General features: G+C 33.7%; 12 protein-coding genes across 23 annotated transcripts; 7 read left to right on the top strand and 5 right to left on the bottom strand.

The window, feature by feature from the left end:
• Nucleotides 1–6,855: 6,855 nt before the first annotated feature.
• LOC108213526 (disease resistance protein At4g27190) lies at nt 6,856–9,266 on the top strand. The gene is made up of 2 exons (XM_017385328.2): nt 6,856–8,643; nt 8,731–9,266. Exons 1-2 carry the CDS (start codon nt 7,063–7,065, stop codon nt 9,127–9,129), a joined length of 1,980 nt encoding a protein of 659 aa, XP_017240817.1. The 5' UTR covers nt 6,856–7,062; the 3' UTR covers nt 9,130–9,266.
• An 11,221-nt stretch (nt 9,267–20,487) lies between these two features.
• On the top strand, nt 20,488–24,135 carry LOC108213477 (ankyrin repeat-containing protein ITN1-like). 2 transcript variants are annotated; one of them, XR_010289609.1, is made up of 4 exons: nt 20,488–21,255; nt 21,765–22,118; nt 22,685–23,219; nt 23,330–24,135. XR_010289609.1 is itself a non-coding variant. In XM_017385276.2 (3 exons), the coding sequence occupies exons 1-3, from the start codon at nt 20,670–20,672 to the stop codon at nt 22,801–22,803; spliced, it is 1,059 nt and encodes a 352-aa protein (XP_017240765.1). In that variant the 5' UTR covers nt 20,488–20,669; the 3' UTR covers nt 22,804–23,223. The 2 variants fall into 2 exon arrangements, 1 of the variants encoding a protein (XP_017240765.1); XM_017385276.2 differs by lacking the exon at nt 23,330–24,135 and having other exon boundaries at nt 22,685–23,223.
• Nucleotides 24,136–25,670: 1,535 nt separating this feature from the next.
• LOC108212006 (uncharacterized) lies at nt 25,671–26,747 on the top strand. Its single transcript, XM_017383740.2, has one exon. It carries the CDS (start codon nt 25,671–25,673, stop codon nt 26,745–26,747), a length of 1,077 nt encoding a protein of 358 aa, XP_017239229.2.
• A 4,396-nt stretch (nt 26,748–31,143) lies between these two features.
• LOC108214945 (probable disease resistance protein At4g27220) lies at nt 31,144–38,321 on the top strand. Its single transcript, XM_017387210.2, has 3 exons — nt 31,144–33,973; nt 34,144–34,737; nt 37,774–38,321. The coding sequence occupies exons 1-3, from the start codon at nt 31,334–31,336 to the stop codon at nt 37,837–37,839; spliced, it is 3,300 nt and encodes a 1,099-aa protein (XP_017242699.1). The 5' UTR covers nt 31,144–31,333; the 3' UTR covers nt 37,840–38,321.
• Nucleotides 38,322–39,504: 1,183 nt separating this feature from the next.
• Nucleotides 39,505–44,631, top strand: LOC108211053 (putative pentatricopeptide repeat-containing protein At5g09950). 5 transcript variants are annotated; one of them, XR_010290589.1, is made up of 3 exons: nt 39,505–42,833; nt 43,522–43,693; nt 44,129–44,631. XR_010290589.1 is itself a non-coding variant. In XM_017382541.2 (2 exons), exon 1 carries the CDS (start codon nt 39,579–39,581, stop codon nt 42,795–42,797), a length of 3,219 nt encoding a protein of 1,072 aa, XP_017238030.1. In that variant the 5' UTR covers nt 39,505–39,578; the 3' UTR covers nt 42,798–42,833; nt 43,522–44,631. The 5 variants fall into 5 exon arrangements, 1 of the variants encoding a protein (XP_017238030.1); XR_001804970.2 differs by having other exon boundaries at nt 43,794–44,631; XR_001804969.2 differs by having other exon boundaries at nt 43,788–44,631.
• A 1,988-nt stretch (nt 44,632–46,619) lies between these two features.
• LOC108214723 (uncharacterized) lies at nt 46,620–56,009 on the top strand. 2 transcript variants are annotated; one of them, XM_064090396.1, is made up of 13 exons: nt 46,701–46,840; nt 46,934–47,212; nt 47,724–47,898; nt 49,425–49,508; nt 49,918–50,159; nt 51,879–52,095; nt 52,249–52,413; nt 52,768–52,899; nt 53,110–53,220; nt 54,200–54,247; nt 54,807–54,885; nt 55,341–55,397; nt 55,800–56,009. In XM_064090396.1, the coding sequence occupies exons 2-13, from the start codon at nt 47,025–47,027 to the stop codon at nt 55,856–55,858; spliced, it is 1,557 nt and encodes a 518-aa protein (XP_063946466.1). In that variant the 5' UTR covers nt 46,701–46,840; nt 46,934–47,024; the 3' UTR covers nt 55,859–56,009. The 2 variants fall into 2 exon arrangements, with proteins under 2 accessions (XP_017242369.1, XP_063946466.1); XM_017386880.2 differs by having other exon boundaries at nt 46,620–47,212.
• Nucleotides 56,010–57,747: 1,738 nt separating this feature from the next.
• Nucleotides 57,748–64,548, top strand: LOC108215090 (uncharacterized). Of its 5 annotated transcripts, none has more exons than XR_010290415.1 (7): nt 57,748–57,884; nt 58,009–58,338; nt 59,755–59,950; nt 60,804–60,935; nt 61,308–62,323; nt 62,406–63,968; nt 64,146–64,548. XR_010290415.1 is itself a non-coding variant. In XM_017387429.2 (5 exons), the coding sequence occupies exons 2-5, from the start codon at nt 58,037–58,039 to the stop codon at nt 61,431–61,433; spliced, it is 756 nt and encodes a 251-aa protein (XP_017242918.1). In that variant the 5' UTR covers nt 57,748–57,884; nt 58,009–58,036; the 3' UTR covers nt 61,434–64,548. The 5 variants fall into 5 exon arrangements, 1 of the variants encoding a protein (XP_017242918.1); XR_010290414.1 differs by having other exon boundaries at nt 64,132–64,548; XR_010290413.1 differs by having other exon boundaries at nt 63,209–64,548.
• Nucleotides 61,993–64,497, bottom strand: LOC108212005 (protein WEAK CHLOROPLAST MOVEMENT UNDER BLUE LIGHT 1). Its single transcript, XM_017383739.2, has 2 exons — nt 64,138–64,497; nt 61,993–64,017 (listed from the first exon to the last, which is right to left on the bottom strand). The coding sequence occupies exons 1-2, from the start codon at nt 64,495–64,497 to the stop codon at nt 62,305–62,307; spliced, it is 2,073 nt and encodes a 690-aa protein (XP_017239228.1). The 3' UTR covers nt 61,993–62,304.
• A 12,545-nt stretch (nt 64,549–77,093) lies between the features above and the next one.
• LOC108211862 (F-box protein PP2-B11-like) lies at nt 77,094–79,605 on the bottom strand. Its single transcript, XM_017383571.2, has 3 exons — nt 79,464–79,605; nt 77,989–78,327; nt 77,094–77,847 (listed from the first exon to the last, which is right to left on the bottom strand). The coding sequence occupies exons 2-3, from the start codon at nt 78,313–78,315 to the stop codon at nt 77,275–77,277; spliced, it is 900 nt and encodes a 299-aa protein (XP_017239060.1). The 5' UTR covers nt 78,316–78,327; nt 79,464–79,605; the 3' UTR covers nt 77,094–77,274.
• Nucleotides 79,606–79,988: 383 nt separating this feature from the next.
• On the bottom strand, nt 79,989–90,944 carry LOC108214585 (phosphatidate phosphatase PAH1). Its single transcript, XM_017386666.2, has 10 exons — nt 88,417–90,944; nt 87,305–87,639; nt 87,129–87,202; nt 85,953–86,037; nt 83,939–84,025; nt 83,729–83,801; nt 82,392–82,435; nt 81,378–81,506; nt 81,183–81,278; nt 79,989–80,847 (listed from the first exon to the last, which is right to left on the bottom strand). Exons 1-10 carry the CDS (start codon nt 90,176–90,178, stop codon nt 80,791–80,793), a joined length of 2,742 nt encoding a protein of 913 aa, XP_017242155.1. The 5' UTR covers nt 90,179–90,944; the 3' UTR covers nt 79,989–80,790.
• Nucleotides 90,945–92,143: 1,199 nt separating this feature from the next.
• Nucleotides 92,144–98,396, bottom strand: LOC108210579 (probable protein phosphatase 2C 12). The gene is made up of 10 exons (XM_017381923.2): nt 98,261–98,396; nt 97,650–97,931; nt 96,906–97,077; nt 95,592–95,745; nt 95,409–95,472; nt 94,865–94,972; nt 93,542–93,667; nt 93,207–93,445; nt 92,798–93,000; nt 92,144–92,718 (listed from the first exon to the last, which is right to left on the bottom strand). Exons 2-10 carry the CDS (start codon nt 97,848–97,850, stop codon nt 92,690–92,692), a joined length of 1,296 nt encoding a protein of 431 aa, XP_017237412.1. The 5' UTR covers nt 97,851–97,931; nt 98,261–98,396; the 3' UTR covers nt 92,144–92,689.
• A 1,037-nt stretch (nt 98,397–99,433) lies between these two features.
• On the bottom strand, nt 99,434–104,511 carry LOC108211636 (origin of replication complex subunit 2). Of its 2 annotated transcripts, none has more exons than XM_017383285.2 (7): nt 104,378–104,511; nt 103,298–103,467; nt 103,086–103,192; nt 102,842–102,974; nt 101,553–101,835; nt 100,859–101,086; nt 99,434–99,905 (listed from the first exon to the last, which is right to left on the bottom strand). In XM_017383285.2, exons 2-7 carry the CDS (start codon nt 103,424–103,426, stop codon nt 99,706–99,708), a joined length of 1,080 nt encoding a protein of 359 aa, XP_017238774.1. In that variant the 5' UTR covers nt 103,427–103,467; nt 104,378–104,511; the 3' UTR covers nt 99,434–99,705. The 2 variants fall into 2 exon arrangements, with proteins under 2 accessions (XP_017238774.1, XP_063947057.1); XM_064090987.1 differs by lacking the exon at nt 104,378–104,511 and adding an exon at nt 103,672–103,957.
• Between the last annotated feature and the right edge of the window lie 1,954 nt (nt 104,512–106,465).

Raw genomic sequence — 106,465 nt, 5'->3', positions numbered from 1 at the left:
TTTACTTCAACATCCCAAACTTCAGGACTCAGGGAGTCAGGGGTACTTCACTTGGACTTGGGTAGAGGTTGTGTGTGATGCTGCAAAGGAACACAGTACGATTACAAATAAGAACTTTTATTTACTACTAGCCGAGAAAATATTCAAATTTACTAATACTCATCGAACAAAGCATTATTTGATAAGTGTTTTTATTTTAGTCACCAAGCTCATGAAGATGCAACCTCTGGCATATTCCAATATTCGGTGCATGAGGAGCTTCTCTATATTTTGAGATTATAGGGGATTTAGTTGGCTCGTGAGAAGGAATAGCTGAAGAAAGACTCTTGACGTGCATTTTGTCGCGAAAATAACAAAAAAAATCTTTTGCATATCACCGCAGCTAATCTAGCGCGCGTTGAGAACTCGATCCAGGTTTCACAGATTTGCAGAGAGCATTGATAAATGATAAGACTTAAGAGCATTGCATTTTTCGGATTTACACCCTATTGAGCATCTGATTCCGCAGTTTAAAAGCTTCGCTAATATTACCAGAAACTGAAATAAAACCTTTCCATGATAAAGTAAAAAAATGTTTTTGCGTCATCAACCTTCCCAAATTTGCACAGGCCGCAAGGGCTAGATTATGCACAACATTGTTGGGAAGAGTACTGGAGGAGAAATTTCAGCACTTGCCAAGGAACTTGCAATTTTTTGAACATCTTATATCTTTGTGTCTAACTCGGACAATATGTCAAAAATTTCATCATTTTTTGCAGTAACAAATTCGCTGCATCAGCGCGGTCATTTGTCGAGCTAACAAGTGTCCCAGCCTTGTCTCAACAAGATCAAAATCCATCATATTATTCGGTAATAAATTTATTGCATCAGCTCGGTCTTTTGTCAAGCCGTTTTGCCTCGCTAACAAGTGTCTCACCCTCGCACTACAAAGCGATGGCTGCACTATAAGTTCCAATATTTTGGTCAAACTTCAAGCATCTCAACAAGCAAACCTGCTACTCTACGCAACTTATTTTCCTTACCAAGTCCGGTTATAAAAGTGAATTCAAAGTCTTCGTGTTTAATATAAAAAAAACAAAATAATTTAAAACTGGAATTAAATAAATTAGTTATATATTGATAATTTTGTCCGCGCTACGCGTGCTAAGATCCTCAAAAATATTATAAATCTAATAAAACATACGAAATTTACATACTACTAGTAGTCTAGTACACAACGTTTGCATATGGTCGATTTACATACTACTAGTACACAACCATCTGGAGCCCGCTCACCACAATGCAACATCAGCTTCCTTTGTAGTTAAAGTTATGCTATATAATTAGCTGTAGCCAGTAGAGTTAGACCATCTCCAGCGGAATCCTAGCAGATTTCCTAAATATATAATAAAAAATATATATTTAAGGTATTATTATATTTTATTAAATGAGAATTCCAACAGCATTCTCTATTTAAATTCTTTGTTATTATTATAACATTATATTCAACTTGTAATAAGATGAGAAAAAGAAGGAAAATAATGAAAGAAATGATAGAAGTGAATATTCTGTTTTTTAAAATAGAATAGTATAAGGAATGATTCCGCAATTTTTGAAAATGTGGAATGGAGTTGGCATACTAAAGAACTCTGCTGGAGTTGTGTTTTATATTATATTTTTTATTATAATAGTTTAGGACACCATATAGGTATATAGCTAAGCTACTTGAGTGAGTTTTGATTAATGTTCAGCAATGATGATTTGAATTGTATTCTTTGATGGCGTTTGATCTCAACTGATAACATGGTATCAGAATTTGCGAATTCTTCATTGTCAAGTAAGATCCAATTTATCTACTTGTAGCTTGCGATCGATTGTGATTTCTTGATTTCATATTTTTTCCCCCGCTAGTTTTCGTGTTGATTCTTGCTTGGCTTGTGCAACTGATTCATATTTTCGCTTCGCTTGTTTCTTCGTTGAATTGAAACTTGATCTCGTGATTAATTCACTTCTGAACTGTCCGTACAATTGATCACATTGTATTGCGTAATATCCTCATGTCACTGAATTAACACAAGATCCAAATAGTGTCTTCTATCTGCATCCCTCCGATAATACTGGTATGGAATTGGTGAGAACGCCTTCTAATGGTGCTAGTTATGGCGATTGGAAACGGTCTATGGTTATTGATCTCACGGCTAAGAACAAAATGTGTTTTATCGATGGATCACTTTCTAAACCTGATTGTACAGATGCCTCATACAGATCTTGGTGTCGTTGTAATAGTATGATCATTGGTTGGATCATCACTGTTTTGGAACCACAGATTGCTGGTATTATACTATATGTTGATATGTTGATACTGCAAGGGGTATTTGGATTGATTTGGAAGAAAGGTTTGGTGAAGTTTCATCAGCTCAATTGTATGCATTAGAACAAGAGGTTTCACAAGTTTGTCAAAAAACCATTACTCTTTCTGAGGGATGAGATTGATAATCTCAAGCCTTTGCCAACATGTGAATGAACAAACTGTACTTGTAATCTCACTCAGAAGGTGCTTAAGCTACAGCAAGATCAAAGGCCGATGATTTTTCTTATGAAAATGAGCAATGAGTATTCTAATATCCGATCTCATATCCTAATGTTGGATAACCTTCCAAACATACCACAAGTTTACAGGATGTTACCAGAACAGAGGCACAAGGAAATTTCCAATTTGTCTACTAGTACACATGAGTCTACTGCTTTTGCAATTGACAGGAACCAAGCCTGTAGATCATCTAATTCTAATATAGCTTAATATCGAAAGTCCGGTCTTTAAACCCCGGTAAACAGCCTCGGGTCGTAGACTCATAAATTCATAATTCATATGCAGACATGCTAGTGATAGGTTCTATCTCAGACTCGATTATCCAAAATATTAATATATCGAGATCGACCGAGCTCTTAAAATTCTAACTATGATCTTATTCGGCAGACGCAAAATGAATTTGAATATGAGTCCAGATAAGTACAGTCTGACCCGTTACAGTCCTGTATGGGCTGAGACATCAAAATTTTACAATCAATCTAAGTGACAGCTAAAGTAAACTGTGCCTCCGGGTCACCAGTCATTTAAAGGTCCTTCGTTTGTTTCGCAGACAACCCAGCTAAGGTGCTGTTTGGGGTTGCAGACAGCAACAACAGTCTTTTGCTGAAAATGAGGTGAAAAACTGTTTGGTAAATCTAAAAGCATCGCATGCTTTTGGAAAAAGCTGTTTTCAACTTTTGCAGGAAACTGTTACAAATTTCACTATAAAACCTCACCAAAAAAATTATTTTTTTATATTACAACTCAAAATAAGTAAATATACAAAAAATTACCAAACAGTTATCTGATTTCTACAACAGCACTTTTTTTACCAGCACTTTTTCTGACCGTACAGTAATTTTTAACGGCACTCCCAATCAGACCCTAAATCCATTTCCAATTAATCTGAAATTAGTTTTGTACTTGATGAAAGGTGAGAAATTATCTAACAATATATCCGTTTGTCAAATAAGGATTTATCAAAATAAGAGTTTGTTTCTGGATAAAAATACTTTTTATTTTTTAGAAATAATGTTAAAAAAATATTTGATAGTCATTATTTTATATTCAGAATAAATATATGTATTATTTTCTCAAAATAACTCCTTATTTGAAAATTTAAGTTAAGCCGAACATTCTTGTAAACTTGATAAACTTTTGTGGATACTAATAAATTTTTGTATCGAGTATCTAAATAAATTATTTTTAAAGTTTTCATTTTCTGAGTTAAAATATTAAATTTATATTTAATTAATAAAAAAGAACGTTTGAAAAATACTAATCCTAACAATATGTTAATACATCTAAAAATATGTTTTTAAAATTAAATATCAATTATTTAGAATTTTGCAAATTTTGATCTATTTTAGGACAAATAGCACGGAGGCAGTAATTTAAAAGCCCAACATCTACTAAACCCGGTCTTGTGTGTTGTTTGGTAATTATTAATAGCCCAATGTTATAAGCGAAACAAGTAAGCCCAAACGGGTTCTTGTTTCATACTGGTAATAGAATCCAGTAGTTCGCACAACCAATTCGACTGGTACCCAAACATTATATCAATGATAGATATTAATTTTACAAGGGTGGAAAAAAAAACAGGAAGTCTGATTTAAAAATAATTTAAATTGAAAAACATAATTCTCCAACTCGACTTAAATCAAATCGATCATTTTCTGAGTCCACCTGTCTTGGGACTTGTTTTGTTTAATTTAACGCAAGTATTTATTGTTTACTAGTGAGGAATTATTTATAAGTGAAAATAAATTTTAACTTATATTTGAATAAATATTTTTATATTTACAACTTATCGGGTATAAAATTTATTAATATAATAATGAAATATTATAACTTTTCTTCTGAAGAGATCATTTTTGTAATATCAAATTTCAGAAATAAATATAAGTCACTATAAAAAAATTAGTAATTTCAACTTCTCATACACTTATAAGTTATTTACACAAACATTACTAATAATCTGCTTGCTTAAAAGTCTGCAAGCTGCCTTTAGCTTTATGAATTAAGTAATGGTTTAAACAAGTATGATGGGGTCTAATATGATAAGAAAACCATGAACAGGTTTGATCTTTTGCTATATTTTCAAATCACAATGCCGATAATTGATATAATCAACAGGTTCGTCATCAGAATTGGTCAAAGTGTGTCGATAAGTTTTTAACTGAGAAAACTTCAGCATGAGCTAGATTTGCTTACGATAAAAAGCTTATGTTTACTTGAACATCCCTAACTTCAGGGGTATTCCGCTTCTGCAGTTGTGTGACTGTAAATCTAACATTCACTTCACCTACAAAGGAACACAGTATGAATGTATGATCACAAATAAAGTATTTGATCAGTGTTTTTAGTCACCATTTTCGTAAAAATGCAATTTCTAACACATTTCATGAACGAGGGCAAGTCCAACAATATCTAAACAAGTACCTTACAAATATATAAAAAATAGTACTATTTCCGTCTCATTTTAACTGTTTTTACTTTTTTACACGTATTTTATTGTGTTAAAAAAGTCACATCTAAACATAATTATTCTTTATAAAATTTATTTCAAATTAAAAGTTTATAAATTTATTTCAAATTTATTTACACAAGTCTCTATGCACCTATAAATACCCCAATAGATTGTAGGGTTTTGGATCATCTAATCACAACCTCCTCTCTCTCTCAATACCACAACCCTACCTCTATTTGGTAATACTTCTCTTGCTCGATTTTCAACTCGGTGGTGCCATTTTTCTGCAACGATAAGTGAAGGCTGTTTATATAGTATTAAAAAAATAAAGGTTGTTGCAACTTGCAAGCAAAGGTATTTATAGACCGCCATGTTAATGTTGACAAACCCAAACACGGGAAAAGAATATAGTCTTGACAGGATATTGATGGATGATAACAATAAATTAACCGTTAGTGATGTATGTTTGTTGGTTATTATTTTATAATATTTGTTTTGTTCTTCAATTACTTTTCAAAAAAAACAAATAAAATTAATATTCGTCGTGTTTTAAATTGTTAATTACGTGTATAAATTTATTTTTATTTTTCACCATGAATTGTAGTCCAATTTTGCAATTTTATATATTAGTATTGGTATTACATCAAGATTTTTATAATATAAAATTTATTTTATCCTACAAATATTAATTTTGAAACATTAATATACTTTTTATAAACAGCCACAAAATTATTTTATTCTACAAATATTAATATTAAATAATTAATATAATTTTTATAGACCGCCGCAACGCCCGGCTTATCAACTAGTTTGCAATATACGAGTTGTATAATTTATAGTCTGATTTATCAGAATTAAGCTTTTAAAAAAGAGGAGAATATTGCTTTAAAAAAAAAGAGAGGAGAATATAAGTATATAATCTTCCAAAAATAAACAACCTCTTCCTCCCAATAATTATTAAACACATTTTAGTAATAAATATTAGATAAATACCAAAAATTGGGTTAATAGGCAAAAAGAAAACTGAACTCATTGCCAACTTGCAGTCGGGTCACTGAACTCAAAAAGTTTGCCAACGGGTCACGGAACTAAATTTAATTTGCAGTCAACTCACTGAACTAATAAAAACTTGCATTTAGGTCACTGCGCCGTTAAGTACGGTTGACTTTAACGGAATCCGTTAAAAATAAAAAAAAAGAACTCTGGAAAAAATGTAAAAAAAAAGTTGATTTTCTTAAAAATTCTGAAAACTTAAATAAAATCTAAAAATTTTGAAAAAACTTTAAAAATATGGAATTTTTAAAAAATATGAAAAAAGTAAAATCTTCCAAAAATTTCTAAAAATTTCGAATTTTTTTTAAAACAAAAAAATCGGGATATTCAAAAAATACACCTAAATTTTTGAAATTAAAAAAAAAACCAGAATTTTTTCTAAATTTCCAAATTTTATCAAGTTTTAAATTTTCAAAATTTGAAAAATATATTCGAAATTTTAACATTTTTTCATATTTTTCAAAAATTACATATTTTTGAAAGTTTTTCAGAAGTTTCAGATTTTTTTTAAGTTTTCAATTTTTTTATAAAAATCAAATTTTTATACATTTTTAAAGTTTTTTTATTTTTCTAACGGATTCCGTTAAAGTTAACAGATACTTAACGGCGTAGTGACCTAAATGCAATTTTTTATTGGTTTAATGAGTTGATTGCAATTTAAATTTAGTTCGGTGATCCGTTTGCAAACTTTTTGAGTTCAGTGACTCAATTGCAAGTTTGTCATGAGTTCATCGATCTTTTTGCCTATTAACCCAGTACGAATCCTTTCTTCAAATGAGTGCTCAACAAAGTCAATCAAACACGTTCTTTTCAGTGACTCCATTGACTTGCTCCTCAACTTCCCCATTCAATCATCTGTTCTAGCTTCAGTGTTAGATCTATCTTTCCTTTCTCTCTTGTTATACTCATCTGTTGCGGTTTTACCAATTAGTTCGGCATCTTTATATTCTTTCACCAGTTGAAGCTTTCAAAAGAAAGTACTCTAATAATCATGATTAATGTATCCAACATTGTGGAAAGAATATCCGATGCTGCAGTTGACGGAGTGTTTCGTGGGTTACGTTATATGTTCCTTTACAAGAGTTATGTTAATGATCTCAGTTCTGAAATTGAGAAAGTTGACATCGAGCTGCACGAGGTGTCCGCAAGAGCTGAGGTAGAAAGAAATAACGGTAAGATAATTAAAGATCATGTATTGAGGTGGCTGGATAATGTAATAGAAATCCAAGAGAGTAGCAAGGAGTTTCTGAATAGAACTTCACGGAGGCCGAACCCAGATTTCGTCTCCCGTTTTCGAATTGGAAGGGAGGCCGTAAAGAAGACCAAGATCTTGGTTGCACTGGGTTATTCCGGAAAGGAGATCCTGGCTCGGGATATTGCATATCTTCCGCCAGTTACTAATATACCTCAACTCGATACTTCATTGTTGAATATTCGATCCAGGGAATATGAGAAGGTCTGGCAAGGGCTAACAACGGAGGGTAGTCCTTTGATCCATGGCATCTATGGGATGGCAGGAGTTGGCAAAACTCGAATGGCGGAACAAATTTGTAAAGAAGCCCATGAGAAGAAGATCTTTGATAAGGTCGTCATGATTGTGGCTGTTGGAAATTTTGATGACATACAATGGCGTATTGCCCGGCATCTAGGTTTGAATTTTAACCCCCAAGATAGCGTGGAGACCAGAGCTTCTCAGCTGAAAAATAGTTTGACGGAAGTCAGTAAAATCCTCATCATATTAGATGATGTATGGAGCGAGATTCCTTTAGATGCTATTGGAATTTCATTTGGAGATCATGAGGGTTCTAAGATCCTCTTGACATCGCGAGACGAATATGTTTGTCTGCAAAACAATTGCCAGCATCCTGTCGAGATTGGGACCTTGGAGTGTAATGAAGCGTGGAATATGTTCAGAGACATCGTTGGTATAGGTACACTTGACTCTCTGCGGGATAAATCCTTAGCAAAGGATGTCTGTACTAAATGTGCCGGTTTACCACTTTTTATTCAGCTTCTTGGTACTGCACTAAAGTTTCGGCCTCAAGTTAGATGGGTGGATGCACTGAATATACTTAAAAAAGATGATGGAATTGAATGGAATATTGACAATGTATGGGAAGTACTTTTTGATAATCTAGTGGAAGATGCAGCGCCATGTCTGTTTCTGTGTTCTCTATATCCTGAAGGCGATGACATTCCGATCAGGTCTCTGATCCAGTTAGCAGCAGGCTCCCAGCTTGTACACAGTGGAAGATCAAGGGTGAGTGCTCTGGTCGATATTCTCAAGTCATCCTCATTGTTGTTTGATGGTAAGGATGATGAACATGTCATACTAAGTGCCACCTTAAGAAAAGTAGCTAGATCCATGGCAGAGACAGATCCAAAACATGCATTTTTATTTGCAACATGCGGTTCGAGGTTGCCTGATAGAGATGATTATAATACTCGAAAATTAATACATTTAGATCTGGAGAAAAATGATTTTCAATTCCCTGAAAATCTGGTGTGTCCTGCCCTGCATACTTTGTCCCTCAGATCAATAGGAGTAGCTGAGCCAAATTTATTCCCCGAGGTATGCAAACACATAAATTTCTATACATTTTATTTATTCTTAGTTCTTTTGATTTTTTAAAAATAATTTATGTTTTGGAAATTTCAGGGGCAAAAGTTCTCAAGTGGCATGTGTGTGAATCTCAGATTTCTGGTGCTGGTGAATTTTTCTTGGCAGGAGCAGATCCCTTTTAAACCCTTGGGTAAACTTGAGTCTCTTTTCTTAGATCGTTGCGACTTATCTTCCTTTCTGGAGACGGGTGTTAGTTATTTTCCACGAAGCCTGAGAACTCTTGGCATCAGGGATTGTCTTCTCCCAAAGCCTCTTGATTTATCCAACCTAAGATATCTTACCAAGCTAGAAATCCTTTGTGAAGTGGAATTTGCGCCAAATACCATATCGGGGCTACCCAGTTTGAAAGAACTGCATGTACCGGAGGGATTCGAAATTCAGCACGGTGTAAGACAGAGTATTTCATCCTTCTGCACACCTATTAAGAAAATTTAAGTTCATAAATGACGATGATACTTTTAACCGTTGTTTGTGTTATTGTGTAATGCTTGATTCCAAAAAAAAAAAATCAGTAGTTTTGTAATTAACTAGTAGTTATATATTTCAAGTTTCAACTGAATAGTATAATTTATTAGAGCATCTCCAACGGCGTTTGCTATAATCGTTGGCTAAATTGGACCTGTAAGATATTATGTAATATATAACTTATTAATCATTATATATATTTGTTAATCGAAATATATATGATAAATTATTAAAATTGCAATACTATATTACTTTAAATATGAATAATTATAGAGTTTATGAATATAGTAAATATATTAGTTATTAAATAGCTAATATAATAATAACTAAATATTAAATAATATTTCAATATTAAAATAAATCCGATTTTCACTCCGATTAATCCTTCCGATTAATCCCCGATTTCCGATTAATCATTGAATCGGTAGCTGATTAGGCCCGATTCTCGATTTCTGTAACACTAATTTTGAGTTATAATTAGTCTTTTAAACATTTAAAATAAAAGATTATAATATTAATTATTTTTTAAAATTAAAAATAATTTTAAATATAGTTTTCTTAATTAAATATTATTGTAATATAATTCACATGTCAATTTATTTTAAAGTATTATTATTGTTAAATAGTAAACTATATTAATTTATTAGAAAGTAAATAAGTTGTTTTGTTACAAATATAAATATATTTGATTTTTTTGAAATTATATAATAATTAAAAAATTGAATATAAGTTTAATCACGAGAATTTTCATTCTCTATATAGATCAAAACCAAATGGATAAAACCATTTTCTTTTCTTCTCATTTGTCTTTCCGGACTTCATTCTTTTCTCAAGTCTGAACCAAGCCGGCGTCCCCTGAATATAATCAAATGCATATTTCGTATTTTTACTACTATACAACCCGAGAAAGTAGGTACATAGAGTGCAGATCCAGTCGTATCAGTTAACCCCTCGTTAACGAAGATGAGAACCGGAAGGATAAAGTATTTGAGAAAAATATGATGATGAATATGAAAAGAAAAGAAGATGAACCAGAGATGATTAAACTTTTGAAATTTAGTTTGGCATGCTCAAAAATAGATGTGGAAGTAAGATCAGATATAATTGAGATCAAGGAATGTTTTCTGTATATAAAAAACTTATATTATTTACAACATACTTTTTTTTAATGCAATTTACAACATATTATTACCAATTTATTTTACCAGCTTATGCATGAGTGATTTATAACTTTGTAATTTCATCGTTTATATTTTAAACTTAATTGAAATACAAACCGATCATAGACTGAATTTTTAAATGTTTTGACTTAATTGATAATTAAAAAGTTTATTAGAACACATTATATATTAAGGATATCCGTAAAATAATATCGACTAGCTGATAAAACTCAACCGACTAATAATTATTAATATTTCAGTTTTAATAAAATAATAATAAACATATATTACAATATATCACAAACAGGTAGTATAGATTTGTGATATTACTTTTAAAATGATAACATTGAGTAATTAAAAATAAAATTAATGTATTTAGTTGAAATACATCATCGGTTGTATATTAATAATTATATAATAATATTATCTTTTTTATATGTATGTTGCATGTGTTATTTTTAGAAATCGATTTTTTTGTTAAGAATATGAAAAAGATAATATGTTTCAGTTAGAAAAGGTAGTTGGTATGTTGTCCAATTTTATTTTTAGAAAGTTGAGTTTTTTTTAAATTGAAAATATAAAAAGATAATAATTTTGATTAAAAAAGATAATTAATTATATAAAGTAGGCCCATAATTTTGGTCAAGTACCGATCGTCCAAACTCTTAATGTTTCGGTTTTAATAGCATAGTGTGTGTGAGTGTGTGTGTGTATATATATTTGATATCGACTATCAATATATAAATTTTTATTCTATGTTTAAATATTACATATGAATATCTTTTATTATTATGTAATCTCAACAGTTTAGAACAATAATATCTCACGATTCATATTATATACTTATATATAATAAGCGTAAGAGAGATAATTTGGTCACATGGTCCAAAAGCTTATCATCCGTTAGATTGTATATTGAACAAATAAGTATCGTTAGATTAGAACAAAATTAACTACTAATTCTATAAGGCAACTGATATCTATTTGCATATTTATAATTACTTTTCTGAATTCAAAACAAATTCCATCTATCACATGTTTATGATTTTTTTTTAATCTAAAATAAATATTTCCTACCCGCTTTAATTGTAGATACATATAAATCGCACCGTCACAAAATTATTTTTATCTAATATATTTTAAAATTAATAAGTCAGATATTTTAATCCACAGTAAATATTTCCTACCAGTTTTAAAATTAGTATTCCAAATTTAAATCATATTATAATAATTCTAATATAAAATACATTTATAAATATAATCTAATGGAAGTTGACATCACATATTCTACTCAATATATATTAAAATTTGATAGAAAAATTTTAATACTTTGGCATGATACATAAGAGAAAAGAAATGGCTTGATTACAATAGTTATTTGAAACCATTAATAACTGTGACGGTGTATTTTATACTGCATCGCCACGGTCGGATGATCCAACATGCGTAACCAATTTTTTTTTTTTACAGAAACAAGACTGAAAAGTAGAAACTATATATTTTTACAATAGTTCTGACTTACAAACAAATCATAATTTCAAATTTTATTTAATTGAAAATTTTAATTTATTATTTATAAATTAAATTTTTTCACACCACTTATAATTTATCTAAAAAGTTTATAAATATTTAAAAAACTCTTGTGTCTTACACGGGCTATAAGCTATTTTATTTAATATTTATATGACGATAGAAAACCAAACAACCAAATTACCCTGGGTTTAACCAAACAATAGGCAAGATTCGCTTTAACTGCACTTGGTTACCAGTTTGGGCTTACAATTGTTGGACATTTCATTCAGGCCTTTTAATGATACAACAGCCCACTACTTTAGTACTACAAAGTTCAGTGCAGCAAACGTATATTACCCCGTGGCACTGTAGCAAAACTGTTTAGAGCATCTCCAAGAGACTCTTCATTTAGGCTCCTAACTTGAAATTTGAAGAGGGAGAAGCAAAATGTTGCTCCAAGAGACTCTTAAGTGGCTCTTAAATCTTAAGAGCTTCTTGTTTCTCTCTCCTCTCTCCTCAAAGTTAAGAGCCACCACATTGCTCCTAACTTATTTTTTCACAATAAAAAAATCATTCCCTCCAATCAACTTTCATCTTTCACTCTCTTTTGTTGTAGTGGAGCCCAATATATGAATAAAATATAAAATAGAGAAGAGATGTAGAGAGTATTGTTGGAGTTTACACTCTTAACTTTGTCCTAAATTACTGAGAGTCACATTTTTTATATTATATTTAGGAGCCAACAAGGAGGCTCTTGGAGATGCTCTTAGAGCATCTCCAAGAGGCTCTTCATTTAGGCTCCTAACTTGAGATTTGAGGGAGAACCAAAATGTTGCTCCAAGACTAAGAGACTCTTAAAAGGCTCTTAAATCTTAGGAGCCTCTTGTTTCTCTCTCCTCTCTCCTCAAAGTTAAGAGCCACCACATGGCTCCTAACTTATTTTTTCACAATAAAAATATCCTTCCCTCCAATCAACCTCCATCTTTCCTTCTCTTTTATTATAGTGGAGCCCAATATATGAATAAAATATGAAATAGAGAAGAGATGTATAGAGTATTGTTGGAGTTTACACTCTTAACTTTGTCCTAAATTACTAAGAGGCACATTTTTTATATTATATTTAGGAGCCAACAAGGAGGCTCTTGGAGATGCTCTTACTGTATAGTGTATAGTGTGTATTAGTGTATAGCAGGGAGATCTGAAACATTTTTTTGCCTGCAAAGTATAAGATCCATAAAGAAGCCTCCTCTAACACCTTAAGGTTTTAGAGGGAATGGTTCTCTACATGGTATCAGAGCTCAGGTTTGGCAGGAGGTCTCGGGTTCGAGCCCCTGCCACCCCCAATATTCTCACAATTTAAGATGGACACGAAGGCAAGTTATGCCCCAAAGATGGGCGCCCGTGATCCACTCTTCAACCCAAATAATGGGATTTCGACTGAGGGGGAGTGTTAAAGTATAAGATCCATAAAGAAGCCTCCTCTAACACCTTAAGGTTTTAGAGGGAATGGTTCTCTACACAAAGACACATAGTGGACTGATTGTGCAAGACTACTGAATACTTTCGACCATGAAGGTTTTTTGCTGATCAGCAAGCCAGGGCACTTCAATGCTGATCAGCAAGCCAGGGCACTTCAACCCTTATTCTGGTGGCTCATAGGGAAAAAAATTTCACGTCAATCACAGTTACGACGAACAAATTATTATGCTGAGACGTGGGAGTATAATATATAACGACAACCTGCCTGTCAATGAATATGACTCGAAAGTAATAATGCAGGGTCTTCTCGAATGCTCACGCAAGCACATTTCTTTTAACAATTAGACACAATAAGGGACATTGTTTATCTCTTAATCATGTGGGAGTATCTTTTAATTACTATATCTAACAGCCGGACAGGGGCCGGATGCGTAGCATTGGGCCGGTGGTAATTAAGATAATTAGGTTACAGAGTAATTTTTAATGCAACAATGCGGAATCTTCTCATGAGTCATGACTGATATTCTCACGCATGCATAGTGGGAAACCCCAGCAAATTGCACATATTAAAGTTCGTTTTATTAATTAAGTTTGACCCTGTAAAGCTACTGGTGTATTTAAGAATAGTTCTTAATTTTGATCCAAATAGACGGAGTGTTTATATTTTCTTTTTAATTGCACTGAATACACCTCTTAAATCTTTAAATCGCATAATTAAAATAGTTTTTAATATATTTTTTTAAATTATAGTTTCAGTAATATATTTTTATTCAGAAAAATAAGAAAAAACAATTTTAGTTATGTGACCAAACTTATGAATATGTATTAAAAGTCAAACGATCAATATTTCAAATAAGCTTGTCCTTTCTTCAACGGAACGAAGACTTTGTACAAATGAGACTAGGTCATGTTTTAGTTTTGTCATAAGACTTTCACGTCAGTGAATTGTACCAAAATATAATATCAAAAAGATCGGAGAGCTTTTTTCATACATGAAAAACTTTCATCTAATCAAAAGACATGTTGAAAAGTCCCACAAAAATTAGATAAAAATTTTGATGTCCGAAAAAAAAACACTCGAAAGAAAAGTAAAAACCGCACAACTAAAAGGAAAGAGAAATTTTCATTCAAAAAAGTCTACCGACTAAGCAAAGGTCATGCAGAGATGGCCACGGAAATTTAGTCAATAAAACTTCATTGACCGAAAAGAAAACCTCGATGAAAATAAAAATCTGCAGAAAGAAAAACAATAAAGAGGGAGGAAAAAAGGAGGAAAAGGAAGAATCAAGCATGAAAGATTATGCCAGACACCGAAACAAAGTCATCTAAAACGACAAATATAATCGCAATAAATGATAAAAAGCCATCAACCACGGCACTACCTCGAAATGGGCACAATAATTAAAATTAAAATACAACAATCCTTATAAATCTAGTTATAAACCAATCATACATAAGACAAATATATTAAAAGCACTAAAAACAAAAGATTTTGAACTCATACCATTGTCGTGTGGTCGATTCACACGATCCTTACCTTATCGACTATAAATATATGTAATCATCGGCTATGGCTAAAATTAAATCAAAATCGCTTAACTCGTCATTGACTCATCTCAATTGATTTATCACCAAATCAAAATCTTGAACATTGAGTAGATCTAAAATCTTAGAACTGATCCGGTAGGGAGTATTATTGAGAAAATCAAGAACAAATCAAGAAAAATAAACTGATTCAGAGCTTTTATCAGTGAAAATCGATAAAATCTCCAACGACGTCTAGAAAAAGAAGAAAGAGAGGACACTAGTAATTAGATCATGGTCAATTAATTAATTTGCAGCATAATTAGTGGATCTTGCATATGTGTTTGTTTGACACGAGATGGCTTTAGTGAATGTTCGTTATGATCGATTCCACTCTAATAAGGCCAGACTTGTCTCTTTCAGGATCTTTATTTAATATTTAAGGATCGATGTATTGCCAAAGACAAAAAGAAAAAAGATTAATGTCACTACCTGTGTTTGTTAGGCGAGATTATAATTATCACGACATTAATTTAAAGGTTTGTCCGGTGTGTGCTCATTGGCACATTCTAAGCACAAAATTTTATGATTCGTAAGATTTTGATTGGTGTGGTCAGTGTTCCAGATTCGCTAGGCGTCCCAGGGCGGTCGAGGTACCTTCTAGCGATTAATCGGGAAATTGAGGATATATCGGAAAGATTAATCCGAGCATTAGTCGGACATATATTATTTTTAAATTATATTAATTAAATGTAATTTAATAATTTTATCTAATTTTCACTACTAGTACTCTAGTAGAGTCAAACCGGTAAACAATATAATATCATATATAAAATAAATACTTGAAACATGTAATACAAAATCGTTGATTAAATAAATATATACCAGTCGTCTCTTATAAATAATGTAAGAAATATTAAATAAAAATATCAGCCATTTTACTCTTTTTTAATAAGATATTAAGTTAAGTACAAGTGAATACTTAATTTCTTATAATATAATCATAATTTTAGATTTTATTTATTAAAAATATTATTTTTTTGTTATTGGCCGCCTGGACCGCCTAGGCGGGCTGTTGACCGCTTAGGACCGATTTTTGTAAAAAACGCCTAATTCACCGCCTAGAACCAAAGCGAGGCGTTTCGGGGCCGCCTAGCGCCTAGGCGGCCGCCTAAACCGATTTCTAAAACACTGGGTGTAGTTGTTGCATTTGCAAGGGTCCACCATTATTAAAAAATAACAACCAATCAAAATGAATCAAACTTGTGAAATTTAGAGTTTAGTGTGCGCTCATTAGCACACACTAGAAAAATCGTTAATTTTTTTTTTTTTGAAACAAGAAAAATCGTTAATTTAAAACCAGTTGTTTTAAACTGAATAGATGACGATTGACGAGCGCATATGTATTATTGTCTTGCTCAAAAGTCAAAAGTCCATGTGAGACATGAACCACTAAATTAAATCATATACGTGGGGTTGTTTGGCAATAGCTTAAAATCAGCTTCTGGATTTATAAATTAAAATAATTTATTTTGTGTCGTTTGTGTAAAAAATAAGAAATAATTAAAAAAAGCTAGAAATACTAACTTTTGTTTCAGGATTTCTACTTAATTTCTAAACACTTTAATCACTTATAAGTCTTAACTTATTTCTTACTTCTACTCCACTTTTTTATTTTAAACAAGAAGCACTTATTTTAAACTCATCCAAACGGCCCCATTAGTTTTTGTCTTATTTTGAAAGTTTAGTTAATTAATTTTTCAACCTGTTTCGCGAATTTGATTGTCTAAAAACACCAAACTTATGTTTGTTAGGATCTTTATTTAATTTTAAAGGCTAACATATGATCGTTATTAATATTAATAACATCGGTTTATATATGTTCAGAATGCAGCAATGAACTTTTAAACCTAATTATGTTATCAATCACTAGAAGTCATTATAAAATGAATTAATAACATTTTGTAACCCCTAAGTTTGCTCCAAACGCAATTTAGTACCTGAACTTTGAAACGTGACAATATGCACCTACACTTAACATTCATGTGCAAGTTGTAACCCCTGGTCAGTATTCCGTCCAAATCTGCCGTTAACTTTAATTGTTTGAGAGGTAACAGTGTGTATTTTAGTTTCTAGCAGCTATTTTATCCCCCGTGACCCCTAAAAAATTATGCATTATATTTTGAAATTATTTCTGAACACACACAACGGTGTAAAAAAATTAAAAATAATTTTTAAAATATGTATGTAGATTTAGAATCTGAAAATTTATTTATTTTTACATAAAATATAACTTATTTTAAAATTTTAAAATAAATACATATTTTAAAAATTATTTTAATTTTTTTTACATTGTTGTAGTGTGTTCAGAAATAATTTCAAAATATAATACTTAAACTTTGAGGGGTCACAGGAGGTAAAGTCGCTGTTAGAAACTAATATACACACTGTAACCTCTCAAACAGTTAAAGTTAACGACAAATTTGGACGGAATAGTGATCAGGGGTTACAACTTGCATGAGAATGTAAAGAGTAGGATGCATATTGTCATGTTTTAAAATTCAGATACTAAATTACGTTTAAAGCAAACTTAGAGGTTACATTTTATAATTTACTCTTATACAATTATAAAACTTTAGTGAAGTTTGGAGCAAAACGTTTCGATCTGTTTTTGAACGAAGTACAGCTGCTACATGCCTACATTTCATCGCTGATTTAGGATTGTAGGCCTTGTGTGTGGGGGTTGTGTGTGGGGTGTTAGGAATTAATAATTTTTGATGATAACATAAACATTTTGTAACATGTCTTACGTAGTATCTTTATCAAATTTCAGTTGTAATTGTTATATTTTTTGTCTTTGAGAATTATCAACGGATGGGTAGAATAGGATGGCTAATTGTAAATATCCAATGCCATGTAATTTTATCTAAGTGAAGTATGTTCAACTGATGAGATGTAACTATTCAACTGATGAAGACTGGATCATGTTTCAACTGATGAAAACCAAGCATTCAACTGAAGACAAAATTTTCAACTGATGATGCTAAGGAATTCAACTGATGAGACTGGAACAACATTCAACTGATGAAGTTTGTAATTCGTTCAACTGATGAGCCTAGCGCAACATTCAACTAATGAAGTCAAGAGCAGTTGAAAGTAACCAGAACTTTCAACTAATGAAGCAAAGAGCAGTTGAAAGTGACTAGAGCTTAAGTCTGACAAATCACATGGATCGAATTACACTAAAATGGACATGGAAGCCTAATTAGGAAAATAAAGAAGAAGCAGAAACATTCTTATCTCATGTAATGCAATCTGGATCAAATCAAGATGATGGTCAAAGATGTAGACATCTCAGAAAGCATGCATAAGACAAAGATGTGCAGCATTGTTTTTAGATTAGAGTGCATTTTGTAATCTAGCTAAAAACTTTGTAAAACTTGGAGTATATAAACAAGTTAGAAGCATCCGTTGAACTTGTTCAAATTACTTGAGAGAAAATCTGAGAGTTAGAACTTGTTTGAGTAATGAACCAGCAGCTATGCGAATTGTAATCAATCCATAGATTCTTTCTATATAAAATCTCACGGGTGGATCATTCAATCCACCCGTATTTTTAATACTTGGTGTTTTCTGTTTTATTGTTTTAAAGTGTTTGTTCTTGAATCTTTTAAATTTGTAAAAGATTGTATTCAACCCCCCCTCTACAATCTTTCTTATAGTTGGTGTAAAATAACAGGGGGTGATATTATTCATGGGATGGTTTATTTCGGAGTACTGCCAGTCTGCCACACAGCTTTTGCTTTTTTTCTAAATATTTTATTAATTTATTTATTTTTAACTTTGATTTCATTTTTTAATTTAAGCAAAAAGTTACTTATTTTAATCTTGTCCAAACGGCCCCAATATTAAAAGCAATAAAATTATATATTAATTACTCATTATTCATTAATAATATTTAGCAAATTATTAATATAAAAGACACAAAAAAATATTTTAGTGAATAATAATTAAATTTAGTGTAAAACTCTAACATAAAAATATATAATATCGATTTATATAGAGGTAATACTAAGAGTAATTAGTCACTACAAATATAAAATTATTATGAGCTTTAAAACTTGAGATCCTTCAAATTTTGACGCCCTGCGAGAGACTGTTGCACCTGTTATTCATCCGGCTGATGAGAGTGAATAATATTTCTCATCCGAGTTGAGCCGGTGCTCATCCCTAATTTCAGCTATTAACTTATATTTTTTTAAAATAAAAATTCTTGTCCTTAATAATTTCTTTCCTGTATTGTATTTAGTGTTCTAAAATCCCCAATTTAACCCATTAATTCTCAATTAATCCTCTACAAGGTGGCTAACTGATTCGATTTTTGAAATCCGATTAATCCTTAGAAAATTTTATCAATCGAAGTACATATAATAAATTATTAAAATTGAATACTATATAACTTTAAATATGAACAACCATATAATTTATGATATTGTAAATATATTTGTTATTAAATAAACAATATAATGATAATTAAATATTAAAAATAATATTTAAATAATACAATATAACCAATTTTCACTCTGATTATTCTCTGATTTCTGATAAATTTTTGAATCAGTAGCTCAATCGATTTAGTTCGATTCCGATTTCTGTAACGGTGACTGTATTACACTCTAACCATATTCATAGTCCGACAATTTCCTGTACCAATTTATGGGTTTGTCCAGTGTGTGCTCATGGGCACATGCTAAGCACTAAAATCAATGAATTTGAAGGGTTTTGATTGGTGTGGTACTGTGGTTGTTGTAAATGGAGGGAGTCCACCAATGTTAGAGAGTGTAAGCCAATAAAAACCTTTCACATTCATGAATTTTAGTGTTTAGTATGCGCCCACGGGCACATTAGAAAAACCGATTAAAAAAATGGCACATTAGCTGTCAAAATAAAGTGATCATTAATTTAAGAGTAGTGCTAGGTGCACATAATTGTGTACAGAAAACTTATACATAATGATGTGGCAAGTGATGTGGTGGATTTTAATTGGGGTGGTTGTTGTAAATGCAGGGGGGCCATCCAATTAAAATCTACCACATATCATTATGTACATATTTTTGTACACAATTATGTGCACCAAGCATTTTCCTTAATTTAAAGTGCAAGTGTAAACTAAGCTTGATAACATAGTTGACTTTTCTCTTCTTCTTTTTTTTGGAAAAAAAAAAGAGATAATTCAATAAATAATGGCCATACGGCATCTACAAGAATGATCGAGTCGAACAAACATAGAAAAAATTAACATGCCTGTCTTCATACCCAAGATGAGACAAATAAGCGATGTTGAAATTGACGACGGTACATGTATGGATCCTTGCTCTGTGTTCACCATCTTTTCCAAAAACTCCGTTTGAGCTATCGACCACAAATGCAATTCCCGAAAGGCTTTATCTATGAATCCAAACCACTCTCACAAAAGAAGGAGAGAAAAATCACACACTCTCACCACGGAGAGAAATCAAACTATAATCAAAACAAACTAAAACAATTAGATCTGCACCACGATGCTTAGAAGATAATCGATCCACTCACAAATCCAAAAAGGCCTCTGGAAGCGAATAAGAACGAAAATCGAAAATTTCGAAACATGACTTTTCTGTTTTTCTCTTCTTCTTTTTTGAAACGTGACTTTTCTGTTTTCTCTTCTTATTCTCTCTCTTACGCTTTCTTCCTCTGTAACAAACTTACACTTTCTCTCTCTGTAACAAACTCAGGGCATATTGATTTCCACACTTTCTTCTGTTAATAGTTCGATATACAAGGTGCCCTGGTCTAATTATGGAAACTGAGACTTTGTTTAAAGATGCTCTTGCAGGAATATTCAGTGCCAAACTGGAATTGCGGAAGATAGCTCAGAGACTGAGCCGACATGATAGAACTATCCTTCATATTGCATCTAAGGATGGAAGTTTAGAGCAAGTGCGATACATTCTAAAGGAATTTGCCGACAACAATATTTTAATGAAGTTGGATTCCAATCAAGAAACCGCACTTCACCTTGCAGCATTTTATGGACACACTGAAGTGGTTAAGCTCCTCATCGAAGCAGCCCAATGTTTGTTGCCTGCTTCAGGTGATGTTAGCTTTGAAACTTTTGTGAGGCAACCTAATACAAGTAGGAACACTGCCTTACACCTAGCTGTGGCCAATGGTAGCCTGGGTTGTGCTAGACTGTTAGTAGAGGCAGATAAAGAGGATCGGCATATCCCAAACTGTCAAGGTGAACCTCCGGTCTACCTAGCTGCCAAATTGGGGTATAACAAAATCGTTAAGATGATCTGTGAAACTTGCACAGCTCCAAGTTTATCTGGTCCTGATGATGGTTCGACTGCGTTACATGCTGCTATTAAGATGCTCCCTCGAGGTAATTTCAGTTATACCTGTGATTATCTAATGTAATTCTTAATACGGATGTTCTAGTGTGTGCCCATCGGCACTCACTAACAACCACTTTTTGAGAGGATTTTTATTAGCTAAAAATTTCATTAATAATTATGGTCACTTGCATGTACAAAAAACATGACCAGTAAAAATCCTCCACCTCAATAAAATGTAGTTGTTAGCGTTTGCCCATGATGGGCACACACTAGATAGACTCTTCTTCATATTTGATAAACAAGCATAATATATAAACGAATTTTCTATAGTGTGCCCATGGGCACACAATAGTCATTAACTCTCATGAAAATACTAGCTTTTGATTGGTGGATGGGTAATAAATGATAGTGGCCCCCTGCATTCACATCAATTCCACCAATCAAAACAAGTCATTTTTATGAGAGTTGGTACTTATTGTGTGCTAATTATATTAGCACTTGCACTTGCAGCAAATAAAACTTACGAAACTTATTACATTAGCACTTGCACTTGCAGCAAAAACAGAAGACAGAGACGTGGTTGAGGTACTGATTGGTGCAGTCAGACGTTCAATTTCTTCATCAAATATTGAAGCTTTTGTTAGACAATCTGATGCAAACGAGGAAACTGCCTTGCACCTGGCAGTGCAAGGAAAGCACTTGGATGTGGTCCGGCTAATATTAGAGGTAGATCGCAGATATCCGCATGAAGATAGAAATAAGGACTTGAAGAGTCCAATCTACATAGCAGCCGAACAAGGGTCAAAGTCTATAGTGAAATTACTCTGTGGAACTTCGGAATTTGGATACACGACATTGGGTCCTGAAGATGAAACGGCTTTGCATGCTGCTATCTTAGGAAGCAATGCAGGTACACTCGAACTCCCACTGTATTACACCCTCCGTCCCTGAACACATGTTTATTTTGATTTTTGACCGGTGAAATTGACTATATTTTGATTTTCAGAATTTAAAAATAATATACAGATATTTTGTAAAATTTAGTAAAAGTTTATTTATTTTGAATTCTTGAAAACCAAAATGGACATGTATTTAGGGACGAAGAGAGTAAGAAATTTTAAATAATAGAAGCAATTTTGAAACCTATTGTTAACTATACACTCCGGGGCGGATTAGCCCACAAATGTTAAGGGGGCACGAAGCAAATTTTCGGAAAACACCTATATATATTTAAAATTTTGAAGGGCACTCTTATAATTTTGTGAAATTTAGAATGGTGAAAAAATGTAAAAAATATTTTTAGGGGGACACGTGTCCTCCTGCCTCATCCTAGATCCGCCCGACAAATTAAAGAGTGATTAATAATCTGAGATAGATATTTCTTGCAGAAAGACATCGAGAATGAAATGGGAGTGAGTAAAATTCTTTAATCGATTAACCAATTAACTATTTAACTCACACATTTACATTTTCCAGAATGCGTAAGATCTGTCTTGGATAGAGCCCCGTATCTTGTATCCTATGTTGACAAAAAGGGCGGACACCGCTGCATTATGCAGCATTTCATAAATTTGATTCGGTACTTGCGGGTATAATAGAGAAGCAAAAGTTAGTCGGATACCAATCTGTGTACGGATATCAGGTGCCGACTCCACTTTGTGTAGCAGCTACAGAAGGACATATTTCTACTGTGAAACAACTTATGACATTGTTGCCTTGGTCATGTTCCCAAGCTAATCACCAGGGTCAAAACATACTGCACATTGCAGCATTTAATAGAAACAAAGAGATGGTACGGTGTATTTTGAAATATTGTCCAAAAGATTGCATTAACAAAATTATAAATGATAAGGATGAAAATGGCGACACGCCCCTTCATTTGCTTATAAGCCAGGGTTGCTTTGTTCCCGAACTCATAAATCACAAGGAAGCTGATACCTTGGCAAGGAACAATCAAAACTGGACTCCTTTCGACATGTTATACTCCCAGGACAGAGTCAAAGGCGACCAGGTACTTACTGATCATTACTAAAGCTTAATTTCTTGGTTTATCACAAAATACAGAAAGAATTCTAGGATAAATTTTTAGGCATCTAGTCATACATTATGTTTTATTTGTAGTTACAAATAAAAAAAGCCGTGGATGGTGTCCAAGCTGATCATAAGAACCGGAGTAGAAGCAGTTTGAAGGGAAAGTCTTATCCGGAAGAAAGTGACATTGAAGATAATCAACAACCGATGCAAGATAATCAAAAATGGACATTCTGGCGTAATAGCAGACAGGTAAAGCTGAAAACCGAGGAAAGTCTGGTTCCCCCAATTATCAGGTCAAGAAAAGAAGCAAAATTTAAGAGAGCTAAGAAAAGGGTAATGAAAGAAGAGCTTGAAGTTTACCGGACACGGACCAACACTCAAATTATAGTTACTGCGCTGATAACTACAGTAACTTTCACTGTTGGATTTACATTGCCGGGGGGTTACCATCAAAGTGGGGAAGATGACCAAGGTTTAGCTGTTCTCTCGAAAAAGTCACTTTTTACTGCCTTCATGGTAACAGATGCCGTGGCTCTGTTATTATCAACGTCTTCTTTATTTCTTTACTTCATCTCAACAATGTATCAAACTCCCCACAGAGTGTCACAACTAAATGCTGCATCAACCGGACTCAACATTATTTCTATAATCACAATGATGTTGACCTTTTTGACAGGATCATATCTGGTGCTATCTGACTCACCCGCCCTTGCCGTTAGTGTTTGTGTTATCATTTGTCTTTTCTTTCTTCTCGTTATTGTATTATCGATCCTGATGTTATATGACCGGAAAAAGGAGAAGGATGATGAAGTGTGAGTATGTTGGCTATTGTTTTTAACTCTTTAATGTACTTCTAGTTTTCAAGGTTTAAATAAATTTATTATTTGTGAGAAGCATAATGTCTTTTTATTTTATTATTTATCATCAATCCAATAAATTATCTTGTAGTTAGATGTAAAATATTTTATTCTCAAATATGTTTTGATATGAAAAAATTTCACAATGATATGTTTATTTTAGTAAAAATTTCTATGATATCTAAAAAGATGGAATTTTTTTTAAAATAAGTTACATCGTTTATGGAGAAAAAATAAATTTTTAGATTCAAATCTAAATATGTTATATATTAGGTGGATGACTCCTAACTTTCTAGCTTCCTTCACTCTTATACATATAGCTTTTGAGTTATCCCCATTATTGTATACACCCTTTGGCCTTTCACTTACTTGTAACTCACAATCTATGGCCCTATATAAACCTTGTAATATGTGGTTGGATGAATGTACTCTCTAATATGTAGCTCTTCTCTTCTTAAGTTTTATCTCTATATATATTATCTATAACACGTTATCAGCACGAAGGCACAAAGAAGGAATGCAAGAAAAAGATGCCACGGTGAAGAGAATAAGTTTTCCTTGTATAGCAGCAGGAGTCTAGGATATATCAAAATACAATCACCTGATCTCTATTCAACTTGAGGTACACAATTCTTTTACTGACCAACAAACTTATGTGACTACATTTACGCATTAATCTTTATACTTTTAATCTAGGTTGATTCTTTTCATCTAGTATAATTATAATCATGAGTTTGTACTAGGTCAGGACTTGAGTTTGGTTGTATTCTCACATGCATGCTATTATGAAATATCATATATATTTTAATTGTTATTGTTTCTTGTTTCTGGAGGTGGATAGAGTATCAGTAAAGAATGAGGATGTAGTATAAAATGGTTTCTCATAGTTTAGATCATCGCTACTAACCAAAATGCATATCCGCTATCTTTTACAGTTTTGTGGTTTTCATTAATATAAATCTAGGAAACACTATTAAGATAATATAAATCTTACTATTTGTTTTGGTATTTCGAGTTGAAGAGATTATGCACTAAGGAGACATAGTTGCTAAACGAATAGTATGCCCTGCTAGTTGACAAGTCTGTATATCTCCATGCTAGAATTTATATTTACGTGTTTTATGTTTATAAGAAATGGCAATTCCTCATTTAAAAAAAAAATGATTAAATGCATGTCTAAATTATTAATTTGTATTTGTAATAGATTAATATGTATATTCTTGTCTCGAACTTTTCTGACTCAAATATATAAATTATGTTTACTTGGTAATATATATTTCTTTAGTGACATGTTTAATCTTTTTATATCATGCATATAAATTTTGGTATATTTTTAACAAATATTAAATCAAGGTGTATTTAAATTCTTATTCTCATCTTCATGCATAATATACTTTATACGTAGCTTTTGCCATGTAATAGATTTTATCAATATGCCTATTTATTTAGTTAACCTTAAACATGCATATAGTTGTCAAAATTTTTATATAGTGCGTGTATGAATGTGTTTTCTTGATTTTATGTGTTTGTGAATTAATATTTATGTTAATTATATTTTTGTAGTAAGAAAAATGTCAAATCTCACGAAACTTGAATTCAACGCACTTGATATCACCGGCAATAATTATTTAACGTGGATTCTTGATGCCGAAATCCACCTTAATGCTATGGGTCTTGGAGACACCATAAAGGAAGGAAATGTGAAAACTGAGCAAGAAAAGGCAAAAGCCATGATATTCCTTCGACATCACCTTCATGAAGGCTTGAAAACTGAATACTTGACTGTTAAGGATCCATTAAACCTTTGGAATGATCTAAAAGAGAGATATGATCATCAAAAAACTGTGATACTCCCTAAGGCTCGATATGATTGGCTACACTTGCGCTTGCAAGATTATAAAAGTGTAAGCGAGTACAATTCAGCGATGTTCAAAATCACTTCTCAACTGAAATTATGCGGTGAAAATGTAACCGATAAAGATATGCTGGAAAAGACTTATTCCACTTTTCATGCCAACAATATGCTCCTACAGCAGCAATATCGTGAACGGGGGTTCACGAAATATTCTGAACTTATTTCTGTCTTGCTTCTTGCTGAGCAAAATAATGAACTTTTGATGAAAAATCATCAAGCTCGTCCAACTGGTTCCACACCATTCCCTGAAGTGAATGCTGTTACTAATAATGATTTTGGACGTGGACGAGGACGAGGACGTGGTTTTGGACGAGGTCGTGGACATGCCCGTGGACGTGGTTTTGGGCATGGTCGAGGTCATAAATATCGAAACTTCTCAAATTTTAAAAAGAAACCTCACCACCAGAAGTGGACAAAGAATGAGGAAAAGCCTAGGGGAAATATGATGGGTCAAAGGGTTGAAAGCATTTGTCATCGTTGTGGAATGAAAGGGCATTGGAGTAAAACATGTCGTACCTCCAAACACCTTGTTGATCTCTACCAAGCTTCTTTAAAAGGTGTTGAGACTAATTTTACTGAGCAACATGATCCTCTGGGTCTATCCCAGCTTGAAACTCACCTTGGTGGAGATAATCAAATTGATCCACTCAACTTTACTCATATGGAAGTGTCTGATTTCTTTGAAGATGGCAATATGGAGGTGGCCAAATTTGGTGGTAATGATGCCAATTAAATAAAAGGCCTTGCTTTATTTAATTAAATGTTTATGTATTTACGGATGAACTATAAAGTTTCTTTTGTTTGGGTTTTTAATATGTTGCTTAATTTCAAATCTATGGAATGTCATGAGATGTTTTATCTCTAATTTTGCTTTATTTTTATGTGAAGAACATGGCCAGCAGCCTCTCATCATATGTCATAGAAGATGAGGAATCACTTTGCTTAGCAGATAGTGCAACAACACACACAATTCTAAAAAATGAAAAATATTTTTCGCATCTAAAGTTAGCTAAAGCTATTGTGAACACCATATCTGGTGCATCAAATCTTATTGATGGCTCCGGAAGAGCAAATATAGTGTTACCTAATGGAACACGACTTACTATTGATGATGCAATGTTTTCCACCAAATCAAAAAGAAACCTTTTGAGTTTCAAAGATATACGTAAAAATGGATTTCACATAGAGACAACAAATGCAAATGATGAAGAATTTTTATATATCACATCGGTTGTCTCAGGGGTGAAGCAGTTACTTGAAAAGCTCCCCTCATATAAATCTGGATTATATTACACCTTCATAAATCCAGTTGAATCATATATGGTGGTGAACAAAAAATTAGAGGACCCAACTAATTTTATGATGTGGCATGATCGTTTAGGTCATCCGGGTTCAACAATGATGCGAAGAATTATAGAAAACTCAAATGGACATCCTCTCAAGAACAAAGTTGTTCCTTTATCTAAAGATGTCCCCTGTATTGCTTGTTTTCAAGGAAAATTGATAACTAGACCATCTCCTGTGAAAGTTTCAATTGAATGCCCAAATTTTTTGGAGCGAATACAAGGAGATATATGTGGACCAATTACCCCATCTAGTGGGCCATTTCAGTACTTTATGGTACTCATTGATGCATCAACACGATGGTCGCATGTTAGTTTATTGTCCACTCGTAATGTTGCTTTTGCACGACTCCTTGCTCAAATAATTCGGTTAAGAGCACAATTCCCTGATCATAATATAAAGAAAATAAGATTGGACAATGCAGGGGAATTTACATCCCAATCTTTTAATGATTATTGTACGTCAATTGGGATTGAAGTGGAACATTCTGTTGCCCACGTACACACTCAAAATGGTCTCGCTGAATCTTTCATCAAAAGGCTACAACTGATTGCAAGACCTTTACTTATGAAAACGAATTTACCAAATACTACTTGGGGACATGCGATTTTACATGCGGCTTCTTTAGTTCGGTTACGACCGACCTCTTATCATCAATATTCCCCTATGCAACTTGTAAATGGTAGAGAACCGAATATCTCTCATTTAAGAGTTTTTAGGTGTGCAGTTTATGTTCCGATATCCCCTCCCCAACGAACAAAAATGGGACCCCAAAGAAGATTATGGGTATATGTTGGGTTTGACTCTCCCTCAATTATTAAATATTTGGAGCCCGTGACTGGTGATTTATTCAAGGCAAGGTTTGCCGATTGTCAATTTGATGAGACAGTTTTTCCTGCATTAGGGGGAGATAAGGTTAAATCTGAAAAAGAAAAGCAAGAAATTTTATGGAATGCAGCATCCCTGTCTCATTTTGATCCTCGTACAAATCAATGTGAACTTGAAGTTCAAAAGATTATCCACCTACAAGAAGTCGCAAATAGATTGCCTGATGCATTTACTGATGTCAAGAATGTGACAAAGTCACATATACCAGCTGTTAATGTTCCTTGTAAAATTAAACTTCCTCAAGAAGATAATAAAATCATGCTAGCAAATGAGTCTAAAGCACGCCAGAAGCGTGGTAGACCTATTGGATCCAAGGATAAAACTCCAAGAAAAACAAGGAAACTTGATAAGGAAGTTGGTACATCAAATGACATCATAGAATTGATCACTGAAGAGACGTCTTCTAAGGATGATCAAACACCTGAAATTGTTGACAATGAAGAGATCTCGATAAATTATGTCATTTCAGGAAAGAGGTGGAATAGAAAAGAAATTGTCATGGATGATATATTTGCATATGCAGCTGCACTTGACATTTCTGAGGAAATCGAGGATCATGAGCCTAGATCGATCTATGAATGTAAAAAAAGAAATGATTGGCCAAAATGGAAAGAAGCTATTGAAGCAGAACTGAAATCACTTGAAAAAGGCCAAGTTTTTGGACCTATTGTCCAAACACCTGCAGGTATAAAACCCGTCGGATATAGATGGGTATTTGTGCGTAAAAGAAATGAGAAAAATAAAATTGTGAGATATAAGGCACGCCTTGTTGCTCAAGGCTTCTCACAATGACCGGGAATTGATTATGAAGAAACTTATTCCCCGGTAATGGATGCAACAACATTCAGATTTTTTATAAGTTTATCAATTCTAGAAGGGCTCCGAATGAATTTAATGGATGTTGTAACTGCCTACTTATATGGGTCACTCGATACTGACATTTACATGAAAATCCCTGATGGATTAAAAATGCCTGAAGCATATAGTTCAAGACCTCGAGAGATTTACTCAATTAAATTACAGAGATCATTATACGGATTGAAACAGTCGGGTCGTATGTGGTACAAACGTCTCAGTGAATATCTTTTGAAAAATGGATATACTAATAATGTAATATGTCCATGTGTTTTTATTAAAAGGACAAATTTGGGGTTTACTATCATTGCAGTATATGTCGATGATTTAAACATCATTGGAACCCCAGATGAACTTCATGAGACGATTGAATATTTGAAAAAAGAGTTTGAAATGAAGGACTTGGGTAAAACAAAACTTTGCCTTGGTTTTCAAGTTGAACATTTATCTAAAGGAATCTTTGTCCACCAGTCTTCATATATTGAAAAAATTCTTAAACGATTTATTATGGATAAGGCATATCCTGTGAGTACACCCATGATTGTAAGATCATTAGAAAAGAATAAAGATCCATTCCGCCCAAGAGAAAAAGGAGAAGAACTTCTTGGTCCTGAAGTACCATATCTTAGTGCCATTGGTGCACTAATGTATCTTGCCAATTGTACACGTCCTGATATTTCATTTTCAGTTAATCTTTTGGCAAGACATAGTTCTGCTCCAACTCGAAGACATTGGACTGGTGTGAAACAAATATTTAGATATCTTCGAGGAACAATGGATATGGGTTTATTTTATTCTAAAGACTCAAGAGTGGAATTAGTTGGTTATGCAGATGCAGGATATCGGTCTGATCCACACAAAGGAAGATCACAAACAGGTTATATATTCACATACGGCGAGACGGCAATATCTTGGCGATCTACAAAACAGACTCTTGCAGCAACTTCTTCAAATCATGCCGAGTTGTTGGCACTTCATGAAACAAGTCGAGAGTGTGTATGGTTAAGGTCTCTAATCCATCATATTCGAGAATCATGTGGTCTTTCAGTTAACAAAGGAACTCCTACCGTCATTTTCGAAGATAATGAAGCATGTATCACTCAGACCAAGGAAGGCTACATTAAAGGGGATCGGACAAAGCACATTGACCCAAAATTCTTCTTCACTCACGAACTTCAGCAGAGGGGAGATATTAATGTTTGTCAAATTCGCTCATGTGAAAATCCAGCAGACTTGTTTACAAAAGCACTTCCAACATCTTCTTTCGAGAAGTTAGTGCACAAGATTGGGATGCGCAGATTCCGGGATATATGTTAATATTTGTATTAATGTTGAAATGAGGGGGAGTCATGATATTTTATTCATGCGACACATGTACTCTTTTTCCTTCACTAGGGTTTTTCCCACTGGGTTTTTCCTAGTAAGGTTTTAATGAGGCATGTTGTTGATACGAGTCATCCAAGGGGGAGTGTTATATATTAGGTGGATGACTCCTAGCTTTCTAGCTTCCTTCACTCTTATACATATAGCTTTTGAGTTATCCCCATTATTGTATACACCCTTTGGCCTTTCACTTACTTGTAACTCACAATCTATGGCCCTATATAAACCTTGTAATATGTGGTTGGATGAATGTACAAAAGTGTGATGATCTCTCTCTAATATGTAGCTCTTCTCTTCTTAAGTTTTATCTCTATATATATTATCTATAACAAAATACATATTCTAAAAATTATTTTAATTTCTTTTTACAACGTTGTGTGTGTTCAGAAATAATTTAAAAATATAATACATAAACTTTGAGGGTCACATGGGTTAAATAGTTGTTAGAAATTAATATATACACGGTTATCTCTCAGACATTTAAAGTTAACTATAGATTTGGACGGAATAGTGATTAGGAATTACAATTTGCACGGAAATGTTAAGTATAAGATGTATATTACCACATTTTAAAGTGCAGGTACTAAATTGCGTTTCGAGCAAATTTAAAGGTGATAAAATGTAATTAACTCTATATACAGACTTCGAGCTGCAACTTGCAAACCATTCATCAATCTCAACTTCCTCAAATCATACCAGTTTCCTTCTCTACTCGGTTCTATATTTCTTCCTTTGACTTTATTGTTCTTCCTTCGATCTTGCTATCAGTGTTAGCAATCTGATCTTTTCGTTTTCTTTTACAATTACCAGAAATTAGTGGAAAAATAGATTGAAAAGTAAGAAACAACCATGGTTGGTCTATTGGACATTCCAGTGGCAGGAGTACTTGTGGACAAAGTATCGGAAATAGCCGGGCGTCCACTGTATCCTCTGTTACATTACAATACTATTGTTAGCGATCTCGATTCACAGATTGAGCTACTTCGCATTGAGGAGAATAAGATAGCGCAAAAGGCCATCGAAGCAAGATATAATGGGAAAATTCTCTTTGAGCACGTATTGACATGGCAGCGAGAGGCTGAAGAAATCTTGAAAATTCAGTTTCTTCCAATTCATAATCCAGTCTCCCGTTTTCGAATGGGCAGGGAAGCCGTGCGGACTGTCAAGAAGGTGATTGAAGTCACTAACCGCGGAAGAGAACTAGCCAGTAGCGAAATTGCATTTTTACCACCTGTCGACAGTACTAAATTCCCAGATTTTCATTCGAGAATATATGCTTACAAGAAGCTCTGGGAAATGCTTACCAATGACGGTAGTCCTCAGATCTTGGGCATCTATGGAATGCCAGGAGTTGGCAAAACTCAAATGATTCAGCAAATTTCGGAAGAAGCCACCACGAAGGAGATCTTTGACAAGGTCGTACGAGTAGATGTGGGCAGCAGGAGGTTGGATATGTTTGATCTACAAAACCAGATGGCCTTGCAGCTAAATTGCTCTTTAGAATCCCAAAATAATACGGAAGACAGAGCTTCAGTGCTGAACTACAGTTTAATTAGTGGGGGCAAGATCCTTGTCATATTTGATGATGTATGGAGGGAGATTCCTTTACATATATTTGGAATTGATGGTAGCTACATGGATTGTAAGATCCTCTTCGCATCTCGAGAGGAAAATATATGTTTTCTTAACAACTGCCAGCATCCTGTCAGTATCACAACCCTCACAGATGATGAAGCACAGAATCTGTTCACCAACACTGTTGGTATTTCTCAAATTGACTCTTTACAAGATGATTCCCTGGTTCAGAAAGTGTGTAAAGAATGTGCAGGTCTGCCTCTCCTCATTATTGCTGTTGGTAAAGCTCTTCGATTAAGGTCTCACAATGTATGGGAGGATGCTCTTTTTCAACTTGAGAACGGCACAGTTGAAAGAATTGCTGGAATAGATCCACACATCTATGCTTGTGTCAAATTGAGTATTGACAGATTAGCGGACGATGCCAAGTCATGTCTTTTCCTATGTTCCATGTTTCCTAAAGATGCTGCCATTCATACGAGGAAGCTGATCCAGTTAGCAATTAGCACAGAGCTGGTAGCTGAAGAGGAATCTGGGGTAAGTTCTATCATTGATACTCTCAGATCATCTTCTTTATTGCTCGACTATCAGGAAGGTCATACAATAAAACTGCATGACTTTGTCAGAGACGTAGCTAGATCCATAGCTACCAGAGACCCGGAATATGCTTTTTTACTTGTAAGATGTGGCTTGTGGTTGCCTGATGATGATAATTATGGTAGTCGGAAATTTATGCATATTCATCTAGAGGAGGGTGATATTTGTTTCCCTCATAATCTGGTATGCCCAGACCTGCACACATTGTGGTTACAATGCTACAAGCACATACAACAATTTTCAGGCGGCTTCTTCAGTATGTTTGCAAATCTCAGAATTTTATTCATCCAAGAAGGTATATTTTCTTCTTCGGAGGGTCAGATCTCTCTTAAACCCTTGGATAAACTTAGGACACTTATTTTAGATAAGTGTAACATGACTTGCATTCACCAGACTAAAGCTAGCTTTTTTCCGGAAAACCTAGAAACTCTTTGCATTTGGGATTGTCATCTCCCAAGACCAATGGATTTACCAAACCAGAAAAATCTTCTTAAGCTAGAAATCATTGGGAAAAAAGGTGAAGTGGTATTTCTGCCAAACACCATTTCTAGACTTTACAGTTTGGAAAAATTGCATATACGAAATGGATTCCAAATTTTGGATGATGTTTCTGCTTTTCCGGTGCCCATACAAATTTTGGATGATGTTTCTGCTTTTGCGGTGCCCATAGTTCCCGAGATTAGTAAATTGACTCGTCTAAAAAGTTTACAGACATTCCTCGAGGGCTCTGAGCATTTCCGAGATACAAATATACTTTGTAAGTTACTTGAGTTTAATATATGTGTGGGCAAGCCAGCAGAACATACTGGGAACTTGAAGAGATCAATTGTCTTGCACGGCGATCAGCCAGATGGTGTGGAAAGTCTGATGGAGAGGGCGGAAGAAGTGGTACTGCAGACTACTACACATGTTGATATGAGGAAATTTTGGAATATTGACAGAGAAGCATTTGCAGACTTGAGAAACCTGTACATTGATAAATGTGACACCATGATGCATCTAGCAAGTATATCACAAGACCAAATTCATAGTGGTCAACAACGGACATCTTTTTCTGAACTTACCATTTTAGAAATCAAAAATTGCTCTTCAATAAAATACCTCTTCAGCAATTCTGTTGTAACATGCCTTCAGCGACTGCAAGAGCTCTGCATTGATAATTGTCCGGTGATGGAAGTAATAATTGATGAAGACACAGGTGAAGGAAAGATCATGAACTTTGAAAAATTGACATCATTGAAGCTGGTCGGATTACCCAAACTCAAAAGCTTCTGCAGGGACAAATCTGATCAATTTCAGTCTCTATTTCACACAACGGTATGCGTTTTTTGAATTGTATATAATTATATATAATATTATATGTTAACTTTTTTCATTTTTCACAGTAGTCCTCTACCGGCTTAGTAAATATTAATTAGATATGTGGTTTTAGAGAAGTTTAGTCCGAACTGGTCCGCTTAATTCCATTTTTCTTGTCAATCATACAGGTTGCATTCCCTTCCCTGGAAAATTTGCATATCGATGATTTAAAAGATATAAGTGAAATTTGGGCGAAGCATAACTATGATGACAATGTATCCTCCTTCTCCAAACTAAAGAGCCTTAAGGTTTACGATTGTCATAAACTGAAGCTTGTGATTCCCGTCCCCATGTTGCCTAGGCTACAGCTTCTGGAATACTTGAACATAGCTTTTTGCAGGTCAGTGATCTCTGAAGTTGGTACCTTCGGCAACACAGAGATATATCCACTGCGAGCTTTGCGTTCTATGGATCTAGAAAGCATGCATTGTTTGACGGAGACAAAGTTGAACTCAATGGATTTTTACAAGGCAGAGACTTGGTATCCGAATCTCGAAAATCTGAGAATACGTGATTGCAGTAGCTTGAGAAATGTGTTCCAACCTCCTTGTGCCAAAAGTCTTGTGAAGTTGAAAAAATTGTGCGTAATTGGTTGCGATAATATGACAGAGATAATTGGAGCAGGTAAACAAGAAATCACTGATGGAGTCGGCCTGTTACCAAGGATGGCAGAGTTAAAGCTAGCTCATTTGCCAAATCTGACCAGCATTTGGCATCGCAAGGTACATTTATTGCCAAATAAATCTTATTCTCTCGTGTCCCATTTATTCTAAGGTCTTTCTAACGTGTGTTTCAGGGTACATAATAAATAGATGAGTTTAGTGGATTTTTATTGGTGAAATTGATGCGAATGCAGAATTAGTCATATTTAAAAAATGCACCAAACTCATAAAAATTAACGATTATTGTGTACTCATGAAACACCATAAAAAAACCGTTGATTCCATACGTCACTGTTTCGTACGCACTTTGATACTTGTTTTTATAACTTATTTTAAGTTTTTTTTTCTGAATAAAATTTTAATAGTTAAACTTTTATTCAGAAAAAAATAATTAAAATAAATTATTAAACTGCATTTTAAAGAAGTACTCATTAAAGTGCAAGCCGTCCTGGGTCCTGCTTATCAACCAAAGCACGGAAGGACTAAGGAGTAACATTTAGATATCGTCATGCATAGAGTACAATTTATCTCTTACTTAAAATTTTACTCCGTATTTTTGTTCTGGAGTAATATTGTAGATAATCGAAGTCGGGTATTCAAATTTCTACTCGAATAATTCTACGTTGATAATGGGTCAATTTAATTTAAGACACGTGACACAGATCTATTTTAGAAATGAATTTGGATAGTCTAAAATTCCTAGTTACTAACCCAATTAATTATCTGGAAAGTAATGTGGAAAATTTTAGAGCTCGAGTAATTAAATAGGGTTCTCTTGCATAAAAATTTGTTCACGGCTTTCCCGTTACAACTTGCACCTAGCTAGTATGTAACTGATAAATTTTAGGGGGTTTATCATTAAAAATACTTATTACTTATAAATTATAATTATATGATAAGTTATATCTAAGTAAAATATAATTTTTAGCTTATATTTTGGATTAAAATTTTGATATTCATAACTTATTAAACATGAAATTATTAATATTAAAATTAATTATCATAAATTACATTTTAAAATTAAAAATTTTAGGAAGATAAGTCACTTAGAAAATTAGGAATTTTAACCTACTAGATTCTGCCTTCCCTTATAAGACAAAATTATAATTCTTTACACAAATGTATCTTATCTGGAGGATCTACGATGGTGTCTTAAAAAAAAACTCTTTAACTTTAAATAAATTTAGATATGTGAAAATTAGTACTCCAAACCTAGAGCATGTTTGCACCAACTTTAAGCCGGTACTTAGGGGCCGTTTGGCTGAGTTTAAAAGAAGTGTCTTATTACTTAAAATAAAAGAGTAGATTAGAAGTAAAAAGTTGGCTTGGAGTTAATTATAAGCTATTATAAGTGTTTAGATACCACGACTTATAAGTTATTTAAGTGTTTGGATAACTTAACTTATAAGTTGGTATAGTTTCGTAATTTTGTAGTATACTAATTTGTTTCTTCTAAAATATAAATTATAATAATATAAGACCTTCTATTATTAATTATTAATACATGACATATTTTACGGATACAAAATTTAAAAGTCTACACTAAAAAAATTAATAAATGCAAGAAAGTTAATAGAAGTAACTACAGACCAACACTATAGTCAAGATAACTACATATCAGACCAACACTGGACTATCTTATCCCGTATCAAACGTAAGAGAAGAGCAGCAATTGAGTTAGCAAGAAGTTGAGCAAAAAAAAAGCTAGGTTTGGTAGCTTTTTTTGTGAGCTTCTTTTATTTTAATTAAGCACTTCTCAGAGTTTACTAAACGAACATGAAATAAATGGAAGTTGACTTTTACTACTTTTAAGCCCAGAAGTGGGTTACCCAAACACCCGCTTAATTCTGTATCCAACTTTAAACCGAGAAATATATGTTTGTGTAAGAAGTTAGAAGTCGCTTAAACTCAGAAATAAGTCAGAAGCTGACTCAAAGTCATAAGTTAGTTTGAGGATTTTTTTTGGTGACTTAATTTTTTTTGATAAAAATTTACCCTAAGTCATAATTTACATGTAAATCAATTTTATTTTTATTTTTATATCTTTAATAACCTTTAAGTCATTAATAAGTCAAAATTATCTAAACAAACATTTTAAACTGTTAGCTTATCACATAAGTCAATATTTCCTCCCATTATATTTGATATGCTATCATGACCTATAAGCAACTCCAACCGTGAACCAAAAATCTAAATTTGGGACAGTTTTGACCTAAATCACTCCAATCATGGAATAAAAATTAATTTGAATTTGGATCCGTGAATTTTGATCATTGGTATTCATTTTTTAATAATAAAATATTGTTATTTTTATTATTCGATAATTTTGTTAATGTTATTAAAAGTAAATTAATTAAGATTATATTATAATAACTCAAAAGACGATTAATGGTAAAATAAAATTTCAAAATACATGAAAACTAAAAACATGAAACAAAATAATACAATATAGATAATTTAACGAGAATTAGTATATTTATGTAATCTTTTAATGTTTTTGGTTTATTTATATATATAGTTTTATCTTTTTTGAATTATCTTGTAACATTTTATCTTTGTCTATTTGTTGATGTTATCATTATAATTAATCAATTATCTTAATTAATCTTTTTTTGAAAATAATTAAAATCAAAAATATAATAATAATAAATAAATTTGTAAATATATTTGCATCATACAATTGGAATAAGATTCGGATTACAACCCAAATTTAGATCATTTTGAATCCATGACCCGAGTTGGCTTAAGTGAACCACACCCACTTGATACTCCCCTGTTTATTTTGACAGTGTCCCACACTGTCCCCTAATTTCTCCGTCAGTCTCAAGAATAAATTCTAGTTCATGTATCCTTTTTAAAGTGAATTAAGTTTAACTATGCTAAAAAAATTTATACATACTCGTATGTTAGTAGTTGATTAATCTTAGAAACAAAACCTGTTTTTGGTAATTATGGTGTAATTGTTAAAAACGTAGACTTTTGTCTGTGGATGACAGAAGTATACATTTGACAATGTGCTAGCTAACACCTAGGTGATGAAATGATGCCCAAACCACGAACTTACTCATGGTCAAGTCGACATAATTCATTTTGTAGGTTGATTTCCCGGACTTGAAGGTTTTTGACGTGCTCGATTGTGGGAAACTAACTTGGAAGCGATAGAGCGCGCTAGAGAGGATTCTTTTGCGGCTTTGCCTTAAGCAAGGTAAAAAAAAGAGTGGTGACAAGCAAGATATATACAACTTCCATGTTTCATGTCAACTGGGACTAAATAATCTGAAAGGATAGGCGCCAAATAACATCGTAGGTGGCATGAACGGTATTTTAAGGATTCTGTGGGATTACATTGAGACACTGCTGTCTGCTGGTAGCATGATCTGGAATCTCTATGCTTCTACAGAGAAATTAACATGAGTTACTTTGTCGGTTAATCGAGTTATGGCAATCAAGATTTGATACACCGTAGAAAATGGTGGGACCCATATATTTTTTAATAATAAATTGAGACAGTGGAGGAAAGTTTTGGGTGTAATAGTGTTTTTATTATTGTGGAATAGAGGTAATCGGAGAATATTGAGTGTAATAGTGTTTTATATTAAAAAATTATTATTTTGGAAATGTATAGAAATGATTTGAAATCTCAATTTTTTTTTTTTATGGAGTAACAAGTTTCCCAGCCTTGGCTCAGCATGATCAAAATCCATCTTCTGCAGTAACAAATTGCAGCAGCTCGGTTATTTGTCAAACCTATATACCTCGCCAACAAGTATCCCAGCCTTGCACTACATTGCGATAACTGCACCAGAAGTTGCCATATTTTGGTTCGAACTTCAAACATCTCAACAAGCAAATCTGTTACTCTACTCAACTTCTTTTCCTTACAAAGTATGGTCATAATATAAGTGACTTCAGAATTTTCGTGCTTAATTATCAAAAAAAAAAAAGAACATGAAATAATTTAAAACTGAAATTAAAGTAACATATTTATATATACACGGTCGGGAATTAGAACTAATGGATTGACCTACCGATTTAGAATTTATCAGAGAATTTTTGATAAATTAGAGATTCTTATTCAGATCAATATAACCAATTAATTAATAAATATTTTTTTTATTTAAACAAAATTTTATAGATAAATCGAAAATTTATGAATTAATTATAGTTTGTAACCCCTAGGATTGCTCCAAACGCACTTAAGATCCTGAACTATCAAACGTGACATAATGTACCCTGAACTTTATATTCCTATACAAGTTGTAACCCATAGTCACTATTCCGTCCAAATATGCCGTTAACTTTAACTGTTTGAGAGGTAACAGTGTGTATATTAGTTTCTAACAGCTACTTTACCTCTTGTGACCCCTCAAAAATTATGTATTATATTTTGAAATTATTTTTGAACACACATAACGATGTAAAAAAAATTAAAATAAGTTTTAAAATATATATCTAGATTTAGAATCTGAAAATTTATTATTATTTTTACATAAACGATGTAACTTATTTTAAAATTTTAAAATAAATACATATTTTAAAAATTATTTTAATATTTTTTACATCGTTGTGTGTGTTCAGAAATAATTTCAAAATATAATACATAAACTCTGAGGAGTCACAGGGGATAAAGTAGGTGTTAGAAACTAATATACACACTGTTACCTCTCAAACAGTTAAAGTTAACGGCATATTTGGACGGAATAGTGACTATGGGTTACAACTTGCACGGGAATATAAAGTTCAGGGTGCATTATGTCACGTTTGATAGTTGAGGATCTTAAATGCGTTTGGAGCAATCCTAGGGGTTACAAACTGTAATTAACTCTAAATTTATATAACGCTGTGTTTTGTAACATGATCAGTGTCCCAAAGTAACCAGACTAGCTTAACGAGGCCAAGAAATGTTGCGCGGGAAAATCGTATCAAAACACAAAGCTATTCGGTTATGCCCAAGCCACACTTGTTCTTTCATTAATTTCACTACCTCGTCAACACCTTTCTTACAAAACTCTACTAGCTCACTTAACTTATTTTCACCTTACTTCACTCCGATCCAGAACCTAGTAAACCAATACAAATCACCCCATGCCCACCTCACTTTAAGTCCTTTTTCACATAAAGATCACAATTTTTTGGACCAAACTTCACAAAAGTTTGAAAATCTTGTGTTTAAGTGCAAGAATTGTTGTGATATAAGGGGTGCTAAACAGCTTCAGTCACATGTGATTAAAGATGGGTTCTTTAGTGATGTGTTCTTGTCGAATAGTCTTATTAATTTGTATGTTAAAGTTGGTGATTTGGGGTCTGCGAGGCTGGTGTTCGATGAAATGTCTGAGAGAAATATGGTCACTTGGGCTTGTTTGGTTTCTGGGTATGTTCAGAATGAGTTGTCTGAGGAGGCTTTTGCTGTTTTCCGAGGTATGGTGCGTGAGGGGATTGTTCCGAATAGTTATGCGATTGGGAGTGTTTTGCGAGGGTGTTATGCCCTTGGAAGTAGGGGTGTTGTGCCTGGTTTGCAGATTCATGGGTTGGTTTCGAAAACGGTGTATGCGTTTGATGTGGTTGTTTGTAATGTGTTAATTTCGCTTTATGGGGGGTGTATGGAGAGTCCGGATTATGCATTTCGTGTTTTTGGTGAGATATGTGAGAAGAATTCAGTGTCGTGGAATTCTATTATTTCGGTTTATTCTAAAAGAGGCGATGCGTGTTCTGTGTTTGAGCTGTCGTCTGACATGCAGAAGGAGGGATCTGGATTTAGTGAGTATACATTCGGCAGCCTGATTACTGCAGCATGTTCTTCTGTTGAGTATGGATTGTCTTTGCTTAAGCAGATTTTGGCCAAAGTTGAAAGATTTGGTTGTCTTGAAGACCTGTATGTGGGCAGTGCTTTGGTGAGTGGTTTTGCAAGATTTGGTTTGCTGGATATAGCTATCGAGATTTTTAAACAGATGGGGGCGAGGAATGCAGTGACTTTGAATGGACTGATGGTTGGATTGGTCAGGCAAAAAAGAGGAGAAGAGGCATTTTATATTTTTAAGGAGATGAATGATTTGGTTGAAATTAATTCTGATTCCTATGTTGTCCTCTTGAGTGCTTTGGCTGAATTTAAATTGCCTGATGAAGGAAGAAGCAAAGGTAAGATGGTTCATGGCTATGTTATTCGAACTGGTTTATGTGATTTTAAGGCTGAAATTGGGAATGGTCTGATCAATATGTATGCAAAATGTGATGCAATTGATGATGCTTGCTCTACATTCAAGCTCATGAGAAACAAAAATTCAGTTACATGGAATTCTTTAATTTCTGCTCTTGACCAGAATGAATGTTTTGAAGATGCAATAATCAGCTTTCATGATATGAGGAGAAGTACCTTGATTCCCTCGAAATTCACCCTTATTAGTGCTCTGAGTTCATGTGCTAGTTTGGGTTGGATGAGAATGGGAGAACAAATACATTGTGAAGGGCTAAAGTTAGGACTAGATACGGATGTTTCTGTATCAAATGCTCTTCTTTCTGTATATGCAGAGTGTGGATGTATTACAGAATGCAAGAAAGTTTTCTCCTTCATGCCGGACCATGATCAAATTTCCTGGAATTCGATTATTGGAGCGTACTCTAATAACGAGGGACCAATTTCTGAAATTATAAACCATTTCAAGAAAATGATGCAAGAGGGATGGAGTCCTAATGATATTACCTTTATAAACACCCTTGCATCAGTATCATCTCTAACTTCTTGTGAACTGGGCAGACAAATCCATGCATTAGTAATTAAGTGTGCACTTATGAATAGCACTCCCATTGAGAATGCCTTTCTTTCTTTCTATGGGAAGTGTGGTGCAATGGTGGAATGTGAAAATATTTTTTCCGGAATGTTTGACAGGAGGGATGATATGAGTTGGAATTCCATGATTTCTGGATACATACATAATGGGATGTTACCCAATGCCATGAATTTGGTTAGACTTATGTTGCAGAGTGGCCAGAAATTAGATTGCTTCACATTTGCATCTGTTCTTAGTGTGTGTGCCTCAGTTGCAACCTTAGAGCATGGCATGGAAGTTCATGCTTGTGGAATTAGATCTTGTATGCAATCTGATGTTGTAATTGGTAGTGCGCTTGTTGACATGTATTCCAAGTGTGGAAGAATTGATTATGCTTCTAGGTTTTTTGAGCTAATGCCTGTGAGGAACATTTATTCTTGGAATTCAATGATATCAGGCTATGCACGACATGGCCATGGAAACAAGGCTTTAGATATATTTGCAAAGTTGAAGCTACATGGCCCTTTGCCAGATCCTGTTACCTTTGTCGGTGTCTTGTCAGCATGTAGTCATGTAGGGTTGGTCGATGAAGCGTTCAAACATTTTGAATCTATGTATAAAGTGTACAGACTGACTCCTCGGATGGAACACTATTCTTGTATGGTTGATCTTCTAGGACGTGCTGGAGAATTTGATAAGTTAGAGGACTTTGTAAACAGAATGCCAATGAGTCCAAATGATCTTATATGGAGAACAGTTCTTGGGGCTTGTTCTAGAGCAAATGGTCGTAAGAATGACTTGGGAAGGAAGGCTTCTGACATGCTGATGAAATTAGAACCCCAAAATTCTGCCAACTATGTGCTGCTTTCTAATATGTATGCCTTTGGAGGAAAGTGGGAAGATATGGAAAGGACTCGAAGAGATATGAGCAAGGCAGCGATAAAGAAAGAAGCTGGATGCAGTTGGGTCACTATGAAGGACGGGGTTCATGTTTTTGTCGCAGGAGACAAATTGCACCCAGATAAAGATGCAATATACGAAAAACTCAGGGAACTTCAGACAAAAATGAAAGATGCAGGATATGTGCCTGAAACAAAATTTGCTCTGTTTGATCTTGATCCAGAGAACATAGAAGAACTTCTGAGCTATCACAGTGAGAGGCTTGCAGTTGCTTTTGTTCTCACTCGCACATCAGAATTGCCTATAAGGATAATGAAAAATCTTCGAGTTTGTGGGGATTGCCACTCTGCCTTCAAATATATATCGAAAATTGTTTGTCGGCAAATAATTTTAAGAGACTCAAGCAGGTTTCATCATTTTGTCGATGGAACGTGTTCTTGTGGAGATTACTGGTGATTGAAATCATGTGAATTGCAGCACAGTGATTATTTGGTAGGTGCTTTTAACATATCTGTTTGCTATCTATGTTCATATCTACCCATCAGTTTTTTAGTGGCATTCTACACTCAGGATATATTAAGAAATGATATGAAAGTGATTAAAAAGCTTAAATAAAATTTATGCCCTATGCACACATTCTAACCGAGTAACCGATACAAACAACTGTAGGGTTTAATCTCTAGAAAATTTTACATCTATTTTGTTCATTCTCTAATCCATGAATCCTGGTCAGGTCACCAGAAATGAATTTTCGGACTAGAATGTAAATTGATTGGCTAATATGGTTACTTAGGTAGATGCACTAAACTATTGCTATGGAAGCAAATTTCACGAGCTTAGTATAAAGAACTATTTTGTGGTTTTCCAACATGGTAGCAGATGCATACTATGTGCAAGAAGTAATTTTTTCTTTTACATTTCAAGAGTAGCCATATACTTCACTCTGGAAGAATACTTACAAGTTTTTGTTCACATCAGCTGTATTAATCTAATTCGTGGTACAAACTAATTAGAATATGAAATTACATTGCATAATCTCTGGGGGTGAAGCACTAGGAAAACATAATATATGTACATATGTTCCATGTCATATTTGTGTCATTAGTATTTTCACTGTACCAGTATAACAGTCGGATCTGTTGATATCTCATTTATTAATTCCTCTCTACCTGATCTTCAGCAAATGTCACACCAAGTGTGTAATGCGAACAGCTTATTTTCATGCCGAAGACATTTTACTTGCACAGAATGAGAAGAAAACTGATGTTGCTATTGCCTCTAGATCAGCAATTGCAGATATAGCAAATACATTTCATGACAAAATGTACATAAAGTCAAAATCTGCAGACAAGGTGAGTTCTAACATTCCTTGTGTTGTTTTCTTTGCTTATATTATGTCCAAACCACTTATTGCATGATGACTTTGGTATTTGTGAATTGTTGAAGTTATAGTTGAGTGCTTTAGGACGAGTGGCAAGTCAATGACAATGAGTAGTCTAGCATTGCCATATGATCCGCTTAAAATATTTCCATGATCTATTTCCATCCGGTTTTAGAAGAATTTTACCCTAGCTGGAAACGAAAAACAGAGCATTTTAAATGATTGACCTCTATATAGTGTGCCACAGAAGTTCATGCTTTCCCCGTGATGATGATCGGAACACAGAATTGGTAAACCTGTCTTGCTTCATATTCTTGAAAGTTGCAATTGTTATTATTGTGCTTCGCTGCAGGAAGGTTTTGCTAATTAAAACTTTTTATATGTATTTACCTTGCACGTATGAAAGCAATCTGCTATGCATAGGCGGGGTTCCAAGCATCTTAGTTGATGTGGGGTAGACCCTGGAGCATTTAGCCAGGGCTCGTGAGAGAGAGAATCTTTTCGAGATTAAGGTCCACTGCAGACTGGAGAGGAACAAGCAGAACTGGAAGTCGTACTCATACATCAAGTGCCAATGAATAATGATCCAAGTATTCACTCTGGCTGGACACATAATCCATGTTTATAAAATGATTTGGGCAACACTGAATGGTTTACTTCACGATCATTCTCTCAGACCAGCTACTGCAGGACCCTCCGCGGAATACAGTCAAGTATTTCAGGGAACGTCGCTGATTTTTGCTGATATGCTAATGAGAGAAGTGTTTAATATTTACTTTATTAGTATGATGATAGAATATGAGAAGAGAGACTGCCGGTTTGCTCAGTATATCATGTTCTTAGGAGGTCAAATTTTTGAATCTATGATATTTTATTATTTTCACACTAATAATCAAGCATTGAAATGACGGAATCTTTGTCATGTAAGTAGAGGTAATGGTTCAAGTAAACATGATATTCTGATTTCGATTCCGCTCATTCTCACGTTTATGAGAACTTATTTCGATTCTTGCTCGTTCTCAGATTTATGAGTACTGATAGAAGATTGTTTATGCCTGTGTTCTATCAAGAAAGGGAAAGAAAGAAAGAAACGTGCCTTTGCACATGATATTGATCATCATTCCCCAAATCCAGCCGTATGTTATGTTGTTGTCTCTTTCATGTGGTAAATTAAAACAAATAATTTAAATATATACGAACAACCTTCCTCAATTAGGTGTAGTCTTGAAGTTCTCACTTCTTCAAAATCGAGTAAGATAAATTTAGTGCTTTCAAAATTAATTTTTTTTCTACAATACTTTTAAATATCCGACAAGTTAAAGATTATTATAAGTATCAGGACGCTCTATTCTACAACATGTTTAATATGTCCTGCGATTTATAAAATTAATTGTTGCTTATGTTGTAAAACATAATTTGAGCTTGTTGGATGTTTAAAAATATTATAGAACAAAAGAAATAAAATTAAAATCATAGATTATATCTTATCCAATTTTGAAAAATGAGAATTTTAAGGCTTCACTTAAATGAGAACTCCAAAGATCTTTACAACATTACTAGTATCTGCTTACTTTTTCTTCCATGTAATTTGACGTAATATGACAAGACATATTTCTACATATTATTTTTAATTATATGTTATATTGTTGTCTATTTCATGTAACAAATTAAAGTAAAATTTCAAATATAAATTAAAATAATTTGTTTTGATTTTTTACACATGATTTGAGCCGTAAAAACATATCTGCACAATTTTTTCCCTTCGAATAAAAATTTAATATCTATATTTCTATTCAGAAAAAGAAAATTCGAAAAATAATATACTCGTGTAAAAAGTAAAACTACAATTATTTTGAGGCAAAATACTTTACAAACAGTATACATGCTATTACCATAAAGGAAGAGAATAATTGAAAATGTCCCAGAAATTACCATTTTAAGATGGATGGGTCTCCTTTCTCAACGTCGTTTTTGTGAAAAAACCGGTCCAACTGTTATCTCAAAACACTGTTGCATTTTGATCTTTTAAGTAAAACATGACTTAAAATTACACTTTTAGCTGAAAACTAGAATTTCAAGTTGCATTTTTGTGAACATGACTTGAAAATACGTTTTTAGCTGGAAATCATAACTTCAAGTTGCATTTCTAGCGAAAAACGAATCTTCAAGTTGTGTTTTTATAAATACGACACAAAATTACGTCTTTGAGTGTCATTTTAAGCCATTGCTTCAGAAATCACAATAGAAATCTTTTGACGCTAAATAATGACATTTAGAACTCACACTCGGATAATTTTAGATAATATATACTTTGGTTATTTATCATACTAGATGTGAGCATAATTATTATAGATGAAATTATATTACACTTCATAACAATAAAGATATTGTCCTTTCTATTATACGAAATTTTGTATATTTCATTAATTCTCGACTGTCCAAATTTATATTTTATCGATTCAATAATCAATTTTTATCATTTATCATAGGATCTATATTGTCAACGGATAATAACAAACAACACGGTGATTCACGATTAAGATAACAATATTGTTTTTATCCAATCACAGTGAAGTATCTTGAGTTAATTTTCTATTTATCTTAATATATATTTTATCAAGATACAGATATAAATAATCATCACAAAACTTGTATCCTATAAATTAAATACTCTTACATTGTCAACTAATAATAATATTCGAATAATGCATCACTACCCCAAAAATTATTAGGACCGTGAAAAAACACAACTAGAATCTTTTATTCAGTCTTCAACCGATCTGGTAAAAAAAATGAGTAAACAGTAAAGAAGTGGCAGGCAGGAGAGAGAACGAAAAAGAGTGGAACAGTAAAAAGCAGTCCGATAAAAACAATGCCGTCAATCACACTCAATTCCCAAGGCACAAAATAAAAAAATCAATTTAATAGCTTGTCAAATTTTACTACTCCCAGCTCACAAGTACCATCATAGATCCACCCCTCACCTATACACACAAACTCCCTGTACGTATACATCTAACTGACAGTTCATATCTTACCAAATCCATCTCAACTCCAGCTCTCTCTCTCTCTCATAAGTAATAAATCTCTCTCGTATATCTCTCTCCCTCTCTCTCTCGTAAGTAATAAATCTCTCTCGTACATCTCTCTCTCTCTCTTATTTATAGATATAAGTTAAGTATTGTTATAGTTATAATATTGGAGATGACAGCTCAATTGGAGTTATAATAGTGCGAAACTGGAGCTAGTAGTTGACAAATTGTTGAGTTGAGAGATCTGGAATTGATCGTGATCGGAGAGAGATGGACGGCGGAGACGGCACGATTAAGCTGGGAACGATCAATATGAGGCCGATTGATCGATGTTTTAACTCGGAGCCGGATGTTTCGGTTTCGTCTCCGGTCACGAAACAGAAGGCTGCTGCTGCTAAGGAGTTTATTGAGAATCATTACAAGAATTATCTTCAAGGATTGCAGGATCGTAAAGAGAGGTTCATTTTCGATATCAAATTGTGATTTAGTGTTTTATGTGTTTGTAAGGAATTGTGATGTTGAATTTGAGGTTTATTGTTTTACACGTGTTGAGCACTTTTTGAGTATGATGTGTGTGGAAATGTGTTTGTTTAATAGATATATGGAGGCGTGTTTTGTTTGAATTGGATTGTTGATGTGTGCACTGCTACTGCGTGCGTCGGTTTTTAAGTAATAGTCAATTTGGCTTTTGGAATGGAATTTGAGTAGTTGTAGTTAATGTTATACATGTCAAAAGTTAAGCAGCTCTTATATAGGTATGATGGATTGTGATGTATGTGAGAATGTTTGTGTGATTGTTGATGCTTAGAGACGCGTAGTGAAAGTTTGTGAGTGAATGTGCGTGAGAGTGAATTTGAATTGTGATAAATTAGCATTTTACTTTTCATTGATCTCTATAAATGTGTGTGGGGGTGTGTGTGTGTGTCTAAATTGAAATATATGTGAATTCTGATTGTGGCTGTTTTTTAGGAGGCGAGCATTGCAGATGAAGGCGCAGGAAGCACAAGTGTCAAGTGAGGAAGAAGAGCAGATGATGAAAAATTTGGAAAGGAAGGAAACAGAGTATATGAGATTGCAGAGGCATAAGATGGGAATTGATGATTTTGAGCAGTTGACTGTCATTGGTAAAGGTGCCTTTGGTGAGGTACAGTCTACAGCTCAATTTTAATTTCTTATTTTAGATTTATGAATTATAATTATAAGCGAAAGTTTCCGTAAGGACTAATCAGCATTTGGTCTTTGAATTTGTTTTTGGTAATTTGTATTCTCCGTTCAATTTATTTGCATTCTCCTGTTTATGATTAGAACATACACAAACTCACTTAGATCTTACTTCCTTTAAATTTAATGCATTGCATATGTAGTGATTCAAGTATTACCAACTACCAAGTTTCAGTTTTTCTTCTTTCTCCTTTTTATAGATCTCTCAAGTATATCAAATTTGAAGTGGTGCTCAATATTTGATCAGAAATATGTACAAGTTTGACCATGACATATTATATATGTTTGCTGACATTGTATATATATATATATATATAGGAGGAAGATGTATGTATGTATGTATGTATGTATGTATGTATGTATGTATGTATGTATGTATGTATGGCTGCACGCCTGCACTCCACAAAGAACACCTTAAAAAGAATAACACTAAACACAATCATAATACTTCATTTTTCATAGAAAATGATTTGTTAAGATTATAATTAAACACCAATTAAAGTTAATAATTCAATTCAAGTTTTAGATGAGATTCTATATTTGATTCTAAAGTGTTCTTCTTTGAGCAATGACCTATATATATATATATATATATATATATATATATATATATATATATATATATATACCCGCACTCATGCTTCATAGTGTGTGAGTGTATACTACATGTGAACAAGTCATTTACAGTTATGCTTGAGTGTCAAGTTAAGTGAAAGCATATACAAGTGGTAAAATCACACATACTATATATACAAATAATAGATTCATATATAGTTAATTAACAAAACAAAGGAGGAGCATTAAAAATATTTTTCTTTCTCCCTCTTTTCCCTTTCTCTTCATTTCCCAGTTAACAGATTAGGGACCGGTTACAGATTTGGGGCTGAAATCGTGAATGGTAAGTTTATAATTGAAAGTTAAACTTTTTTGTTGACCGCAAAATTATGATTACTGCCCTTCCCGCCCCCCTTTGCTGCACCCCCATGAATCCCGACCCGATACACCAGGATACGCCACACGGCGCACCCAGCCGCACCAGCAACGCACCTGGTGCGCAGTGCAGCAGCTGGGTGCCGCACCCATGCTTCTTAGCTCACACATAATAGTATACACTCACACCTAATTGTGTTGCGCATATAACTGATTAGAAAAGGATATTTTCCTGTGGCTGAGTTATTTCATTGCTAAACGTTTCTTCCATTCCTTAAATTATTGACTTTCCTTTCTTCTGTGGTTGGTAGTATCATTTCTATTTTTAAAAAGTTTAGAAGGTGATGCTTCTGTTCAGTAACTATAGCTTAAATATCTTACGGAGTTACAGTTACATAATAGTGCATCCTACTGTTACAGACATACTCACAATAACAGTCAGGTAGATGAAAATAGATTTTCCCAGATCTACATATTTGATGTTCATAGAATTTTATTCATGATGGCGCTCCTTTACAGGTTAGGTTATGCCGTGCTAAAAGTACCGGAGAAATTTTTGCACTAAAGAAATTGAAGAAATCTGACATGCTTAGCCGTGGACAGGTGATAATCAACTCAATAAACTCGGATGAAAATTTTTTGTATACTATATTGGAGACCTATTGCTTCTAAAGCCACGAGCATCTTCTGTATTTGCATTAATACTTCAACATATAAGCAGCTTCCTAATTTATAAAAGCAATAATAACATATTGTATTGTTCGTGTAGCCTCTTCTTTTATTTCCAAAAAAACTTACAAAATTACTATAAATCTCAATGATTGTACTTATTTCAGGTTCATAATAAGACATGACATGTGCCACTGTAAATTTATAAACACAATAACTACTTTACTGCATTCATGACTGTTAAAACTTATAAACTATGTACACTTGTTGTAGTTATAGAGCCACATTAATGATATGTATTCAACTCTTCTTTATTTTCTTACATGTTTGGAACTGGTTTTAGGTTGAGCATGTTCGATCCGAGAGAAATTTGCTTGTTGAAGTTGATAGTCGGTGCATAGTAAAACTTTTTTGTTCTTTTCAAGATTCGGACTTCTTGTACCTTATTATGGAATATTTACCTGGTGGTGACATTATGACATTACTGATGAGAGAGGATATTCTTTCCGAAGATGTTGCACGATTTTACATAGCGGAAAGTGTTTTGGCTATCCATTCTGTCCATCAACACAACTACATACACAGGTGTTTCACTCAGGCTTGCACATTTATTTGTTTCTTCACAAGTTTAAATTATCTATGTACATGAGGTGATTTGGTGGGTGAGTCTAATGTTTGTTGTTATTTATTCCCAATGCTTAATTTTTAATTTTTTACAAAGTACTATTATATACTGTCCTTCTATTTTGACTTTGTTCTACTGTCTACACTCTACACTCTACACTGCAAGTTCGATATTTGATGGTTCAGCCAATACATGGCTTTGCACCCACCCCGTCTTAAATTTCACATTTCCAGTTGCTTTATCACACTTGACTTAGATTACAGCGTAGTTACTTTTACTTGCATTGTAGTTTATATTTAGCGAAGCTGTCCTCTGCTTGTGAAGAAACATATTTACAAGTTCGTTTATTTGTGTGTGTTATTATTTCTTCATGTGTATAATTGTACAATCTAATTTCAAGTGTGAACAGTAAAGCAGTCATATATACTCATGTCTTTTGTTTCGCCAAATTTATAGGTAGTATCACATGGAAAAATGATTCCAGACATGAATAGAACATATTTGGTAAATGTTTTTAAAAAAGCACCTCATCATATAATTTCATCATAAATGATTGCTATCTTAGTGAAAGGTGGTCAATTATTTGTAATTGTCTATGTTAGTCGGACTCGGATAGAAGTGTCCGACATGGATACGTGTCCATGGGTCGGACTCGGTAATATTCTGAAAAATTCACATGTTTTTGGTCTAAAATAAGTGTCCTAGTCCAAGTGTCCATGTCCAAGTGTCGAGTGTCCGACACGGGTACTTCGAGGCTAGGGATGGCAACGGGTCGGGTCGGGTCGGGTTTTTTGAGATCCAGACCCGATCAATTATATTTCGGGTCGGTTCGGGTTCGGGTCTGGGTCTGGAAAATGAAGATCCAGATCCGATCCGTCGGGTTTTTTCGGGTTTCGGTTCGGGTTCGGGTCTAATTCGGGTATTTAAAAAATAAAATTAAATAAAAATTAAAAATTATATACCTATAGAAAAATGTGATGATTGATTTTTTTTAAAATTTAGGAACATAAAAAGAGTTTTACAAGTTTTGTCAAATACAATAAACACGTGAAACATGTTAACTTAACTGTATACAATCATTCAACTTATCATTTATATTTTATATTTTTATTATATTTAGATTTTTAATGTACAATAACTGAGAAAAATATTGATGAAATGAATATAAATTCTGTATTGGGCATATAAAATTAAGTAAAATAATATTCATACCTAATAATTCATAATATTTCAATACGTATACTTTACATTAAACACATAATATATATATATATATATATATATAATATTTTGTATCGGGTTTTTATCGGGTTTCGGGTTCGGATCGGGTTCGGATCGGGTTTAAATCGGGTTTCGGGTTTCGGGTCGGGCCTCGGTTCGGAATACCTGAGATCCAGATCCAGATCCAAACTCTTTCGGGTCTAAAAATAAGATCCAGATCCGGATCCAAATCCAAAAAAATCGGGTTCGAGTAGACCCAATCGGGTCGGAACGGGTCGGATATCCATCGGATCGGGTAAAACTGCCATCCCTAAGTCTGAGTAACATAGGTAATTGTTATTGTTTTCTATTAAAAGTTGTAGCTTTAATGTTTCCATCTATTTAACGATGTAAATTTTTGTTCATATAGTTTAAAGTTTAAACTATAAGCTAAGGCTTGCATATCTATATGTTTTCAGGGACATAAAACCAGATAACTTGATACTGGACAGAAATGGTCATTTGAAGCTCTCTGATTTTGGCTTGTGTAAGCCCTTGGACAACAAATTCTCATCTATAATGTTAGATGATGAAGATTTTTCAACTCAGGGGACTTTAGGCGACAGTGAAGGGGATCCCACTTGGTTAATGCCAAAGGAAAAGTTAGAACAGTGGAAACGAAATCGCCGGGCTCTGGTATATTATTGGCAACTTCTCTTGAGTTCCTTCTTACTTGAGTTGTACTGTGCACCACTAACCAATATTATATTTCCACTGTTGCTATGTCAAATTATTCGATCACGATAAGCTGTCATCTTGATTCACTTCAAATAATAATAATTCCTGCAGGCTTATTCTACTGTTGGAACTCTTGATTATATGGCACCTGAAGTTCTTCTCAAAAAGGGTTATGGTATGGAGTGTGATTGGTGGTCTTTAGGGGCAATCATGTACGAAATGCTAGTAGGCTATCCTCCCTTTTGTTCAGAGGATCCGAGAATTACATGTCGAAAGGTATTTGCTAATTGTAGATTTAAGCCTATATGGGTGATGTGGAATTTATTGTTTTTTGATAATAAGAACGAGGTAGACTAAGAATGGTCTTATTTAGGAAACAGGTCCTCATATTGTGTTGGTTTTCACCTGTCTATTCTATCTTTCCAATTTCCTCTCAGCTCTACCAGAATGCTACTTCACATTTCAGTAACATGCCTAATTATCAACATTTCAGTAACATGTTACTTCACATTTCAGTAACATGTTTTTTTTTTTTTAAAATCATTTCACATTTCAGTAACATGTTACTTCACATTTCAGTAACATGCCTAACTTTTATGTTAATATAATACTTGGCTATATATGAATCAGATAATCAACTGGAGGACATGCTTAAAGTTCCCTGACGAACCAAAAGTACCACCAATAGCTAAAGATTTGATATGCCGTTTGCTGTGTAATGTTGAAATAAGACTTGGGACAGGAGGGGTTGAAGAAATTAAGGTAATAAACCATAAATTACTGATCCTTTCACTTCTATCATTCAAATGTTATGTCTGACTTTCTATTCAGTAAAGATGACAGGGCCACACACATTAACGATAAAGTAAATCCAGAAAATTGTTTTGAAGCCAATCTGTGAATATTTTGCAAAAGTATCGGACTCTCAGTTTGCAAATCCTGTGACTAATATATATCCTCATGTTCCTTCAGGCACATCCATGGTTTAATGGTGTCAACTGGGACACGTTGTACGAGAATGAAGCTGCCTATAAGCCTACAGTCAGTGGAGACCTGGACACACAAAATTTTGAAAAGTTCACGGCAAGTACTTTGCTGTCATGCATTAAATTATGTGGTTCTTCTAATAGTTAATAATTCGGGGTGTCAGATATATCAAGTAAATATGTAAGATCCTCATAACTTGAAAACATCTTTTCTTTATTTTATATAACAGGCAAGTAAAAACCATTAGTTCCAATGATGGGTCTGCGATATGCTATAATAAATTCTTATCTTCATGTTATCTACTTAGGAGTACATATCATAATATGGCGAGTTAAGCAGTTTAAAATTTAATCCCGTTCTTCAAGCAATTTTTTCCCCCATGAACTGCTGTGAAGAAAAATGTTTATTCTTGATAAAATTCAGTGTATGTGTGTGTCCAAAATCAAGCCAAGTGAAATAGTAGCAGTAAACTTGATAAGCTGAAGTCGGTTTACATTTATAGTAGCTGGAATAATGTTTATTGGTTCAGCAAAGTGCACATTCAGAAATAGTGCAATATCAGATATTTATTTTTAATTACTTTTAAGAGAATGGTCCCATGCGAAGGATGTGCTAACGGCATCAAATTATATTGATAAGATTGATCAACTTATAAGTAGATAAGAACTCGGCATTCTGACTAGGTGTTATATGATGCTTGTCTTTGACTTGGATTAGAAGCTTATTCTTCTGCAATAACTTTTGACTATAATTACTGCCCCTTGACTATGCTTCTAAAATATGGCAAACTTTATAAAATTCATATCTGCATGTTAACTCCAAGTACTGATACTGCACTCTTCCCAATTTCTATATTCATGAATTATGCTTCCAATTCATCAACTTCAATGACTATTGTAAATTTGTGATATTTACGGAGTATCTGGTCTGATACTTACAATTATTTCATGTATATTTTTCAGTAAATCCACAGCCACTTTAAGTTTATGCTATGGTTGTTACTTGTGATTCTATAATTCCTACATTTCTTTGCTATGAGTCTGAGGTTATTCTTACAAGTCTCTCCTATTAATAGGTAGAAGGCCCTCCAACTTCTGGACCACGAGTTGGACCCTGGCGGAAGGTAATGGCTGTGTGATTGATTTTTTCTGTTTGTCTCCCAAAGTGGCATGTCGAATTACACACACTTTATATAAACAAGATATGCAGTGTTGCTCCCTTCACAGAAAATATATTTAGTGCATGTCTTAAGAAAATTAACATACGAATCTTGCACACTTTCACAAAAACTCATTTATGCATCATAATATTAGCTTGTGGCTTAATGCGCGGGATGCTTTTTCTTAAGTTGATGTACTCTATTTAAATAATGAACCCAATTCAGTTATAATTATAATGTGGTCGTGGTGTCTTTAGGCTTCTAGAGTGGTACATGAATTGGCGTCTCTGTTCTTTTCTTTTTATGTGTTGTTTTGCTTCTTATATGGATTTTTTTGGAAGTTGTGTCGTTTGTATGCCATTGCCCATGTCATATTAATACTAATGTGCATTCTTTAAACTTTCAAATAATCATTATCATAGAAGTCTTTGTTGCTGATAGAATGATTCTCTCCGAACTTCCATGTTTTTGTAATTTCTTAATATGGTTGCTGATAAAAATGAAAACCATATCAATGTTGCAGATGTTGACATCAAAAGATTCCAACTTTATAGGGTATACCTTTAAGAAATCAGATATGCTAAAATCAGTTGGAAGTTCAGGTATGCTGCGTACAGTAATGTTCTATTATACTTGCAGTTACTTTTTAGCAGTCTTTTTTGTCTATCTTTATTTCCTATATATGAACCATATCAACTATTAGAATGAGATTAATGGGAAATGTATCAGTTAGTAGTAGCAAACAAGAAGCTATAACCTTATCTTCTTTGAAGCAGAGTGAGACTTACCATTATCATGTTTGAATATTAGCAATGTGAGAATTACCGTAGGTGGAAGTTTTGCCTTTGGTAGTAGGAATTAGAATTTCTAAAGTTATCCATAAGAGGTTTAAAGAAATTAGTGTGACACCTCTTAACTAAATTTAAGCACTTAGACATACTAAATAGTAGAAGTTGATTTTTTAACTTGAGGTTGTTCTTAATTAACATGAAATTAGATTTTATCATCACGTATTTTTCTGTGTCATTGGAATCACCCTTTTTTGCATGTTAAACAGGCACAATTAAGAAGGCCAACGGATCGTCGAAACCACCATCTCTTGTATCTTTGTTTGGTATGATCTCAATACCCTAAGCACAATTTACTCTTTGCATTTTCTTTTAAGTTTATTTATGTTACATCACCTGTCATTGCGACTTCCCTTGATAAATTGGAACAGCATATATTCATGCACATCTATACTGACTAGCCACCGCCTATCTGTACTATAGTTTCGTCTTTAGTGGTTTTGACCTATTAATGAAGATATCGATGTTATGTTTTAGCCTTTTTCTTGCAACAATTTTAGCCAGTGAGTTTAGAATTGGAGGGTTTTGTGTGAAAAATGGCATAAAATGAAACATGAGTTTGGTGGGGAGAAAGAAAGTAGGTTTGGTCTCTGATACAGGAATACCCATTGCAAAACAACAATAATATCTACGAATCGAATTTGGTGCTGAAATTTCCATTCTTGCAGGTGAAGTAAACTTACAAGAAACTGCCATGGCAGAGGATGATCAGGAGGGGAAAAACTAATGCAAGCCTTGACATTACTTTTTAAGGTTCTGCTGCGAGATGGAACAGTCAGGGCATGAAGATCAACTCCAAAGATCATATGATTTTGCAATATTTTTTTCTTAATTATTTTTTGGTTCCGTTAATATAATTTTTAGTTGATTATTATCCACTTTTGCGAAGTTTGTGCGGGACGTTCAAGTGTTATGTTGTTGTATGTGCATATGTATGGAAGATCATTTAGCAACAAGAAAACAAAGAGCATGAAAGGTCAATAAAGTTTAACTATAAATAGGAAAAAGTATTGTTTATAATATGTAGTAAACAATATATTCTCTAATTTTTGGTATGTTGGATTATAACCCGGTTAATCATATCTTTTTCACCTGAATTTTGAAAGAACATAAATCATTTTATCCATTTTACGGGTTTATATTGCCTTTTTAACAAGATATTATAATTGTAATTTTATATAATTTTATAATTAATATAAATTAGATAATATTTTCAGGAATTAATAATTGTTCAACTTAGAAACAAGTAAATATTATAAACAATGTAAAAGGGTGGCAGTTGGGTAAAGGAAATAAATATAGAGCGTGACTATAATTTCAGATAAAAATAATGCATGGTTGATTGCTTATTTTTTTGGGTTTTTTTCATAAATACCCAAGTCAAAAATAAATTTTGCAAAAATACTATTTGTTTTTTTAAAAAATTGCAAAAATACTATCATTCAGTTTTTTCTTGCAAAAATACGATTTTGCTTATGCAACCAAATTTGCAACTACGAGCAACCATACGTTCAACTACATATGTAACTTTTTTTTTTAAAAAAAATGCTAAAATTATATTAAGTTGCATAATAAGTTGCAACTAGTTGCAAAGGTAGAAAAATAAAATACCCCTGCGGGGCCAAAAGCAAAATCAACAAGTTTTGCAACCACAAGTAACTGGCACTAACCAAAACTTGATGAAGCATAACAAAAAACAAAAATATATTCACATAAAATCAACACCAGCAGCCATATTTAAGAGTTTCTACTTCGACTTTTCTCCCTTCTTTTAAACTCATCTTGTGTATATCCATTATAATCACCGATCCAACAATAATCAAGAACACCACGAAGATTGTACTCACTATCAGTACCTAGGGTTTTGTGATCGGAGAAAGTACGGCCGACATAATCAATGGATTGAAGAAAGAGATACAGAGAGAGCGAGAAGAGATGGAGGCAGAAGAGAGAGGGAGGAGAGAGAGAGAGAGAGACAGTTCAGAATGGGCCAGAGAGGGGGAAGCCGAGAAGGGGTGAGGCAAGAAGAAAGAACGGGTTCGCTTGTTTCTCTCTCTCTCGCTCCAGGGAGCAGTTCATAGTCATGGTCGTATATATGCAAATACTTTGTAGCTTTTTTTAAAAAGAAAGTAAATATGCAATTTTTTGGAGAATATTGTATTATTGCAATTAAAATGTTAAAAAGAGATATATTTGGTAAATACCCTATTTTTTATTCAGAACAATTTGAGATATCAGTATTACGTCATAAAACTACAAAATAATAATTACAGTAAGTTTATATTTTCAAATAAATATATAATATTTATATCATTTTTACGTATTTTAAGACTCAAATTGTAGCCAACTTTGTTTTGTGCAAGGGAGCTGAACTAAATTACCCGAACGAGGAACTCGCAATAATATTTCTTTTGTCCCAAAATAATCGTTCCGACTTTTTAACGTAATTTGAAGTGCAAAAAAGGCATACTTTTATATATTATTTTTCAAAATTTCTTTTTCTGAATAAAAATTTAATATTTATATTTTTATTCAGATTTTTTTTTTTAAAATAATGTGTATAAATATGTTTTTCATGTCTCTTGATACTCGTGCAAAAAGTCAAAATACGGAGGGAGTATATGAGTACATATAACACGTTTTAAAATGTGTAGAAAATCAGACAAGTTCTCCAAATAGAACCCCTGAAAAGCACCTTGTCTCTTTGCAATTTCCCCAATATAACGGCGTCAAATCCACATTGTCACTTCGAGGTAGACAAATTAATTCAATTCACACAAATTTCTTGCTAAATTTCCACTAGCTTCCACTAATTTTGCTTTAATTTATCGCAATTAAATCACTAATTAGCCAGCACCATTGCTTCCATTTTCCTAGGGCTCTGTTAATTCACAGTCACACTACAATGCGCTCGTTTAATCCTGTTTCGAAGGCGTTATCGCGGTATTTGTTGCGAAGAATTGGGGGTAGGGAGCTGGTGAATTGTGGCATGAATGTGGGGGAATTGGGGAATTATGTTCGAGTTCGATGGTTGAGTAATGTTGGTGGAATTCCGGCGGTTAGTGATTCTGTTTGTTCGGAGAAAAAGGAGGTTTGGTTTCCGACAGGAGGAAGGGGTTTTGTTCAGAGGAGGGGGTTTCTTGGTTGCGGTGATGGGGATGAGGGGAATGTCTTGGCTAAAGTCCACGAGGAGAGACGCGTTATGGGGTGAGCTGCGTTTGAGTTTGAGTTTGAGTTTTTGCTTTATTTGAAGTGCTATTGAGTAGTTAATAATTTAAAGGTGCTTAATTTTATTAGTTTGTCAGTTACGTTGTAGAGTACCTTTTGGTGCTTGTTACTGGAAAGTGTTTAGTTAGATGTGTTTCTCATTTGGTGTCTTGATTTATCAACTAATGACAACACCAACACTATGATGATTGTGTAGATTATGGTAGCTAATATCTTCTTGTGATATTTAGGGATCCCTTGTTAGAGCCAATGCTGTAATTATGGGAATAATGAAACAACTTTGGATAGTTTTATTTGCTTGGAAATAAACCCCAAGTGAACTGGTTGTGATTAATTGTTTAAGTACATCTCAATTGATTCTCACATGGTCAATGCCCGGTGAATTGGTCTCTTAGTTGCAGTAAATAGGTTTGTTGTTGATTCGTGATTTATGTACTCAAACATGTAGTTGTTTTTCCTCCAATTATATATAGACCGCTTATTACTCCCTCTGTCCTAAATTACTTGTCCGCTTTGACTTTAACACGTATGTTAATGTGCATTGACCGCATAGCTCCGTATGTTATTTTTTTGAGAACAAAAGTTTCAATATCAAATTTTTGTTCACAACAAGAAAATCAAGAAAATAACTTGCAGAATTATGTGGTCATTGCACATTAGCATATGCGCAAGAGTCAAGGTGGACAATTGATTTGGGATGAAGGGAGTACTATTTTCCCCTTTTGGGCAATCTGCATTACATGTGTACAGGATGCGGCCTGTAATTGCAATATCATTTGAGGTGTGATAATAAATATGAACATCCTATCATTTCTATTTCAATCTATAAATTATCTATTCATTTCTGGAAACTCATGGCCAGTAACATAAGATAGTAACATACAATTGGTCGTTCATCCTCAATGAAAAAACAAGTCATACTTAGTAAGTATATTTCAGCTAATAAGTCTATCAAACTAAGAAATGACCTATATTAACAAAGTAACTGACCATGATACTGTTTACGCAATGCTTCCAAATTTAAAGATAGAAAATAGAATGGTGCCGGCTGAAAAGAAGGCAAAATAGTACAGACAGATGATGTGAGGTGCTTGTCCCCTCTCAAGGAGAAGAGCATGCTTTACTACAGCAGAAACAGTCTTTCCTTGGGAAGTGGTTTTTCATTTACATCATTAACTAAATATCACATCACAAGAAATGAAAATGTAGCACATTATAAGAAGTGAACTGTAGTTTGTATATTTTGCAACAGTCGAAGCGCACAACCAACATTTTAGTTTATATACCTTGAAAGTAGTCTGTGTACTCTTTTTTGATTCTTATATGCTCTTTTATGATGAGCTCATTTTGTTTTAGTTGTCCGAATATATATTGATCTCATATCTTTTTGTCAAGGTATTCTCCGGAGCAGTTATTTTCTGTGGTTTCTGCTGTTGATTTTTATTCAGATTTTCTTCCATGGTGTGAGCGATCAGAAATAGTTCGGCGTTTTCCTGATGGTTCATTTGATGCTGAGCTAGAAATCGGATTCAAATTCCTTGTTGAAAGTTATATCTCTCACGTTGAAGTAAAAGAACCAACATATGTAAAGGTAATGTACGCACTTTAGTTACATTATGTTTTCTTCTTGAAGTCTTTTGATATGATGACAAGTGACAAATAAATTTTAATGATGGCTCAAAAAAAATTTAACCATTAAGCTTTGTCTATTTGTCACCTATTGGGAAATTAATAATGTTATATGTACAAGGGTATAGCTTAATGTGAGTTTCCTTGTGCATGAAGAGGGCTTAGGAATACAGGATTTCGTAAATGAAAACTTATGCTTCTAAGCTTTGGAGGATGGATCAGGAAAAAATCCAAGGACATTCTGCACTTTGTTGATTACACCTTTGCCATATTAGGATCTTTTTGTACTTTAGTAGAATTTTTTGTAGCTGTAAATAGGAAAAACCAGAGATATTGTCTCTTCTCGAATCGTGTGTAGAACAAATTAGAGTTTGGGGAATATGATTGAAATCTTGGTTGAGATTGTAAAACGAGATTTTTTTAAATCTCTCCTTGGTAGTTTGTTTCCAGTTTTATCATGAACAGAGTATTTATGAAACAGAATTACTATAAACTTTGATCTTCTTTGGTAATTGTGAGCTTTATGATCAATAAATAAGAAAATTAATAGAATTGGGACACGAATGCCCATTTATATAGTGTTGGAGATTTAAAACTAAAATAATACATATTTGTTATTCATCTATGATTAACCATTGTCCATGCCCATTTTATATGCAGTTCTGGAAATTTGAAACTAACTTTCTAATTATTTTTTTTTTGAAAATGTTACCTAATAATATTTAAAAGCTTTTGTGGTTAATAATTCATTAGATAAAGTAATGTGTTTGTTTTCATGTTCAATCGGTTTATTGATCTTATGTTTTTAAGTGCAGACTACTGCATCAGAAAGTCGCCTATTCCATCATTTGATTAACATGTGGGAATTCAGTCCGGGTCCAGTCCCAGGAACATGCAGTATGTATTTCTTGGTAGACTTTAAGTTCCATTCACCATTTTACAGACAGGTATGTCCTTCACTGTTTTAGTTGTGTCGTTGTTCCTGTTAAAGACAACTAAAAGATGTATACTAGAGAACAAGACACGTGATATGATCATTGTCACGTGATATTTTATTTTTAAATTTTGTAATTTTAGTATCTTTGTGTAAACTTCCACGAGCTTGTATTTGTTGTACTTTATTCTTCCTGCTACAACTATCTAATGAACGTACTGCTTTCTGAAAGGATCATTACTTAAACTTTTTTGTTTAACGCTGCACACACATTGTTTGAGTCATTGTTGAAGCTTGTGTGCAGAAAATTAGATTGTGGTTTGTTGTGCGCTTTAAGTTGACTGGTTCTCTCTCCTAACTAATTGTTGCTCCCTATCTACTACAGATGGCAACAATGTTCTTTACGGAGGTGGCAACAAGACTTGTTGGTTCTTTCAATGACCGTTGTGGTTTGATTTATGGACCAGAAGTACCTGTTTCTAAATATAGTTATCAGAAACAAGATGCATGATACTCTGGGTTCATTCTAATTTTTTGTATAACTTAATGCTGCATCTGTACGGGGTCTACTTGCGATAATACCTACATAATGTATACTTAATGTATAGCGATAATACCTGCATAAGATCGAGAAATTGTTTCCTTGTGATCAAATTGAGATATATGCAAATATGGTTTGCTGTGTCATAATACATTGCAGAAATTGAAATTAGGATGGGTGGTTGAAGTAATAGATTTCAGCTTTTAGAAAAATAAAACATCTGAGTACATGTTATCTTCTATAAACAAGACTCTCTTTGGAGAACTAGAGGAGTTGATAAAAGAAAGAACACTAGACAAGCAAGACAGGTGCATTCAGGCATTCGAGTTTTGATCAACTATATTTGCAGGTTTCGTCGATAAATCATATATTTTTTGCTGTTTCTAAGATTAACATATTGTATGTATGGACAGCGTAACATATGCACTATTTCTATTTGCGGTCGAAAGTTGTAAATTTCTAGAGAATTAGCTGTGCCAGATACAATCTATTTGCGGTTGAAAGCTATAAATTTTTAGAGAATCAGCTGTCCAGTTATAATTCTACAAGAAGTCGGATTAACACTAGTTGGAGTAAAAATTGCAAAGTAGAATTAGCAGAAGCATACATTACAAATGACTAACATATATCTTTGAAAGTACCTATAACTTGGTAAATACTACGGTCTTATGCACTGTTTCTTACTTCTTACAGTCCCCCTTCCACAGCTTCAGCCAGACAAGTTGATTATCATCGAAGAACAAGAGCAATGGCCTTTATATACAAGATCAGACTGCATTGTTCACGTAGTGAGGGCGTTCACTCGGCTGCAGCAACACTAACTCAAAGTGTTGGCAGAAGGTCAATGTCCTTTGGAATGGGTAAGAGAATGGAACTTCTTTTTGCCCATGAACATGAAAATCTTTGGGATTATCGATTTCTTTTTCTTCTTTTTTCCTTCAGGTGCTTCAGCATTAGTGTTGCTCGAGTCTTGTGCTGGCTCAGTTTTTGGTGGTTCTTTCTCACCCTTCAACTTCCTCAACTCCTCTTCTACACTTGATTTCCCCTCCTTGGCCTTTTCGGCTTTCTTCCTTGCTGTTTCCAGTCCTTCCTTCTGAGTGGCCAACTCAGAAGAAAGTTTCTCTAACTTTCTCAAGGTTCTTGCCTCTGATTCCTTCGCTGCCTCGATAAGGGAGAGAGTTTCAGTCACTTTGTCGTTTCCTCGTGCCTCTGCGTCATGGGCCTGCTTATTAAGGTTGTAGTACTCTGTCAAGGAAAGTGTAATGGCATCTGGTATATCCTCATCACTAGGTGCTTGTAGTGCTGCTTCTAGTGCTTTGATTGCTTTCAGAGCCAGATTCTCTGCTGCCCTTGTAGCCTCTATCTCCTTTTTAACTGCATGAAGTCTGTCCTCTGTGGTATTAATTCTTGCCTTTAATTGATTACCTTCCTCCTTTGCCTTCTCGAGCTCTTCGTTAGCAACTTTAGCAAGTGCTTTCGCTTGATCTGCCTCTTCAGCCGCTTTTGGTAATTTCTTCGGTATCTCAACCGTCCCCTCTCTGGCTTCTTTCTCCTTTACCTTAAGAAGAGATATCTCTTTCTCGGTCCTTTCAAGCTCAGCATCGATAGAAGCAACTGTCTCCGAGGCCGTTTTCTCTCTCTGCTTAACAGTTTCTAGTTCTGATTTTTCACTTTCTAAATTTGACTTCAATGACTTAGCAGCTGCTCTTAACTGATTTACTTCATTGGTTGCTTTTCCCTTGTAGAGCTTTACTTCGTCGAGATTCATTTGGGCTGAAGCAATTGCTGCGTGTATGCCACCATCAATGTTCTTGTCATGTCCCTCACGCTTCGGATTTTGTTTTGATTCAATATATGCAGCAAATTCAGCTTTTATGTCCTGTAACGAAGCTGATGCAGTATCTAATCTTGACTTAACATCCTTTGCCGCCAAGATCTTGTGGTTTAGTTTCTGCAGATCCTCTTCTGCTTGCTTCAACTCCTTATCGTGGCTCTGAACATCCTCTTCTAGTTCCTTGGCTGCTCCGGTTTTAAGTTCCTCCGCCTCTAAATGAGCAGCATGTGCAGACTCCAAGGATTCTTTTGTTGTCATCAGCTCAACAGTCAGATTTTCTATGGTCTTCTCAACTTCCTTAGAAGCTGAAACGGCCTTCTCGGCCTGCATTACAGCTTCATTTTTCTCTTCCGTCAGTGAATCATAATCCTTGCGTAGTTTCTCCAACTCTTTTTTCAAAGATTCTAAATCTGATGCAGCAGCTAAATGCCTAGCCTTGGCGACCTCAAGTTCTTTCTTGGCTGCAACACTAGCCTCGGCAGCAATCCCTTGCTCCAACTCCTCCACTTTGAGTTGCTCAAGTTCAGAGTCCTGTTTTGCTTGCTGCTCTTGCTTTTCTGCTCTCTCTAGGTTGAGCTTAAATTCTTCTACAAGTCTCTTTGTGCTATCCAGCTCCTTTAGTACTTGGTTCTTCGATTCTTCAGCTGTTTCGGCCTCTTTCTTAAGAACAGGTATCTCCTCCTGCACTTTCTCAAGTTCTTTTTCTATAGTCTTTTGTCTCTGCAGGGACCAAGAGGACAGACATATTGACAGAATATAAGAAAACTTCGTCTTACTAATCCAATGTTCTGGGAAAGTAAGAAAGCTTATCTCAAAATTTTAAAATTTTGCAAGTCATACCTCCATAGAACGGACTCTGTGAGCTTTCCAGTCTGTGATTCCCCCAAACTTCGACACAGCATCCTTGACAGATCCAGCTTGTACTGGTGCATCACTTGCAGCTGCAGGAGAAGAATTATCAAATGACTTTCGAGGAACATCACTAACGGACTTCTTGTGCTGTCCATCCGGAGTAGCTGGTTTAACCTTAAGCGCGGGATATCCATCTGACACCGGAGAATCAGTTGGTTTTGCACTAGCTGAAACCGGAGCTTTTTGTTCTGGGGAATGTCCATTAGAAACTCTGATCTTAGTCACAGCAGTTTTATCTGATGGAACTTCAACTTTCTGATTTCCTTCAGTAGCTTTCGCACTCGCCATCCAAGGAAGTTCCAAACTCTCAAAATCAACTGGGTATGTCTGAAATCCAAGTCGCGTAAACAAAGTTCAAGAACAGTCATATCAAACAGAGGCAATCTGCACTAGAACACATAAACAACTAGCTAAAACACGAAATGTCACAGTTATGACATATTTACGTATTTTCTTCAGAAATAAGATAGGCCAAACAGGGCCAAGGTAACATTTATTCTCATTCCCGTTTGCTTACCATTCATTAAACATTCAATCAGCTAATCTTTCTAGGGTCCTGCATGCTACTCCCTCTGTCCCATTTAATTCTATACGTTTCTTTTTAACTGTTCGACACGCATTTCAATGCTCGTATAAAATATAGTTCCGTAACTTATTTTTGAGATTTTCTTTTTCTGTATAAAAATATAACATCTAAACTTTAATTCAGAAAAAAAAAAATTTAAAAATAAATTGCACAACTACACTTTGCAGGAGCATTAAAGTCTGTGCCGCGTCCCCGTCCCCCAATGTATACAACTCAGGGGGGCGGAGGGAGTAATTGCCAAATCTTGGTTCTGTCATTGCCAATCAATATGAAGTTTCCTCCTGGCTACTCCTATTCTAAAATAATAGTCAGGTTGACTTTGTGCACGTAATTTTAAGTGTAAAAAGAAAATATTTCTGAACATTATTTTTGGATTTATTTTTTGAATAAAAGTTTAACATCTCTATTTTTCTTCAGGAAAAAATGTTTTTGAAAAATAATACATGGAAATATGTTTTTTTCACACCTCAGAATACGTGTAAAAAGTTGAAATGTCTATTATTTTGGAATAGAAAGAGTACCTCTTAGAAACCGAAATTCTCATAAAACAAAAATAGAACTTCAGAATGCCAACATTTCTCTATAATTTCATAAACTGTAACCTGGGTGTCTGAGGATTGGGCTATCCAATCGTGCTCTACCCTGATAACCAATCGTGCTCTACCCTGATAAGTTTTAATCATGATTATACGTCTAATACAGAAATTACATCTTTTTTTTTTTTTTTGAAGGTACAGAAATTACATCTTAATGAGCTTCAAGAACCGAATGCAGGATAATTTAATAACAAGCCAATAATATCATGACTATAAATGAAAAACATGGTGATTATACACATGCAGAATGTGCACCCCAACCTCTCAAGCAACTTATATTACCATATTCCTCATAAGATTACCAACAAAACAAGCATTTACAAAACTAATCGAATCAAGAACTCGAAATAATTACCTGGGTTCACGACGAGACCATAACAGAACATGCATAATCAGACATTATCCGAAAATGTTTTTGTTGATAACGCAGAGAAATGAAGGGGGGAGACAGACGAGAATGAAAGAAACGGAAAGAAGAAAAATGGATTACAATGACTAGTAGTAATCCGTAATTGTAGCACTTAAAATCAGAAGGTGGAGATTCACTGCCAAAAATAGCACATGAAAACAAACATTTACCAGCTACATTCTTAAAATCAGAAGTGCATACAATTTGTACATGCATAGAAGTATGTAATAAGGGAGTGTGATAATACAATGAGCGGTGTAAGAGGAAGAGAGCGTGACACGTGACTGGAGCCTCCACCAGTCTTTTATTCCGAGTCTCTTGTCATTCCTCTTCTTTGTGGGTATTGAAATAAATGTAGATAATTTTAATTTGAAAAAACCAGGTATTCAAAAAATTTGCCAAAACTTTCTTAAATTATAGTGACATGTTCTTATTAAATATTTTATTATTAAATAATCATGAACCGTTCCATTCACATCAATCTCACTAATAAAATCTTTTAACTGACACATGAAATATTTTTAGAAAAATAATTTGAACGGCAGCCGAGCCAAACAATGACCCCTTAGGACAACGGCTAAATGAACCGGACATGGAATGGATGAATTTATCTTATACTCTAGGATGAAAGTTAAAATTTTTTCTTATGTATAAAAATTTAAATATTATATTATTATTCGAAAATATGATATAATAAAGCTGCACATATATATATATAGGAAGATGCTCAAATACAAACCACTATTAGCCTAAAAAACTAAAAATTAGTTTTAAAATGATCAAATATCTACTCAATACTTTTTAAAACTTACAATATGCACCCCTTAATTTTGTCATCAATTTTCTAAAACTTACTCTTTCTACCCAAATATTACGCCAGCAATGAGACACCACCTAGACGTCACGTCATCCACCACGTCAGCATCAAGGTCCACCCAAGATGATACGTCAGCACTAGGATCCACCAGGTCGCCACTTCATCACTGGCCACTCAGGCTGTCGCGTCAGCATGTCATCACTGCCATGTCAGCAAGTGCTAATGTGGCAGCTGTCCCGCCACGCTAACACTCGGTCTGCTGTCACGTCAGCAGTGGGTACCCAAGAAATTTAAAAAATAAAAATATGAAGTGGAGTGTCGTTAGCAATTATGCAGTGCTCATAGCAAAATTGGGAGTGTTCTTAGTGACTTTAGGATAATTTGGTTTGTATTGTAGTAAGTATGTATATATGTATGTATGTCATAATTAATAATTAATTGTGATTTTTAATTTTAAATGATCAAATTGATTGAAATAATGTGATTGAAATTTTATATATTATGTAATTATAAAAATATAAATATTATATCACTATAAATATATTTAATCTATTTTAAAATACAAAAAGATTGTTTTCAAAGATAATAAAATTGTAATTTGATCACGGAAGTCAAAACAATTAAAACAAAACTATGTCCTTCCTTAATAGTTGAAAGAAAGATTTTGTGAGGCCGAAAACTTGTAAGTTATATCCAACGCATGGATTTTTATATGCCTAGTTTGGCATAAGTTTTGTTTATCGACCTATTTCGGGTAATCCTGCATGCATGTTGTATGGAAATTCTGCTTACTGTGTTCTTTACAGCCAGGATGTATGGTTTTAAGGATATAGTCTCTGTCCCTCCATTTTTTTATGATCATTACATTGTTTAACAAGTATTTTCTGACACATATAAAACATAATTAATTTCACAATTTATTTTTAAATTTATTTTTATAGAAATTTAAACATCAAATTTTATTCAGAAGAACAAAATGTTCAAAATAATTTATCAAATTATATTTTATAAGAATATTAAAATATGTGGCGAGCTCCCGTCTTCCAATATAAACAATTGAGGGGGACGAAGGGAGTAAATTTTTGTAACAGTATAAGATTCTGATTTGCTTCCGGGGTATCTTAAATTTGTTGAAGTTATTTATGAATTGTACACTAAAAATTAAAAGTAAAGGAAAGTGATTGCGGCATGCAGCATATCACGGGTTGAAAGAAAATCAAACATATCGAATATTATGTTTGCTAATTATATGTAAAGGATCTGTTTATTATATTTAATTAGTAGCAGGAACTTGCCTAACTCGTTAGTTAAAAACCCTACATATATATCTAGAAAAATAGGGTTCAGTTAAGTATATATCGAATGATCATATCCAGTGAGCTAACCAGTCTGCTTTTATTCTTTTGTAACTATGACTAATTTGGTGGAGAATATTTGGACTTCGGAGTACCAAACACTCACACATCGTGTGAACCTACTTCATCTACTTTTTTATTCTCAAATATCAAACCCTAGCTATTGATTAAAGTTTGAATACATGGATACCAAACAACTCAAAGCACATGTATACAATACCACTTTATTCATAACATTATACCCTTCTTAAAGCAATTTAACACATTGATCATGCAGGCTAAATCGTACTCGTTCAGTTTAAAATATTGGTTTGTTGATTTTTCTCGACAAAATTCGTTAAATTTTGTTTTTTTTATTAAAAATTGACTTTATTTTTATAGATACGATGAAGATATATGTAACGGTAAATTATCTATACATTTGAATATATTACTCTTTTTCCATCTCCCTCCCAACCATTTTTTAATATTTACTCTTTTTATATTTCTTCCAATTAATTATACAATACAATTATAAAAATAGATAAAATTTATAACTCAAAAATTCACTATGCCAGCTATATTTCACCTCATACTCCATTTATATATTAATTAATATGAACAAACCGAGATAGTTTGTTGATTTTCCTCGATAATATTCATCAAATTTTGATTTTTTAAATTATCGATTTATATAATTAATGAATTGAAAAAATATGTAATAATACATCATTTCCATTTTTATAATAAATTTATATCACTTAATGTAATCCATAAAATTGGTCAATTCAATTGAGAAAAGTCAAACAAGCTCAACTTTAATATATCGGAGAAATTATATTCCCTCAATTTCATTTGACTTTCCGCTCAAAATCGATCATATTTTGACCAAATTATACATATTATATAATCTGAAAAATATTAAATGTATCTTATCATAGAATAACATAATATATTTTGAAGTACTGGCTACAAATCGTATAAAAATAATTTATAAACTCAGTCCGACTGTCCGAGTAAAAAGAGAGATTTCAGAAACGGACAGTCCCAAAATAAGTGTCACACTTTTTGCAGGTAAGTTGAGGTGAAAAAAAACATGATAAAATATATATGTTAACGTGCAGAAAGTCAAAACGACTTTTAATTTAGGACAGACGAATAATGAATAAAAAGAAACTCAGCAGCTGCCTCCAAATTTCTACTATATAAGTTGCCAGAGTGGTCTAAATCTTATCCATCTGTAGTATTATTAACTTGACAAGAAACTACACAGCTAGTATATATGGCATTCAAATGTGTTGGATCAATTCAAAACAGAGATGGCAAACGCGAGATGACAATCGAGGAGTTCAAACGATGGTTGAAAAGATTCGACGGTGATAGAGATGGCCGGATAAGCAAAGCTGAGCTCCGCCAAGCTGTTCGAGCCAAGGGAGGCCGGTTCTCTAGGTGGAAGGTGCAGTGGGGGATAAGGTTGGCGGACAGCAACAAGGATGGATTTATTGATGAGAGCGAAATGCAAAACCTTGTCAAGTTTGCAGAAGCCGAATTAGGTGTTAGAATTAGAGCATGATATTTAACATTAAAGACATAATTTCTGGGATGCATGTCAAGATCATTGTCTCTTTTTCCTTTTTAGTGTTTTTCTTCTTGTATAAAATAGTTCTACTGGTTGAAGGTATAATAACATTTTAATGATGAACGATGGTTACAACATATAGTCCTGCAAGTGAATTGGATATGTAGTAATTAGTTGTGCGAATACATATGAATTTGTCTCTGCATATAATTCAACTCGACTATATATATATAATGATCCGATCACTTAAAAATAAATAAAATATCCATATAAGTTGGTTCAATATATTTTGTTTAATCTTTTTATTAATAGATAAAATATGAATTAAGCTTACATTAATTTGTAGTATGATATTGTTGGATTCCATCCAAAAGCCTCACACTCATAAAATTGTCCGACTACTTTATATATAAATCTTTAAAAATAAGGTCTAATTATACATACGAAGTAATATACATTTAATCGGCTGGTCTCATAATTTAATTTGACACGTGACATGTTATAACGAAATGATGCGAAAAAATTGGATATGAATTTATTTATTTTTTGATATATAGAACATGCATACGAAATTACATAATAAATCACATTTAAATATATTAAATACAAAAATATATAAATTGAAAGTTGACAAGACAGGGTTTCCAACTCTAAGTCCAATGAGCAAACAAGTCTGTTTTTATTCCTTTGTATCTTGTTTTTCAGTCAGTGGATTGAAAGTGGATTGTACCAAACATTGATCACTTCGTATGAACGCACTTCACTTCACTAAGCGACCAAGCAACTCAAAGCACATAAGGCCATTTTATTCTCTTGAGATTATACCTCGATTTATATCTGTATAAAGCAAATAACACATCCATCATGCATGCATGCATATAGTAAATCATATATAACGTACAGGATCGAATCTAATCTGAGACACGGTTTGAAAATATAAATTTAGTTAGTTCCCCTATAGAAAATTCCAGATCTAACCTAATTAACCATACAGTAATATTATACATCTCGAAAAGGAGTGCTCCACTAGCTCCTTGATTGTACTATATAAAGTAGACAAAGAGGTCTATAAATTTCATCCATTCTGTAGTATAATAAACTTCACAATAGAAACTAAATCAGCTCTATCAAGTACAAACACTATGGCATTCAAATGTGTTCGATCAATTCAAGGCAGAGATGGCAAACGCGAGATGACAATCGAGGAGTTCAAACGATGGTTGAAGAGATTCGACGGCGATAGAGATGGCCGGATAAGCAAAGCTGAGCTCCGGGAAGCTGTTCGAGCCAACGGAGGCCGGTTCTCTAGGTGGAAGGTGCACCGGGGGATAGGATTGGCAGACGGCAACAATGATGGATTTATCGATGAGACTGAAATGAAAAACCTTGTGGAGTTTGCACAAGCTGAATTCGGTTTAAAAATTAGAGCATAATATTATTCAGTGATTCTGGTGTTTTGAATGTTTATTGTTGATTGTATTTGTGAAATTAATATTTGATAACATAGATTCATGGCTGTTGTCATTTCCTTGAGGCATTCCTGTACGAGAATTATTTCTTATATATTATTCGAAAAAGATCAGCATGCAGTTTCCCTAGTCTTAGGGTTCATGGTGGAGAGTTAAACTTGAGTCTCTTTATAATTAAATTTAAATCTAATGAACCTCGATTTTTTTAATAATAATTAAAGAGTTGAACTCAATTCTCTTTGCAATTACATCAAATTTCGATAATACAGACTTCCTTTTATCAATATTGAGTTCTGATGAGTAAAAAACCTTTTTAAAACCGTTCATATTTATATAACTTTTATCCAGAATAAGTTAAAAATAAAATTTTAAACTATAAACTCAAATTTATTAAAAATATGTGGATAAAATCAAGAGACTTGTGTTGTATAATGAATCATAGAATATTAAGTATTCATATAGGAACAATACTAAAATCGGACCGGATTACTCCCTTTTTTCTTATACTCAAAAGAATAATTTGCTTTATCAAACAAAGCAAAATGAAATCTAAGCTTGATAAAAAACAAAGGAATTATGAGAGGTCTGTGCTTATAGTACATTATTAAATCTAGAACAATCGAATCGGACGGGTCTCTAATAAATCAAGGCCGACAATTGGTTAGTAATCTAAGCAGCAATACAATAAATTAACAACGTACGTATCCAGCAGAGTAGATCAGAATCAGATACCGTTCTTGTAAAGCTTAAACTCATGATTCGTAAGCAGGGATGATATATGATTTAATAATGTATAAACGCATAATTAAAAGATAATTTAGTCTTTAAATGATAAAATTATTTTTATAAAAATATCATAAAAATAAACTAAGTTATTTACAAAAATACACCTAAGCAAATCTTAACTTTAAATTACACGATCTTAATTACAAATGGTTTGTCACATGAACATTTTTTTAATTTAATGTCAAACAAACTTTAAATGGCGTACTTAATATTTTCCACCGAATACGTTTACGGTAAGTATATCGAATATATACATGTATTCCCACTTAAATTGTTCGATTTTTGGCACACATGTCTAAATAATTTGACTAATAAAAATATACAATATATATAATCATTTACAAAAAGTTAAATCAAAATTAATATTTCTTAATTCAAATATTTAAAAATATATGACAGAAAATCGAAAACAGAGAGGAGTACATGTCAATCTCCCTGTGAGCTTGTGACATATTCTTTTCAAATTAGAATCAAATCCCAGCACCACTGAAAATTGAACGCGCAGTTCGGGGGAAAAAAATTAAAGTTGAACGCGCACTGCTATCATCCACTTATATGCCCACTTTATTCTGGTGATTATAGTTTAATTAACTATATACAAATATTTAAGCAACAAACACATTAACCATGCACATAATTATCTATAGTATTATAAGATTCATAAACGAGTACTCCACTTACTCGTATCAATATATAAATTCGATAGACAACTCCACGAATTTCATCATCAGTAAACTCGATATATATATCCGTCGTAAAAAGGCTTATTTGTTGTAACGAACTCGGGACATCAGCTCTATTAGTGCAGCTAGAATGGCATTCAAATGTGTTCAATCAATTCAAACCCGAGATGGCAAGCGTGAGATGACCATCGACGAGTTCAAACGATGGTTGAAGCGATTTTACGGAGACCGGGATGGTCGGATAAGCAGAGCTGAGCTGCAAGAAGGTGTTCGAGCCAACGGAGGTTGGTTCTGCAGGTGGAAAGTGCAGCGAGGGATAAGATCGGCGGACAGGAACAACGATGGATTTATTGATGAGAGCGAAATGCAGAACCTTGTGGAGTTTGCAGAAGCTGAATTGGGAGTTAAAATCATAGCATAGGAACCATTGATTGTGTGTTTGGGATGTATGTTATTGTTTAGATGACAAGTTCACAGATTTTTTTACTAATTTTGTATAACATGAAATGGGAGGAGTTTGGATTATGGTAAACAAAGTTAAGTATATTTACTAGTACTTTATAATTTATTACGTGTAATTAATAATATTTTGTAATTTTTTTAAAAAGAATATATATATATATATATATATATATATATATATATATATATATATATATATATAAAACTAAATTTCAAAACTCAAATAAATCGGTGGAAGAATTTTGGATTTTCAAATTCTAAGATTTCAATTTATAAATCAAAAAATCGTTTACAAATTTATAATAATACAAACGAGGCAAATGACATGCTTCCTTTAGTACTGGAGGGTAAAAAGTCTACCGACGGGCGCAGCGTGTACGTGTAATCAATATTTATAACAAAAATAAATACATATAAAAAAGTAGTGTATCCGAAATTCCATTCTTCTAGATAGTATCATCTTGTACAAGATGAATTTATTGTAGAAAAAAATTGAGTAACGAAATTTATTCAAAAAACAATTAAGATGTCACAAAAAATTTACATAATAGAACTTACATTGAAATGGTCAGACTATCTGAAATCAAGAAAATAATCAATATAAGAAATAATTTTAATATAATAAATCTCAAATGGTCAAAACACTTAAATAAGTTTCATCAAAATTCTTTCCTCCGATACATAATATTTGTGTTTAGTTTAGAGAAAATGGAGAATAATAGTCAGTGCGTGTTTATACATACATACATACATACATACATATATTGTGTGTGTCTATATATATATGATCATATATTTGATGGATTATTAATTTGATAATTGATGAGTATAAAGTGTGATTCTCAAGCAGCTACCTAGCTCTTTATTTATGACGCCATGGAATCTACTTTTAAATTTTGCGTGTTGTTCAAATTTTAACTTGATTATATTGAAAAGTTATACTCGTGCAAAAATCGTGCAAAAATTGTGCATTTATACAAGGAAGCTAAAATTTCCTCACAAATATATATACAAATATATTTGTGTTTAATTTAGAGAAACATGGAGAATAATAATGTTTGAGTGTTTTATATTTGTGATCAAATGAAAGTATCCCAATCATCAAACATCTTATTAAAACATGCATCTTATTATAATCCATGCATCAAACATACGACAGCAGAGTCCAAACATATAAAACTAAAACATATCCATATCAGTTGACAGTTCCTTAGTCAGGGGTTGACAGTTACTGTGGTATCTTCAAGTGGGTACCAGTGCAAGACCTAGGCTTATTGTCCGGAGGACAGCTTATGATCCGATGAGTCATCTTATCCAGACAAATGAGGATCTCTCTTAACATACAGAGTGATGGACAAAGCCAACTGGCAGAGTCAACAAGTCCAGCTTGCAGAGTCAAATAGTTGTGGTGGGAAAAGTTGTTAGAGTTAGTGGTTGTTACATTTCTGTATATATAAACAGTAGTAGTGGTTACTTTTACAGTTAGTTCTTGTAAATACACTCTAATATAGCTTTCTCTATATACACTTTTCTCTGAGCTTTAATGGAGTTCTTGAGCTAGATTCCCAGTTCTAACAATCTCGTACAACAACTCGTCATTTTTACAAGATATGTACACATTGGCAACACCAAGCTGCCTCTGCATTGTGTTCACAATCTCTGCCTTGGTGTATGGAGTGTTGAAATGCAGTCCCGCCTTCTGCAATATGTCAAGCAGGTTTATACCCTGCCTAGCCTTGATTCCGTCATTGGGGAAGGCCTCCGTTGCTTTATCACCCTCCCCCATAGCCCCATCTGTCCGTGCTTCTGCCACTCGTTTTGGTAGAACTCCGTTTCCGGCTTCCATTGCAGATCAATCACTGCCCACCACTTGACAGCGGTACTTTTAACTTGTCAAACTGCACTTATACACAAAATCACAGTAAGTATCAGATAATGACAACAATAGAAAATTTCCAACATACTACTTACTACTTCATCGGAAATCAGCGCCGTTGTTTTATTTTTGGGGACCTTCACTGTGGCTCCATCCCTCTTTGCTGGCCAAAGGCCATGCATCGAGAATTTGTTGGCGTAGTACTGGGGTAAGGGTGAAACACAGGCCATGCGGCCTACAGGCTGACAAACGGTGGGTGTTCATGTCTGGACGAACTGGAGGTGATCGAATTCCTTCGGGACGGGCTGTGGTGGTGGAACGCCGGACGAGTAGTGGAAGAAGTAGAGGAGGAGGAGTAGTAGAAGGAGGAGAGGAGGAGGATTCGTCTGAAATTTTTTCATGTTAACTGACTGATGGATGAATGTTGTGAATATGTTTATTAGGCCCTTTATACAGGCGAAGAGAATGTTATAGCAAAAAAAAAATTCAGGTGAAAAAATTCAAATTTGCTGGACATTTCAACAAAGGGAATAAAACAAACATTTTTTTATTTCTGTTTTGTGAAGCAAAATCGTATTATAGTATTAATTTTGCGTGTTCATATCCTCGTTCAAATTTAAGTCTCTGCAACCATAATATTACTATAAACACAAAATTTTATTTATTAAGCAAACTATTATTTAATATCTTGTTATCCTTTTATTGGACATTTCAAGAAAGGGAATAAAACAAACATGCATATTTAGATTTCTGTTTTGTGAAGCAAAATCGTATTCTAGGATTAATTTTGCGTGTTCATGTCCTCCTTCAAATTTCCAATCATAAATTATCTTTGGATATTTGGATTTTAAGTAGGGCTGTAAAAAAAATTCGAAAAATCCGAATTCGTCCGAAAAATCCGCCACCGTATCCGAGAAAAAGCGGATATTTTTCGTATCCGAGAAAAAACGGATATTATCCGTATCTGAATCCGTGATATTCGAATCCGAAACTAAATACATATATGATATTTAAATTATATAATATATAAATTATACCTAATTAAAATTTGAGTTATATGCAATTGGCACCCCTTATGTTTGGACATAATGCACATTGCACCTAATAGTTTTGGAAAATACACTTTGCAGCCCCAAACTTTTAACCCGTAGACACTTTGCACCCTTTCCGTTAATTTCTGCCGTTATTGTTAACTTTTGCAGGAGCATTTTGGGAAATTTAATTATATTTAATTAAAATTAGACCTTTATTTAAATTTTCTGACCATCTAAACGATATTTTTCTTAAAAATTTAAAGAACGAAAGTTGTAGAGAATAAAAAGATCTTCTAAAAACTATAATGTTCAAAATTTTCGTAATTCTTTTTATAATTATTCTAAAAAAATTCAAAATTTAAAAATCTTGTAAAAATGAACAATCGTTTTTAAATAATTATTTAAATTTTGAACCTTATTGTTCTAAAAAGATCTTTTTATTCTCTACAACTTTCTTTCATTAAATTTTTCCGAAAAATATCGTTTAGATGGTCAGAAAATTTAAATAAAGGTCTGATTTTAATTAAATATAATTAAATTTCCCAAAATGCCCCTGCAAAAGTTAACGGTAACGGCAGAAATTAACGGAAAGGGTGCAAAGTGTCTACGGGATAAAAGTCTGGGGCTGCGAAGTGTATTTTCCAAAACTATTAAGTGCAATGTGCATTATGTCCAAACATAGGGGGTGCCAATTGCATATAACTCTTAAATTTTTTGCTATTAGCTTGTACTGTGTATATGCATTAAATAATACATTTATACAAAATATATATAATTATACAAATACTAAAATACTTTATACATATATAAAAATATCATTTGAGCTTAGTCCTAAAAAAATTGTTCGAAAATCATCGTCATTACGGTATGACCATCAAAAATATCCGACATCCGTCCGAAATATACGCACTCGTATCCGGAAAAAAGCGGATATTATCCGTATCCGAAATAAAGCGGATATTATTCGTATCCGAATCCGACAGTTGCGGATAAGGATACGGATATAGGCATATCCGTATCCGAATTATTCGTTTGACAGCCCTAATTTTAAGTTTTTAATATGATGGAAGGAGGTTTCTAATTGGTTGAAATGATAAAATAAAAAAACTTTTCTAGTTTTTACTTTGGATCAAAGTTTCGCTAAGAGTTTAAAACACGTGTGTTCAGTAAATTAAATGTCATGAAAAGTTAGCTTTTACCGCAGTGTTAATGTGTTATACAGATTTTTTATAGGCAGCGTTTGCCAGCCAGGCTTACACAGAAATCACATCATTCATAACAAATTAAGTACAAAAAAACTACCGGACTGTGACTTATTTTTCTGACAATTCTTGGGTCTAATCTTGAAATTCCCATTATTCATAACAAATTGCAAAATGTATCAAATTACAACTTGTCTGATCATGAAATTCACATTATTCATAACACAAAATACTACCAAACTACATAGCGAGTATTCTTTGGTCTGATTGCGATTCCAAGAAGACAGATGCCACCTTTCTCATCCCCAGTTTTGACTTCACTTAAGCACATCTTCAGTTCCCTGTTGTCACCCCCACCATCCTTGTTGAAGTAGTCGCCCAACTCAAGTTCATACCATGCTTCACCTCTCTTTATTGGATACTGAGGGCCACTTAATACAGACATATCAGGTCGCCTGCTTCTTAAAATCCCCGTACGTCTCTCATACTGGCTAGGCATGAACGGTATGTAGACAATCCTTCTTTCGCTTTCGCAACCCCCATCAATCCCAACAAAAGTTTCTAATGGTTCTTCTTCCCCAAATCCGCTAAAGTAATTCGAACACGTGAAATCAAACCAAAGGTAGGCAGTATAGAGTGTATTAGGGGACAGTAGTGAAGTGCTTATCTTTCCCTCAATCTTAAAAGGTAGAGTTAGCTCACAATAAGAATAAGGTGCATGCCACCCATCTGGCTCAGGTATCGACAACTTCTCGGGTGATAGACGAAAACACTTGCTCCCGCTAGGCCTGTCTAACCAGAAGTACTGCTTGATTGACAACAATTAGAATCGAAGTTAGCATATAACTAATTTGCATAATAGACCTACAACAAATTAAAGCAAGATGCATGAGAAGGGAGTTCTATGATAGTTCCGAGTAGTTTATATCAAACATGAAATAATTACCACAGCACCGTCATCAATGGTTAAAGGATGGTCTGAAAGAAACAGGTACAAATCCTTCTTGGTAGGAAAAGCCTGTAGAGTATCTGAATCAATCTTTGCCCAGCAATCCTCAACATTATACTCAAAATGCAACTTGCTTGGCTTTGCCCGCCGGGAGATGAGGTCAGCCGGCAGAAATCTCTCCCAAACATGGTCCGATTTTGCGGCTGAGCGGAACTTTGTGGACACAAATGATAGCGTCCCACACACATCCACAGGGCTAGTATGCGAGACAATTTCTTCTATCATTTCTTGTAGTAAGACATTCATCCCCGAGACATCACCCATTAGATCTACTCTCTGTAATATTTATTTTCATTAAATATGGCATTTATCCTCGATTGATACAACATTAAAGAAAATGTTCGATATCAAGATCAATTATGAGAAGAAAACTGTCCAAAACAATTATACTTCTGATTAATAAAATAGAAAAGCAAGGGGGTGTTTGGTCAATGGAAATTGGAACCTCAATCTCATGCATTAGTGTTCAAATCAATTATTGTATAATATGGGAACCCCATTCCTTGTAAGGGTGTGATCATACCATTCCCACCCCCGGGTTTCCATATCATTCCCTGCCATTCCCATCAACCCCCATTCCCTCTCCCGATTCTCATTTCCAACCTCGATACGATATGAACGCCCCTAAAACAATCAAAAAGTAAAAATTCCGAGACACTTGTTCCAAGTGAGCTTCTTTGTCTAACCAAAAATACTGCTTAAATGTTAGACAATTAAACTGAGGTCAGTATACCACTAAATATATGCGCAACAAACATCAGCATCTTCCTCTCGGAGTCGTTGATCTGAATAAAATCATAATATTTAAACCAGTTCAGAAATCATAATTGAGTTCCAAATAATTATTAGAAGAGTAAATTTCATAGTTGTGGTCAAAGTTTACACCGATTTTCAAAACGCTGGCCAGAGATCCAAATTTTAGAAAAATGACCAAACTTTGGCTCCACTTTTTAAAAGTGTGACCGTCGTTAAATGTCATTAACGGGAGTAACGGAAAGGGGGTAAAAATGAGTTCCAAATTCTCGGTGGCCAAACTTTGGCTCCATTTGTAAAGATGTGGCTCCCGTTAAGTGACCTTTAACGGGAGCCACACTTTTGAAAAACGGAGCAAAAGTTTAGCCACTTTTTTGAAAATTCGAAACTCTGGCCAATTTTTTAAAATTCGGTGTAAAATTTGGCCACAATTCTGAAGTTTACTCTTATTAGAATTACAAACAGAATGCACGCGGTGTCAATTGCAACAGGGGCCATCATTGAAGTGATTATCTTCTTGTACATTTCGAGATTAAACACAGTGTAAATTATTGTTGTTATGACAAAACTTTTAACAAGGATTTTATATCATATAAACGAGAGAGAGAGAAAGGGAGAGAGAGAAGGCGAGAGAGGGAGAGAGAGGGAGAGAGAAACACCTTATCGGAACAATCAATTTGAACTCGTCGTCCAACTCTGACGGTGATCAGGTGTTTAACTGTTTATTCGGCCGGAGCTCATTTCATTGAGTAGTTTTACGAGACAAATCTTATACAATACACTACTGTTGGATTTGGGCCTTATAGGCCTGTTGAGAGGTTATTCGATTTTGGCCCAAAGGTTCACAAAACTTTAGACATTTTTAGGCCCAAATGACCTCGCTTGTCCAAATAAAATTCAATTTAAATATTATTATATACTACTATAAATCATTTTAAATATTTCTGCCTATTTTTCTTCTTTTTTTTTAATTTTCAATATGAAAAATTAAAGATAACTTTTTTAATTTCAAATATGTTGGATTTTTTTTAATAATAAACTAGAAATACCATATTGAAAAATCAAAACTACCTTTTTTCAATTTCTAATTTTATGAAAATAAGTTTCAAATAATAAAATGATAATACTAAAAATTATTGGTGAAAAGTTTATAAATACCGTGATTCACAATTGACAACGAAACAGGATCAAAGTTTCGATAAGAGATCGAAACATGTGTTACCAGTAAATTAAACACAAGGAGAAGTTGGCTTCTACAACAGTTTTATACAGATATTCTAAGGTACAAGACTGAACCGTTCAGCAAAACTATACAATGTACTTATAAACCAATTTAACTACAAAAATTCAATATAAGCTTCCTCCGAAGCTCAACACATCGACGTCTAACAAGGTCATGTTTCACCAGGAAACTTGGCAAATATATATTGGATTCCGCTAGCCTTGTGGTGAAGTCCTCATGATGACAGATTAACCCGAATTTTTAGCACAACCAAGCATTTATACCAAAAAGTGGCGAGACACGAACGGGTTTAGTGACCTCACGACAAGAATACTATCAAACGGTTAATTAAGCCTGATATAAATATGAAGACAACTGTCGTGCTACTAAATTCTTAAGCTTTCACTTGCTTATCACTACTAGGCAGCGACACGACAGCTATAGCACAATCATTAAATAGCTCACTCATATGCTGGAGTAAGAAGTCACATTGTCCGAGTCCTTTTGTCCACGACTGTGTCCTATGAAAAGACAAAGATCGGAATATAGCCTATAGTTCCTTCTATATTTCCAGATATGGCTCAATCCAAATAGCTCCGCATCGAGAGATATTGATGCCATTTAAGAGAGAGCACATAATTTGTTTGAAGAGTTTTTTTTAAAGTTTTAACAGCTGGAAAACCAATATGACCTTTCTCTTGGAGGGCTGGCAGTAAGTATCCTTCCTTCTGTTTGAAAAGTTTATGAACAATATGTAGACACCGTCACAAATCAATAAGAGGCGGGGGCAATTTCCAGTAGTTCCAAGAATTAAAATCTTCCTGCAAGCACGACGAAGTTACTAAATAGAACATGAGGCAGGCAAGTGACAAACGAACCAAATAGACTTGATGGCACTAAACTAAATTGGACTTGATTACTGGTACAGACAAGTAACAGCATACACTACGATGTAATATAAGAACCTGGTACAACCTACGACATACTACAATACTAACCTATGCTTAAGTGAGACTACATTGTGCAAGCATCCTACACTACAAAACAATCTTCAGCTGATGTGTGATGTGTCTAAGTGAAGTTAAACATGTTCCCATGAGCGAGTAGTTTCCTAAAGAATAATGGTAGCAAAACATAAAAGTCTAGAGTCACAAACCTGTTCAGACGAGAGCCTGGGAGGAAACATGCCATTTACGAGATCATGTAGGGAAGTATATGATTTGTTATCACATCGATTCACAACCACCTCACCCTAATAAATTCAAGATAAATAACAATAACTAAGTACATAATTTGATAGAAGGTTGCACCCCAATTTTCACATTATATATTTTTGATATGTTATCAGTACCTTGGGATTTATTATGAAGATTTTTCCTATGGGAATTCCCACTTTGAGGTAGCTAAACTCATCTGTGTCTCTATTTCCAAAGCCAGCATAGAATGGTTTTCTGTCAGATGGAAAGCACGCCCTTATATCCTGCGAATTACCACATCAGGCTCAAATGCATACAGTAATTTAGTCTTAAAAATGCCACAGGAATGCACCACGTGCTCCCTGTGAAAAATATTTTTTTCTGTAACCTTTTCTAAAAAACAATCCTGCATAATGCAATTGGTTTCTCAATTGCATATAGAATATGTGTTCTTTGTTTGTTTAGGGAAGCAAGCATATAGTTGAACGCTACCATGTATTCAAGTGAATTAATAAGATAATAAATTTTTCTTAAACAATGTTAAATAAGCCTTATGCATCATGGTAATTCACTACTGACACACACTACCAAATTTTATTTCATATACATTTTTTCTCTATTATAGTGGGCATTTGGCTGGGGCTTCTAACTAATAAGTTAACTTCTGACTTACAAGTTGAAATTGGAGAAGTTGAAAATCGTAACTTTATTTTCCAACTTATCTTAATATTTGTAATTTGACTTCATAAAAGTGTATATATATAATCACTTAAAAAGTTAATTTGTAGTTGTTTTTTAATTTTTATTACTAGTTTTGTACCTAATAAGTTTAAATATCAATAAATCTATCCAAACAAATAAATTAAAAGTTACTTTTCACTTATTAGTAACTTCTTACTGATAAGCAATAAGTAATTTATTTTAAGCTAAGCAAAACGGCCCCACAGCTTTCAAGATATGCTATACTTAGTTGGCATAACTAAATAATTACTTGGCGCGTAATCTACTTAGTAAAATGATTTAAATCTTTCAGCAGTCCATATAGCATAATAGGTCCTCACAACGGATAACAGATTTTTACATGCTCATTGCCAATAGCTTGTGTCATCACATTAATCACTTCTAAAATCAGCAAAAGTTTTGCATATGTAGGAGTAACATGGAACTACCTCCAAGCAAGCAATTTTGAATTCATGAGGAGCTCTTCTTATAACTGCATAGGAAAAGACAGTCAGACGATACAGAGATAAGTATAATCTGTCTCAATTCAATTGGAAGAATAACATATGACTCAGGACAAAACACTTGTATATTAAATGCACAAATGCAATACTAGTATGCTTGTGGCATATATACAGGCTCTTTTCGTTTTTAGTTGAATATTGTCCCTGTTGCACCAACTAATTTGTCCAAAAATACAACAAATATATTCATTGGATTCTTCTTGCAAGGGATGTGCACACACTACACATCCACAACCATTAAGATAAAAAACATATGACCTCAAATTAGTATTATATTCATCACTAATTTCTCTCTTGTTTAGATGACTTGAACTTTTATTATAGTTCTGGCAACAAATGCAATTCCTATTAGGGTAACAGATAATTTAAGCTGCATGAGTCAGAAAGTGGTTTTCTTCCACTTCCTCACTTTAGTTATTCAGAAAGCAAAAGCACACAAAATTATAATGCTCTTACTTACGTAAAAGAAATCGACAATAACCACCGAGTTCAAATCAAGATTTTGTGATGCTCAATCCAGAGGTCTCTCACAGAAACGACCTCTACTAGTACTAGGTAAGGTTTGTGTACACCAATATTTGGTAATTAAAAGCAACCCCTGCACATTTTCGCCAAAACTACTAGCGCTCTATCTCTTTTTCTTTGGTTGTTGGTACAACTCTTTAACAGAGCCTTATCCATCCTTCATATCCATCAAAGTTAAATTTAAAAAAAATAATTAATTTTCACTATAATTTTACAGTTTTAACTTTGACTAGTTCTTTGTAGTAGAGTCCGCACCTTTTTTTATCATATAAGTAGGATGGAACTTGTGAAGGATTAGTAGAGGACAGATCACAGGTGGTGATGAAGATGAGATCTAGAAGATTAATAAGCTTGTATATAAAATAAGAGGAATAATATGGTAGAATAGTTTTAGCAATGAAGGGTTGGAAGAGAGCAACATTAGTGAGACAACAATAAGATGAAATAATTATTCAAAAAATACTTGATTGTGTCCAAGATGTAACTGCAAGCAAAAACTTTATGTGCGAATGTACAACACAAGTTACTGATGAAGCAGTTACCTACAGAAGTACATTAAAAGAGAGGCTGAGACTGGAATCACAGATCATATATTTTTCACGTATACCAAACAGGTTGGTACAAGCTAACAACAAAATATCATTCACTTGTAATCGTCACAAATTAATGTGCAGGTAAATAATGCAACAACAAACAGAATACATGTAGTGACTAACAATTTCAGAACAAACACCCACCTTCTCTAAACAAAGAAGGAAAAAGCCCATCAGGGGAAATAACAACAGGCCCATCTGGTAATCCCTTTCCATCCTGCACAGAACTTGTGTCTGAGGACTGATAACGAATATACAAAGAACACAATGGACTCTAGAATACATTCCAATGCGAACTTTTAACACCACAACTTTGTTTTCATGCAAGAGAAATGTAAGACAATATAAAGGTACCTGCTTAAGATTAAATAAAAATTGTCTGGTGAGGCCAGCTTGAGAAATCGCTCTTGCACTTAAAAACAGCAATTGATAACCGTTTTCCTGAAAAGGCAAAAAAGAAAAGAAAGTCTAATCTCTTGTCAAGGTATAAGAATATGAACTCATCTGAAGCTATTCACATCAGAAAAAAACAGAAAAATAGAAGTACATAATTCAAGGCAAAGGAAAATGGAAAACTTAGTAAGCATATGGTCCCATTACTTGTTACATTCAGGTGAACAAAGTTTAAACAACAGATACTTATTATTTATTGACATAGTACCTAACTTGAACATATTCAGTAAACAGGGTTCATAATTAGAATTTAAGGCAGGTAAATTTACAAGGCCTGCAACTTGTAACCTAGGAAATATCTGTTCGTAATATAATTTTGTATTGCTTATTCTAATTTAAGTTTCATGTGGAATTCAAGTGAATTGCAACTTTCATCCTTTAAATTATCAAACAAGCACTTTGCCTTCATGTGAAATTAACTCATAAAGGCCTCTTTCACACTTCTCTCGCAAAAATGTGCCTAATAGTATTAATGAATTATTTGTGACAAATTACTGACATGAACTATAAATGGTTTTATAGCTTTTTTTTATCAGATATCTTGCATTCTATTTTGTCTTGACTTGCCAATAAAGGAATATATAGAAACTCATATGTAGGACTAATCAGCTCTAAGGTGTGACAACAAGGTACTACTATTTTTATTTTTTTCAGCCTTAATACAGGTAATGACACAGTTTTGTCTTCCATTTAGTAGGCAATAACATGTGATAAAAAAGGACTAAACCCCACATGAATCCAGTCCCAAATCTCCAGGTTTCTATTATCTGATTAACCTTACTAAAACTCTTAAAGACTCTATGCTTTTGAAAATTCAGTAAAACATGATTATCTTACTTTCTGCACTTTAAGCAGAATAAATGCTGGAAATAATCTACTTTTAAGCTTGATTTGTTCACGCACAGTCTATATAACGGATGTAATTTATTCTTACAAATTGAAATAATAAAACACTTCTGTTTTTATTTTTAGTTCACTTCTATTGTACTTTCGTCTTTTACTTATCACTTGTTTTTTATGAAACATTAACGTATGTAATTGATTATAAGTGCATCAAGACATGGAAAATGGTGAGAAGTGCAGCTAAAAAAGCTAGTGGAGAGAAGTGCTCTAACAAAAATGGTGATGATGAGAAGTCCAACAAATTAAAATTAGTTTTAAATTAAGAGTGGGTGCTGGAAATAATTCAAAATTATTTGAATTGTTTTTAAAATCTTATTACTTCCAATTCAAAATAAATTAGTTATGTCTTAGTTATAATAAATCCTAGTTTCAAGGAGTTATTATAGGTTTGTTTAGATGAGATTTTACTGGGACAGGGTTAGCTTCTTTTTAGCTTGAATTGTTCACGCACAATCCATATAAACACTACAAATGTTATTTACTTCGACAGATTAGAAAAATACTTTGTCTTTACTTTTATGTTACTTCTATTTTATTTTGTTTTACTTCTATTTTACGTATCTCTTATCATGTTCTAAAACATCAACGATAACAAACATATGTTGGCCTAGTCTGGTTTCTTTCAATTTAAATATAAACTTTGATCAATGCCAGCCTTCTTATAAGCCCTAAATTCTCAATCATACAGAAATTTCTAACACTGTCAAAGATATTAAAAAAATATAATTAAATGTTTTTGCACCTTGCTATGATTAACATACAGAAAAATCATTAATTTAAATCACCTTCGAAAATTGCAGCAAAGTAAACCAAACTTAATTCACTTTTAGACAATTCTGGTCGTATCACATGACTGGACAGAGTTCCTACCCAAAACTTAGTTGTAATCATGCTTTTATAAAGTAGTAGCAATTGTCAAGTGGAGCCAATAAATATAACTACAATTGATGAAATAAGACTTAATTTTTTAGCAAAAAAAGTTTGCAATGAACTTAAATATAACACAGCCAACCTTGATAGCTGAAAAGAGATGTGCAACCCCTGTCTGTGACCAATCTCTTCCAACCAATGGCATGAACTGACCTAGTACATCAGATCTGTAATACAGAAGATGTGCTCCAGTAAGGTCTGAGTATTGATAAACTGGTGGTAATAATTCTATTATAAATATATAAAAGAATAGTAGATCTGGTTGGTAGTAGGTAACTGTCATCAGTCTCTTCCTAATATTTTATCACATTAGCAAAGACATATAAAGCCTAAACACTAAAGAATTCGCACACAATCTTGCGCAAAACAAAATAGCCATCAACTAATCATAATTATATTTTAGAGACTAAGGACTGATAGTGACAGTTTTGGCAGAAGCTTCACTAATTTAAGGTTTGTAATTAACACTACAGTACATTCAGTACAATAAGTTTACGTGCAGGAATTATAATCATCCGATTGTAATCTGTCCAGACAAACATAGCTTTAAAACTTTATAATAAGCCAAACATATATTTTTGTTTGCTAAAGGTGCCTTGGATGATTACTTCCAAGACTAGAACCCTATCTCGGAAGATAAGAAACTAATCCAATTATTTATCAATATTCCTATGATGTATATTACCATATATCTAAATTCAATTTAGATAAATGTAGAATAGTCCTAATTAGATGATACAAAATTTTATTTTAATATACGTATATTTAAATAATACTATGTAATAGTTAACAAAGATTAATTTAATTTTTGTTCAGCATTATATATGTATCTTCGTGTATACGTTCGAATAACAAGCAATTGTATGAAATTATAACAGTCCATGAAGTGAACAGGAGTCAGGAGGGTGCTTGGAAGCATTGAGGCTATTGATTTCTATAACATACAGAGACTTCTGAAATATGCTGGAAGTATTATATAAATTGTATATCATAAGACTAACAGAACAATATTCAGTATATAATGCTAAAAAGTAACAGAGTGGAATCTAGAGCAATAGAATGATGTGGACTGACCTAGCATTTATACATAAGTATAGAGAGTATAGCAACTAAACTTTCTCCAGATATTATTTACAGTACTTCACAATTAATTCACAATTAGGTTGTTTGAATATTAACTTTGGAAAAAGTATCTTACTAAGATAGACTCCAATGCTTAATTAGATAATAAAACCTCTTGCAGATCTTTTAGACTTACTTGGTTATTGTCCCATCCACATCTGTGATAACAATTCGAGCATCCCATCTCCACAAGTATATTCTAGCATCAACCTGTGAAACACATACTTCAAGTAAGCATATACTTCAACATCATAAAATCTTAACAATGGACATAAAATCCTAATTGAACCATGCAACAAAAGGATGAAATACCTGCTGCTTCCCCAACATGGAGGTTGAAAAGGTGAAGGTTACGGTGTTCCTTCCTTCCTTGAGATTTAAGGATGCCAGCTCTTCAGTTGTTGGGGAGACTACCCTAATTCTCTTCTTATTTGCTTTGGGTTTTGGAACTTCTTTACTGGGCACTTCTTTATCAAGCACTTCTTTCTCCCCATCAATGCTACCAGTGCTTGCTGAAGACATTTCAGCATCAATGCTTCTTCTGCGATCAAGAGATAATGGTTTATCTCTCATGCTCCTGGATCTTTTAAAGAGCCATTGACCCCAGTTTCCACTCGAGGAGAGTTCAACAGTTTTAGAAGAATCCCCTGTAAAAATTAAATCAGTCCAACCAGTAGATGCTACATTATATTTAACCTGTTGTTTGCATCTACATGCAAGAATACATTAGGAAACAGGCATTGTATCATAACCGTGACAACCGACCGCCTAGTGTACTTGAACTTAATACAAGTCTACGACTCCTAATATAAAATTTGTCCACCTTCCTATTAATTCTTTTACGAGAAAATCATCATTCAACCTTTCTAAAGGAACAAAGTGCAAGAAGCAACAAAAGCTCATCTAAGCTTGTTAAAGAGCATACACTTTGGTTTTTGAGAAAATTTCAGAAGCCAAGGTAGGACTCAATATTTTGTAAATTTATTTGCCTTGATGCTTAAATGTGTAAAACATTACAGACTCACAGTATTAATAATATCGACTCAATAATGAATAAATATTTGAAATAATATAATCACCCTAAACTAACGACACTATAATGGAGCAACAGGAGATGAACTGTTCTCAGATGTAAGGTATTTATTGTTCGAATTTATATTTTGTATACAATGTTGTATTGTTAAACATTTAAGAAAATAATAAACGTACATATCACTGACCAAAGGTTATAGAACTAATAATTAAGAACCACAGTTTATGTTTTGTAAAACCGAACACAAACCTGATAGCCAAACCAATCACATATTATGAAATGAAAATTAATTTATTTCGATTATCCAAATAAAATAAGACAATGGCAATGCTACGAAAAGATAATTGTTCTAAGCTTTTAATGAATGATTAATCTGTAAGAGAAGTTTTACCAGTTGCAGGGCTGGTGTCTGTAGCTTTCAGTTCTGACAAAACTTGAGCATCCTTAGTCATGCGCTGTAAATTTGATAAACTATTTACGCCCCCCACGTCTGAATTTATGCTACTTCCCACATTTTTCCTTAACAGTGCCCACTTTGATAATTTGGGATTTAAATCAAGGGAATGGCCTAAAGTATGACGAGCATTATTTTTGTCCAATTCATCAAACTGTGACCGCATGTTAGGAAGAGACTCGGCCATTCCCTCTATTTCCTGGCCTGAACATTGATTATTTCTAGGTATCTTAATGTGGCTAGATATTTCAGTAGCCTCTTCTCTCGACTCTTCACCATCAACTGGTAACTCTTCTTCAGTATAATTTACTGGAGACTCAAATTCTGAATGAGAAGATCCATTCACGGATTCATTGTCTTCTGCTGTAAATGATAAATCTTTTTCTTTGTCTTCCAGATTCATAGGAATTACCTCCATGCATTCTATGTGTCTTACTTTGGAGTCGTCGAGATCACTAAAAAGGAACTGTTCTTCATCTAAACTTGCTGACGTTGAGTTACTCATCTCCTCAGTTTTAACAAATTTAATACCAACTTCTTCAGAAACACAGAAACGTTTACCAAGTGGTTGGAGCCTCTTCCCATCACCTTGAACTGAAGATATTGGGTCATTGGCACTGCTACTAATATTGGTGAGTGTGCTACACGAGTCAATTTCTTTGGCTGAATCATCTATTTGATTAAAAGCAAGTGGCTCAGTAGAGATTTCTTTCACTACTCCGTTCTGTGATTTTGTTTCACTACTTCCATCATGCATCTTCCCATCACTGCAAGTGCTATCACCTAGAACATGTAAAGTTTCTACTTCTGAAGTATCCTCAGTACTTGTATCTGGGCCAGGTGAAGTTATTCCCTGCATGATGACTCCACCGGATTTTACACAAATCGTATCATTGTCTTTTTCATCATTGCCATCTGAATCAACATCCGACGAATCTATTTCATAGTATACTGTTGGTTGGCGTTGAAATGTTTTATTAACCACATTGGTTGCACCACCTTCTAACAAACAAGAATCCTTATCTATCGGAACATTTGTACTTGCTGCACCATCTAACATGTCTGGCACAGATACACGTGAATCGCTATCCTTGTCTTTCTTGACGGAGGCAAGATTGGTAGACCAGTTTACCTCCAACAGATCCGCAGCAATCTCGGCACGCTCTAAAGATTCTGCCCTAATAATTTCAGCAGCATCCTCATCCTTCTCAGATCTATTCTCTTTCACTGAATTCCTTCCAAAGACAAGTCCCATGAAGCCAGACCTGGAAACAACTGTACCATTGCTTACTTCAAGCCGGGTAACTACGCCTGATGAATCAATGCTTTCATTCCAACTATTGCACTTTGCAGGTCTCCTTTCCAGTTCAACCATTTCTTCACATGAAGACGTACATGATAATAATAACTTCCCATCTTCTGCATCTACCTCCCTAACAAAATAAGCCCCTCCTGTATGATCCAAGAACATATGAAAATTTGCATCCTCACCATTAACATTAATGTCAACAATCTTCTCCCTTGCCTTCAAAACTCCTTGAAATTTCCCAAAACGCACATACCAAGGTGATGATTTAAAGGTACCATCTTGCTGCTCAACCACAACAATATCGACAGCACCACCAAACGGATGAAACGGTGCAGAAACCGTGTTCACACCCCGTGAGATATAGCTCCCTAACCTCCCTACCGCATACATCCTCCTAAAACCAACTTACCCACACAACTAGATTACTCCACTAATTTAAAACCCAATCGATCCCCCCTCCCCCACCCACCAAAGTTAAGTCCACATAGTAGCTCCCCCCTAATCTACACAATACCAAATCAACAAAAATTCACAAACTACCCAAATTGCATATATACATACACAATTACACACACAAAACCCACATAATTCCTTCAATTCTTCACCAAATTTCAAACCAAAAAATACCCAGATCACAAAAGTCTCCAATGAACTCCCAAAATTTAAGAACCCAAATAGCTGCTTCAAAAATCCACCAGAACTGACACAAACTAATTCACAACAACCTAAATTACAACCAACCCAACTTCAAGTTCTTTTTCAATACAACCAAGACTTAACTAACTTCCAAGATATGATTTTTAACACTAAAATTCAAATATATTCAAAGACCCATATGCAGAAAAGACTGAGTTTTTATAAAACAGTCAGTGTCAAGAACAGCATATTCCTTACACTATTACAGAATGTGCCAGATAAACTAATCATTGACCCAATTTGATAAACTAAACTCCAAAGCAGCCTTATAATAATCAACACGCAGGATGCTTATACGTTACATATAAACTGTAAATCAGGCTGACCTGAAGACCAGAGAAGAAAGCTACTTCTTGTTGAAGTTGATCAGTATTTTGATTTAATTCTGGATGATTTAATTGTATGTCTTGGGAGAATAAAGTCATAAATTGACAAAAGATTTGCATGATGTGATGTGTGTGGGAAAACATGGAAGCTGCAACACAACAACGTGGATGTTTGGTCCTAACTTTTGCACATTTGTTTATGCCGCCATTAATTATATTTTATTTTTACAATTTATAATATATATCAAATATAAACATAATAACATAAGTTGTTTTAAAATGAACTTTCAAACTTTTTAAAAAAAATGCTGAAAAATATTAGGATTTTGACTTCGAAAATTGACTTTTCACTTTTTATATGAAAATACAAATAGAATAATTCTAACTTATAATTCATAAGCTCAAATTAAAATATCAACCAAACACCGTCATTATATTTTTGCGTAACATTCATTTTCCGGAAAAAGGAATCTACTTTCTAGATTTTCTTTGTTTATTCAACATGAATCATCGTGAATATGTCTTCACCAACACCAATAAGATCTGGATTTGTAATAACGAATATGTAATCAGATGAATATCAATAATTATCTGATCTGAGGCAAAGTATATTCGAATAAAAACAAAATGAATATATAAATCATTGTCCACTTGGGCTTAGGTGCTAAATTCATGGCTTTACTAAATTCAACTATTAACAAGATTTATGTCTATCCATGTTAACACAAGTACTGATCCTTAGTTTTTTCAAAAAAATAAAAATAAAACTTATCATCCTTCAAAGGCAATCAATTTTGGACATCGGAAGATTCAGATTTGGAGACCCTCAGGTCTGAACAGAAGACAGACTCCGCATGCAAAACCTTTTGCTGAGTACAGGTATTAAATTGAACTAAAAAGTATATGATCTATGTACACGTCCAGTTTCACCTCTTAAGAATCAGAAATCAAATTCAACGAAACTTCAAAGGTCAATCTCTTAGCCTGGTTTCTGAGTTGGACAGACAACCTCGACGAGTTAACTTCTGTTCAGAACCTGCCCTGTTTCATCTGGGAAACTACTTACATAAGTCATAACATAAAATGAAGGATCAAAACTGCCTGCAAGTTAAAGACTTAAAAGGGGTTCAAGAGAGATTTATAGACAACTGTGAACTGACAGTCTGCAGGAAATATGTTCAGATAGCCCGCTCTGTAAATTGAACTGCGGATATAAATAATCACCATAAGCACCACCACTATAGAACCAAATCAAAGGACCAGGCTCTTTCAGCACGAAAAAAACATCCTGTCTTTGCTCTTAGAACAAGATGTGTTTACTTGATACTGCAGAAATGCCAAGGCCTTGTAAAAGAACTGTATATATAAAAATCAATGGTTTGTCTATTCTGAAGAATGTCTTCATACATTTTCATGTCACGTGAAAAAATCTAATCGCAAATGACAGTTCTTGTCAAACTTCCTAACAATAATACACCAAGAATTGAGTTACAGTGTTGAATTATGAGGTAAAGGGCCAGTATAATATCGAACAGTTTTATAGAAGAAACTTATAAGTTTCACTTTCAACTTGTATTTCGTGTTACTTTAGTGAGCCTCGTATTCCCATATTTGGACTGGGATACTCGATTCGTCAACAGCGATGCAATCAGGATTACTCTAACTATAATATGCAATCCTATCTCTGATCTCCAACTTTAAGGTACCAAAGCAAAGGGAAGGATCCTCACTAGTCCCCATGGTTTCGATAAATGAACTCAGATTGAAATCCTTGCAAGAAACCTAGTTGGGATTCATTTTTCTAATACGCCTTACCATTTACGATTTAATTGCAAACAATGGTTAGTTTTTTGTGTAATGCACATGTAGTCAAGCTTGGCTATTCACTTCCACTACTGTATGTAGAATCTGGAAAAAAAATGACATGGCACTGTGTCAGGTACACATCGGTGGAATGTAACTTTTAGGAAATATCATTAGAAAATACCTCCAAAAGTTCTTCTCCCTTCCATAGCTTCTTTCTTCTCTTGGCAACTTGAGCAAAGAAAAGGACCATCCCAGGGCCGTATTTTTTTTGTATTTTCAGTTCCTGAGTGTATTGAAACTCCCTCTCCAGGTTTCATCTCCACTTGACAAATGGCGCATATAAACAATTTAAACATGTTGCAGATTGGGTACTTTGTGTCCAGCCTGCAAGTCACAGAACCACATCAGACAACAAAGACCTGGCTAGTAAAATTTATCATCCTCAAGCACAGGTAATCATATATCATACAGTTTATGTTTCCCATGTAACACGGCCAATTAATAGAGCATTAAAATAACCTAATCCCAGAAACCGAGATAGAAAGCTGTAAGCTGTTTGTAATGAAATATCAACGGAAGAAGTTGCAAACCTTTCAGAAAGATTTGCAGATTCTTCTTCTACTAATTCCTCAACCGCATCTGGTTCACTGTACTCCTTCTCAGAAACTGAAGATGGCTCAGAACTCTTCTTTTTAAACATAGACTTAAAAACTTTCATTCCCTGCTTTCTAGGTGGTGCCGGCAAAGGAGGACTTGGCTTCTCTGGGGGTTGTAAATCTATCACAATGCAGGTTGTGTCATCTCGAAGTCCTTTAAACCCTACAGCTTCCTGTTTATAGGAGTAATGAATGTAAATAGATGTCTAATTAATTGAAAAAAAGAATAACAAAGTTGCTGATTCGAGAAAGCATTTGCAAGCATATACTTTTACTATTTGTGAAGCTGCGGCATCTGGTGGCATTCCACGACAACACTCAAACGCTGTTTCGGCACTTAAAGCATCCCAGACACCGTCACTTGATATAACAAGTCTGCCACCACTCGAGGAGAGCTACACAAGAAAACATTGACAATGTTACATTAGAAAAAAAAAATTCACAAAATCCATTAAAATTACACAACACTGTAACATTAACTTGTAATTTGCTTAAAAGGAACACTTAAGTCTCATGCCAGAACCAGTACAATACTCAGTCAAAAGACTTAACATAACAATCACACTAAACAACTTTTCTATTATTAACGTGAAAAATTGCTCCTAATAGAAAATTATAGGAAGATAGACCTAGCCTGGTTACTAAAGATGAAAGTCTCGTACTAATTACTCCATGGAAAAAAGTTAGAACCCAGGGGTTAACACGTATTAACAAATGGGATCCCAATATCCAAATAGCTACTCTTAAAAACTTATCTCATAGACTCATCCATGGTTCCAGTTAGGGTTCAATTCGTTCAATTAACAGAAATCGAAGGTTTAAATATACTCCCTCCGTTTCAAAATACATGTCCATTTTATCAAAAAAAGTTTGTTTCAAAATACTTGTCCACTTCAACTTTCAATGTCAATTTATATTTCCAAAATCAACTCTCCTTCACATATTACAAATTTATATTTCCAAGATAAACCATACACCACACATTATGTTCAATTAATGACTTAATACACCTCTTTTTTCTCACAATCCATTTTTCTTAAACTATGTGACTTTTTTTAAGTGGACATGTAATTTGAAACGGAGGGAGTAATTGTTTAACAATTGGAAAACTTCATGTGTCACATGTAAACATATAATAAAGTTTCAAATAAACTTGTCTTACACTTCTAGTAAGCCTCATTACAAATTACAAGTATCCTAATATCAAATGTAAAGAAACTGTAGTCAGTCAAATACACACACACAGGCGCACACATACACACACTAAAAATTTCCCAATTCATTAATTTTCAGCACAGCTGGATAGAATTGATCTTCTTCTCTTTGGACTGCTGTTCATTTCTAACTCTGTACAATAATTGTGACAAATACTTGTATCAAATTCATCCAGCTTTTTAGTTTATTATCATTGTGAAAGAAATGGGTTGCAAGTCAAGTAAATAACAAGAGGGAGCAATTATGTAGGACGGATAAAAATAGATATGGATTGTCCAAAAACTGAAATTAGTACAATACCAACTAGTTTACACTTAAAGCCGTTAAAAGAGACATTTGCATAAGATCTACGGAAGCAACATGAAAAGGTAACCAACCTTCACTTGTTTCACGTGAGGAACAGGGACAATGTACTCGCCAACGTCCATATCTCCAATAGATCGTGATAGGCACAACCCACCTGGCCAGCATCTCAAAGGACCGATCTGCGATAAAAATATTTAATTAACCAATACCATGTTGTGTGTGGTGGTTTGAATAGTGTGAAATGAGATATGCAGATAATATTGCTTTGGACCCACCCCTCGCTAAATTGAAAAATGTGCATATAAATTAAATTTGCATGACCAGTTCAGAACGTTACCCCGAAATAACTTGCAACAACTATACATCTAAACACACACACACACACACACACACACACACATTGGCTAATGATCAAATAAAAACCACTAAATGGAAACCTTAAATACAAACCAAGAGAAACTAGCCCTATATGACATCACCCACTCCCTAGATGAAAGTAACCACTCGGGGCCCACCCCCGAGTACCAGGTACTTCAGTTTATTTAAAAAAAGTAGACAGAGATCGTTGAAACTTTATCAAGATGAAACTAAAACAATAATAGTGAAAAACTGCACCTGCGTACCACCACCAGTGTTAAGTCGACCAACCTCGCCACCACTTGCAATGATACGCTTCCTCCTGGTTTATTTTCATACCAGATAAAAAAAAATTACAAATAAAGCCACTAGACGATAAAATGACCTACTTGGCCAAAAAAATAAGATATAATCATACAAACTGAAAGTATGTCAGCTTACTCTTCTTCATTTGTTTCAAGTCTATGATCTGCAGATAGATAATAGATTTCTCCTTCTGAAGATTCAAGGATGCAACGGGAATCACCAACTGATGCTACAGTTACAAAGAGTCCTTCGATTAACACAAAGGTAACAGTTGTTCCTGAAGTTCGCGCTGATATCCAACAGAAGAATAATTAAGTATTATCATATTATATAATTATATAATACTTAAAACAAATACGCACAAATTGACAGGAAATTATAATAAACCATTACTAAAGCGTAAAATTTACATTCTAAATGTAACATGTTAAACCTGGAGAGGCATTTTAAAGTAAAAAGGAAATTCCTAAGAATCCACCAGGTCTGTCTTGTATAGGGATTTGGTGCTACTATGCTACCCCTACTCACCTATAAACATTAATAGGTGTCTAAACTCTAAATACCAGACTGACAATGTTTTAAAGATTCTCAAAGTTCTCCCAAAAGGAAGTGTTAAGTGCATGGTTTATGATTATCTAATTAACTGCGAGTGTTTGCAAGAACAATTATAAAGTGTGTTTCGAAAAGAAATAAGAGGTTTATGTAAGGATCCTGAATATATACAGATGCAAAAAGAATTATAAGTATAACCATATGAATTTATCTTGTTGCACCTTTATGTGATGTTAGAGACTTGAACTAGTGGAAGTCGTTATGGCCATATCTTCTACAGGAAAATAAAATCACTGAAACTGTAACATCTTGCAAGGAATTGACTAGGATAATATATTAAATATACCCCAAATTTTATTTGAACAACATGTTCAGGAATAAACAAACTGGCAAAGTGATGTATAATTATATACTATCTATTTAGGACGGTTCTGGTGTAAAGGAAAGACCATTACATTTTCTTACAACTCTTAACCACGGTTAAAATAATAAATATTTTTAAATTTTACGCGTATGATCACTACAAGAATATGTGATGCATATTGGAAGAAGATACAAATACGCAATAATTTTCTAGTCAAAACCATTAAACCAGCATTTCAGTACAGCTTTTCTAATAACAGCATAATTAGTAATTCAAGATCATGCAAGGATGATCACTCCGTAAGCAAGTCAGTTTGTATTCAAATTGCCATACCCTAATCGCTATCATAGCATCAAGGGTGTGATTATATATGTTTTACATGGCATGCACATAAATATTAATATTCCCTTCTAAAAGTTTAATATCGTCTTCCACAGAAGCTCGCTTTTCATAAATGTTTCCATCATCTAACAGATCTTGTACTGGCTTATTGTACTGTAAAACTATAGATATGCGCATGGATTTGTTAATACCTCTTTCTTGCAAATCCTTATCTGTTTTCACAAACCCTGCAACCAAGGCCCTCGGCAATGCTGCAATCCATTCATCCCTATTAAGATCTGGTGGAATAGCACCCAGGACATTAGCCAAAAGATTCTCCTTGCTGTATATAGCAGCTGCAGACCCATTGTGCCCATCGAAAAGCTGCAAATAAGTGATTTTTAAGAAAGAGCAAACCTAAAATTTTCAAACGAGACCAAATTCTATCAAATGAAGTAGGGCTTGTCAAAAGTAGAGGAACAAACCAAGGGAAATTGATTCTACCATATAAAGGAACGAGAAGATAACACTGGTGTACAAAACTCGGAAATTGAGTAAAAGAGAGAAAGTAAGAAAGCAGACAATATAGCCATGTAGCTCCTAAAACTCCATCCTATACACGCGCAAATAATAATACAAGGTCACACACAATCACTTAAAATGAGACCAGGTAACTCAGAAGAATTATTGCATCCCAATTCACATTACACCTGAGCTACCAACCACACTACACGATGTAGCATACAAATTTTGTCCAATAGTTCCATGCCATATTTTCAATACAAATATAATCTAACACGAACCACCAAAATTAACACCAAATTCCATATTAACCATCAACAAGTAGTGTAGTAGTAGAATACTTCTTATCTTGATGAAAGGATCCTGACACAACACTCAAATGCCTAAAACAATCAAGCAAGCAGCAAACAAAAGGAAGCAGAGGATAAACTAACCCCGAAAACATGATACGTGGTAACATCATCACCTAGCACACGCTGACATTCCGTCTTAACCAATGTAAAATCCTCACCCTTCTTGCTCTGATTAGCCTGACCATGCGAAATCTCCGGTTTCTCAACCTTCTCACTTGCCAATTCTCGTTTCAACAATACCGAAAGGGGAACAGTCTGATGATGATCACTCCTAGCGGACATTCTTCGAAATCATACACTATCAACGAATCACGAATGTGCCTCCCCTTATATTTCCATTTCCAATCCGATCAAATCCTAAACCTACACCAAAAATCACACACACATTACACACACAAAACCTAAATCCCAGAAAACATCGCAACAGAATCCTATTCGAATCAAAGTCGATTACAACTAACTTTCGAGATATAAACTGAATAATCACAATTAACATGAATCAAATAAGCTCTAGCTAACAATTAAGAAATTCACAAATCCAAACTGTGAATAATTCAACCATATATAATCTATACATATATGCAAGCATAACAAGTTACAAATTAATAAAATCAAGCATACATAAACGTAAACTGCACACACTTGTATATGAAATCGAGCGAGATTGAGCGAGAGAGAGAGAGAGAGATTACATGAAATCGCGTGAAGATCGAGGCGGTTTCACTGCATAATTTTTAGAGAGAGAGGGAAAGAAAAAGAAATAGAGCTAAATTTCCTTTTTTATATATGTTGAATTATTGTTATTATATTTTTTAAATGATAAATTTGGGTCAAATTTGATATTGCTGTTTTGGCTGTCATCTGGTGGATGTGATCTGTACTCTCTGCAAAACGCTGCGTTTTGCTGTTCGCCGCAGCTCACTCGTCCGAATTGAATTCTATTAATAAAAAATATTCGAGTTCAGCGTCACATAAATTAGATAAATTTCTTAATTTTTCATAACTTTTCTGTTAATTAGTTTCAGAAAGAGACTAATTGATTGTATTTTACACAATTTTTACAATTTTTAAATTTTCATCAGGTTAAATACATATTTTTATTTTGTTGAAAAGAGTTCCCGATCATATGATTCGATTCAATCGGGTTTCATATTTATTCTAAAAAAATTAATTTAAAGTCCAACCATGAGCTCAAAATAAATTAATATGGATTTTATGTGAGAAATATGTTTATACTTTTCAAATTTTATTGAAAAGCAAATTGAATTGGTAATACTTTTTACAAATATTATGTCATATTTGATTCGCGTGGTACACAAATTATTAGCACAAATAGCAATGGTTACTGACGTCAGTTTACATGTGCACAGTTCTCAAATTTATGAAGTTTTATTTTTAATCGTTTAACCAACTTGCGCATGTGGTTGCATTTTCTTTCTGTTGAACAGAATAGAACCAAATTTAGCAAAGACGTGCAAATAATAATTTTTATGTCTTTCTCAATGATATTTTTAAGATTATATATGCCCCTTTTTTAATACCCAATAACATTTAGATACAACTCAGTCAATCTTTATCTATCATATATCATTTTAATGATTTGTTTATAATTTATTTTAAAATATATTTTTCAGTTTTTATAAATTATAGATGAAGGAGTTTAATTTTCCAATTAAAAATTGGTCATTCCAATCAGAAAATAGTTCTAATGTCCTACTAACTGGAAACGGATGCAAATTTTTATGGTTTTAGTTGCTGATTTTTGAAAATTTGGTTCTTTTTTGTTAAATGGCAGATAAATACCTAAATAAAATGTAAAAGCCCCAGCTGCTTTTCTATATTTTGACATCGTGCAACTTAAAATATGCAATCTAAAACACATCAGTTTTTGAAATATTGCTTAATACAGTATTTCGACATTTCCATGAAAAAACTTTCTAACATAGATGACAGGAATGAACACTGATGTTGCTAAAGATATTTTGCCCTACACTTTAAGCAAAAGCTAAATATTAATGTATCAGATCGTTTCTGCATTACTACTTGCAGATCTCTATGAAAGAAACTGATAAGTAGAGATAACCAGTATGTAGGTAATTACCATCATAAGCGATATCACTTACACGGCTTATATCCTCTATTGACTGATCTCCTCGATAACCTTTTCAAGTGCTTCTGTTGTTAGAGGAATGTACAGGCAGTCCTGACCATCAGAATTTTTTCTGAATTTCACCAGCTCATGATCTTTGAATTCCGTCAAGTGAGAATTCAGTGTAACCTGGCTACTCACCAAAAACCGCTCTCGACAGGTTGAGTAAAGATTATTGACAGGAAAACCTACAAAAAAAAAAAATATATATTAGCAACCTGGTATAATAGATGGAGGGAAAGGTAGGTCACTAGCTGAACATTTGGGAGCTCGTATCATCTCTATCATGAAATCTTTCAAGCTGGCAAAAGTGATTTCTGTGTGTACAAATAATGCTTGGTGTTTCTGTCACACTAATCACATAGATGCTATGAACTTCGACTCCTTTGTTCAACAATTTCAATACACTCTGGCTGTAAAATTGATTGGGATGGTAATAGGTCTGTTACCATTACCTCTATTTGGCACTCTTTTAGAAGGTGGGCGGTTGGGCTGGGATGGCTTCTTATGGTTTGGCATAATCTTTCTGTACCAAAATATTCTGTTCTCTTATGGCTGGTCATAAAAGAGAAGCTGCTGATGCGAGATAGAATGATAAATTTCTGATGAATGTCTCTCCCACCTGTACCATGTGTCATACCCCCGCAGAAACTCATGAGCATTTGTTCTGTAATTGCAATTTCATTCATAAAGTGTGGGATTGCTGTCCTATTCAAATAAGATTGAGTTGGGTTGACTAAAATGATGGAGAGATTGTGGATTCTAACTTGGATTCCATTCAAAGGAAGATAGCTTATCTATATGTTGCACAGGTGTTTCATGCAACTTGGTCGGAGTGGAATTTCTGGGAAAACTTTTTACTTGTGCTGGCTTCTATCAGAAATGTATCTTTACAGTTACTTTTGTATTAAACGTTAGTTCTGATGCTTTGATATGTTTGTATCCTAGCTAATAGGCTTTTCTGTTTAGGCAGCTTAGTTGATGTTTCAAGTAATGGGTAGTACCTCTTGCAAGGTATGCCCTTAGTCTTGTACTGGTGCTTTATCGTTGATATAATTTTTTGTTAATTTAGCAATAAAAAAAGGAGTAAAAAGACCTGACAACAAAAAAGAGAAAAAATTAAGCTCTGGAGTCCATATACCTTCGTCATCAGGATGGGCAAGTTGATGTTCTGCAAGAACTTTAAATACACTCTGGGCATTAGGCGTCAAACTCTGCAAAACTATCGTAGCAGTCTTGACAGTTTGGGTGGTTCCTCCATGAGCAAGAATCAATGGATAAAAGGTTCCTTCAACTTTGTATGGTGAAAAAGTAGGAACATGATGCCAACACCAGTTGAATTGTGTATGAACCATCTTCTTGTCCCACACTTGCATAAAGTAAAAGTGCCGTTAAGTTTGAACTTAGTATGACATACATATATAATTTTTGGATCAGGAGATGGAGATAAAATTTATAATTATATACATCATATACAGGTCCAAATAGTATGAGCATATATAAGAGGAACATATATCGTGGTCTGAGCCAGCCCCTAATCTAATGGCTGATACTCCAGGGACTGAGAGATTCATAATGCATACCTTTCTAAGACTTGTGTCACTCGAGATAGGATATATTGCAGGAGAGAAGGGTGAGAAGGAAGTTCTGTATTCTTTATCTAGTATCCATCATAATATACATATTTATTAAAGTGTGTAAATTCAGAAAGACACTTGTACTACCTCCTGCCATAGTTGCTAAATGTTCAGAGAACTAACTTACAGTACTAATAAAATAGGCTAGACAACATTACTACGCGCATATGGAAATTGCAGTAATCGGACTATACTTACAAAGCGGTGCATTTACGTTATCAATGGAAGCCACCATACGAACATGAGAACAAGCAGCAATTCTTGCAAGATACTGTTGACTGTCAGAGTCACGTAATCCAGGCCCATCAATATTGTGAATGACAACACAAATGGAACATTCATTCCCATCCACGTGAGGTCCATCTAGAAAAGCGATAAGATCATCAATGGACAAGGCATTATATGAACGTTGGCTCCCTGAAGGAGTCTTTCGCTGTGCCTTTAACTGGTCTCCAAGCAGTTCACATAATGTAATTAAAACCTAAAATACAACACACACATAAAGTAAGTATGACAATACCAAGAACATGAGTATTCAGTTGGGAAGCATTATGAAACATAAAATTTTATGAGAAATTAGGAAGGGACCAAGTAAGTCATCAAAGCATTTGCTGAATAATTGATAAACAGAACACAAAAATAGAAGTAACAACACAGGATTTATCTTATTGGCTCCTCTTGTCTCACTACCAAATTAAAAATAGGTTGAGAACTAAATCCTGTTAAGTGGTATGTTTCTGTGTTTCCTTATTCCTGTGAATTTAATTTCTGTACCAACTTATAAAATACGAAGACCGGGAGTGATAAATAAAGCTACGCTGCTACCTGATAAACATCGAGAAACACTTCTGCATAGACAACCTAGGCTACACACAGAAAAACAGGTAAGACACTGTTGAAGAACCATCTGGCATATGTTGTAACCCACAACCTGAGAGTACAAACCTTGGCACAGGAAGGTAGAAAGGGCATTTGATTCATAATTGTACCTTCTCGGTATGACAAACTTGAGCATCATGCTGATTCTACCTAAACCATTGATCTTTTAGTTTTATTTGTGTCAACTAATATATGCTACAGTGGATTCTAGAGTTCCTGAAGTATATACCAAGTTCCGAACTCATATATACTACACACTAGCAGGAGGACTGAGTCTATTATAGCACAAGTATAATTTTACATTCCACCCTCTTTTCAGAATATAATAACCCCACAGAGCAATCACCTGGCACCTTTAAACTCCCAGAAAAGTTCCTTTTATTTAACAATCGTTTTTCTTTTATTTGTTTATAAAATTTTGTACATGCACATATGCATTATGTCTAAAATAGAGTAAACTATACACAACAGCTATTTAAAACTAATCCACCATATTATGCAGATGGAGAACTTCATTTAGAAGATGAAATGAAGACAAACATGGAGAAAGAAGTAAAACTACCAAATAAAGTTAGTGGTCTTGTTCAGCTTTACGAGGCTTACATTACCTGTTTAAGATTAATTAACTGAAGATAGCCATTGATCACCAAAACAGAATATCCAGTCAAGGTTGTTGAAGCAAAATCTTCAATCAATGCTTTCTTAGATCCAAAACCGTACAATAGGAGACCAAACCCAGCCCTGGGTTGGTACAGAAACATAGATTAACATTAAATATTGAATTGCAACCCCAGAAGCATCCCTCCCAAATTACAAACAATTGAATAAACAAGTTTTCAAGGGATTGCACACCTTAACTCAAAAGCCCATTTGGAGTACAAACATTTGTAACTTTTAATCAGTAAATCAATTTCTTTCTCGTGTTTAGGCTCAATATTGGAAACTGCTTCTCGAAGCTCCTGCATATTTGTTAGGGCGTATATCATGTAAATCCAATGGTGTCATAAATGCACACAAATTTGGTGACTATCACTAAGAGAAATAGTTAAGAACTGGAGCAGAACCTGTTCATCAACAATATCGATATCAGAAAGCTTATGAGTAGATCTCTTCACAGAAGTGCTTGACTCTTTAGCTAGGAAGTAGTTTCTTGAAAACTCAAAATCACCTTCATCAAAATCAGTACTCTCCATAGTTGTAGCTGTTAACTATTATTTCAAGGGTGTCACAATACCTGGAAAAACAAACAGATGAACTCAAACACTCTGTCAAGCAAATCAGATTCTCTAATTTGGGTATATTTCCCTACTACATGAACCCAAAGGATCTATGTAAACTAAGTAGTTAACAAGCTTGATGCTTCATCTACAACAACATATACTCCTAGTCCTAGGGTTCAAACTGTGTCACGAAAATCGAGTATAGATATAGGGTCAACCTCTAGCCGTTTTGAATTCCTCTCCAATCCCATCAATTAACAAGTAATGCAGCTTTTTTTTTTACTGTATATTCACTCCAACTAAAATTCCTCAAACAGTTCCAATTGATTGGACAACCATCACCGAATCTCAATACCCGCACTACCTCTAACCGTGTTCTCACAAAGTGCTTAGTCTGCGTCACCTATCTATACTAATAAATAAACACTATGCCAAACTTATATAATCTATTTTATGACTTCTCCGAATACCTTGATCCCCAACACCACATAACTGGTCAATGGTCATATAACATGACCTCTCTCCCCCTCCCCCTCTCTCTCTCCCTCCCCTCCCCCTCTCTCCCTCCCTCCCTCCCTCCCTCCCTCTCTCTCTCTCTCTCTCTCTCTCTCTCTCAATATTAAAAACAAACATAAAACTAATCACACAAAAAAGTTAGAAGGGATAGGTTCTTAAACATGATTCGAGCAACAAGGATTCTTAAGAGACACTTCACATCTTATAACGGCAGACATTTAGCACAGTACATACTTCGAATCAAAATGAGCCCCCTTGAAAATAACGAGTAATTGCCTAAACAACTCACAGGGAACTTTCATCAAACACCTAGCACCTAACCACACACTTGCATTTTTTGCAATTAAATAAAATAAAAATTTAAGCAAATTTTAAATACTTGAATTTGTGAATGAAGTAGCGCATTACCTGAGTACTCAGAAAGGGGATGAGAGTTAGGGCACCAGTGAAGTGCGAAGCCGCGAAAATACCGCAATACAGAAACTCGCGCCAAAAGACGTCGTTTTTAACGTTGTAAGATGAAAGTTGAGAAGCCGCGAAATAAAAATTATATTAATGATTTAATATTAATATTTATAAAATAAAATAAATTTGCGCCAGTTTATAAAAATTATATTAATGATTTAAAATTAATATTATAGAATAAAATAATTTTATATTTTAAACATCTCGATGCAATACCAATATTGATATATAAAATTGCAAAATTGGATTATAATTCATGAGTGAAAAAATAAAAATAAAAATCTGCATGTAATGAATCACGACACATCTTAATTTTGATGGTGTTTAACATAGGTGTGTAAAAGTCTAAAAGATATTGGGATAAAACTCCAAAACCATTCTTAATTTTAATAGGGATAAACATTATGTTCAAGTTGTACGAACATTAATCATCTCGGGACGTATGAACTCCAATCCATACACGGGTTTATTAGTGATTCTTTCCTTTTTTGGATTGATTGTCTGCAAAAACATCAATTTAAATCCATGAGATTTCGGTCTATAATTACCCATTTACCCTTGCAACAACCTTTATTTATACTGTATAAATAGCTTCACTTAAAAGGTGCTTGAACCGAACAAACAGATATTGTGAAAGTGTTGCATGAATAATCTTTTCATGTATACAAAGTAAACCATATAAAGAAAACAATAACAAACATATCTGATGAACAAAACAAATATTATAAAAAAAATAAAGAACAATCATATATCCCTCACAGTTAATCTATTAACTTTTCCATCCATCAATATCATGTCAAAGACTATATTGTTCTCCCAGGATTTGTCGACCACCACATCCGGCAAACTCTTACTCTTATCATCCAATCATCTCTATCGTCATTTAAAGCATCCAACATAGTGTAACTCATTATTGTATTAGATGGAGAAGACAAATAAGCTCAAGAAAAGTTGTGTGTTAAATTTTATGAAGTCTCACCTGAATTTATAGAGGTTGATTTGAGAAAAGACCGACTTATCAAAAATACTTTTTGTTTTTGACATACATATTTTCCAAAAATATGATGATCGTTTCAGATTCTGATTTGATTTTGATATTTTAAAAAAAGTAGGTCTTAAACTTTCTTTCAATATATCCGAAACTAAAAAAGACAGTTTTTATTTTTGATATTTTTTCATCCGAAAATTCCAGAAAATTAGAAAAATAGAACTGAGATCTCTGAGAGGCGCAACCTAAACACCTCATGCTTCTCCTTTATATAAGTATATTGATTTACCTCCGTATTTTTTAATCTGACAATAATATTTTTTTTTTCAAATTTATTAAACAAGCGAAAGAAATCCGAATCAATTGGATTCTGAAATTCTTTAAAATTTAGTCAATTTGATGTATATTTGATTTTAAATTTTCTCCGCAAAAAAAATATATTTAGATTAGTACTCCTATCTCAACAAGTTTTGTACGTTACTTTTTGACACCTATTTTGAAACTCTGGATAAAAGTTTGAAATTTAGTTTTTTATTAAAAAAATTTAAAGAAATGTTTTCAAACTATATATTATAGGAGTCTCAAAATATGTTATGCGTGCGATCAATAAACCTAAATAATTTGATAGGACGAAAGTAGAATTGGATTTCGACATGAAAAATCCTTGTTCTTATTTTGCTGGTATTTCTCTTGAGAAAAAGTGAAATGAGAAATATTATTATAATATTTTGTTATTTCACCTGATAATACTTCTCGTTAATTCATAATCCAGTATTCACTCCGTTCTTTTTATATTTGGTCAAGTGTGGATGTTTAAAAAATATGTATAGTAAGAAAATGAGAATAATAAAAAATTTATAATATTTAATGTAGAAGGTAACTCGAATGAGGATAGTTAACTTGTATATTATTAGATATTATTATATTTATTATTATATTTTTATAAGTATTGAGATGTCAAGAATTAAATGGAAGATCTGCATAAAAAAATTGTTGTGAAAGAAAACAATAAACACTTTTCATTTTGTGGAGAATCGTCATGA

Source organism: Daucus carota, chromosome 3 (assembly GCF_001625215.2).
Source record: "Daucus carota subsp. sativus chromosome 3, DH1 v3.0, whole genome shotgun sequence".
Classification (NCBI taxonomy): Eukaryota; Viridiplantae; Streptophyta; class Magnoliopsida; order Apiales; family Apiaceae; genus Daucus; species Daucus carota.
This window is presented reverse-complemented; position numbering and strand designations above follow the sequence as displayed.

Excerpts from the sequence above, each read along its gene's own strand:
- LOC108211862 (XM_017383571.2), bottom strand. The coding sequence starts at position 78,315 with ATGGGTGATGTCTCGGGGATGAATGTCTTACTACAAGAAATGATAGAA. Across the intron at positions 77,848-77,988 it reads CCATTGATGACGGTGCTGTG|TACTTCTGGTTAGACAGGCC; the intron begins GTAATTATTTCA and ends TCAATCAAGCAG.
- LOC108211636 (XM_017383285.2), bottom strand. The coding sequence starts at position 103,426 with ATGGAGAGTACTGATTTTGATGAAGGTGATTTTGAGTTTTCAAGAAAC. Across the intron at positions 101,087-101,552 it reads TAACGTAAATGCACCGCTTT|TGTGGGACAAGAAGATGGTT; the intron begins GTAAGTATAGTC and ends ACTTTATGCAAG. Across the intron at positions 99,906-100,858 it reads TGCCCATCCTGATGACGAAG|GTTTTCCTGTCAATAATCTT; the intron begins GTATATGGACTC and ends TTTTTTTTGTAG.
- LOC108212006 (XM_017383740.2), top strand. The coding sequence starts at position 25,671 with ATGTCAAATCTCACGAAACTTGAATTCAACGCACTTGATATCACCGGC.
- LOC108214945 (XM_017387210.2), top strand. The coding sequence starts at position 31,334 with ATGGTTGGTCTATTGGACATTCCAGTGGCAGGAGTACTTGTGGACAAA. Across the intron at positions 33,974-34,143 it reads AGTCTCTATTTCACACAACG|GTTGCATTCCCTTCCCTGGA; the intron begins GTATGCGTTTTT and ends TCAATCATACAG. Across the intron at positions 34,738-37,773 it reads CCAGCATTTGGCATCGCAAG|GTTGATTTCCCGGACTTGAA; the intron begins GTACATTTATTG and ends TTCATTTTGTAG.
- LOC108213477 (XM_017385276.2), top strand. The coding sequence starts at position 20,670 with ATGGAAACTGAGACTTTGTTTAAAGATGCTCTTGCAGGAATATTCAGT. Across the intron at positions 21,256-21,764 it reads TATTAAGATGCTCCCTCGAG|CAAAAACAGAAGACAGAGAC; the intron begins GTAATTTCAGTT and ends TTGCACTTGCAG. Across the intron at positions 22,119-22,684 it reads TATCTTAGGAAGCAATGCAG|AATGCGTAAGATCTGTCTTG; the intron begins GTACACTCGAAC and ends TACATTTTCCAG.
- LOC108214723 (XM_017386880.2), top strand. The coding sequence starts at position 47,025 with ATGGACGGCGGAGACGGCACGATTAAGCTGGGAACGATCAATATGAGG. Across the intron at positions 49,509-49,917 it reads ACATGCTTAGCCGTGGACAG|GTTGAGCATGTTCGATCCGA; the intron begins GTGATAATCAAC and ends AACTGGTTTTAG. Across the intron at positions 53,221-54,199 it reads AAAATTTTGAAAAGTTCACG|GTAGAAGGCCCTCCAACTTC; the intron begins GCAAGTACTTTG and ends TCCTATTAATAG.
- LOC108215090 (XM_017387429.2), top strand. The coding sequence starts at position 58,037 with ATGCGCTCGTTTAATCCTGTTTCGAAGGCGTTATCGCGGTATTTGTTG. Across the intron at positions 58,339-59,754 it reads GAGGAGAGACGCGTTATGGG|GTATTCTCCGGAGCAGTTAT; the intron begins GTGAGCTGCGTT and ends CTTTTTGTCAAG. Across the intron at positions 60,936-61,307 it reads ATTCACCATTTTACAGACAG|ATGGCAACAATGTTCTTTAC; the intron begins GTATGTCCTTCA and ends TATCTACTACAG.
- LOC108211053 (XM_017382541.2), top strand. The coding sequence starts at position 39,579 with ATGTTGCGCGGGAAAATCGTATCAAAACACAAAGCTATTCGGTTATGC.
- LOC108213526 (XM_017385328.2), top strand. The coding sequence starts at position 7,063 with ATGATTAATGTATCCAACATTGTGGAAAGAATATCCGATGCTGCAGTT. Across the intron at positions 8,644-8,730 it reads AGCCAAATTTATTCCCCGAG|GGGCAAAAGTTCTCAAGTGG; the intron begins GTATGCAAACAC and ends TGGAAATTTCAG.
- LOC108214585 (XM_017386666.2), bottom strand. The coding sequence starts at position 90,178 with ATGTATGCGGTAGGGAGGTTAGGGAGCTATATCTCACGGGGTGTGAAC. Across the intron at positions 87,203-87,304 it reads CCATGTTGGGGAAGCAGCAG|GTTGATGCTAGAATATACTT; the intron begins GTATTTCATCCT and ends TGTGTTTCACAG. Across the intron at positions 81,507-82,391 it reads TCAAAATTGCTTGCTTGGAG|GATATAAGGGCGTGCTTTCC; the intron begins GTAGTTCCATGT and ends GGTAATTCGCAG.
- LOC108210579 (XM_017381923.2), bottom strand. The coding sequence starts at position 97,850 with ATGTCCGCTAGGAGTGATCATCATCAGACTGTTCCCCTTTCGGTATTG. Across the intron at positions 97,078-97,649 it reads CCACGTATCATGTTTTCGGG|CTTTTCGATGGGCACAATGG; the intron begins GTTAGTTTATCC and ends ACTTATTTGCAG. Across the intron at positions 95,473-95,591 it reads CTTGAAACAAATGAAGAAGA|GAGGAAGCGTATCATTGCAA; the intron begins GTAAGCTGACAT and ends AAAATAAACCAG.
- LOC108212005 (XM_017383739.2), bottom strand. The coding sequence starts at position 64,497 with ATGGCGAGTGCGAAAGCTACTGAAGGAAATCAGAAAGTTGAAGTTCCA. Across the intron at positions 64,018-64,137 it reads ACAGAGTCCGTTCTATGGAG|AGACAAAAGACTATAGAAAA; the intron begins GTATGACTTGCA and ends TGGTCCCTGCAG.